This window comes from Mauremys mutica, chromosome 6, assembly GCF_020497125.1.
Source record: "Mauremys mutica isolate MM-2020 ecotype Southern chromosome 6, ASM2049712v1, whole genome shotgun sequence".
Classification (NCBI taxonomy): domain Eukaryota; kingdom Metazoa; phylum Chordata; order Testudines; family Geoemydidae; genus Mauremys; species Mauremys mutica.
Window position 1 is genome coordinate 70780676 of NC_059077.1, and position 144179 is coordinate 70924854.

At 39.9% G+C, this 144179-nt stretch overlaps 1 long non-coding RNA gene across 1 annotated transcript; it reads right to left on the minus strand.

The window, feature by feature from the left end:
- Nucleotides 1-11702: 11702 nt before the first annotated feature.
- Nucleotides 11703-118398, minus strand: LOC123373167. The gene is made up of 3 exons (XR_006580594.1): nucleotides 118285-118398; nucleotides 111004-111069; nucleotides 11703-11783 (listed from the first exon to the last, which is right to left on the minus strand). It is a non-coding gene; the product is annotated as an uncharacterized LOC123373167 (long non-coding RNA).
- Nucleotides 118399-144179: the final 25781 nt, after the last annotated feature.

Genomic DNA, 144179 nt, shown 5'->3' on the forward strand with positions numbered 1-144179 from the left:
GCACAGCTCCTTCACACACTTACTCTGTCTACCACATGCCTCCTCATGCTTTTTCAACAAGCCATTGATGAAGTAATCATAATATACTGTTCTGGTTAAATCTGTACAAAATAAATTGCCTGTCTTTCTTAGTCTTCTCTGCGACTCATGGCAAGTACAGCAAAATAACAGATTGTTGAGAGCTATTCTTTTTGTGACAGATAAAATTGCAGAAAATATTGTACCTTTGCAATTTTGCTAGAGGACCCTGTATAGCGGTAATACAGATGTCCATCCACTGCCTTCCAGAGTAACCCAGTGGTAGAATACAATTTTAATAATAACAGGGTTGCTGTGACTCACAAATATAGTAACACTTTAAAAGGTACTTTTTTACCTTTATATAGGCTAAAATAATATGTTTTTATTTATTAGACTTTCTTGCTCAAAACTTCACTATGTTTCTAAATAATGAGGTATCTAAAAACTATCATTAACCAAATGGCAATGTGCCCCAATACTCGGACAAATTCTAGCACATGCCTGCACACACACACACACACACACACAAGTGTCTCTAGCCTTTCCCAGAAGAATGTTGCTTGCTAAAGGCATTTTTTAAAAAACAACTACTCTTTTTACTCATTTGAGGAGCCTCAGGGAAGTTAATGGCCTACTTTTGTGAGTAAGGCAAATGGGATTTGGCTATAACTAGAGTATGCTGTCTGAGGAAGGCGCATTTCAAAACCACAGGCCCTCTGCAGAATATACCTTACCTCTCATTCTCTTGAGATTACATCATGCAACAGTTAGCAGTTCCAGCCCTGTCAATCTCTATTGTGTCAGTAGGACGTAAGGCAGCAGACGGTCATTCAGGTAGATTGGTCCTGTGTAATTTGTGGCTGTCTGTAAGCTGTAACAGAAATGTGCTTTACATTACAAATTTTATTTTATTTTATTTTTTAGGGAAAAAACCAGGATATTGTGATTACTGTTCAGAAGAGACTTTATTTCTGTGATAAATATTAACCAGAGCTATGTCATGTAAAATCAAATATTAAAGAAGTTTAAAAACTAATTTATAACTTCTTCATATGAAATACAAACAGTTCAAACTAAGCTACATTTGACTGCACTGTGATACACATTTTAAAACTTTGAGCCTAAAGTATATTCAGATTCAAATTAACTAAATCCTTGCAGTAAGTCTTTGATATTTTGCCCTAAGAAGATAAATAACTATGAAGGAGGTCTTGTTCTACCCTAGTCAGCAGTTGCTGGAAACAGATATTTTTCAACTCTGTTTTGATAAGGGCTGCTTCAAATGGTTCATATTAAAAATCAAAACTGCTATGAGCTCAGTTTATTTGTATGAGCCCAATTTAATTTGTTCACTGAAAGGACTGGCTGAAAGATGGCTATTGTATTTTAACAAGATAGCATTAGAGGCAGAACTGGTGCCACACAGTCACATGCACAGAAGAGAGAATCTATTATTTTTCTGCTTGCATTAAAATTACTTCCACTGACTTTTATGGGACCCCTCACAAGAAAGACTCCTCATATGAGTGAGGGTTTCAGGATTGGACCTTTATCTTTTACAGTAAAAAAAAGAGGTTGTCGAGAACACAATTTACACCTTGTAGTCTGCTGTTGCTGTTATCCCACTGGTTCAGATGGATATTGATTATATACTGTAGGTTATCAGAATGAGGTAGTTGCTTTGCAAAAACGACATTTCTGTTTGCTTCTTTCTTTTGCTCTAGAAATCTTATTCCTGTATAGATGATGTTCAGCATCAATTAGCTAGAGAAACATTTTAATCCATTAAAGTCTATTCTTCTTCTCCAAAGGAGCTGTTGTACAAAACATGGATATATCTAGATATTTGTCCATTTATTCTTTTTAAAATACAGTTTACCAAAAGACAAGCTCTTCAGAACCAAAATAATGTAACATGCTGTTTCACCTTATACAGATCTATGCAGCTCTTTTCAAACATAAGTTGCGTAAATTCAGTTGAGTAATGAAAAATCTGCCCTGTACACAACTTTTTATGAAAAATGTCTGCAAGACTTCCCGCTGCTTCTGTAGAAGATCTATAAAAGTTACCTTTGATGTTTAATATATGTGGCAGGTCAAGATTAACAGATTTCATTTCATTTTCTGATAATGGCTTGTATTGTTCTATAAATTCAAAGGAAATTTGGTAATGTCTCATACCAAATGAAAACAAGGACTTTACTCTTGAACTGGATATTTAAAGTATAGGTAGCCAGGTTCAAGTATACAGTCATGCTAAATGAAGCTGTCATCATTGCAGGAACACCTTCGTGTGCCAGAGAACAAGATTTCACCATGAATTACATACCACCTCATGTATACCCTGAGGATAACTGAGATCACTTTAGAGGCTGTACATGAAGAGCCACAATCAGCCACACTGATGGTGAAGATATGGAGCTGCAAATTGCACCTCTCTGCACCAGCAAACTCCACTGTGACTAACTGGCTCCAGGATTTGATCCACACAACGTGTCAGTAAACAGGAAAATGCAATAATTATCAGGACTTCAGGGGAGTGGTGCACCCATGTTTGTTAGCAGAGGCAGCTGCTTCTCTCTCAGACACATACTATGCCAAATTTGCTGCCAACAGGGACCCAGGCTGTCCATCAGCAGGGGGACATTCTCCTGGAAAACAACAGCAATGGCACAAGCTACCCACATTCCTCACTCTGCCAATGGTCAGCTTCCAAAATATTTGTGGCTGGCCTAGGAAAGGGGTCATCATGGCAAAGACCCTCAGGAGACTGACTGATTCAGCAAATTTTCTGCAGAGAGCTTCTCTGGAGCTCCAGCCACAACCTAAAGAAGAACCAGCTCAGAAGAAACCCAGTGGAGGACAACTGTAGTTCTATTCCTCTCCTGGGACTTATTTCCCCTGCATTGCAGTTGCTTTATTGGTGCTGGGTGTGCAGATTTCAACCTGTGCACCAACGAGGACGAATAAATACACTATGTGCATGTTCTGCTTTTTATTGCTGTTAACTTGTAGATCTGAGATCAGAAAAGGCTTCATATTATTTATTTGAATTGTGCTAGCACCCACAGCCCAGTCGAGACCAGGGATCCATTGTATTAGCCACTGTACAAGCACAAAGGAAGACATGGTCCATACCCTGAAGAGCTTATTGTTTTTGCCATATATGACTCCCACACACTAAGATCATTTTAAACTCCCCATATTATTTATGTTATTTTACTCATTTATCTATAAATGAACCCTAATAATGTGGTCGGAGATGTAGAGAACACAGAAAGGGACATGAAAGAAAATCGAACTCCCTTTTAAAGGTAAAAAGAGAAAAAATGTATACAAGAAACAATTGCCTTTCTTGCAGAAAATTTTTCAGAAGTGACTTTGTCTATTTCAAATGTTGAGTGTCCAACTTGAGACACTTTAAAGGGGCAGGATTTTTTGGAGCCAAATGCTCAGCACTCTCTGAAGATCAATTCTGAATCTCAAAAACTCAGGAACCCAAAATCACTGTCACTTCTGAAAATTGTGGCATCACAGTTGCCATAGAAATGAATATGTCATAAATTTATCATTATAACTTCGCTATGTAAGAGGGTTACATATTAAAAAACCAAGCCACATAAACCAGAATTGGGTGGGAAACAGTTTTCCCATTTCACAAAAATTTCAGAGATTTCAAAAACTTCTCCCATCCTGAATCAGGATGAAAAGTTGAAATCTGAAAATTTTCACAAACTGAAAATCTGAAAAACATTTTGGTTCAGGTCAGTTGAAAGCTTTCATTTTGATAATTTTGGAAATATTTAGTTCCAATTTCAATTTTGTTTATTTGTATTTATTTTTTTTACTATAATTTGTTTAGATTTCTACATGAAAATTAATTTCAAACTGGAAAATGAAAATTTTTCCATGTAGAAAATGTCAAATTTGAAACATTGCAACAATTTGGAATCTTTTTTTTCCTCAAAAATTTTCAAGTCAACCAATTAATCTAAACTGACCTTTTCCAGTAAAAATTGTTCTTTTTGATGAATCAGCATTTTTTGACAAAAAATTCATCAAAAAATTCACAAACAACTCTAATTCTAACCTAATTCCATAGAAAAATAATAAACAAAGAAATGAAAAGTACCAAAACCCAGTAAAAAAATTAAGGAATTCCTCTTCAAAGCTCATTTTAGAAATATATATATATATTTTCGCTGGTTTCTTACACACTGTGAGTCAAACCCAATTACCTCAATGGGAGTTTCCCTGAAAAAGGAAAAAATAAATGTTGATTATAAATGTGGGAAGAAGCTTCCATCCTTTGGAAATTACATTAAAAAGATGCAAAACCATTGACTTCAGGGCAGAACTGATCACCAGCCTGACTCATGACGAATTTTGCTTCTGTGAAAGTTTTACACGTTCCTCTGAAGAATCTAAGGCCTCGCCTATACACTACAGAGTCAGGTTGACATTAGGCAGCTTATGTCAAACTGAGGGCTTGGCTACACTGGAGAGTTACAGCGCTGGTGGTGGGTTTACAGCGCTGCAACTTACACACCGTCCACACTTGCAAGGCACATACAGCGCTGCATCTCCCTGGCTGCAGCACTGGCTGTACTCCTGCTCTGCCTCGGGTATAACTATTGCAGCGCTGGTGATGCAGCGCTGCTCCGCCAGTGTGGCCACCAAAAGCGCTGTAATTGGCCTCCAGCAGAATTTTCCCATAATACTTTTAACTAAAGAACTCTTTGTTTTGTTATGATGCCTCTCTTTGTTTTGTTGTGAACTCGGGGCTCCCGGAGCTGCTTATCTAAAAAACAAACACAGCTCCTGTTTGCTGTGAATGAGGCAGGCAGGGGGATGAATGTCTACAGCTAGTGTTTGCTTTAGGAGAGAAACAGCACGGTGGGGACGGGGAGGAGGGGGAAGGGAGTCCGTCGGAGCAGCTGCTTATCTGGTCTGCAGGCTGTTTGCATTTAAGAGTGAATGAGGCATCGGGGAAATGGTCAGAATTTGCAAGGCAGGGAGCTGACACAGTGTCGGCTCCAAAAATCCACTCTCTCTCTCTCTCTCTCTCCCCCATGCTCCCTGTCACACTCCACCCCACCCCCCTCTTTTGAAAAGCATGTTGCAGCCACTTGAACGCTGGGATAGCTGCCCATAATGCACCACTCCCAACACCGCTGCAAATGCTGCAAATGTGGCCACACTGCAGCGCTGGTAGCTGTCAGTGTGGCCACACTCCAGCGCTTTCCCTACACAGCTGTACGAAGACAGCTGTAACTCCCAGCGCTGCACATCTGCAAGTGTAGCCAAGCCCTCACTCTGCAAGTAACTACACTACAGTGGTGATTCCACCAATGTAAGTCACCCACTCCATTGACTTAACTCCTCCTCCGTGAGTGGCATAGCGCTTAGGGCAATGTAGTTAGGACAACCTGCTGGCCTCGTCAGTGGGTCTCCTGGGTGTCAGTACCCCACATTATCAGTTACATAGGTGGAACTGCACCTGGTGAGGAAATGCACTGCTGACAGAAAGACCTAGCATGGACATGAAAAACTGCAATTACTATTGTGGTGGTTGTATTTCGACCTAACTTAGGTCGACTTAATTTTGTAGTTGAGACAAGGGCAAAGATAGGTCACTGGCAGAGAGGTGTTTGGGCTAAATGGATCATCAAAGCGTTCTGTTTTTTTGCTATGGCAATTCCTAGAGTCCTAACAGGAACAGAAATAGTTTTCCATATTTTATGTCAGGACAATAGTGAATTCTGCTATTGTTATTACTTGATATGTAGATGGATAGTCATGTGATTGATGGCTTCCTTGGCCTCACTTTGAAATGAATGAGGAGAAAAGTCTTGCAGAGGGAAGAGGGAAAATTTAGTAATTTGCTGTTTTGGAAGGATTGTGCAACAAAGTTTCCAAACTGAGCTGTTAAGCTACCAGTAGCACACATCAGCATAGAGAAATAGCACACAACAGCATGCCTGGCACATTGAAAGAGGCGAGAAAGAAGCAAGTGTTCATTTATTTAAACTATGCAAAGCATCTCTAGCTTTTTAGATATTTATAGCCTTACAACAAATGTCAATGGAGTGATAATGGGGAAGAAAATGAAAACCCCATATACTAACTATATAGAATGGCCAATTCTTAAGGTGACTACACTCCAAATTACAGATTTGCAGGCTTGGGGAAGACACTGAATGTCACCCCATGCTGCTCTAATTTATGACTAACTATAGACTAGATTTTTTTAAAACTGAGAACAGAAAGCATGGGGTGTTTTGAAATGCAAATCCTGATCTGGTATTTTTCTCCTGTACACACTATTTAATCTTTCAAAAATGTATGAATAAAATCACAAGTCATCACATTCCTGCTTAATTTCAAGACATCAGATTCCTTTCATTTAAAAAGCAGCTCAATTGTTATTTGTTTATTGGCACACTACAAAGATGTATTATAACTGTTCACTGATTAGCATATATACATACATATATATTATATATATACATACATACATACTTATAAGTTTACTTCAAAACTATGGGTAGCTCTTTCCGGCTATGAAGTAAATTGCTATCCCTTTTTTGACTATACTCAGACTATAGAAAAGGACATACCGAATGACTACTTTTAGTGGAATATTTTCCTTGTTCGGTATTCCTGTTCTAACATTTTACTTAAAAACAGCTAGTTAGATTCAACTTGCTTGTGGGTAGCATAGTCTTATGATTATTATTGCTCAATTCCTTGCCAACTTTCAGCAAATGTACTCATACAGCAGAGATAATTATGTGTTATTTTCTCTTTTAATGAAAGATAAATAATTTGGCAGTCCTGCCTCATCTATTTTTCTATTTCAATACAATTCATTGTTTGAAGGTGGTGAGGGTGGGGGTGTTTTTTGTTTTTGTATGGGTTAGTGTGCAGAATGAAAGATTTCTTTAGATCAATTATACAGCTTTTACTGGAAGGTGCTGCTATTCATATTAGAGGCTTGTACCAGAGCATTAATGCTGACATTACATTATGTTCTGCTCATAAGGATGTTGCTCTTTGTTTACTACTTATATAATTTGCTGTGGAGGCAGAACATTATCAAAAGAGGGAAAAAAGAGCAGAAGGTACATTTATGGTTCCCAAATAGAACAAAGAGCCCTGATCAGTCCTAATTTTCATTAGACTGTTTCTTCTTGTCAACAAGCCTCTCAGCCCTTGAGCCAAAGAGACCCGAGTCCTCCAATCAGCGACAGGTATAATTTGCAGAAATATTTTTTAAAAATAAGAGTTTTGCTAGATAAAAATAACTGCACAAATCCCAGTTAAAATATTCTCATTATTTCAACACTGATGTAGAATGACTAAATCATTTAGCAAGCAATGTTTAGAGACAACGTAACAGTAATTCCTCACTTTTAGTTTGTTAATTGTTGGAAAGGAAATTAGCAGTTTGCCATAAAGTAATTCCACTCCTTTCACAGGCTCTTCAGTGACTGTGAATGATGCTGGAAGACATCAAATGCCACCCAGAATGGACAGCCAGAAAAGAAGAGGATCAGTTTGACAGTTTTGGGTTATATGTTGCTGCAGGTTTTCAGCAGAAGAGGGACACTGCAGGATGGATGTAAGACAACAAAGGAGAGGGAGAACCTTGGTCACTTGAGAGGTCCTTTTTATTAGTCACATTTCCTCCACCACTGCAGAAAAGATCTATGCAAACAGTGAGACTGCCTGGAATGGATATCAACATTGCAAGAACTAAGATGTCACTGCTGGTACTTATAAAAAATATGATCCACTAGATCTTCAGCAAATGTCAGTCAGTGTAGTTTTGGCTTCAATGTAGCTATACCGATTAACACCATCTGGAGACCTGTCCCTAGTCTATAATATGAGATGAGGGCTGGGTCTGATAAATCATTAAAAGGAAAAACAAAATGTAAAAGTTAAAACCATTCTGAAAGAGATAGTGAAGTGGAACTTATACAGCAGAGAAGGGCCTGATTCCATTCTACAATCCTTTCTCATGTGAATATACATTCAGCGGGTTTACACAATACTTTTACATAAGCCAGTGGCACTAAAAGGTGTAAAAACAGGTGTAAAAAAAAAGGCAGGTTTAGAGGCAACCAGATTATCAATAGTAAGACAATTTCCATGTTGGAGGCTATACAGGCAAAACAAACAATAGGAAAACAGGGGGGTGGAAGCAAACAAAGTCCTTAGTCAGTTTTTATTCTTTCTACTGAAGTCAATTCCCACTAGATTCAGTAGGAGTATGCTTGAGTAAAAACACAACAACAACACTGGCATGTGGCCAAAGGAAAAGAAGTTCTGGTTTAAAAGGATAAAAAAAGAAAGAAAGTGATAAAAAAGGATGATAATGCTGAAAATGGGAAAACAACACTCTGAAAGGAAAAATCCATTTGAAAACAAGTAGTGAAGTTTTTCTTAAACATTACTTGGAAACTTCAGCAAGCTCAGTATATTTTGTTTTGGTTGTTTGCTTTTCTGTAGTCTGTGGTAGGTATCGGAACATTTCTCATGGCAAAAGAAACATTTCTACAGGTGACAGAGAATGGACACACAGTTGAGTAAATCATCGGATTAAAGTGCTGCTGTGCAACAGCTTCTTGTACATTAAGTCAAGCTATGCTGCTTAGGCTTGGAAAAGGAAATTCCAAACATGTAGCTGCCTGGGGCCACTGCTGGAGTAAAACATAGTTAACTATGAGGAGGTCACGGAAGAGTCAGCGAAAAGAAAGCAGGAATAATTGCTGGCTGCTTGACCAGCTAATGTCTGACCACACTAAAACTCTATGGGTCCTGGTAGCCAAGTTGAAAACTAGATTTCAAATATTACATGGGGATTAAAGACAATGGAATCTGGCAGCAGTAGGTAGAGAGGGATTAACTCAACAAACCAAATAGGACCAAAAATAGCATTTCTTTGGCAACACCCAGCATGAAGAAAAGTCTTTACCGTATTTATCGGCGTATAACACGCACTTTTTTCCCCTGAAAATAGGGGGCAAATGATGTGTGCGTGTTATACGCCGATATAACCTTGGGAGCTATGACAGTAACCTCCAATAGGGTCCCCGGGTCCCCGCCCGACCCTCACCGGCCTCCCTGGCCGCGTCCTCCCCCCCCCCCGTGTTCCCGGCCCCGCGTTCGCGGCCCTGCCCGGCCCCCCCCCCGGCCCCGGGTCCCCGCCCGACCCTCAGCGGCCTCCCTGGCCGCGTCCTCCCCCCCCCCGCGTTCCCGGCTCCGCGTTCGCGGCCCTGCCCGGCCCCCCCCCCCCCCCGCGGCCCCGGGTCCCCGCCCGACCCTCAGCGGCCTCCCTGGCCGCGTCCCCACCCCCCCCCCCGCGTTCCCGGCCGCGACCCTGCCCGGCCACCCGCCCCCCCGGGTCCCCGCCCGACCCTCCCTGGCCGCATCCCCCCCCCCGCGGCCCTGCCTGGCCCCCCCCAGTCCCCGGGTCCCCCCCCGACCCTCCCTGGCCGCGCCCCCCCCCCGCGTTCCCGGCCCCGCGTTCGCGGCCCTGCCCCCCCCCCGTCCCGGTCCCCGCCCGACCCTGACCGGCTGCGGCACGGCCCCGCGTCCCCGACCCCCCCCCACCCCTCCCCGGCCGCCCGGCTCCGGCCGCACCCCCCCCCCCGGCCCTGCCGTGCCCCCACCTACCGGGATGCTCGGCTCTGGACACGGCCCCCCACCTCCAGCCCGGCCTGGCCCCGTGGCTCCAGCCGCCCCTGCTGTTTTGCCAGGAGGCCGGGCTCCGGCAGCGCGTGGCGGCGGCCCCGGCTGCCCGGCTCCAGCTCTGGCCGCAGCCCTCCCTGGCTCCACCTGGCCAGCCACCTGGCTCCGGCCGCTGGGCTCCCGCTGCATCCTCCGGCCGCGTGACTCCTGTCCTGGCCCGGCCACGTCCAGGCAGCGCGGTAAGGGGGCAGGGAGGGGGTGTTGGAGAGAGGGTAGGGGAGTTCAAAGTCCTTTATTTGAAATTTAAGTTTTTGTCCTGAAATTTCCCCCTTAAAATGAAGTTGCGTGTTATACGCCTGTGCGTGTTATACGCCGATAAATACGGCACTTGGAAAACGAAACATTCTAAATATAATTTGTAAGCAAGACAGGCTGCAGAACATATTATCCAGGTGGAGAGAAAATACATGAAATTGTCAGGAGTTTCTCTAGTGTGTCAGTTAGTATAACAATGCACAGAGGGTATTTCGGACAGCACTGAAAATTAGCACAATTGGAATTCCCCATTTTCAGACGAGAGTAAAATTAACTTACTCCATTAAAATAAGTTAAATATGAGAGGAAATCTTAATTTTAACACAGCATCTGGAAGACTATATGTGCCCATGTGAAATAAAAATATATATATGCAATGTACATCATACAAATGCTACCATGTTTTACATATTGGACTTGTGGGAGGTTGTATATTGACTCATATGTAAATAATATGAAATTGGCTCCTTTTTTCTATTGCAGTCCATATATCTATGTAACTTATATAAAAGTATATAAGATATGGCATACTCTCAGTGTTCAGCATATGGAACACATATGCCTTTTCCATGTGGATATTGTAAATACATGGAAGAAAAAGTTATTCAAATTGCTGACTACAATTTACGTAGTTTCTGTTAGGAAATGACTGGAGACATGCAGGATCCTAGCAGCTAAAAGTCCTATCAGGGCTCACAAGAACACTGAATAATCAGGTTATTACAGAACTAATAGGAAATAAGAATCAAATACCTATAAAGCAAAGATTAAGCTGGGGACAAGAGCCGAGAAGCCCAATGGACCTTCTTAGGTCTTTTTCCTCCTTGTGACTGACTTTTTTTAAAATTGTTATATAACTGAAATTTTCCTATGCCCACACATGCTTGCTGCCACCAATATTCAAAAACTAGAATATTTTCAGAGAAATAGTGTCTGTCAGCTGCAGCCACCTCTCACTGCCGTCCAGGAGCAGCTTTTGGTTTCAGTTGCATATATAATATATTTAGCTAGGATCTTTCACAGTTTTCACTAATGGCAATATTTAAAAAAAACACAAACTGAAATTTGATTTGCCCTTGTCCCTAATAGTGCCACTGCTTGCTCCTTCAATCCCACCTGTTTTATACCATCTTGCATCTCTCCCACCTCCTGCTTAAAAAAAAATACATACACACTTTCCCACCTGCCCCTATGCTTTGTTTTGTTTCTGGCATTTCCTGAAGCTAACACGTTCTTGCTGTATTTTCACTACAGTTGGTCTTAAGAACCCTGGATGGATGCTAATCCCTTTGCCACAGCTGACAAATATTGTAACAAACCAGAAGCAGCTGAGCACTGATTTTCGCTGTAAGCATCACACTGACAACAGCAGCTGCATGGAGACTTATACCACCAGTCCTGATTTGATGCGAGTCTGGGACAAGAATGGCAGAATCACTTGCATTTGCTGTGATGAAATAGAGGTACAATAGATTGAAGCAGGCAAGAAGATCTGGGCAAGAATGCTGATTCTTTCACTTTAGCTCACATACACACACACACAGTTTGTGAAATTCAAAGAGGGTGTAATTTGCTCCTTTGCAAAAAGCCAGCATGAGGGCTATGCAACACTTAAGTCATTTTTAAAGATGCAAGTAGTATTTGAACTTCTCAGATTCTGAACTCACTGGCGCATCTCATGGGCTCTGCTGCAATCTACATCATAATATTATGCTGTTCTCTCGTGTAGTTGTGGCCAGTATTTGATCCTACAAAAGAAAGAACGAATCTGACCAACTCTACAAAACAGTGCCATAAGGAGGACATTTTCACATACACTGGTAAGCATTTTATGTTCTGCTGTATTTTACACTTTGATATAATACAGTAAGGACTAGACTGTGGCTTTTAAACCAGAGCTCTGAATAGGACACAGTGCTTAACTACCATTATCCCAGAAAGAACACTGGAGAGATTGTCTCAGGCAAATCATGCCTCACAGTCTCTTACTATACTGTCCATTTGGACGGATCATGTTTCTCTCCTCTGTTCATCACCTCTGCCCTTCAGGCAGTGCTACTGTGAGATGTCCTTACTTACCCATACAAAAGAGCAGGGTAGAAGAGCAGCTGAGTTTTTGCTTGCCGTCCTTTGCCTCCATTGAGCAAGGACCCCTCAGGATCTAGCCCTAAATGCCTACAAAAGCATATCAAAAGCATATCTAAAAACCTATTTTCTTGAACTGAAATGGTACCTCATGAGTCCTTCAAAGGCAAGAGAGAAAATGAGCCCACTGCTGAAATTAGAGCTAAGCAAACCTTGTGCAGTTCAAGACTACTGGCTTGGTAAAATATTGTTTGAGTTCCGAGGGTTTACAAAACTAGTATGATTTCGTAAACAATTTTCCCTATCATTTAAACCTATTTCTCTTTAAGAGTGATTAAATTTAAAACCAAAACAGTTTCTACCCAAAGCGAAGCTGCTGCTCCCTGTTAGCGACTGAGCAAACTCCATAAGTGGAGCTGCTCGAAAAATGGTAAGTCATTTTTGTGGAAATTAAAACGAAAATGTTTTTAAAAATGTCTGCAAAATATTTTCCAGTTTTTCTTCCCTTCATCGCTCCTCTGTCTCTCTCTCTCATTTCCCCCTCTTTTCCTTTTTTCTATTTTACAACTAGAAATGGTGAATGGGGAACTAATGAGAAAAGGGGAAGTAAATGTAAAAACTGAAATAACACAAAACATTTTACATTTTCAAGACTGAAAACTTTCTATTTTTCATTGAAAAAAAAATTTTTTTTAATCATCTAACTATACTTCTAAGAGGTGGTTAGCACAAGCTAGAGCTCTGTGTGTATGTTAAAAGGGCCTGATTTATTGATCAGGTTTTGCTGCCTTCAGGCTATGTGCCTCAGGGTATGTCTACACTACGAAATTAGGTCGAATTTATAGAAGTTGATTTTTTAGAAGTCGATTTTATACAGTCAATTGTGTGTGTCCCCACTTAAGACCATTAACTCGGTGGAGTGCGTCCACAGTACTGAGGCTACCATCGACTTCCGGACATTGCACTGTGGGTAGCTATCCCACAGTTCCCACAGTCTCCGCCGCCCATTGGAATTCTGGGTTGAGCTCCCTATGCCTGATGGGGCAAAAACATTGTCACTGGTGGTTCTGGGTAAATGTCATCAGGCCTCCCCGTCCCTCCGTGAAAGCAATGGCAGTAAATAATTTCTCGCCTTTTTTCCTGGGATACCCGTGCAAATGACATACCATGGCAAGCATGGAGCCCGCTCAGCTCACCGTCACCATATGTCTCCTAGGTGCTGCCAAACATGGTACTGCATTGCTACACAGCAGCAATTCATTGCCTTTTGGCAGCAGACGGTGCATTATGACTGGTAGCCATCGTCGTCGTCTCCTGGGTGCTCTTTTAGCCGACCTTGGTGAGGTTGGTCGGGGGCGCCTGGACATAAATGGGAGACAATGATGGCCAGCAGTCATATTGCACCATCTTCTGGCAAGCAGTCAGGAGACGATGTGACGGCTCGCAATCGTACTGCACTGTCTGCTGCCAGCCTAAAATGTATAAGAGAGATGGAGTGGATCAAAACAATAAAGAGACCAGATTTGGTTTGTATTCATTTGCTCCCCCTTCCCTCCCTCTGTGAATAGCGTGGGAAGGGATAGCTCAGTGGTTTGAGCATTGGCCTGCTAAACCCAGGGTTGTGAATTCAATCCTTGAGGATGTCATTTTGTGTGACAACCCTGTAAGCCATATCATCAGTCGCTCTCTCAGAGCAACAGAAGACAATCGTTTCGCGCCTTTTTTCAGCGCAGAAACCATAGCAAGGCAAGCATGAAGGCCGCTCAGATCACCGCCACAATTATGAGCATTGTAAACACCACACGCATTACCCTGCAGTATATGCAGAACCAGAACCTGCAAAAGCAAAAGCAGGCAAGGAGGCGACGGCAGCACGGTGATGACAGTGATGAGGACATGGATACAGACTTCTCTCAAAGTATGGGCCCCGGCAATGTGGACATCATGGTGTTAATGGGGCAGGTTCATGCCATGGAACACCGATTCTGGGCCCGGGAAACAAGCACAGACTGGTGGGACCACATAGTGTTGCATGTCAGGGACAATTCTCAGCGGCTGCGAAACTTTCGCATGCGTAAGGGCACTTTCATGGAACTTTGTGACTTGCTTTCCCCTGCCCTGAAGCGCAAGAATACCAAGATGAGATCAGCCCCCACAGTTCACAAGCGAGTGGCAATAGCCCTGTGGAAGCTTGCAACGCCAGACAGCTACCAGTCAGTCAGGCATCAATTTGGAGTGGGCAAATCTACTGTGGGGGCTGCTGTGATTCAAGTAGCCAACACAATCAACGAGCTGCTGATATCAAGGGTAGTGACTCTGGGAAATGTGCAGGTCATAGTGGATGGCTTTGCTGCAATGGGATTCCCTAACTGTGGTGGGGCGACAGACGGAACACATCTCCCTATCTTGGGATGGGTGGGGTAGTTGTAGCGGCACCTCCTAGAATGGCATGCAGCTCATCATAGAAGCGGCATGTCTGGGGCTCTGACCCGGAGCGCCATTTGCCTCTCTGTTTTTTTGGCAGTCTTGCCTCAGCTCCTTAAATTTCATGCGGCACTGCTGTGAGTCCCTGTTATAGCCTCTGTCCTTCATGCACTCTGAGATTTTTTCAAATGTTTGGGCATTTTGTCTTTTGGAATGGATTTCTGATAGCACGGATTCGTCTCCTCATACAGTGAACAGATCCCGTACCTCCCGTTTGGTCCATGCTGGAGCTCTTTTGTGATTCTGGGACTGCATCATGGTCACCTCTGCTGCTGAGATCTGCACTCACCTGCAGATTGCCACGCTGGCCAAACAGGAAATGAGATTCAAAAGTTCGTGGGGCTTTTCCTGTCTACCTGGTCAGTGCATCGAAGCTGAGAGCACTGTCCAGAGCTGTCACAATGGAGCACTATGGGATAGCTCCCGGAGGCCAATACCATCAATTGCGACCACACTACCCCAAATTTGACCTGGCAAAGTTAATTTCAGCGCTAATCCCCTAGTCGGGGGAGGAGTACCAAAATTGATTTTAAAAGCCCTTTAAGTCGAAAATAACGGCTTTGTCGTGTGGATGGGTGCAGGGTTAAATCGATCTAACACTGCTAAATTTGACCTAAACTCATAGTGTAGACCAGGGCCCAGATGGGGGAAGGTTAGAAGATACACAGTGCAGCCAGCCAGTGCAATTCAAAAAGTGGGCAAGACCAGTCAAGGTGGGATTAAGCCACCCAGAAGATTGCAGTAATTCAACATATAGCCTTAACTTCCATTTAAAGCTGTTCTCTCTGGTGGAAAGAAGGGCAGGTACCGCTGCCTGGCCTTCTCTCAGGAATGAATACCCTCTAGAACAGCTACCCCCATGGCAAAGGAGGTGCAGTTTCCCTCCCACTTTCCTCATGGGGCAATTCTGGCTTATTATATTCATTTTTCTTTCGACATTTTCTTTCTTCCCATCTGCTACTTTCGTGTGTCTCTGTGATTTACTTTTCTGTTTTTCGCTCTACCTATTTATCCAATACAGTATGTGTCAGACTTTGGAACCTGCAGTGTTTGAGTTGGTTTGAAATGAGGTAAAAAAAGTTTGCCTTTCCCTAGTTAAAAGCGAAGTCCAAATCACAAGGTTTATACAAGCATCCCCTTATCCTCTCCTAACTTTTACCCCCCATTACTTTCTTAGCACATTTTGCAGCCATCACTTCAAAGGTTCTAGAGCATTTAAGGCTCACTATTCACACAAGTCTCAGACAGTTCATCTATAAGATTGCAACCTTTTTAAAAATATTCTTCACTTTATAATGGAAAATATTTTTAGGCTATATATCCTCATTGTTCCTGAACTTATTTAAAAAAAAAGCAAAATTGTTTTTGCTCAGACTTTCTTGACACAGTAGTGGCAGAGGGTGGGTTGTTTTTTGTTTTTTTTCTAAGATCGGATCAGGCTATGTGGGACTATGGAATATATATGGTAATCAAATCAAAACTCTGCCAACAAAATTGCCCCTTATTCCATGCTATTTAGACAGTTCCATTTTACTCTGCATGTTGTAAGGAAGAATTTAGTCGAATGAATTGTATTATTTATTATAGCCATCATTTGCAACTAAAATGATTACCTCCCTCCAGCTTCTCAAAATGGTGAGATTATTTGTTCAGTTCTCACTGCTGCATTTAGTCTGCTGGCTAGCAAAAGACATCAAGCAACAAATAATCAGGACAACACATCATAATGCACCAAACAAAAATGGAGACTACTGAATAGCCAGCAGAATTTTTCCCTTTATAACAGTTTTGCAGGAATATGAAAGAACTTTAGTGGTAGAGATTTGAAGCAGTGAAAATTAAATTTCAAATCCTAATAATTCCCACACACAGAGCTTTCATTCCAAAGCAGCAGAAAAGATTTAACCACAAACCACTGATTCAAATTAATGACAAAGGCTTAGCATAAAGGAGGCTCAAATAAGAAGGGTAAATGTACTCCTTTCAGATAACACAATCATCTTTTTCAGGGCCAGTAATTCATGTTTCAAAAGGAACCCATAGCTTCCATAGATTTAACATGATATATTTGAAGTATGATTGTTTTACAACATTTTTCTCTGACAATTAAAGTACACTAGCATAGAAATCATGCATTTCTTTAATAGCAAGTTACAGCTTATTTCCAAAGGCAAACCTTATGTTGAAATACATGAGAATATTTATACCCCACCCTGGCCTCACTTCTCTGGTGTAGAAAGGGGCCTGAAACAGGACAGATCCTGCCAGTTTAGGATTCCCCAAGGGGAAGTTTCCAACAGTCCTGGTGCTGGCATAGTGAACTCCTACATTAGGAGGGGTCTTAATAAGCTGAGAAGTTGAGAGGCCTGGCCAGAATGCACTGCCTTATTGCAGTCCCCAACTGATGATTGTCCAACTGATATATTTCAGAACAGCCCCAAAACTGCTCTAAACTATATCAAGGCAAGACATAATATAATATATGGAGATATTCCTATCTCATAGAACTGGAAGGGACCCTGAAAAGTCATTGAGTCCAGCCCCCTGCCTTCACTAGCAGGACTAAGTACTGATTTTGCCCCAGGTCCGTAAGTGGGCCCCTCAAGGATTGAATTCACAACCCTAGGTTTAGCAGGCCAATGCTCAAACCACTGAGCTAGAAAGGGCCGTAGGGCTAGGGAGGTGCAACCAGCTCCTTTGTGCATTACTAGGTGCATTTGGGAATCTGTCCCTCACTGATCCTGGCTCCATGGATTCTGTACCTTTGTCTTCAATCGGAGTAGGAGTGGGCCCAATTTCCTCACCAATAACCAATATTTTAAATGAAAAAAAAAGTTTGTAACATACAACACAAAACTAAAATCAATTCTTTTTCTGTTGTGCTTTTTCCCAGCTAGGTCAATACAAGTAGTTAATCATTATATTAATTTTTCATAAATACAAGACTACATATCAGTAAAGCACACAAATACAGCCAAATTATGTCATACATACACATAGGGATAAAAATATCAGCACAAAGCCCCATGTTCCCCTCATCTACAGGTGCACAGGGAAGTAAAATGGGGAAGAAAGAGGGAAGCTGTGTCCCTCCAACATGTTTCTACGCATTCAGCAGAAGCGTTTCTACAGGGCTGGGACTGAATAGGTCTTAAGGAGGCACCACAGGGTCAGAGAAGTGAAACAGCATGGAGTAGTTGCTGTATACAGCATGCTGTTCTCTACAAAGGGGGTGTTTTTTCCTGTGGAAATTTGTGAGGAAGTTACTGTTAGGGAGACCAGTTGTATCTAAACAGAATGTTGATTGTGAATAAAGAGTTTTTTCTGTAACAATGTTATACAACAATAAGATGTGAAACATTTCGCTTCTGCTCCATACACGTTCATTTACATTAATAAAAAATGTTCAAATCCTTCTTCACCTCAAGAAGGATATGAGTGTGTGTTTTCAGCAGAATAACAGCAAATTGTTCACCTCCTTGACAAACTCCACTGCACAAAAGGTTCATAACCCCGTTAATACTATGGTTCATACCATTATGAAAGTGAAGCCTGGGAAAGTACCAAGGGTAGGTAACATATCAGCAGAATTGCTAAAAGTGATTGGTGACCTCAATATTATCTCATGTGGAAAATTTGCAATGATGTATGAATGACTAGAAATTAACTGGCCAGCTGGATGGAGGGAATTCTACCCTTACCAAAGAAAGGAGATATATGATTGGAAAAAAGGCAAATATAGTGTCCATATTTTAAAAAAGGAAGAAGGAACCTGGGGAACTACAGACCAGTCAGCCTCACCTCAGTCCTTAGCAAAATCATGGAGCAGGTCCTTAAGGAATCCATTTTGAAGCACTTGGAGGAGAGGAAGGTGATCAGGAACAGTCAACATGGAATCACCAAGGGCAAGTCATGCCTGACCAACCCGATGCCTTCTATGATGAGATAACTGGCTCTGTGGATTTGGGGAAAGCAGTACATGTGATATATCTTGACTTTAGCAAAGTTTTGATACAGTCTCCCACAGTATTCTTGACAGCAAGTTAAAGTAGTATGGATTGTATGAATGGACTATAAGGTGGATCGAAAGCTGGCTAGATTGTCGGGCCCAACGGGTAGTGATCAACGGCTCGATGTCTAGTTGGCAGCTGGTATCAAGCAGAGTGCCCCAGGAGTAGGTCCTGGGGCCGGTTTTATTCAACATCTTTATTAATGATCTGGATGATGGGATGAATTGCATCCTCAGCAAGTTTGCAGATGACACTAACCTGCGGGGAGAGGTAGATATGCTAAAGGGTAGGAATAGGATTCAGAGTGACCTAGACAAATTGGAGGATTGGGCCAAAAGAAATCATATGAGGTTCACAAGGACAAGTGCAGAGGAAGAAAGAATCCTATGCACCGCTACAGGCTGGGGACCAACTGGCTAAGCAGCAGTTCTGCAGAAAAGGACCTGGGGATTACAGTGGATGAGAAGCTGGATATGAGTCAGCAGTGTGCCCTTGTTGCCAAGAAGGCCAACAGCATATTGGGCTGTATTAGTAGGAGCTTTACCAGAAGATCAAAGGAAGCCATTACTCCCCTCTATTTGGCACTGGTGAGGCCACACTTGGAGTATTGCATCCAGTTTTGGTCCCTCCCCCCCCCACAGAAGGAATGTGGACAAATTGGAGAGAGTCCAGTGAAGGGCAACAAAAATAAGTAGGGGGCTGGGGCATATGACTTACGAGGAGAGGCTGAGGGAACTGGGGTTATTTAATCTGGAAAAGAGAAGAGTGAGGGGGGATTTGATAGCAGCCTTCAGCTACCTGAAGGGGGGTTCCAAAGAGGATGGAGCTAGGCTGTTCTCAGTGGTGTCAGATGACAGAACAAGAAGCAGTGGTCTCAAGTTGCAGTGGGAGAGGTCTAGGTTGGATATTAGGAAACACTATTTCACTTGGAGGGTGGTGAAGCCCTGGAATAGGTTACCTAGGGAGGTGGTGGAATCTCCATCTTTAGAGGTTTTTAAGGCCCAGCTTGACAAAGCCCTGGCTGGGATGATTTATTTGGGGTTGGTCCTGCTTTGAGCAGCTGATTGGACTAGATGACCTCCTGAGGTGTCTTCCAACCCTAATATTCTATGATTATATGAAGGGAAGTCACAATTATACCCTCTCCCTGAAATCTGAGGCAAGTAAATTGCTGCTCTATATAATTCAAGATTGGTTAATATGAATGATAGAAGCAGAACTGCCACCACAACCAGCTGGCTTCAAAAAGCGACAAGACATGCATGATCAAATTGCAAAGATCCATCATACCATTAAAAATGCAGGGAATATAATCATCCATTAATTTTGTTTCATCTGGAAAAATAGCAAGGAATATGAACTATCCCTGAATGTGAAAAAAACAAAAGCATGTATGTTGACATGATCAATAATAAATAACATGCAAGTGGACATCAAGATCTAGTTAAGCTGAAGAGGCAGTAGATGAATTTAATTATCTGGGATCATATTTATCCAGCCAAGGAGGCTGCTCCAAAGAAATTGGAAGAAGAGTACTAATGGCTCACTCAGCCATCCCCCCCTTATGACAGTGTGGAGAAAACATGCCATCTTGAAGTGTACAAAAGTTCAAGTGGTGAAAAACCTAATTCTTTTCCACAGTGACATCTAGATGTGAATTATGGGGAAATAATGCTGCTGACAAAAAGAAAATTGAAGATATGGAACTGGCGAAGACTCTTGAGTATCTCCTGTACAGAAAATAAGATGAATGCTTATGTCAGAAACATTATTGGAGAGAAGCAGATTTTGTTGTCGGAAAATAAGAGAAACAAACTTATGTACTTTGGTCACATCAAGCATAGAGATGGAAATAGCCTTCAGAAAGTAATCATGGAAGGGATGCTGGCAGGTCATCATAGTACGGAACAAGTGGCAAAGGGACGGATAAATAGGGTGTGCAGATTACTGGGAGGTCAACTGCTGAGTGTGCAAATTTAGCAATCGATTAAGGCGGCTTCCGAAAATTCTGCTGTGATGTCACCAGTATTCAGACTGGAATAAATGATCTTTGCTTACATTACATACAAATGGAAAGACAAAATTGCCCTGAGGGAAACCAAATGCTTAATGTGATTTGAATTAGAGCTGTGGACTTCTCTGAACATCCTTTCCATTATCGACTCTTTTGCTCACCTTTCTCTTAGCCTTGGAAACCTATCACATTTCTTATGTTTGTTTATAAATCCACTTATACACCAGACAGGTTTTAAATTGCAAAACTTGCTTGGCTTCTGCTTCTTTTGATTCTCTGCCACCTGCCCATTTTCAGTTAAACAGCATTTGGGCAAAGTCTGAGCTGTTTTTTGTTCATTAGGTTTTTTTGAAAGCTTAGTTTAGTCTATGTCTGGAAAGTCAATAAGAATGTAATTTAAAATACAAAACACCTTGGAAGAAGAGGAAGAAGAAATCCCAGTGTGATGACTTCTATCTGATCTTAAAAGATGATACTCAATACTCACAGGACCCTGTATCTATTAATAAACTGTACCTCATCCACATCTCAGGGCATGTCTACACTGTCCAGTCATTCATGATATCAGGTTGTGAATAGCAGCATGGCTGTAACTCCCCTGTATGAGTGCTGCAGGTGTGAACTTTAAGGTTCCTACTTTGCATTAATGGAGTCCAGTTCTAAATGCAAGGCCGTTAAGCCTTTTGTCTCTCACTGTTCTGTCTCTTTTTCCTCTTAGGGCCAAATCCAGTTCTGGTCACACATGTGTTGTCCCACCAATGTCAACAGAACTATATGTGAGTATATGTAAGTAAGGTAAGCAGGATTTCTCTTTTTTCCTTCCATCCTCTCCCACGCTCTTTGTATCTCTTTGCTCCTTCTTTTCCATCCTAAAATTGATTCTCACTCAATTAGAGTCCATAAGTATCTACATGGGGAACACATATTTAACAATGGGCTCTTCAATGTAGCAGAGAAAGACATAACATGATCCAATGGCTGGAAGTTGAAGCTAGACAAATTCAGACTGGAAATAAGGTGTACATTTTTGTCAGTGAGGGTAATTAACCGCTGAACCAATTTCCCAAGGATCATGGTGGATTTTCCATCACTGACAATTTTAAAATCAAGATTAGATGTTTTTTCCAAAAGATCTGCTTTAGGAATAATTTTGGGGAAGTTCTATGGCCCGTTATAAAGAAAGTCAGACACACTGTTTATACTCAGGTTTCAAAGTAGCAGCCGTGTTAGTCTGTATCCGCAAAAAGAACAGGAGTACTTGTGGCACCTTAGAGACTAACAAATTTATTGGAGCATAAGTTTTCGTGGGCTACAGCCCACTTCATCAGATGCATGTAGTGGAAAATACAGTAGGAAGATATATATATGTGGACAGAGTTGGCAACGGGCTTTGTTGTAAGGATAGGTTCACAGATCTGCGGAGACAGGCCAGTCCTTTCTTCCAGACAGCCCCCAAACCTGAAGCAAATACTCACCGGCAACCACACACCACACAACAAAAACACTAATCCAGGAACCTATCCTTGCAACAAAGTCCGTTGCCAACTCTGTCCACATATCTATTCAGGGGATACCATCATAGGACCTAATCACATCAGCCATGCCATCAGGGGCTCGTTCACCTGCACATCTACCAATGTGATATATGCCATCATGTGCCAGCAATGCCCCTCTGCCATGTACATTGGCCAAACCAGACAGACAGTCTCTACATAAAAGAATAAATGGACACAAATCAGATGTCAAGAATTATAACATTCAAAAACCAGTTGGAGAAAACTTCAATCTCCCTGGCCACTCGATTACAGACCTAAAAGTCGCAATATTACAACAAAAAAACTTCAAAACCAGACTCCAATGAGAGACTGCTGAATTGGAATTAATTTGCAAATTGGACACCATCAAACTAGGCTTGAATAAAGACTGGGAGTTGATGGGCCATTACACAAAGTAAAACTATTTCCCCATGCTTATTTCCCCCTCCCCCCCCATTTCCTTACATCTCCTTGTCAATTGCTGGAAATGGGCCATTTTCATTACCACTACAAACAATTCTTTTTCTCTCCTGCTGATAATAGCTCACCTTAACTGATCAATCTCCTTATATTGTGTATGGTAACACCATTGTTTCATGTTCTCTGTGTATACATATATCTTCCTACTGTATTTTCCACTACATGCATCCGATGAAGTGGGCTGTAGCCCACGAAAGCTTATGCTCAAATAAATTTGTTAGCTTCTAAGGTGCCACAAGTACTCCTGTTCTTTTTGTTTATACTCAGGCACTCTCACAATAGTAATACAGAAGAGACAGGATCAAGCTGATTTAGTTCTGTAACAATAACACAAAGAATTTGACAAATGATCTCTTTGTTCTGAAAAGAAAACTAAGCCTCCCCGTTTCCAAAGACCATGATATCTAATATTCATAATCACTCTTATCTTCACTTGGTCAAGCCACAAAATGAAATAATAGAATAGTTCATCTAACATACTGGCAGCAAGCAGCACACTAGGAAGAGATTGGAGCCAATGTTTTTTGACATGTACCTTACTTCCTACCATCCCTTTCACACATAGAGGATATATAGTAGGGAAAAGATGAATTAACATTTAGCCCTTCTTCATTGAAAATAGTCATTTAAACTAAAATACTAGCATGCCTTTGAGAATACTAGCATTTCTTCTATGTCATTGAGCAGGTTCTTGATTTCCACACCTATTATTGTGCTTCTTCTCATATTGTAATGTATTCATCACCTTGTTGTGAAACATCTTGGCATAATTCTGAATAAGGTGCACATTTCCATAATAAAGGAGTATGTGTTAGTTGCATTATAAATAAACCAGGATTTTTCCATATATGGATTTCTGCATACATTTTGCCCAAGTTACAAACCCTAGTCCACTGCACTGCACATCCTTATGCATCTCCAGTTTTGCTTTATGAATCATTCATACTGTGCATTCTGTGTCACACACATTTTTTCCTAAGACCTACATACTAGCAGGCTTCTATTTTTGTTACTGAATGGAGACCCAAGCAGGGTGAAAGAAGAACTTTCTGAAGATGACATAGGGCTTAATCTATACCCTAATATTAACATCTCCTCAGCATAACACAAATGCAGAATAGTCTCAATAAAGTCTTTGTTATATGCTAAACTGATTTTTTTCTCCCTTTAGGTTAGTTTGTAAATTTGCAGTTATTAGAACCAGAAAGGTATCTGCTAATTAAATTTATATTCTTGGCAGTATCTGTACAATCAAAACCTCTAGTGTACAGTAAAAGATAGATATAAAAATAACTATACTATCCTGCTATAGGATATTAGTCTCTTCTCAATTATATTCAGAAAAATATAGACCTTTGCACAGCTAAAATATTTCACAAATATGATTCTCAACTTTTTTTTATAATTGGTAGATTACTAATTTGTAAACAGCCCACATTCTCTAATTCTGCTCTGTGCTGGGTATCTATGGGTACTTGGTTTAAAATAAAAATAATAATTAGTAGCCCTCAAAAATTTGGAAGTTTACGTTGCACAATTAACCAGGAATTTGAGATACTTCTTCAAAGCTTATCTGAACTATCAAAACTTTATTTAGTCTGCAAAATTGGGTTGGAAAGATGCCTTTTTAATGTATTTACAGTAAGGGAGAAAATATCACAATCTGTAATACTTATATGACCCCCATTTCCACAGTACCTGAGAATTTCTCATCTTTAATCTATTTATCCTCATAACACTCTTGTGAGGTACTGAAGTACTAATATTCTCACTTTACCTTTAAAAATCTGGCCCATAGTCTCTTTGAGCCTCAGTTCCTCATTTGTATTTACGCGCTTGAAGATAAAGATTGGGCGTTAGGCACTTAGTTCATTTTTGAAAATCTCACTAGGCGTCTACCTACATTATTAGACTTCCAAATATTTTTGAAAATCTGACCCTAAACAACTTGCCCAAGGTCACACAGAAAGTCTGTGGTGGTGCAGGAAATAAAATCCTGGTCTCTTGAATCCCAGTTAGTCCCCTAATCATGGGTCCATCTTTCCTCTTATAAGGACAACATATGTCACACTACTAATCACCCGTACTTCCTGTTCTGATTGAAACCAGGAATCTCAGTAGTCTTGTGAAGGATGAGTTCTGGTGAAATTTCCAATCCCATTTTGCAATACAGAATGCTTCAGAAAAGCACTTGAGCCAAACCCCAGTACAGAAACTTTTGCAGTTTTCCCATCATTAGTTGTTTTATATATATCTGAACTGATTCAACCATCCCTAATTTTTAAAAAACAAAAAACAGTACTGATTACTCATAACCAGTCCTACATCATTTAGGAAATTTCAACACTAAGTCAGTATTTATTTGAAATGTTGTCTGAGAAATAAACTAGTAGCACTTTTGGTGTGGGAAGCCATGTATTGAGACATGGACATCTGCTGAATGACACACTACAGGTCTATGCCTGTGGGCATTCCATACTACTTGCATACCAGAAGAGTGCTGAAATACAACAGCATATCATTCCTCCCAAGGATGGGTTACAGGGACTTCCTTTAGGGAAAAAAACATATTGTAATAGTCCAGCACAGACTATCAGCGACAAAGGTTATCTGTACAATGCAAAGATACCTGTGCAATGCAACTACTGAATTTGGCATAGTGCCTCTTTCTGTCTAAACCTGGAACTGTACCTGATTTAAATGAGACAAAAATCCTCACTAAACAAACTGGCTAAAACTTGTTTCTATTTCTGAGAGTTAATTCAGCCTAGGGATGGATTAGGGATAGCATAGTGTGTTAGGAATAGGTACTAATTGTTATGTCTAGCTCCCAGCATTAATGTCCATCTGTTTAGATGGTATGGTGCACACTCTTCGGTTGGTCAAACTTTATCCTAGGGCAGAGGTGTCAGACAGGCAATGAAGGATGGATAACATTTCATAATCTCTAACTACGGTCAATTTAAGACCAGAAGTAGGTCAACACAGTAGGCTGCAGCTATTATGATCCAAAATCAGGACATTCAAATATAAACCAGGTATACAGAAGCAGAGTACAAGCAAATGTAAATCAAACATTTAAAGGTTTCTCTTTAAAGCTTATTATTATTCATACAGCAACATAAATATGCATAGATTTTTACAGAAAAGAATGAAAGAGTTCCTGCTTTGAAGAGATTAGATATAGCACAAAGTGAACAAACAGCATGAAATTAGGGAGACAAGAGGACAAGGGTTACTGCAATATTATATTACTAGTTTTTAGGTGTATTACCATATGACCATGTGGTGGCTTTGATTTATTGTGTATGCATCTTGATAGTCCCCATTTTTCATAATGAAAAAACCCGGTAGGGATGACATGAAAGGGAAGAGCATGAACAAAAGGACCAGGCAAAGTTACTTTTAGTGCTGCCATTTAAGATAATCAAATAGTAATATGACTCATTGGGTAGTGAAGAGTTAATTAGCTGATGATTGTGAACTGCAGTGTAAGTTGATAATGATTGGTAATGATTGGCAATATAAATGTTAGGAGAAAGTGCAGATGCATCCCTGTAACTCTGCTCTTGGATTGGCTGGCAGCAAAGCAGCTCTGTGCTGGGAAAGAGGATTTCTGTAGCCCACACAACAGTCAAAATGTAGCAGCTAGAATTTATTAGGTGGGAAACAGGGAAGAGACCTGGTTCTCTTCCCTGGAAGCCTACTTCTAGAACAGAAGTGCTGAAATGAAGAGGAGGACATCAGGAGAGTGGGGAAATGTTTAATCATTATTCAGGCTACAGCAGACTGTGAAAACAAGTCAGGTAGTTCATAAAAATCTCTTTTGTGGGGACAAGGCCTTTTATAGGAGAGTGCAATCCGTGGTGGGCAGGAGTCTTATTGAGAAATCTTTGGCATGGAACACTGAAGTTAGGAGTTGGTAGGTACCATGAGTGAAGACTATTCAGGATCTTAAACAGTTTTCCATACTTCTTTAGAATATCTTTTCAGTTGACATTAAGTTTATGTTCAAATAAGGGCACCTCCTGTTTTATATTCAGTAACTTTATGCTAAAGAATTTTCATAAGGATTTTCTTTATGCACAACAGACATTGTAAACATAAGGAAAGGTTTCTTGTCTTATATTAGGCCCTAATAGGTTTCTATCCACATCACAAAATGTCAATACAACTTAAATGATAGTCTCTATTCTGCAATGAATTAGAGTGTAAAACTAGGCCCAGAAAGTATGTGAAAGTTCATATGAAAGATTGCACAGTAACTGCCCATATTATGCCATTGCTCGGCTTTTATGAGAGCAATTCCTAGTCCAGTATATTGACACCCCCCCACATATTTCAGACAAGTGTTCACAAGCACCACTTAACGTGGGCTGAAACTATGGGATATGTCAAAAAGCTGTGTGTCCTACCAGTCATACTTTATTATGATTTTTTTCATAAATAAGGCTTTTACTGGCTTATTATGGTTAAACTCAAAAAACTGTGCTTGTTTGTTTTATTATACCTAAAATAAAAAAAACCTCAGCAGCTTTGTGACAACTATGACAGATCAGCATTAACAAATAATTCATATTTGATGTACAGTAGAATTAATGTTAAGAAATAATTATAAGACTATGTATCTAAACAGATGCAAGTCAGAAAGCAAATTGGATTTAGATAAACACCACCAGTGAAGAAAATTAACATATTAAAATAAGATCATTGAGCTAGAACAAAGAGCAGGCAGTCCTCTGAGTGATGTATGTGTATGTGGAAATAATGTTAATGTAGGCTGGAAAGTAACTATTGTGTGGATACACTTGCAAAAGAACCTTTTTAAGTTGTAAAAAAGTATTATAGAAAAACAAGATTGAAAATTGTTTATCTAGAGCAGTGATGGGCAACCTGTGGCCTGCCGGCTGCATGCAGCCCATATGAGTAATCCGCAGTTCGCTGTTCCCGGCCAATGGGAGCTGCGGGAAGTGGCACGGGTGGGCCGCGGGTTGTATATATTGCTCTAGATCAGTGATGGGCAATCTGGGATACTTTCATTGAACATTTCCCAAATATGGTCATCTTCCCCAGGGACAAGAAGATTTTTGTTCTGTTTAATTTTAAAAAAAAGATTCAAATTAAAAATTTCAAAATAAAATGACAATTATCGTTGTGTTTCAACTTAAAATGTCTTTTCAGTTCAGTTTTTGGAAACCTAAAATTTCAGTTTTCCATTTTGGGTTTTCTTTTCCCATTTTCTACATTTCCCTCCTTTTTACCAGTGGGAAAACAAATAAAGTAGAAAGAAACATTGGGGAAAATCCCACTTTTCACACTGTTTTGTTTTCCAAATAGAAAAAAGTTGGACAATAATAAAAAAGTATGAGAAAGTGGGGAAGAGAAATTATTTTTCCACACTTCTTAATGTTTTCCAACTTTTTTCCAGTTAGAAAATTATAAGAAATTGTGAAAAAGTGGATTTTTTCAAACTTTGACACTTTCCAAATTTTTTTTGTTTAGAAAAAAGTGTAAGGAAGTGTGAAAAGTGCAATTCCCACCTCTTTTTAAATTCAAAATTTCCCACTGGAAAAATCGAAATTTTTAAATTAGAATTGAAATTTTCCCCATGAAAAAAATTCAGTTTTAAGAGGAAAATTTACCTGTCCAGCATGGTATTTTTTATACAGAAACTCAGTGGGTCAAATCTTTTCCCACCTCACCACCCCACAGCTTCCATGGCCCAATTTGACTGCTCTGTGCTGCTCAGCCATCAGTTATTTTCACATATTGAACATTTCAAAGTGTAGCTGTTATGAAAAAATGCTGCTTCTATTACTTTAGACTGCTAGGGTTTCCTTTAGGTAAAGATATTACAGCATTACTCAACTAAATTTCCTGTCAGTTTGAGATATACAACTTACTTAAAATTACAGATGTCTGATTATTTGTATTTAACATAGGAAATGTTGTGCATTAAATAGAGCAAAATGAAAAATCCTTACAACTGCTACTGGATATGGGTGAAAAAAGATCTAATAAAACAAGGTTTTAATCCAAAACTAGCAAGTGTAGTATCTGCACTCATCATGATTAAAGGTATATTGCTGTGGAAATTTTTACTCCTCATATAGGTTCTAGAAAAGTCTGAGTGCAGGACCAAAGGCAGGCGAGAACAAGCAGTAGGGAGGAATTAGTCCCAATAAATTACCAGAAGTAATGCATACCAATTAAGAGGTTACAAACAAAAGTATGATCTTCTATTCTGTTGAGTTTGTCATATGTTGACCTAGTTACAAAACACAACAAATGCAGCACAGTTTTAAATAAAGTTAATTAAGAGACTACTAAAATGAGAACTTGGATAAATGATGTAGAAAATATATGAATGAGGTTTGTAGGCTGTAGCATCCAAGTAAAGAAATAGGGAGGCACTGTTTTCACTGCCAAGTAAAAGTTCAACTTAGAAACAACATCAATTGGAGTTTTAGGTCAAGTGAAATACCCAACAAATCAGAATAATATTTGAATGCTGCAGCATTGCTATACAACAAAAAAATAGCTAAAAGCAATGGAGGAATAAAGAGTTTTCATGATGGGGAAAAATATGCTAAACTTCTTTCCATTTTTATTGTTGATAAAAATAGAATTCAATTTATCAGTTGGTCAAAAAAGATTTGTAACAGTAGCAAACAGTCTCTGTAATTTTCAGTCCTCATATTATTCCTGTTCATCGTCGTCAGATGGAAAATGCCTTACAGCCAACCTTCTTCCTGTTCAAGTTTGCAGCCCCCAGTTCGTTAGATACTAATTAAACTGTGCACATTCTTATCTGAGCGCAACACCTGAATAACATTTTGGTTTAAATACTCTACCAATGAATTAGTTATCAGGTCCAGCAGCTGGTAAAAGATTAAATGGAAAATTAAAGAGAAATTTGATTATAATACCAAAGAGAAACCAGCAGGGCATAGGTAGAAAAAGGTAAAACAGTGAGACTTCATTGTATCATCTGAACAGCAGTTAACTGTTATTACTCAAACCTGAGGACTCAGACCAAAAATTGCCTGTTCCAGCATTCATCAATAAAATGGGGGAGGGAGGCCCGAAGGACAGATGAAAGAAAAAAACCATGCCCTCACTGGGAGCTGTGGCCATTCAAGCCACTTCTCACTAAGTAGCTAAATATGGATTTATTAGCCTACTTTTAGGATCTGTTTGGAAAAAAACCTGGCCTTTACATCTACAAAAGGGCTGGTTCTTTTACCAATTTAGTTGGTAGAGGAGGAGACACAAGGAAATGTGATACTTTGACTCTTAAATTTTATCACAAGTTTTTCCTTGGATTGGCAGCCAGCATCATCAATATCTTGCTTTGCATCAGTAGGTGTCATTTAACTTATTTTAAAGCATGTATTTTCTCTTATGCTTATCTGCCAAACTGGACTTTATCTCAATATCTCCCTGTCTCTCTATTATCCTTGGGACTGAATGATTCAGCTTGATTCTCCAAACATCTTTGTTATTTTGTAATTTATATCATATTCATTTGTATTATATAATTCTTTAAAGTGTAGTTTGTCTGACAGTCTTTACGCACAATAAAATTGAACTGTAATAGACTAGATTAGGTAGTGTGTTACCTACCTCAGAATCACAGATACAGATAAGACATTTAATGAAGTGATGTAGCTGAGAATGAAAGAAGCTGTGTAATGTAATACAGGGAAAAAATGTGTTGAAATATTCAAAACATTTTTCTTTCTTACCTGGCTTGCATTGTTAGATCAGATGGGCATGAATATAGGAAATGGCATACTGGAAAAGAGTTATGGTCTACCTAATGCAGTAGCCTTTCTATAACACTGATTTCCCATAGCTTGACTCTACCTTAATTACCAGTGGCAAAATCAGGATAAAAAGCAATTGTGTAGCCAGGGTAGGAAAGAATGAAATCTCTGAAAAGCAGTAGCTGCCCACCCACAAGATACAAAAACAACTAGTTTTTAATAAACACCATTCTGCTAACTTGGCTTAAAGTACTGTTGTAGTGCATGAATATTCTTGTCTTTTGCTGTTCCATTATCACAGCTACTAACCTTATGACCCTCTCTGGCAGGCTTGTCAGCTCATACATAGCTCAGACAGGTCCCTTTTTGCCCTTCTCCTTGTGGGAGAGTAACAGAGGACCTGCTGAGAAATAAATGTAAGGAGGAGCAAAGCAGTGGCTAAAAACTGAAAAACAAACATGGAAAATTCCCTGTGGAGGTTGTGAACCTTCTAAGAGCCAGAGCAACAAGTGACCCACAGCTGTTCTCAAGAATAAAGGCCTGAGCAAGAAACAGAGAAGGGGAATATCACTGCTACTTTGGAGAACTACAAGGGAGGTACATGCAAAAGATCTGGAAAACTCCTACTGATCCAGATGAGAAGAGACAGGGAAAAAACCAAAACAAAACAAAAAAAACTTTCCCATACGTCCTCTGCACTTTTAAAAATGATTTATATATTGTCTAACATATGCTTATTATTCATTACATCCAGCTATAATGTCTTATTATTTATATAGCACTGAAAAATGTGCTAGACAACTTATAGAGTAAATAAAAATAAATGCCTTGGTCCCTACCTTAAAGAGTTTGTAATCCAATTTTAGACATAATGCAGCCAGCAAGAAAAAAAGCAAAGGGAGGATGCCAATACAGTGAGGAATTCCAAAGTTTACTGTAATAAGATCGCATTATTATTCAGTTTTGATGTGTGCACTTAATGGTTCTCTTAATTATGCTAACACATTTTTGTTGGTATTTCAGAATTAAGGGTCAAATTCAACAATAAAATTTAATTGATCTTCATGTTTTGCAAGGCTGCCGGACTATGGTGGGGAGGAAATATTGAAGTAGAGGCTTTGAGCTGCCATATATCAGTTTCCCCAGTATTGACACTATATTTTATTATTCATGAACTGGACCATTAGGGCCCTGTTCAGCACTGTATTACTCCAGTGCTGAGTCAGGCCTTGGTTTCCAGTAGACTCAACCAATGGCTACCTTCACATACATCATCAGCTGGACACCAGTAGCAATGCACTCACTATGGATATCTTTGACTATCCAAACGTCACCTTGCTCAGGCAAGGGATAGTCACATTTTATCCAAATCTGGTTCAGTCATGTAATAAAAAGGAATGGTCACAGTAGGTAAGTGGCTTTTTCACCAAACTATAACTTCAATCAATCATCTATTCTGCCCACTTTCAGGTCAGAGTTCAAAAATATAATGTAAAAGAATAGACAATGCATACAATGTAGTTTCCATACGAAAATGTGATGTACAATTAGAAATGAATGCAAATCCTTCAAAACCAATAGCTACTTTATCACTCACCAGCACAAGTTTTAAAAGAAACTTCAAGTTCTTTAAAACTCTCTCAATACCAGTGGCATTATAACATGAAGTAAGCCTGCACTGCAATAAAGCTAGCTGGAAACTGTCCATCATTTGGAGTCAATCCTAGCATCAATTTTCACTAAGAAATTAACTGTCTTTATTTCATTAGCTGAATGAGGCCCAGAAGCGATTTCTCATTTCTTTTTTATAACTGACCCAGCATATTTCAATAGGCATTGGCTTAGACTGCTACATTTCTCCACGCTTCACATAATTCAGTCTTTCCTTGTTTCTTCTGCATATTTACAGAGACAGTCTGAATTTCATCCCTATTCTTGAACCCAAACATTTTTAAAGCTTCAGATCAGTTAGGGAGCCACAATCTCCCTGGAAATCTTCTCTGCCCTCCAGATAGACATCTTCACTACGTAATTTTATCATGTTTAAACATGACAATAAGGAGTTCGCTGATGATGCTGACCATGACTATCTAGTCAGCGTAGATGGAACAAGTCATATTCAGCACTGTATCAGCTAGTTGTGGTATGAAGAAGTCAGCATAGGCTAGAGTGGGCTGAGGGCTAACTACAATGACTTGACATGGTTTTGAACATGATTTGTTTTCTGCAGTGGCACTAAAAAGTTACTGCATACAAAACTCAGAAGTGTCCCTTGAAAAGAACTTGTTAACCATAGGCAGAGGGAACAATATTTTAACATTCCTTTCCTTGCTTAGCATCAGCCATTACATAATGCTAGACAAATTAAATGATTTCTGCCACTGTTTGTTACTGAACATCCAAAGGGATTAAATTTCATATATTCAACTATGGATTGAAGCTGCCTGAAGAATAATGTGAAGCCAGTAAAATACTAGATTATACTTTATGATACCATATATAAAGCCAAAGAGGGTGTGCAGCAGTCTCTAAAACAGTCTCTTAGGCAACAGAAGCATTATATTCAGATGTTCAAGAATGAATGGTGACTTCAGAATGTAGCATCTGCATTGCCTTCTAACCTGAGCACAGCTCTGACACCTTTTCAGCGTTTGTCTCTCTAATTCCAAACAAGTAATATCAAGGTGCCCCTGTAACTTATGCTTGGCTAGCAATGAATTGCTTAAGTAAACAAGAAAACAAAGTCTAGTTTATAAGGCCCTTTAGTAGCTTTGAATCAATGAAGAGATATTTTTTTTAATAAAAGCCCTTTTACTGGGAGGAGGAGAACTGACCACATGCAGGGTAATGCCAAATAAACAAACAATCTCCAGACTTCAACTGCAGGGAATTAAACCAGTTTGACAAAAACAGATTCATTGAATAATTCACCCAGCCCAAAAAAGGAAAACTTGATCTGTTGTGCTACTCCTTTTTCCTTTTTTTTTTTGCCAAAAGCAATTGCATTTCCCCATTAGACCAATGCAGAATGATCAGCTTCATTCTGTCTGCTGAGCACATACAGTTCTTTACTACAAACACATGAGAATTATGTTCCACATGCCACTGTTTACTTTTGTGATTTTAATTTGTCAGTTATTCTATAGATAATAGACTTGTCTTTGTTCTGGAGCCATTTTGCAATAATTAAAGCAAATGAAAATGTTAGCAGCAGGCCTGACGAAAAGGGAATTTCATTAAAATATTCATGGCTGTTTCAGGCAGGTTGAAATCACTCCTACACTCCTTGTTTGTAACATGTTTATTAGCTACTAAATGCCTTCTTCTAAATAAAGAGGCAACTTCTTTCAAAATACAAATAAATATTACTTTAAAGGAATTTAAATGTAACATTGGTCCATATACTTTATTTACCTGTTAGCTCAGCTAATATCTTTAAATACTTTGCATGGCCACATCAAAGGCAGAATTAGATTAATCCCACCTAAACCTAAACTTCCATTGCAGAGAATAGCAGGCCTATCCTGTCTGCAATCCATTTAATGTATTTTCTTATGCCTTTCCTTTATGATTCTTAAATATATTTTATCCCCTGTGGGATTCCAAGTCACATTAATAATTTGAAATGCAGTTTATAGTCAAGGAAAGTATTTATATTGTGGGGAACTGACCCTAACCCTTCCCTTTTCTAACTTTTACAATCCTGGTGGTGATGAGCCTCCAGCCATAACACAGATTATTTCCTTATAACAATCCTCCCAGGAAGACAATGGAAGCAATGACAATGACAGCAGCAATCACGTATTGAACTAAGACTCCTTTTTTGCTTCTCTTCTAAAAAAAGAAGGGTAAGTGAATTTAAGCTAGGGATTTTCAAAGGAGCCTTGGGAAATCTGGTGCCAGTATCCAATTGAATGGTGCACCCAACTCTCTTAGGCAACCCTGACAATCCAAGTCCTAGTGCTCATAAAAATGAACTTAAGCCAAAAACAGTTGAGTACTGAGCTAATTTGCCCCAGATGGCTCTGTGAATACACCTACATCCAGATGAGCAAGGTCATTATTGTAGCAAAAATTCCTGAAGTTGTGGTTTGAAGTGTTTAATGCAGCTCAGTTGTGTTCACACCCTTCTTTGTATTCACAATCTGTGAGCATTCATGTGACTAGTTCTGCAGCAAGTTTTAAGCTTGCATACTTAACAGTGAAATTGCATCTTCACCAAAATTGACTACAAGCAACAGCAGCAGCACATGATCAGTAGCTTTTTGAAGGTTTATCTTCATTGTTCCAGTCTCTGCAAAATTACATTAAAAAATGCCATGACCACTTTATAATGAGACCTTGGTGGGTACTGTGGTTACTTTGACAGTTATCTGCATATGGGTTTCATAGGCAAGCTCGTCACATGGGCAGAGACCACATTAGGAAATGGCATTTCAGGCCTGGAGCATGAGTTGATAAAATCAACTGGGATTGTAGCAAAAGTTGATTTGGTTGCTAAAATGAATGGAAATTAGCTCATGAGGAGTGCTCTTCTGTAACTGCAGAATATCTTTATTGATTTTATAGATTGTACTTGTCAATGGTTGAGTAGATGGTGTGCTATCAACACTGCTTATCACACTGTTCATAATCATCTTAATGTGCTTTCCTCTTGTGCCTGCTTGTTGTCTCGCATCTTATACTTGGATATAAACTTTTTTGGGGAAAAGAACCTTCTTTTTATTGTGTGTGTACGGAACCTAGCAAAATAGGATTGTAACCACAGATTGGGGCCATTGGGCACTACCACAATACTCCTAATAAATAATCTAAATAACAAATGGATAAGGAAAAATGTTGCTTTTTGCTTGTGACATTTTGAGTGCTATTGCCTCAAAATATCTGCTTTATTTGGGGAATTTTCAAAAGAACTCTGAAGCTGATAATTGTTACAGTTAAAACTATTTTCACACATTTAATTTTTCAATGAAAGTTACAAGGATATTTCTTGCCACAATCTCTTCTCTCCCTCTCCCCAATTTAATTATATATCACACCATAAATGTCTCAGGTGCTGAACAACATGCAAATGAAGTGCATACCCTCAGGAGCATATTTAAAGCACAATCTGGTACAGTGCAGAGCATGACACAGCAGAACAAGCACAGAGCCAAATCCTCAGGTCCTAACTCAGTCCTTGACTTCAATGTGATTTTGTTTAAATAAAGACTGAAATTAAACTGAGTAAGAACCACAGATTTTGGCTCAGAAAAAAGGCAAAGTCTTTATCAGTTAAATTTTGTGTGTACAATTTTCATCTAAGGTAACTATTCTTATTTATAGTACATCTTGACTTTTTGGCTCAGAGGAAGTGTAACCATATGAGTTTAATACTGGATACAACAATCCGGTCAGGTGACTATATACTGCATTTTCCAAAAGACAAGAGTCTATTATCTAATGGCTTTTACCAGCTCTGACTTCTATGATTCTAAGAGTAATACAATTTGAAATGGATAAAATATTAAATCTTGTCAATCAAGATTCTTAGTGACAATTTCATTGCAACTTTTCACACATTGTTTTGCGTAATACTGTTGCCAAGAAAGCAAAATAGAAAACTATTGGAAACCAATTTGCTGTTCATACTGGAGACACTGTTCTGAATATACTGGGACCTTCCTGTCACTAGCAAACTTTTTTTTTCTTTAAATGAGTTTGTTAACTGAATTATCCTGACTTCCATTTAGAAAACCATGAACCCAAATTTATCCCAAAAGTTAGGCTGCAACAGAACTACTGGAATTCTAAGACAAATGCTTAGCAATAACTCCTGTTCCCCCATAAAAATATTCTAACTGGATTATTTTGGTTTATGAATGATGGTGTGTTTCTGACACTTTAAAAGGAAAAAAATTGCTTTGTCCATACATTCATTCATAAGGATTCAGCACACTGAGTGAATTAATATGAAGAGTTTACTGGAGTTGAATTTTGAAGTCTATTGTCCATTCTAGTTACTGAAACCACAGTTATGTAATGAGCAAAGCTCATGAAATAATGGGAAAAGTTACTCACAAATAATCAGTTATTAACAAAAATGTCAAAATATACAACAAATTTGCCATGGATTATCCAGTCAGCTCCAGTGATGAGTAACATGGATTCTGGTTTTCATATGTCACATATGTCAGGTCTGCTTTACCATAGTGCTGTGAGGATGGGAGAAAAACATTTTACTGCAACTTGAAAGCAGATAGATTAGACTCTCTAGAGGTAATCTTCTATTATCCACATTAGCAAGATGGGTTTTGAAATGCTTCTTAGCCATATTTTTCTAAAATGCAGGTCCTGTTCTACAAGGAATGCCTCTGGCATTTCTGAAAAAAATTACTGCAAAAAGATATTTTTTACAACACAAACCCAGTTCAGGAAAAAGTATTATTCCACTATTTAAATTATTTGTTGATCAGTCAGAATGGCTGTTCCTACACTGGATTGGACAGGTGGCTCAACTGAACACTTTAGAGCCTGCCTTAGATTTCAAAAAGTCTCATGAATGCATTTCTTTTTTATGTTTGTTATCTACAATATGGCATAATCACTTTTGGGATGTTTTCAACAGCAAGTTCAGTTTGAAGCTGGCACTGGATACTACAGCAGGAATGGAAAGATGAATATTTTCTTTTCACTTTCAGTAGCATAAAGTATATTTGCGTTTTACTTATGGATAACATCTGCTATGAATTTCACTTGAATTACACAAAATTTAAGTAATCTGATCACTTTATCTTTACAATAAGGAATAAGTAACATGTTTGATATTGTTGTATAATTCAACAATGCAACCGTGACTTCATTGCCATGGATTTACAAGGTCAAAATTTGTTTCTCTTTCCACATTATGGCTCTCAATTACATATTTTTGTACTTGTTTGAATGGGAGTTCTGCCCCTCCCTCTTTAACCCCCTCTTCCCAGCTCAAAAAATCCAAAATAAAGGCATCTCTAGTGTAGATTAGCAAGGAACATTTTCTCTAATTTTGCAAGACTAGAAGGGACCTCATGGGTCATTTGTTCGAGTGCCCTATTCAACAGCAGGTATTTGTCTTCCTTACTCTTTAAGAGTTTTCATCTAAGAACTGTTACACTTATGAAAAAGGTTCACAGGGACTTTTTTTAACCTTTTAAGATGAGCCTTAGACCTACTGGTTCTCAGATGCAGAAAGATAGCATGCTGGCTTTTGTTAGTTTTCAAATTCATTACGTGGACAATAACATTTGAAGTATTTTTTAAACATTGCAACTACCTTCCTAAACTTATATCACATAGGTAAGAATGATCAAGAAAGAACAGACTGTGTCTACATACTTTTTTCCTCAAAAGACACTTTAATATTAGCCCTACACAAAAACCCTTTAAGGCCAAATTCTGAAAACAATGCATAGCCCAAAGTGACTACACTTTGCTCTGATGATTTCTAAGGGGACACTGGAGAAAAGTATCCTCGCCTTCAAGCCACACAATGGCAATAGTCGCTCTGCGATCTCTTCCACAGCTTCAAAGCTACAATAGTCCCTACAACTGGTGAACTCTCTGCTGGAGAGAGTGGCCAGTGGATCCACGTAGTGACATATCTACCATGTAATTATTGTGGCTGCCCAGTACATCAAGTAGCATGCCAGGTGTACCATAACTCTGAGGCAAGCACTGTGGGTGATTTAGCAACTAGGCCTCAAAAACCACTTAGACATATGGCTAAGTAAAAGCATATTTTACAAGGGCTGGCAGGAAGGGGAAAGGTTGCAGATACCCTAGGTACAGGGGACTTAAACAGTTCCAGTTTAAAGCGAGCAGCAGAAGTTCTTGTTTGGGTCCCTGGGGCAGTCCGACTGAGAATTTGGGATCTTTAAGGCCTAGTGCCTGAGGAGCTCTCTCCAGTCACTCTCTCTTGAAGCAAACAGGCTCAGTTTGTCTCTCTCACTGGGGCCCTCTGCACTAGCTCCCTGCCCAAATGCTGCTGCTCCTGCATAAACCACACATAGACCTGCATCCATCTGTAATGTCAGGCATTTTTAGCCTGTTCCACATGTTCCTGGGGCTTCTCTTCAGCTCCCTGGGCCATGTTGCTCCCACTCCTCAGCAGAGCCTGGCCACTTTCTGGCTCAGGATCTTTCCCCTTACCTGGCCAGGAGGAAGGAGATGGGCAGTGGGGAGGGGGCTGGTAGATGTTTTACTCTCACACTCCATCAGATCCATCACAGCCAATTATACCCCAGCCCCTTACTGGCCAGTCTGCCAAACCCCTTGAGCACTGGGGTACAAGAGAATCCCCAAAGAGTAGAGTTCTGCAGCATGCAGAGAGTACAGACTGCCTCCATGGCATGCCCAAATTGTGCCCTCCCTTCCATGGGAAAAACATACTGGTTCCAGCATGTCAGAATCCTCTCAAACAATGGAGGACAGGCAGGAGACCTAAACTGCAAAAATACCTCAGGTACAAAATGACTGTTCATATCACAAATATAAAGCCAATATTGTGCCCCTGCTCTGCAAAGAGGTGCCTGAGCTGATAGGCACTTATCTTGCCTTTAACGTGCAATTTTTTCCTTCCTAGGGTAACCATATGTCCCATTTTGGCCGGGAAAGTCCCTTTTGTAAGCCCTGTCCTGGCCATCCCAACATTTTTTGCAAAAGTTGACATTTGTCCCATTTGCTTTTGCCAGCTTGATCAGTTAGCAAGAGCAAACAGAACAAATGCCCACTTTTGTCCAGAAAGTAGGGTGTGATGCAGAGGAATTTGTGGGGCAGAGGGTGAAGACACCAGCCCCTTGTAGGGGGGAGGCATGGGGTGGCAAGCAGGGTTACAGCAAACAGCAACAGCCTCTTGCAGGTAGGGGAAGGGGCAGGTAAAGTTCCTGCAATCCCAGCCTCTTGCAGGGTGGGGCAGGGGAGGGTTCCAGCAACCTGAGCCTTGGGAGCGGTGGGCCTTGGGCCAGCCCCACATGGTGTCCCATTTTCCCTTTGGAAAACATGGTCACCCTATTCCTCCCAGATCCACGTGGTAGATCTCAGCTGCAGTATTCTAGTCTGTCTTTCTTGGCATGCATAGTTTCTCTGATGTCATGGGGAATTCTGCACATATAAGGAAGAGCAGAATGTTCAAAGGAAGTATGCACTTATGGGAAAGGCACTGGATGAGTTCTCAGGGGATTCAGAATTAGTTTCCATCTCTGCTACAGATTTCCTATGTGACCTTGGGCAAGTCACAACCTCTCTGTTCAGTAAAATAGGGTGATAATACTTCCTTTCTTTCACCATTTGTCTGTTTTACCTATTTAGACTACACATCTATTTTCGGATAGGGAACCCCATTACCAGAGGAGATTAGAAAGACTACAAATTTCACAACTTTCAAAACATATCATAAAACTCACATTTCTCTGATTTCACATTCTCACCATGACAACTCAAAACAACAAAGACCGGGAGTGAAGGAGAAAGTGGAGAAAAGAAAAGGGAAATGTGAGAAAGACCCATAGAAGAGATGGGAAGAGGAACTAAAGTATAAAAACCCAACACAACCAGGGAGAAAAGTTGACAATTAGACTATTGGCCTATTGTGGTTTAGTTATTATCTCTTGGGGTGTTCTCAGATATTACAGTGATGGGCACCACTAGAAGACCCTAGATACACAGATTCAATAAACTAATACATAAAATACATGTATAGCATATTAGAATCTCTTCTTGTCCCTTTACTTTTAAAATTCTGGCTATAGGATATATACAATATACTAGCTGAAGACATTTTAATACATTTTATAGTGGTGATGTGATATTTTCTTGACTGGTATGATGTGGCAAGGGATGTTGGAAACAGAGAGAAAAATGGCAACTAGAACTGATAAGTGATAACTGGTGGTGACACTTCAGAGCAGTTCCAGTCCATGAACTAATGTATTAAGTCAGTTTTCTAAAACAGGTACTGCATTATGTATATATCACTAGACCAGAACAGCTCAGAAGACCCTGTCAATTAAGTGTATATAGACACATGGTTTTCATAAGACACATTTGGTAGTTGTAGCAGTATAATATTCTGCTCTCACGTGGTTAGTCAATGAAAAAAGAAAACCCTCTTTGTGCTTTCTTTATCACGGATGAAACACACAAAATTAGCTAAATCCTTCTCATATAATTCTTGCAAAATCTCCTCTCGTGGTAAAAGGAGTTTGTGTAAGGTGAGTAGGATTTGCCCTTACATCTGTAATTATTGCTGTTGCAGATTGTATATTATACTGTTTCTGGCAAAATAAAGCAGATATTTTTCTGTGTTTAGGGATGCAAAATAGTAACTGAGCATGTATGAGTATCTTCTCATATGTTCATGCATATTTATATATTTATTGTATGTACAGTATATAAACAAAAGGTTCTCTTGTCGTTCTCACTAGTTCTGCTTTAAGAATGGTATTCACAGATAATTTCAAACAGCAATATCATAATAAATTCATAATTTCTAGTCTAGTGCTTTTATATTCCAGGAAGGCATACTCAACATACATAATTTCTGTATAAATTGTATGAAATGTGTATCTGCAGCACTGCAGAAATGGCAAAGGCCCAGGTTACTGATTCTTTGCTTCACTGCCTTTAATACAAGCCATCTACCAAGGTAATGAGGTAGATGACAGGAAACTTAATATTAATTTTGCATGGCCTATTCAGACCTTTTTTCCACAAAAACCTCTCATTGTTTTACGTAAACAAATATAATCTAGTCAAAGACATCACTTACCTGGGTCTATTTACATGAAACACTCTAGTGCTGCAGTACACTAGAACTTGCCATATCCAACATTATCCCTTGCCTAGAGCAAAACAATAAAATCTTGGCTTTCTAAAGCAAGGCTGTTTTAATATAATGCTGCAGTTGATTTCCTTTTCTACAATTGATTTTTATTATATTCCAGTCAAGCACTTTCGATGAATTTAAAGACTATCTGCAATATGCAATTTTGGAAGAAAATTGCTGTAGTCATAGAGGCAGTTCTGCAAACTACTCCTGTAAATGCATCTCACAATTTAATATTTTCAGATTAAAGAACGCATTGTGCCTTTTTAATGCTGAGAGAGGCAACATTTTTTACAATGGACAAATCACTCTTAAGCATTACAGTAAGGTTTATTGAAAGATTAATATGTATATGTAGTATACAACATGACAGGAAATTGTATTGAATTAACTGAAAATGTTGTTCTTGGAAATCTATTTTTTTCCTTTACTTGTATTTTTCTTTATCATAATAACAATCTTCTAATCCCACTTTGTTCTGCCTAAGTTTATACAGAGAGGCCATCTGTGAATGAGGATAAGCAGCAGTATTGACACAACTTCAATTCCCATTTCCCAACATTACAATAAATAGGTATGGCATCTTGTCTGAACAGCAGAAGATTGGCTAAAGCCTATTTCAACCTTCTATTCAAGCAGCCATTACAAGTATTGCATTTCCAAACAAGTATGCTGAAATTTAAGACAACTGCTACTTGCCACATCAGTGACTTGTGCCCTGCAGTCAAAAATCCAAAACTGCATCAGCAAAAGTTAAATAGTTGAACAGTGATCAGGACTCTTAGAGTGCATTTATTTTGTATTAGATTATATACTCTAAATGAGCACATACACCTTAGAGGAAATACTCACACTCATTTCTGTATGTTTTTTAGCACTGCCAGTCATTTCTTTGCAGGACAAAGTAATTTCGTTGATATTACCTCAAAAATTTAGAACGTTTTTTCATTGTTCCCTCTTTTTACCCAGCTAACCAAGTTTTTTCTTTTTCCTTTAATTGAAGAGGTGCTGTTCGTGCCCCCTCCCTCCCCCCCGCCCCCGTTACTGCAGTTCATTAGCAGAGCAAAAGACTTGAAGCTATGCTGGTATACATTTTTTAGAGAAGTTCACCTTTCTCAAGGAGCAAATGAAAAGGGCAAAGGCATGACATAATTTCTCATTTTATAATGGGAAATTTATTCAAGCATTTTTTACACCATTTATCATTGAGGACACAATACAATTAAATGACTCCATTTGCACATAAGTAGCCTAAAAGCCTTTTTAATTCCCAAGGTACTTAGTACAGGATTTTTCTTTTCTTTTCTTTTCCTTTCCTTTTGCACCAAATCACTGGTGCAACTGGTACTGCTCACACAAGTTACACATATGCATGTTTGCAGGATCAAGTCCTTAATCAATAACAGTGTTGTCAAAAACGCAAGTGGAAAATAGCTACTTTACAGATATGCTCAAGTACACATGACCAAATTGAATTGGGATACAAATCATTGAAACAATCCATTTATTTTTTCTACCAAAACTCTCAGTATCCTGGTTAACTGAACAATTATTTTCACTGTGATGCTGACAGAAGATCAGACTGCTACAAATGATTTTTAAAAGTTAGTTAATGGATGATATACAATAACTTTAGTTGAACATGACACGTTAATGCCCAGGAAGCCAGAATAATCACACAACGCAAATGGATTGGTGGCACATATTTATATAAATATGTCCTCATTTAATAGGTTCCCATTTAAAGCCATTACCGGTTACACCACTGTCATTAAAAATGATATTGTAAAGGTATTTTTCATTTGTTTTATACATTATTTCTTTCCCTACAGCTCTTTATTTTAAGTGGCCTCTGAAAACTTTGAAGCTCATATCTATCCCCTTGATTATTTTTCTTCTGTCATGTGCTTACAATGGGTGCTAATGTAGAGGTGCTCATCCTGAGCACTGGACTACTAACACAGCCAGTTATTTTGGCATAAAAAGCACTGCAGTATTTATTTTGAGTTGATTAACATAGTGATTAACACTATAAAGAAATAGTGTATAATGAGGTGCACCGGTCATCTCAGCTGGGCCTGACTACATGGAGGGCCCAGGAAAGAGACCAGAGTGACATTGAAGTGACTGTTGGCCAATGACAGCCCAGCTATGAACAAGAGTTTTTACTAGTGCCATAATTAACCAGTAACAAGTGCTAGGATTGATGGACAGGCAGAAGGTCTCTTGCTCTGTCAACCACTGCTGCAAACATCTGCACTCATCTCTCTCTTTCCAATTCTGTCTGGTCTTCTTCCATCCAATCCTGCACTCAGCAGCTCTGTCAGTGCTTCTTGAATGTCTCGCTTCTAATTTCTACATAACATGGCCAAAACTGAATTTACATTTCCCATTCACTGCCCCTGAGAAGAAGGAATATAAAGACAGTGGAACTGAAGTTGGGGAGGACTGGGCGAGGAAGACAAACAGACTGAGTGGTGCTGAGAGAAGGGATACTAAAAGACACATGGTTATCACACCCTGATCATTTTGCTTGTATGCTATCCATCTTATGTATATCTGTATATCTGAGCACCTTACAATTATAATTTTTTTTATTCTCAACACCTCTCTGTGTGGTAGGGAGGTATTATCCCCCATTTTACAGATAGAGAACTGAGGCACTGCGGTATACTAAGGAGTTGCCCAAAGATCACAGAGGAAGTTTCTGGCTATGTCTACACTTGGAGCTGGGTGATTTTATTCATATTTGCGCTAGCTCTCATCCAGCTAGAACGCTAAAAATAGAAGCATAGCCAGAATAGCAGCACAGGCTAGCTGACCAGAGTACAAACCTACCCAGACTTAGTGGGTATGTGGTTGGGGTGGCTAGCCCATGCTGCCACTTGCAGCTATAGAACTCTTTGATAAATTAGAAGGTACCTAACCAGATTCATCATTAAGGATATGGGAGGTTGATTGCAATGTATATCACTGCAACCACAGAGGCAGCTGAGTTGGTGGAGATATTCACTCACCAGAGCAGGCAGTGGTACCTTCCGAGGCTCTTCTAATACCACTGCTGCTGTCATGCTTACTGCCTCTCTGAGGTTGCATTGGCAGAAGTGAGTCAGGCCTATTGTGTATATCTAGATTATTTATGTAGTTATGATCTGATCCTTCTCCTTATGAGGCCAATTGAAAAAATGATGCCAACTCCACTCATCTTCATGTGTCTTTTGCATTGTTCTCCCACAAGTTCTTCCATGCTTTCTCCCACACTGCCCCCTTCAGCTGGAATGATCTTCCTGGTCTCCCCTCTCAAGCAGCGTCCCTTTCTTCCTTAAATCCGCCCACAACATCTATTTCTTTCAGTACATTTCCAGCAATAACCCACCACAAATCCTGCAAAATGTTATGTTTTAAAAAAGGAACTAGAACATTATGTACATTACAAAACCATCTCATGAAAATTTGTCTCCCCTTACCCACTGCTGCCCCTTGCCTGATCTCATTTCTCCCTATGTCATGCCAGACTACAAAATTCTCTGAACAGGGACCGGTTATATTTTTTATCTATATATGTAATATGATGCACACCAATGGTGCTAAACAAATTATAATAAAAAATTTCCATTGACTTCAATGAGACCAAGATCGGGTACTAGAGTTTTAATATTCTGCTCCCATTTCAAGCTTGGACCTTGATGCTACCTTTGAGATGGAGAATGCAATAGTAATTTGTATGTCCACATCTTCATCATGTTTTGTTTCTATAATATCAACCATCATCTGCCTTCCTCCCATACTGTTAGTATTTTGCACTTTTTTAGACTCCATACAAATGAAAGCATTGAATTGCCTGGTCCTCTCTTTCATCTTGAAGCCCTCAACTCTGTTTATTTATTCCCTCACAATTTGTTTCTAGATAGCCAGATGCAACCTTTTCAAGTAAGCCTCCTCTTTGATTTCTGTGTACAGAGATTTCAAATTATAGCCATAAACCATGCAAGCACCCACTCTGCAAGATATCCCATTATAAATTAAGCTGAAACAGTCTCATCTTGCCTGCAGATGTCTGTATGTTTGAGTTTTTTTAAAACTTATTCCTGAGTAACATATAGTGTTATTTCTATAAATGTACATGTTGGAGACTATTAAATACAGCTTTCCTTAAATAAAAATGGCTCTCCCTTTAGTATAGTAGTGCATAGGGAAAAGAAAAAGGGAGAAAGAAAATCAATAAGAAAATTTTCAACAAGCAACACACACACACAGAGACTCTTCCGTTGTGGAGTGGAATGTGATATTTTAATGCAAACAAAGTCAGAAATTTCCATGTGTAGGTGTAAGCAAACAGTAGCAATGGCATGACCTGCCCTTTCTTGTTTCACATGGGAAAGAAATATCAACAGCGCTAATGCAGACATCTGAATCTACTTAAGTAACAAACAAATACAGTTGTTTTAAAAAAATCTAATAGATCATGTCTTACTATAAAATACAGTAACTACATGACAGATGTTATCATTTTAAATTCTGTTGTACTTGCACTTGATTTAAGAACAAGATTGGTATTTTATTACATAGTTCATTATCTGTACTACTAAGGGATTGATTCCAAACTGACATTTGCCAGCTTGTAATGCCAAAAACTGGCACAACCTATGCAGAGGAGACATTTGCAACAATCTTCGCTCAAAGACAGCTGACTTTGAACAGTCTTGTAATAAATTTGGGTCAGACCCCCAGCTGGTCTAAATTGAGAAGTAAAAGAAAAAATGGACTTTTCACACTATTCCAGAACAAATTGGAAGTGGTTTTTTTGTTGTTTGCTTTTAGGGCTGTTGATTAATCGCAGGTAACTCACGCGATTAACTCAAAAAAAAATCACAATTAAAAAAATTAATCACGATTAATCACAGTTTTAATCACACTTGAAATTTATTAAATATTTTGGGTGTTTTTCTACATTTTCATATATATTGTATTCTGTGTTGTAATTGAAATCAAAATGTATATTATTTTTATTACAAATATTTGCACTGTAAAAATGATAAAGAAATAATATTTCAATTCGCCTAATACAAGTACTGTAGTGCAATCACTGTCATGAAAGTGCAACTTACAAATGCAGATTTTTGTCTTACATAACTGCACTCAAAAACAAAAGAATGTAAAACTTCAGAGCCTACAAGTCCACTCAGTCCTACTTCTTGTTCAGCCAATCACTCAGACAAACAAGGTAGGTTACATTTACAGGAGATAATGCTGCCCACTTCTTATTTACAATGTCACCAGAAATTGAGAACAGGCATTTGCATGACACTTTTGTAGCCAGCATTGCAAGGTATTTACATGCCAGTTATGCCCCTGAATGCTTCGGTCACCATTCTAGAGGACATGCTTCCATGCTGATGATGCTTGTTTAAAAAAAAAAGAAGTGTTAATTAAATTTGTTACTGAACTCCTTTGGGGGAGAATTGTATGTCTCCTGTTCTGTTTTACCTGCATTCTGCTATATATTTCATGTTATAGCAGTCTCGGATGATGTTCCAGCACATGTTCATTTTAAGAACACTTTCACTGCAGATTTGACAAAATGTAAAGGTACCAATGAGATTTCTAAAGATAGCTACAGCATTCGACCCAAGGTTTAAGAATCTGAAGTGTCTTCCATAGTCTGAGGGACGAGGTGTGGAGCATGCTTTCAGAAGTCTTAAAAGAGCAACACTCAGATGCAGAAACTACAGAACCTGAACCACCAAAAAAGAAAATCAACCTTCTGCTGATGGCATCTGATTCAGATGATGAAAATGAGCATACGTTGATCTGCACTGCTTTGGATGGCTTTCGAGCAGAACCAGTCATTAGCATGAATGCACGTCCCCTGGAATGGTGGTTGAAGCATGAAGGGACATATGAATCTTTAGCGCATCCAACAGGTAAATATCTTTTGGCACCGGCTACAACAGTGCCATGAGAATGCCTGTTCTGACTTTCAGGTGACATTGTGAACAAGAAGTGGGCAGTATTATCTCCTGCAAATGTAAACAAACTTGTTTGTCTGAACAAGAAGTAGGACTGAGTGGACTTGCAGGCTCTAAAATTGTATATTCTTTTGTTTTTGAACGCAGTGGTTTTTCTGTACATGATTCTACATTTGTAAGTTTAAAGAGATTGCACTACAGTACTTGTATTAGGCAAATTGAAAATTATTATTTCTTTTGTGTTCTTTTTACAGTGCAAATACTTGTAATCAAAGCTCAATATAAAGTGAGCACTGTAAACTTTGTATTGTTTTGTAATTGAAATAGATATATTTGAAAATTGTAGAAAACAAAAATATTTAAATAAATGGTATTCTATTATTGTTTAACAGTGCGATTAATCACACAATTAATTTTTTTAATCTCTTGACAATCCTAATCTTTTTTAAATAATTAAATAAAACACTCAGGGTACTATTATTCAGCATTTTCCCACTCCAAATTGTGCTAGGTACTTCACAAGGTCAAGACAATAATTGCAAGATTTCTGGTCTGAAGAGGTTACAGTCTAATGCCCAAGACTTGAAAACTCATACATAAGTGCTTAACTTTAAACGCATGAATAATATCCACAAACATAATAAACGTTAAGCATACATGTAAGTGTTTGCAATATTGGCTCCTAAATTGAGACCTGACACTAGTGAAGGTAATAAACAAACAGAGGACTAGACTGTGACTTGGAGTCCACACCTGTGCAGAGGACTAACGGGCATCATTCACTATGGGAAAAGGGAGGCAGTTGTCCCCCAAGACTTTTCCTAGGTCTATATCAGGGGTTGGCAACCTTTCAGAAGTGGTGCGCCGAGTCTTCATTTATTCACTCTAATTTAAGGCTTCGCGTGCCAGTAATACATTTTAACCTTTATAGAAGGTCTTTTTCTATAAGTCTATAATATATAACTAAACTATTGTTGTATGTAAAGTAAATAAGGTTTTTAAAATGTTTAAGAACTTTCATTTAAAATTAAATTAAAATGCAGAGCCCCCCAGACCAGTGGCCAAGACCCGGGCAGTGTGAATGCCACTGAAAATCAGTTCGCATGCCGCCTTCGGCACGTGTGCCATAGGTTGCCTACCCCTGGTCTATATGCTCCATTAGGTCTTCCATTTCCCTCCCCAACTTTTCAGGATAGAATAGAATGTTCTACATGCTAACACAAAACTCTCCCTCCCACTCTCCACCCAAATTTTTGACATGACATCCCTGAGTAATACTCTCTCAAGCCCCAACACAGGCCACTGAGATTTTTTGGTCCAGACATTTAGGAGTTAGCAGAGTTACATATCCATTTATTACCTCCCTTGGTGCAACTGAACAAGGAATTGGTGGAGTTTTGGCTACCTAGCTACTGTGCTACACCACTTTCCTACACTGACTCTATGTGGAGTAGTAACTCGTTGGTACTACTCAAAGAGGACCAGGTAGCAGGGAAGAAAGTGTCATTCTTGCCCTGGGATGCTTTTGGGGTAGTGTAGCAATGTGCCATTCTTTATTATGGGCTGCCTCTTCATGGATAATACAGAAAGCTGAAGTAAGATGAATTTCAACATTAAAATCATGCGGTTACTCAGAAAGGCCTGTGCACATTGGTAATTCTGTTCAATCTCTTTATCTTGGTTTGTCTGTATTACCATATTTCACTTCTTATAGACTATCCTATACATTTGAGAATTGTCCAGATCCATCTTTGCAGGGGAGAGATTTTTTTTCTCCCACACCCTTGCTGCATGCTGCTAATCAACTCAGCTATGTAGTTTTGGCTCAAGCCATCAGCCAAATATGGATACTGAGCGGATATGAAAGATTTTGAATTTGATTCTAATTGCCATGTGTTAAACTGGAACTCATGCTGACAATGTGACAAAGCAAATGTGTCACTTGTCAGTTTATTTTGCAATAACTGTTGAAATCAAGTAAATAGCATTTTGAAAAGAAAGGTGCTACTTGTATGTACTTATGTGTAGCTATTTTGTGTCCAGCACAACCTTGGAAGGTTCTTTGACTGTATATAATATATAGAGGGTCAAGATTTCAAGTATCTAATCTAGTGAATATAACTTCTGCTCTGGAATAAAAAGATATATTGAAATAACTGATCAGCACAAGAGGGAGTCTTGAGATATGTTCCTCTCAGGAAAGATTGTGCTGTAACTTATTGTTCTCAGAGACTGTAGGAGGAGAAGTTTTATCTGTGGTTAGCTAACAATTTGTCCTCAAAACCACACTGATTTTCACTTTCAGGTTGTTTCCAAGAAGATAATGCAAACAAGGATGATCTATAAAACTCCTATTCACGCAGGTTTTGTAAATAGTATAAGACAGCGAAAGACCAACTATAAAAATAGGCTTTTCCTTAGCAAGTTCATGAAAAATATTACAAGGAAGTAATGCAAGGTCTTCAGAAATGCTCCATTAACATCCAGAACAGAAACAAAATGAAATGCACTAAGATCCTTCCCTTGAGTTCAAAGCTCCCAAAAAGCTCCACTTAAGAACCTATAAATATGGGTTTCCCAAGATGAGGAAGAAGATTGAGATGGTACTGCTACCAATTATGTCCTTTACTGTTAAAAGATGTACTGCCAAAATAAGATAAACATGTAAATGAGGGCTCCCTTTAAATTTCTGTGACAACCTCTTGCAAGATTCTTTGTAGAAACAGAAGTCACAGATTCCAAACTGGTTTGCCCTATGTTTCACAAATCAGCCACCGAGAAAGTGCTGAAAGGGTAAAGCAAAATAAAGCAAATCTGACAGGCTGGGTGGGTCATCCAACAAGTGCTAATGATATAACATTTATTTATATCTCACCTTTATTTACAAATAGGCGTACTTATCTCATTACCTGGCATCTAAAATTTGGTTAAAATTGAGATGAAAGAGATATTAAAATGAAAGGTGAATTGCTAAGTCTTCTGCTACAAAAGGTAGTAACCAATTCTTTAAAAGAGTTGACTATTTTTAGGTTAACTGTTCTGACTGATTTACCATTTGCTTCTTTCCAGGATAGCTGGTTTCTGTTGATAAGAAAAACAAACACTTATCTGTCAGACAAAATGTAAAACTGAGGCCCTGGTTACTAGTGGTGACAAAAGATCCCTTGGTACATTTAGGAATGTTAGTCCTGGTGTCCTAGAAAATTTCATCTTGAGGAATTAGGGAGTTACATTCCTGCCTTGTAGTTTCAACTTGATTATTTATTCTTCACATCCTGTCCTAAAAACAGTTGGGTAGGGTTGATGAAGAACTGTTTTAATGTTTCACTCTACAAGTGGGTGCATTGGTGTATTTAAGTGGTGTGTGACATAATCCATATAAACACGTGTGCGTGCACACACACACACACACCTCACTTTAGGATAGCTTAGTGCTATAACAGCTCCTCTGACACTTTCCACCTGCCTGCAGGCCCAGGAGGTGTGGCCACAGAAAAGTGGGTGTAATCAGAGTATCCCTGCAGTCTCTGATCTCTTGATCATAAAGGCCTTTCTCAACCAGCGTAGGTTAGAATAGCCTGAAAGATGTTCTCATTTATACCAGGGACTAAATAGACCCTGGCTGGCCCCATGAGTAGAGGAGTACAAATGTGATTCAAGCACTCCTCAGCTGGACCCTGAGCGCGAGAGAGCGTGAGAACAGAGGCCTATAGGGTCTGTTTTATTTCATAACACTAATTTATAGTGCCTGGCACAATAGAGCCTTTATTCTCATGGAGACCTTTGGGCACAACTTCAATAAATAATTTACCATTGGTAATCTCCACCTGTGGCGGGGGAATATGAATTAACCTTAAGACAAATAATTATTATGACTGTATTCTTAATATAGCCTATAACATACAGACTCAGTTCTGAGCTATTCACTTATTCTGTGTACCTGGCAGGATTTAAAAAGCTGATTAGAGAAAATAACTTGTAATACCAACAATTCTATTCAACTTTAATAAAAAATTAGTATTTAATATTTACTCCATCTCTTTGCTATATCATATTTGAACTTCACTGTGTTAAACCTAAATCAGGATGGAACTCAGAAAATGATTGTGCTGAATAGATGAAAGAGCTACAAGGAACAGAAGTGGCTTTCATATTGTTTTTCATTTTTTTATAAAGTGACACGAAGTATTGAAACACATCCTTTGAAACTGCAAGATTAGTCCTAGGGAACAGCAGATCCGTAGGAATGTCTTGCATGTTTTGGAATAGATTTGAAGTCTATGTATGAGAGACAGAGAGAAATTGAATGTTTTCCATGCTCCTGTGTCCTGTGTTTCCTCTTAAGAAACAAAGACATATAGTATGGCAGATGCCCATTCAATCTTCTGAGCTGTAGCAACAATAATAGAGACAGCAGCTTCATAAGGATGTACCATTTGCAATAGCTAATGAAGCACTGTGGTGAGCAATCAGCCTAGTAACAAAGATGGCTCTGGCATGGCAGGAATCCTCTTATGTCACTTTGTTCTTGTTCTGTGAGTTTTGTAAAATGGTGATATGCACACACACATAGCTCTGCCTTAGGAGCACTGCTGAGACCTTGCCATTTTCCTACTTAGGGACCTTTCTGCAACCTATACTCATTTTATTGCAGAGTTCACCCCACACTGGTGTCTCCTGTGGCTCTGCTCCAATGGAGTTGGCTAGAATCAGCTTCCTGCTGTAGGTGCTGCAAGCTCTGGGGTCACAACACTGCTCAGTTGTTCCCCCACACACTGTGGGGGGCCACCTAAGTCAAATTTGTTTGAATGTCTTTGTGACCTGCTGCATGGGGTCTTAGCGCCAGTCACTCAAATATGGCCCAGCTGGGCCAAACATGAGTGGTGCTGTGACCCCAGAGATGGCAACACCAAGAGAAGGGAACCGAGCCCAGCCAGTCCCATAGGACCAGAGCCACAGGAGATGCCCTGTGGTCCTTTGAAACAGCCTGGTGACACAATTTTGGGTTGGGAAGCCCTGCATTATACCATCTGTCTACCATAGTGTGTTCATCACAGTATTATTTAAAAACCTGTGTAAAATTCTGGTGATTTCAATAGGCCAACACAGGGTAGTAAGTTCCAGTTGGTTCTGTCTAAAGCTAAATTCAGACTTGCAGTTTTATTATAGTTGCTTCTTTGGCTGAGTTGCAGCTGAAATCCAGGAACTTGCAGGATATTTTCCATTTGGGTGAGAAACAGGTGACATGAGGTCACATTTTCTAAGTGCAATTTATTTACAAATGTATTTACCAGACCTGTGTTCCTCAGCAATCCGCATAAAGGAAGCCCATTTTTGCAGGAACTCCAGGTAAAGAATCACTGCCCTATTCCAAGAATAAAGCTGGTTGGGAATTCTCCATCAAAATATTTTTTCAGTGAAAAATTACATTTCCACAAAATTGAAATTACTTACAGGATGGGGTTATGGCACAAACAGCTGAACATGAGCTCTCAGTGCAATACTGTGGCCAAAATGGCTAATTAAGCCCTTGGATGCATAAACAGGGGAATCTAGAATAGTAGAGAGGTTATTTTACCTTTCTATTTGGCACTGATGTGATTGCAGCCAACATACTGTATCTAGTTCTGATCTCCAAAATTCAAGAAGAATGTTGATAAATTGGAGATGGTTCTGAGAAGAGCCATGAGAATGATTAAAAAGTTAGAAAACATGCCTTATAGTAATAGAGTCAAGATGTTCATTCTATTTAGATGAACAAAGAGGAGGTTAAGCAGTGACTTGATCACAATCTGTAAGTACCTAAATGGAGAACAAAATATTTGATACTGGGCTCTTCAATCTACCTGAGAAAGGTTTAACATAAACCGATAACTGGCACTTGAAGCTACACAAATTCAGACTGGAAATGAGTAAATTTAACATTTAACAGTAAGGGTAATTACCGATGGGAAGAAGGGTCAAGGTAGATTCTCCATCACTGGCAATTTTGAAACCAAGATTTCATGGGTTTCTAAAAGATATGCTCTAGGAATCATTATGGAGAAGTCCTATGGCTTGTGTTAAAGATGATCAGATTAGATGATTAAAATGGTCATTTCTGGCCTTTGAATCTATGAAGTTTTGCATAGTATAATTTTGATTTTGCCAAAAAATTGATTTTTCTAAGAAAATTTAAATAAAATCCTTCTTTGTATGTTGGGTCTGTTCAACATTAATCTGTGTCTGCCTGAGCTGTTGTGGTGCCTTACGGGGAGTTGTAGTTTGGGTGTCTCATGTCATGCCCCACATCCTCCTCCATGGCCTGGGGTCTGAACTACAGCTCCCAGGAGGTAATGTGGCAGCTTACGGGGGACATGGATTAATGTCAGTCAAGCTGAAACAAAATGTTCCAGCTTAATTCAAGAGTATTATCAAACACTTCTTTTTGGGAATACCAAGAAACTTTTCCTTCCTTCTTTTGGAAATGTCAAATTTACATTGTTCAGAAGTTTCCATTCTGTGAAAAACTTGGACTTTTCATCTCTAGTCAGGAGAAAGCAGTTGAATATCAGTTTCCCAGAGGACAAAAATTCTGATATTCAACTAACTCTACCCAAAAAGCAGCTAGTCTTAGCCTCTACCTCTCTCCAGGTACTCATACAGACTCACTGCCCAATGCAAACTGGGTCCTTCCAGGGACTGCACCAAACTTAATCTCTAAACTGCCTAACAGAGGAAGACAGGATTGGAAAGGATTTTCTGGGTCACCAAGTCCAGTCTCTTGCTATCACAGCCATTATATAATCCTATTCATAAATGTCTCAAGTTCATAACTTTGTTCCATTTCCCTTCCCTTGAGTTTGAAACCTGGGAAACCTGTTAGCTCCACACTTGTCCTGTGGACCCCATGATCTCCCAGGTAACTCCAGGTGTGAGCCCCCTCCTTGGGGTGCAGCTGTTTTATACTACAAGAGGGCTCTAGCTCCTCCTGCTGTAAGGCACAAAGGAAAGTGCTTCTGACACTTGTTCATAGAGGTCTGTGATCAGTTTACCATCCAAGATCTCTATTGGTGGCCAATTAATGACTCTTTCATATCAGTAATAGTACATGCAGTTGGGAGAAAGGGTAGTTCACTTTGTATGCCCACAAACTTTTTCATCTTCCTGTACACCAACAACCCTCACATTTGAGGCAGCCAGTTTTGCCATCATTATTTACAAGACAATGGACAACTCTCAGATATCCGCCTGAAACATTCATCCCCAATCACATCAAACTCATCCACAGCAATTTTACATTCAAACACACACACACACACACACACATTTTGTCCAGCCCAAGGGGAACAAACCTGGGTATCAGGATGGCTCCCCAATATGCCAACCTCTTCAGGGCCACACTGAAGAAGAATTTCTGGACACCATGTGATGTATTGACAATATTTGCATCCTTTGGATGGACAGCTTAAACTCCCGCATTGATTTCTATTACAACCACTCATCCATTAAACTCTCTCTGTAACACTCCTACACTAGCATCAACATCCTGGACACCACTATCAGCTTCAACAATGGAACCCTACAGACAACTACATACAAGAAACCCCTGGATCACTGTACCTACCTTCATAGAGCCAGTAGCCACCCCAACCACACCAAGAAATCTGTTATCTACAGCCAGGCACTCAGATACCACAGAATATGCTCTGAGGAGCAAGTCCAGGATATACATGTGAACACACTCAAAACCACCTTCACCAAACAAGGACATTCAACCAGAGAATTAGATTGCATCATGGAATGGACCACCCAAATACTCAAAGAAAAGCTGCTTCAACACAGAAATAAATCCTACTCCCCCCCGTTGTCACCTACCACCCTACACTGGAACTCACACGGGATATATCGAATAACTACAACCCATACGTGATGGAGACCCCATTGTGAAAGAAATTTTTCCTGAATCCCCATTTCTGGGCTTCAACACACACACAACCTCTCCAAGCTCATCAGAAGCAAGCTCCCCACACACCAGGGCAAACCAACTCAAAGAGGCACGAGACCTTGACAGAACAGATGCAAAACTTGCAGACATATCCTCACTGCTACAATGATCATACCCTGTACAACACATCTTTCAAGACCCATGGGTCCTATACATGCCTATCACAATACGTGGCGTACTTCATCCAATGTACTAATAACTCCAACAACAACTATGTGGGTGAAAGCTGACAATCACTACACTCTCAGATGAACTCACAGGAAAATGATAAAGTAATCACTCTATATCTGACCTATCAGTCCTCCTCCTCAAAGGAAACCTGCACAACACCACTTTCAAAAGATGAGACACGGAGCTTAAAGTCATAACTTTGCTAGACCCTAAAAATCATAGTCTTAATAAAGACACTGGATTTATGGCTTATTAAAACAATCTGTAACCCACTTAACCTCCTTTTTAGTCTTATGATGATAGGGGTATTAACAAGACACTTCACCTTGAATGGCCCCTTAAAATATGTGCTAACTACTTATGCTAAACTATCTGTTGGATCTTAGCAGAAGAATCTGCATAGCTCAAAAGCTTGTCTCTCTCTCCAACAGGAATCGAATTAGAGATATTACCTCACCCAGTTTGTCTCTCTAATATCCTCAGACTGACATGGCTGCAACTACACTGCATACTCATAATCTTTGGTTATTCTGATTTTTGTAATGTAGATATCTGTCCATTTGAGACTGTACAGAGGATCACTCTCTATTTCACACAGGTAGCACATTCTTTTGTTCTTATTTAAATGCTTCTGTGTCTAGTTTGAGTCTCTTGAGCTATGATTGGAGAAAGTGAAATGTAAGAGCTATTCAGGAGTCTGACAGGCTAAATCCACATTGACACAGCCACACATAATAGGCTGCTGTTCTTCAGGATGTGTTCTTTCAATCATCAGTGATCCTGTTTCATCAGATACTGCCACCTCTGGTTTTGCTCTATGTCCTTCCAAACAGGATTTGTTGGATGGCTTAGAAAACCTGCACAGTGCATGAGAATTATGCAAACTTGAAAGTCCAAAAGCACCTTAGAGATATTAACCCATGCAAATGATCTTGCCTCTTTGGGCTTTCCAACAATATGAGAATCTAAATCGTCTGGTTTTGCAGTTATAACTCAGACCTTAAGAAATACTCATAATTGCCAAATTTCTCTTCTGAAATGGGCCCTATTTCTCTAATTATTTTGTATGACTTTAGATTGATCTGAGGAACCGGGGCCTGTGAAGTGGCAGTCCATAAAGATGGAAAACACATGAACATGAATAGAAGTGCAAATACTCACATAATGAAAAACAAATAAGAATAAAGTTGCTTTATTAACTTGTAGAGGCATCTTATTTTATTGTGACGTTCCCCATGAAACATGCGTGCAATGTACCTAGACAAAACTGAGCAACCAATAACAAAAACATAATCCCTTTCCTTTTGTTCAAAGGAAGGAAACAAAGGAAGTTTTATTTCTAGGAAGGGAGAACTTGGTGCACCTTTGCAGCTAGCTGTAAAATATCTGAACAGGAAAAGAGAATTGAAAAACCCCAGCCCTGCCTAGCGCACAGTGGTGGGCTACTGGCAGCATAATGCTCTGTAGGTGGAAACAGGGAATGGGGTAAGCATGCAGCCCGAAAAAAGCACCTGAAATCCAGCCATTTAAACAGAAAGAACATTATCCTGAAAATGAAACTATTGAATAATATGTACGTACTGAAACTTTAAGTAGTTTTTTTTTCTATGTTACCTTTCCTCACGTGTCCTCACAATGCAGCCTCAGCAGGGAGAAATGATTTATAGGCAAAACCCTCCTCCTGACTCCTAAACTCAAATGTTTGGGGCTAGGTTGCGTGCAGTCCCTGTAAGGGGTAAGCGAAAAGCTTTTCCGCCTTCCACAGCTGTACAAGGGCCACACCCAGTGGTGTTTCCTGTACTCTCCCTGCTCTGGAAAAAGGGTACCAATAAGTGAGTGGGTTTATGTGGAGAAGAGGAGAGGTATGACTCCACTCATCTCCTACACATGGATATCAGAAAAGAGCTGGATCAATTTGCTCACCCTGCCTTGTGGAAGGAGCACACCCCAGCAGAGATTGTGTCTCACCCATACACAATTTTTCCAGTGTTTCTCCTGGGGCAGTGGCCCTCTGCACTGTTCCCTCCATAGGGTGTCACTTCAAAGCCATAATCTAGCTCTAAAAATTTAGATTTGATTCATTTTGTTTCTTTTTCTCCTTGAGATGCAGGGGAAAATGTTGCCTCTCTCAATAAGCAGCCAACTAAAATACTTGCCTGTAGTCTCAGGAGTGAAGAAAGATCTTATGACCTAGATGAACTTTCTGAAGCAGTGGGAAACCTTTCAGTAAGTGTCTGCACTGCTAATCATACCAAGACATGCTAGATAAGTGGTATTTTGTCAGCAAAATGCCAACCAAATTAATGTATCTAGATTTATTGAGACAAAGGAATTTTATCCAACAGGCTCAGCCCATCTTGGATAAAATTAAGGAAAGCATGTGACAGTGTTTCCAATATGATTGTGTCTTATTTTCTAAGAAAATTAACACTATGTAAATCTTCCACCATCAAAATTCTCTCAGTAGATCATTTGTTAGTTGTTCAATAATATAGGATCCTGATTAAGATTTCTGGGAAAAAAGACAATTGAAAAGTGAAGTCCTACACTTTTGTCTCTGAGGCAATTTTATCAGGTACACAGCAATAAACCATTGTTACCTAGCAGCTCTGTGTTCTTGGGGAACCAGGGTGCAGTACCTAGCCTGTATGACTCACGAAAGACACACACACACCCAGCCTCTGCTTAAACCAAAACCGATCAGAAGACAGCCTTACAAAAAGCAATGAAAAGGCAGTGGGAGACACACCTAAATCCCTGGAATAAAGGTAACAGGATTAAGGAAACTCCCCTAGCCTCATCTGCATTGAAGATGGGACAAGGAGGCATCTCCACTAGCATACAGAATGGAGAACAAAGATTCCAAGGCAAGAACCGCACTGAACTCTGGGACCAGAAAAGCAGGGAAGCACTGCATGATGGGGGATCTCTGCTCCAGATGTTAATGAACCCACACCTGCACACACCCAGTTCAGTAGTTGTCAGACCAATTCTAGCAATAAATCCTTTATTGGTATCCAAAATAGTTAAGCTCCCTAATTGCATTGTGAGCTCCCTCCAAAGAACACCACCCATACCCAGGAATGATCAGCTCCCATTGTCTAGCCTGAACAAAACAACTTTGGTATTCTCCCTTGAGTCATCACTTTACACAAACAAATCTAGCGTTCTCCCTTGAACTATTGTTGTTTCTCTACAAAAACCCCTATCCATGCTCAAATAAGTGTGCTGATGCCTGGATCCAAAATCTGCATCAGTTCCATTGGGACTTCTTCTCCTGGCTGATCGTGTTGGGGACTCTGCCTATCTCCAGCACTCCAGACCCCTCAGCTACCACCACCACGTGGGACCCCAGATCAATTCAAGTTTCATGGAGTGGTGAGAACCCAGCTCTCTCTCTCTCTCTCTCTCTGTACGGCCTTCTGACTTGTGTGATCAGTTATAGTTTTCTAAACCTGACTTTTATAATCAAATTTAAGTTAGATTTAATGTTATAACTGTTTTGTTTGTTTGGGTCTTTTATGGTTATTACCTGACAATAAATAACTTTCATGATTAAGATGGTTGTTTCTCTTTCCCCATCATGGGTGTTTTTTGGTTTCCTCATTCTCTCTGCAGCAATGCTCCTCGTACTTAAACTAAAAGATCCCTGCAGCGCCCAAAAATCCTGTGGGCTTTTCTCATCAAGGGGGTTACTACCAGAACAATTGTAACATGAAAGGGGGGATAGGGACATGCTGAACCTGGGACATATGAGGGTAGCAGCTTGGAAATGCTGTTTGACCCACCCTGTTGAATCCAAGGGCCTATTAGGGTGACAGCTTGGAAATGCTGAACGACCCAGCCTACTGAGTCCAGGAACATAAGGGGTCAGCTTGGGAGAGGTGATTAACCCGGTCCTCTGAGACATGCTCTGTTAATGTGTATGTGTGTGTGTGTGTGTGTGTGTGTGTGTGTGTCTCGCTCTCTCTGAGACATGCTCTGTTAATGTGCGTGTGTTTGTCTAATTCTGGGGCTGGAAGAACCCAGCCCTAGGAAACATGCGTCCTGCAGGATAGCTCCATTGGGAGGAAACTTGCAGCAGGGAGAGGTAGAGATCCATATGAGAACACAAGTGACACAAGCAGTACATTGATAGAAGTACAGAAACCCCCCTCCCCCAGAAGAGTAACCCTAATTAATGAGCATACCCCAAAGTAACGGGCAAAGCTGGTAACACCATCAAAGGGGAATGATTGATTAACTCAGACTTGTTTGTATTGTCTCAAAGCCAACCCAGACTTATAACTGAACTTAAACTATTCTGCTTATGCCCAACTGCTGGATCATCCCTTTCCATATTAGGAACTTAATCCATTATACTATTAGACAAAAGTATTACTGATTCCTTGAAACCCTGAGCAGCTCTTCCTAAGACTAATTCTGAATAACTCAGAAAGTCAGCATCTGCAAACCACAATAAATTTCATGCATGAACCATCCATCTACTGATAAAAATCTGAAGAGTTTATAAGAATCAGTTATAAGAATAGTAACCAGACTACCTGGACTAGTACGTGTTTACTCTAACTCAGTGTCCTGAGAAAACATCTTAATAAATACATATTTTATCATTCAAGTATGTTTAACTGATTTGAACTGAACATTCAGAAAAAATACCACATGAAAAACTATTTGATGCAATCTACACATTTTTCTTAAACTAGCATGTGTTTAAAATATAAAGCATAGCATTGTGAATAATTTGTTACTAATTAATTATTAACTACACAATCACTTTACAATGGTGCAAAAACCAAACATGCTGAAAATAACCTTAGTCAATATTAGAAAAAAAATTATTGTTTGACTCAGAGCAGTTAATAGATTATTAATATATGTTGGTCTAAACAAATCACTCAACTTCTGTGTGCTCGTTATACAGTGAAAGACAAGACAAGCATAAAGATGTGCACAAGAAACAAAGGAGTATTTGAGTAACAAAGGATAGATGTCCTTAAACTGAGCAAGAGCATTGCTAAATTCTCTCAGCTGTAATATTTCTAATTCCTACTGGAAACGCTCATTAACTAGTTCTGCCATCTGATGTGATGGTCACATGTACGTAAGTGAAGAAAGGAGTTTGTCTAGGGAGAAAGGCTTGTGTTTAGGTGACAGTTTATCCAGTTGGCTATGTGATTTACTGAGAGAATGAAACAATAAAAGGGGAAGATAATGGAAAGGAAAAGCTAACTATGGTGCTACATGGTTCTGAAATTGAGTAATACAGGGAACGACAATCACTGGGCAAGTTGTTTATTTCACTTTAACTTCATAAGATAATAACAGTCTTGTCTGCAACTTTCCACTCATTTATGTTGTCTTTGTTAAATATATAGAGATAGCCTGTCTCACAGCTCACTGTCATGACTGTGGTGTGGAGAATGTTATCAAAAATAATTTTGACGACAAGGAGGGGGGAAAAAAAATCACAAAAGTATGCCACAACCGATATTCACTACAGCCATTCCAATAGGGTCAACGTTGAGTGATAAGAAGCTGGTTAGTTCCCACCTATACTATAAAAATGGCATTTTTAAAGCCTCATGTCCAGTACAAGAATGGTAGGTTCTCTCTTCTGTAAGCGCTATCCTCCTAAATAAACTAGTGACATTAGCAAACAGCACCATTGGCTCAGTCTCTCCTTTTTCCACCAAATGATTACAAGACCAAAAACTGTTAGGAAGTGAGGAAGTTGCAATGCTGTACATTTTCTTTGTTAACCATCACATTTGGTAGATCAATATAGACACTTAATATTTTAGAAATTCAAAATGAAAATGACCATAAGAAGCAATTGTGAATTGCAGACATATTTTTTCACACCTGACAGTTCTGAATAGCACACACTGCGTTCTCATGTACTCCTTGGCAATGGAATATATACTGTACTTTTAAAAAGGAAAAAAAAACAAAAACCAGGATACTCAGTAAAGGATTGGAAAATTGCAGAAAGTGCTTTTTTGGCACCTTGTCATTTTCTGAACAGGGGCCAGTAAAACTCTGTTCTTGCATGAATTAGGGCATTTTTGCATTGCAGTTACTAACTTATTTAATTATGTAACTAACCTAGTTTTCATTTCTCTCTCTTTTTTTAGAAGGACGTCAAGGCTGTACTTTTCCATTCACTGTGATGCAAAATGACACCACCATTACATAATTAAGTCACATTTGCTAAATATATTATAGGTAACACAATGGTAGCATTTTCTCATCAGCAACACACACATTATAGAGCTAACACTGTCCCTCACACTAGAGGCCACTATATCTAATATAATCTATCTATACAAAAATCTAAGATAATATAGCATAACCAACTAAACCTTGCTCTTAAGCAGAGATGGCTGAACAATGTGTTACAAACAACTTATTCATTGTCTTTCACCCTTTTTCCTGTTCATTAACTCCTGTCATGCTTTCCTGAATCTGTATGTGGTTTTCAATTGTTCAAATGCGCTTGAATTCATGAGTTTTTCTACAAGTCTTCAACTGAAGCACTGCTTAATGTTTTCAGTGTTTGGAATAATGGCTATATGATACTTAAGTCACAAGGCAGAATATCCATTCCCTGATTGACTGACCTAAACATTATTACGTTGAAAGACATTAATGACTGCCATCTAACCCAGTCTGTGATTAAGCAGATGGGTATACTAAGCCATCTATCAGGCAGGCTATGTGGAAGGAGCAATTAAATGCCCCTTTGAGTAGTGGTAGCTGAAACAATAGAAGACACAGCCCAATGCTTGGGCAACATGGGTAGGCTAATCAGAAGCAAATCTGTGTGATGGAAGGATTTCTCAGACAACTGGCTGCAAATGCAGGAGCTGAGGATTGACTGGTTGCAGCTGTGTGTCTGTATGCTTAAAAGACAGAATGCAAGAGACGCACCGGTGAGTGTGGCTCTGGAAGGAAGCCAAGATACAGTGCTAGTTGTGGGGACAGTACTCACTGAAAAGGCAAACTTGGATTCCTGAACAAGAAAAATGTCTCCTGTTTGTTTCTGCTGTGTTAAAGGAAACAGGACTTTTTGTATATTCTTTGAAAATAAAACAGGATTGTACTACAGAAATATCTGACTTATAATCACTTTTCTCTTAATGAAAACCACCCAGCAAGGCTCCATGGCTATAGCTTCAGCTGAATACAAGTAATATTTACAGATGTGAGGAGTACTTTAGGGACAGAGACACAGGATTTAAGGAGATCTTGGCACATTTCAATTATTTTCCTGGTTTTTTTGTAGAAGAACAAACATTGACTTTGGCTATATGTGTGGGGCTCAGATTTAAAAAAAGCTTCATTCTTTCCTGAGTGAGAGAAGGAATAACATAGGACAGATACATTAGCAATCTAGCATATTTCGCTTTTCATTTCCTCTTGTCAAATTCCCACCAAATAATTGGACGCATAGTATACATAGGATATCTGGGCAAGTACTTACAAAATCCTTGTTTATGCATATACATTTTTGTCTGTGTAAATATATCTGTATTCACTTTTGTATCAGCTCTTCCTCATACATTTATATGAACAAAAAACAGTTGCTTTAATGTCTGTGGAAAAGCCAATATAAAAAGAGTAAAACACAGCTAGATAAAAATCACAAATTGGATTTAGCTACCATATTCTCAAATACATTTTTCCATTCTTCACCCAGCTGAGCTCTTCAAAATAGAATGTAGCTCATCTGTACAGAAATACCTGGTGTTCTGGAGACTTACATTCTGTATTCCATAAAACTGATGCAATACAGGCAGGAATAGTGACAGTACAAACTTCCCCACACAGCCCCACCAGTATATAGTAACCATGATGTCCAAATACTCCAGGGTCAGAAAATAGTTCATCCCTATTCAGTCTCTGCCAGAGACTCCCGGTCACTATTGGGCTCCACTATACTAAGCACTATAGAAAAGTACAGGAAGATACAGCCCCTACCACAGTCTAAGATGACACAGCATATCTGAAGAGTAGGATGAACACACACACACACACACACACTTGAACTGAGTTTCACATAAAAAGGGAACTAGATAGTCAGATATTGACAAATTCCCTAGGGCCTCAGATTAACGTTAAATTTTGCAGAGGCTATGTATTTATAGGGGTGAGCAAAAAGTGCATAATTCAAAATTTAAGTTTTTCCATTTCATCTGAACTCTAAAAATGAGTAATTTGTTCAACTTCTGACAGAGACACACAACGTTTGAGATGTGTGAAATCTACTGAAATTAACGGCCACATTTTAGTGAAAAAATTGCCATTTCTTTTCAAATCTGTCACTAATTTTACACAGCCGTAATCAATTGGCTAAGCCACCCATTCCTCCATATCATTATTGTATTTATCTAATCACTGGGCTAAATATTAGTAATGGGCAGTTTCTGGGCCACAGCTTTTAAGGTATCAATTCCTTTTCAGTTCATTCCTTTGATGGGTTGCCCCCACACAAGAGGGGCCCAGAAGAACACTGCATGGCTCATCACCCAACCAGCCACCAGGAATGCAGAGGGCTATCCTTGGGACATCAGTTAACATCCTACTATAGTTTCCTTCTTTTAGTAGCTATCAGTAGCCATTCTTAACAAGTTTTGCCACGCCAAGACAGAGCCTGCTCCAACTGAAGTAAACAGTACAATCTGAGTTCAATGAGATCAACTCGGAGTGTCTTTCATCTGCCATACTGCCTGCTACCTTATTACTTGTCAAATTACTTGCTTTTTTTCTGCCATATTGATTTCTGCCTTATTATCTGCCATTTTAATTGTGTTTCATCTCCCATATTGACTGCTGCCTTTTTACCCACCAGTGTTTGTCTTTTATCTTCCACATTGACTGCTGCCTTATTATTTGTCATACCATTATTTACCACTTTGTTTACTGCTGTCTTTCTACAGAATTGTTTGTTACTTTCCTATTCCTCATAATGATCAGCTGCCATCTGGCCTGACTCTACTATTTTTTACCTTTGCCCCCACAGATACCCCATTTCTCTCTGCTCCTTCACTTTCACACTAGCCAAGTTTCCTACAGTCCTGCACTGCACTGCCTGCACTTATACTTCTTCAAGCAGGGACAGCTCCAAGTTTTTTGCTGCTCCAAGCAAAAAAAAAAATTCCCGTGCCCCCCACAGCTCTGCCCCAACTCCACCCCTTCCCCACCCCATTCCAACTCCTTCCCCCAAATCCCTGGCCCTGCCTCCTCCCCCAGGCACACTGCATTTCCCCTCCTACCTGGGAGGGAGAGGGAAGAAGCAGCGTGCTCGGGGGAGGAGGCAGAGGTGAGCTAGGGAGGGAGCCGTTCCTCTGCCCCCCCCAGGTTACTTCCTGCGGCCCTCCCCGCACCCCACACCACCGCAGCTCACCTCCACTCCACCTGCTCCCCTGAGCGCACCACCGCCACTCCACTTCTCCCCCCTCCCTCCCAGGCTTGCCGCAAAACAGCTGATTCGTGCAGCAAGCCTGGGAGGGACGGGGGAGAAGCAGAGTGGTGGTGCACTCGGGGGAGCAGGTGGCAGTGGAGCGGAGGTGAGCTGGGGGGGAGCAGTTCCTCTGTCCCCCCCCAGGGTTACTTCCTGCGGCCCTCCCCGCGCCCCCCACCACTGCAGCTCACCTCCACTCAGGGCCGGCTGTCGGCTTCTTGCGCCCCAAGCGGAAAAAGGAGAAAGGAGAAAGGGAAAAGGAAAAGGAAAAAGAAAAGAAAAAGGAGCCGGAGTTCCACCCTTTGGAAATGCCACCCCAAGCACATGCTTGGAGCCCTGGTGCCTAGAGCCGGCCCTGCCTTCAAGGTCTCGTTACATGTCCATCCTTCTCCCCACCTTAACTGCTCCCTCCATCATTACCTCTTCTGTTCCCCACTCCCTTCCTGCCCCTGCTGACTCCATGTCCTCCTTTGAAAAAAAAGTTTTTCTTTTTCTCAACTCAGAACCTCATTTTTCTCATGGATCCGTTTCATTGCAACATTTTCCTCTACATCTTCATTTCAGCTACAAATAGAGCTGTGCAAATGTTTTCAGACTAGTAGTTTATTAACCAAAAATTCAGTTTTTATTGACCCAAAATTATTAATATTTTACACTTGTGGCCAAAAATATTGGCAAATAATTTGTCAGGCTCAGTTCAGAAGGGGACTTAGGCACCATTCACAAAATGGCTGGAATCTGAGGAGGAGGAGGAGGAAGAAATGCCCCCTTTATTAACATTTAGTTCAGCGATTAGAGCGCACATCTGAAATGGACTTTTTCAATTTGCCAAAAATATTGAAAAATTCCAGATTCCGTTAGGGTCAAACCAATTTTTTATTTCATTTTTTTAGAACTGCCAACAAAAGGGGCAGGGGAGGGAATCAGCTATTCTCCTGGCTCTAGCCTCCTAAGTAAAAACAATCAAAACCAGGTGCACCTTTCGTGCCCATCCTCTCCATCTTCCATGTTCTTCCTTGCCCTTTTCTGCTCCCTACAGGCTCTACACCAATCAACCTTAGTCCTATTCCAGGCCTTTTGCCTACTTTTCAGCCCTTCCATTGCTATTGAATTGTTTATCCTTTGCAGTATTTTGAGTTTTACAGTACGCACAGTTTAAGCAGGCATTTAATACACAAAATATAATAAAATGAAAATACTAAAAAAAAGCTAGTTCTGTGCATTGGTTATTCAAGATATACTTAGAAGAAATTGTTATAAATATGGGAGATACTTCAACTACATCACAGCTATTTGTGAACCATTCAAATATTGCAAAACTAGTGTTCAGGAACATTCAACTGAATTGTAAATGGTTATTTGGTTTCACCATTTTTGTATGTTCAAAAATGATGATTGCAACGGCACTCTCTCAAACAGGTTTTGGAGAAAGGCTCTTCATAAAAATATCTATATCTGCATGTGAACAAGGCATATTTGTCATTCACAATTTGTTATTCTCTTTTTAAAAACTATTCTTTCATCCTAACAATATCATGTGTCTTATGCAACTGATAGTTTCTGGATAACAAATAGCAAAAAGCCAAAAGGAACAGCTCATACACAATCTAGAGACTGAAATGTGCTTGAACAAATTACGGTACTCAAATAAATTCAAAACAAGATCTGAGGACAAATAACCAGAAACAAGGTTACATTTATCAGATAACATATTGGCAATGAAATTATTCAACCAGATCTAGTCATTGTTCAAGATCATCAAGCTTTTTAAGTTAGTTTCTTGGGAGTCCAGCCTATATAGCCAGAGAAAATATTTTCTCAGATGACCTACTTTTATCTGTGGTCATGTGCATGTCAAGTGCTGCATGTTAAGAACAGGAAAGGATAACTTGGAATTAAGCTGGTGGTGGATGTCTCTTGAACAATGATGAGTTCCATGTGATTATGAAATAATCTCAGTAGTAACATGAGAACTTCATTACTACAACTTGATGATAAATGGTCTTGGATAAAACAAGGTAGCTAGTGTATTTTTCAGATTGCTTTAAATGTATCTGGTTACCTTTCTTGGGATCAGTTGTTTCTTTGTTGATCGTTGTCAATGTTTAGCTTGGACTTTTGTCTCATCCTCTGATATTTGCTCTGAAATGACATAGCTAAGCTTCAGGCAATGCAAATTTTCACATCTCAGAAACTTTAGCAACATGGGGTGCCATTGGCCATTACATATGGTGTGGGATTGATTCTATGTGCTCAGTGCACAAGTATGTTGGACACTTATTTTTGAACTTTAGATATTCATCTTTTTACCTAGGTAGCACATGGTTCTCTCTTGCACATTCTGTTATGTGGCGATATGGTTATGATCTCATTTATATACCGATGGAACCTCTGGAAGTCCTGACATGAAGTCTCATTGTCTGATTTTTGTTAGGAATGCCAAGAAAATAGAAAGCTTTCCTTAAAAAAAAAAAAAGTTTCACAAAAGATGCCCTCTGTCTGCCCCCTCCCCTAACACCCACTTGGGCTCCAAAATGCTGCTAATAAACTGTATTCCTTGTCCTGACACTTTATGTCATTCCCCTCGTTGAATTTCTCCATTGGCTTCTTGCATTCAGTCTCAAATTCAGTCTCCTCATTCTTACCTTCATTCTCCCAATCACACCTTCTTCATACTGTCTTATATGGTCGGAACTCTCTGCCACTGTGTGTACCAAACTACCACTACCTCCTCATTCTAATCCTTGGATTAAAACGACTTCCACCCAACCTTTCAACAATAATCCATGTAAAGGGAAAAGATCTATACCAATTCTCTGTTATCGGATATATTATGTGCATGTAATGTATTATTTCTAAAGCCTTGGGTCTTCATCTGTGTTTGTAGAGCACCTAGTGCATAATACGAATGACAATAATAGACTGGGTTTGTATATACACAGACGAATTTCTTTATAAACTCTATCATACACCTTTCAGGAGCATACAATTATGAATAATTCTTTGGGACCAATAGAATCTGTCTCTTTAGAAGTGTTTTTCAGATATCTGAACTCATGGGACCCATTGAAAAAATAAAATGGGTCTCATTTCTAATTTACTGGGCTAGGGGACTCCTGTTTGAAGAAATCATATGTGCTTATTCACTTAAGCAGTTGCTTTGTTTAACCCATATGTCCAGTTTATGCAACAAGATTTATAATGTCACATTTTATAATTTCAGATCATTTGATCCATTTACCAGTAATTAAATGTAGTTTAAATGGAGAGTAAGTCTCACACTATGATCAGACATTTAATAGTAATTATTACATGCAATCACAGCTATGATGTATTTAATCTCTATCAAGATGTCATGTATGTCATTTGTTCCCCTACATAAACCTCATGTTAAGTACATGTTTTATTTTATCTTGACTTAAAAGCTTTTAGATTAGGATGTTACTTTCTATTTTATACACAATGACCTTTCCCCTTGTTTTGGATACATACCAGCAATCACAGAGCCATGAAGCAAGTATAGGGCTAGGATTCAGCAACTACTTAGTTTTAATCCCAGCTTTGTTGCACTGACTTCTGTGTGACCTTATTCAAGTAATTGCACCTCTGATTCAGTTTTCCCTTCTGTAAAATGCTTACTTACCTCGCATGACCAGTTTCCACTACCCCTTTCCTGCCCAAGGAGGAGGATGTGAGGAGGATTAATTAGCTAATGTTTAGAATAGATTTTGACCATGTAGTTCTGTAAGTATTATTTTTATTCTTAATAGAACCATAAGTAACATACTGTAGCTCTTAAAATATAAAGCATAACAAATGACATGTCACCATTTTATGGCTCCTGGACTCTAACAATGTTTTAATATATGCACGTGTTTAGCCATTTTCTGCTACAATTTTATTTTTATTGCTTGATAGTTACATGTTCCATGCACAATGATGCCAACAGAAAATCCAGATTAGGAGATATGCCCGCATCCATTCATTGTTTTGTGCTATCTCAGTCACATTGTGTGACAGGCAATAAACATTGTGTAAGGCCAACAACTGAATAGCTGTTGCCCAGTCAACTGATGGATACATTCACAAGTGATACTGCGTATGGCACAGGAGAAGCATCATATTTATAGAATAAAATTTATATTTTAAGATTAAAAAAACCCATGACCAGTTTCACCTGCACCTTTGCTCCCAAAGCAATGGTGCTGCTATGACAATAAGCTAATTGACAGCATGAGTTCAGGAAGATCAAGAATTCCCTTTAATATGACAGGTAACGGACTCAGGTATTCATCCTCAGGGAAACTTCATTGGTCTAAACTTTCTTCAGTAGAAATATTCTTAAGAACTTGAACTCAAAATAAGTTTGGCTTTAGGAGAAATCATATGCAAATGCACACAAAGGATGTGTGTTTTTAGTTCTCTCTCAGGCTGGCATAGTCAAAGGCTGCCAAGGCTTAGCCCTAGCTCTTTTAGCTAAAAGCTCTTTTAGCTGGAGGCTCATCTGCCAGCTCTCCATCAGTCCAGCAATTTCTCATGTCAGCTAGTGATGAGCAATTACTGACACATTAATCTTGTATCACTTCCTCACAGGACTGACCTTTGGCTGAGTTTCAATAGATTTAGATGAGATATATCCACTACTTGGGACTACCTGGGGGGGGGGGGGAAGGGAATTGGTGGAACACAAAAAGACCAGGGTTTTTTTAATCATGATTTGTCAAGATCAAAAGAGACATAACCATCATCACATTTGATAGTTCATATTTAAAAGATAGAGCTTACTTCTGAAAGCTAAAGAGAGCAAAAGCCCACTCTTAAAAAGGCAGTTACATGCTGCTACCTAGTAAGAAACGTCTGAATCACATCCAGTGATTATAATTGTAGAATTTCTATTAGCAACATCACTGGCATATTACCTCAGATTTGCAACTGTAGGTTGTTTTTGTTTTATTTTTTGATTGGTTAGTGTTTTGTTTGTTTGTTTTTAAGTTACATGTTTTACAATATCCAGTTTTTAACGTGATGGCAAAATGGATCCTGGATCGAATTTCCAACTAACTACTTTAAATGAAGAAATAAAAACAAGGTTTATTGTCCAAGGTGAACCTAATAAAATCATCTAATATTTGTAAGGGGAATGTGTCAATTTTGTTCCACTTTCTATTCTTATTAAAATGGTCAACCCATGAGATAAGATTAATGTTGTGCTAGACATGAAAATGAGATATCAAAAATTACACTGCCACATCCATTTTATAAAGTATAGCACTTTGACCTTTTCAATATTCTGAAGTGTGATTGGTTTTCTATTCCTTCACTGCCAGTGAGGAAGGAGGAGAATGGCTGAGCAATCAACCTACATAAAAATGATAAGGTCAGATAATGGAACACTTGGTTCTAGCTATAAAATTCTAAAGTCCCATTTTTGTACCAAAGACTAATATGGAAAAAATGTAAAACCATGAATCAGTTTTCAAAATTGTAATGAGAAAGATAAGTGTTACATTAGCCTTTTTTGACAGGGAAGGAAGATATGAGGGGGGACTGAGTCTTTATGCTCTACCCCTGAAATATGTGCTTTAAAATGTAAGCACAGAACTTCAGCTGGTGTAAATCAGCATAGCATGCCTGAAATAAAAACAGGTACATTGATTCACACTAGGAGCGATCTGGCCCTGTCAGTGTGTATGATACGCAAACTCAATAAAATGCCCAGGGGTGGTCCATCCATATAGGCGAACTAGGCGGTCGCCTAGGATGCCACGTTAAATGGGGTGCCAAATTCAAAGAAAAAAATCAAAATAAAAAATTAAAACAAATGAAAAAGATGAAAAATATACAAATAAAACAACAAAGATGTCATTTCAATTCCCATGCGCGTAAAGAGGGAATATGAAGATAATTCATTTATCTACATTTCTGAGAATTTATTAATATGTCAAATCTTATTTACTGCAATAAATAAATAATATTTTAGGGATTTTTTTCCAATTTGCGACATAGGGTCAAGATGACCCACTCCTCAATTAAACACATCCGCCAGCGGTAAGAGCTGCAATGCTAGAGACACCTAACACAAATATACATCAAGGTTGCTTAGCCGGAAATTCATGTAGAGTGGAGATATCACAAGCTGATACATGTCAAACAGTCATTTCAACACACGTTGCAGGTAGATAGTTAAGAATCGAGCGAATACTGTGGAAAATTGTGTTTCTTGGTGGCAAAGAATAAAGTCTTTCACCATTATAAATCCAAAATGTGAGTATCTTTAAGTGTTATTAAACCTTAGCATTATTATTGGGGCTGTATAAATTATGAACTTTTCTTTGTTAAAACTGGTTCACATGTAATAAGTAAGGTCCATAAAAGAAAAGTAACAGCTTTAATGCTTAATAGACTACGAAAGTGATGATGTCACACTCCAAGCAGGTAATTGTGAGGAAGGAAATTACTTCCTAAACTACCAGTGTCGGGTTATAATGTCGAAAAAGGTAATTTTGTTTTCATGTAAATGCTGTAACTACCTGTTTTAATAGGTAACTGAGCGTATATTACTAACCACTGAACCTTTAAGCAGTGAAAAGACATGTTGGGATGGCTGCAGTGTGGTTTAGATCGCCAACCATGTGGTGGGTGTGTCAGCCATACTTAACGCTATAATGCTTGCAATCGGGAGCACAGTACATAACAATATTCAAATACCGCATGGCAGAAAGAGGAAAAAGAAAACCCTGAGGAGCTGAGTATCATATACGAGAGGCTGAGAAGGAAAAGGACCAAGCAAAACAGCAGGGATCCTTCCTGAAATATCTTCTCTTTAATCCAAATAAAGATGGAAGCAGTTCACAGCATCCAGATGAAGGAATTTTACTTGGAGAGAAGGTTAGCTAACATCTTCATGGAAGCAGTTTGGAACATCAAGATGAAAGTAGCTCACATCCACACAAAAGGAGTTTGGAAGCTCAAGATGATGGAAACTTACTTCTAGATGAAGGCAGCTCACAGCATCAGACTGATATGGACGTAGAGAAAATTCATTCACCTTCAGAGACACATGCAGAAATTGAAGTAAATGAAGTAGAAGGAAAAAAGCATGAGGAAGTTACAAACAAGTTACAGTATGGGGACCCAGCTACATGGCCCAGATGTGATGACAGTGTGCAGCAAATACTCGTGGAACATGGACCCGAACAAGTTCATCAATTTCCCTTCCCTAAGGATGGAAATAAAAGAAAATTCTCTTCTCAGCATTACAAGAGGGAAATCATTAATGGGAAGAAATTCATCGAAAATGATTACAATATTCAGTGTCAAAGGACTCTGTTTCGCTTTTGCTGCAAGTTGTTTAGAAAACAAGCAATTGGTACTTCACTTACTGAAAATGGTTCAGAGGACTGGAAAAACAGATCTTCAATTCTCTCTTTACATGAAAGTACAGAACATTTGGAATATTTTCAAAATGGAAAGAACTTGAATTACGATTGAAAAAAGGAAAAACCATCAATGAAGAAAATTTACGTGTGATCAAGGAAAAAAGAATATTGGCAACAAATATTAGAGTGTCTGATTGCTTTATTGAGAGTTCTCGGTGGGCAAAATTTAGCATTCCGCAGCTGCAGTAGAAATGAAAAATTATACACTCCAGGTAATGCAAACTTTTTAAAATTTATTGAATACCTAGCTTTGTTTGATCCAATCATGAAGCAGCATCTATGTAAAATAACTGATCATGAACCACAGGTTCATTACTTAGGAAAAAATATGCAGAATGAACTGATTCAAATCCTAGCAAATGCCATTAAAAAGAAAATTGTAGAAGCTGCCCATTCTGCAAAATACTTTTCAATAATACTGGATGTGAGTCATGTTGAACAAATGATGATCATTCATTTTGTGTATATGGAAAAGTCTGCCAAAGATAATGTTGAAGTGCTCATAAAAGAACATTTTTTGGGTTTCGTACCACTGAAGGAGACAACCAGAGCATTTATGACTGAAACTATTCTAAAAGAGCTTGAAACAATGTCATTATCTGTTGAAAACTTACGTGGCCAAAGCTATGATAATGGGAGTAATATGAAGGGTAAAGAAATGGTGTGCAAAGGAGAATGATGGAAATCAATCCTAGGACCTTTTTCGTTCCTTGCAGTGTGCATTCTCTGAATTTGGAATGATGCTGCTAGATGCTGTTTGGAGGCAAGCCGTTTCTTTGACCTGGTGCAATGTGTTTATGTGTTTTTCCTCAGGCTCAACATGCTGTTGGGAGATTCTGACTTGCCATGTGAATTCTCTAACTGTGAAACCACTTAGTCAGACAAGATGGGCGAGTCACATTGATGCGTTGAAGCCTCTTCGCTGTGAGCTTGGAAACATTTATGATGCCCTAATTGAAATTTCTACTACTTTTACTGGATCATCTGGCAATACGGCACATTCAGATGCAGAAGCTTTTGCAAATGGCCCTTCCAAGTTCAAATTTGTGACTTCACTCATTTTGTGGTATAATATCCTTTTCGAGATTAACCTCACAAGTAAGCAACTTCAGGAAAAGAATTTGAACATACATTCTGCTATTCAAAAACTGCAGCAAACTAAAAATGTTCTGGAGGAATTCAGAAGTGATGAAAGGTTCGAAAGAACACTGGTAGATTCTCTCAAGCTTGCTGAAGAAATAGACTTTCCGACAGAATTTGAACCAGAGACAGTTTCCATTCGGCAAAAGAAACAGCAGTTTTCGTATAAAGGATGAGACACACCAATTCAGAACCCAAAACAAAGGTTCAAAGTGAATTTCTACTTCGCAGTCCTTGATACTGCTATTCACTCAGTTGATGAAAGATTTCAACAGATGCAGCAGCTAGAGTCAGTATTTGGCTTTCTGTATGATATCCACAGCTTGCAAAAGAAAACAGCAAAACAGAATTTTGTATAAAACTGGAGTTGGCATTGACTCGTGAAAATTCAAAAGACATGGATGCAACAGATGTGTGTAGTGAGCTTCAGGCTTTTTCAAGACGATTTAAGAAACATTCCACTCCTGAAGAAGTACTGAAGTTTGTGAAAATAAACTCAGACAGTTTTTCAAACATTTTTATAGCTCGATGCATTTTTTTTAACTTTGCCAGTTTCTGTAGCTAGTGGGGAACGTAGCTTCTCAAAGTTAAAATTGATAAAAACATATCTGCATTCAACAATGGTGCAAGAGAGACTTGTTGGACTTGCCACAATGTCAGTAGAGCATGAAATAACTAGAAAACTGGATCTAAGAGAACTAGTGACTAAATTTTCAAAACTTAAAAACAAAGAAAGTCATGTTTTAAGAGCACAGAGTGTTTTTTATTCGGAGTGTTTTGTAAATACAGATTAAAATTCATTGAAGAGTTTTATTTCTTTCTATATTGGATGTGGTGGTAATGCAGGATAGCATAATGGATGATTTGGGATTCGTAATAATAAAATTAATATTTTAATGCATTTTTATTTGAAATCAGACTGAAATATCATCTAGCTGTGGTGTACAAATCTATTTTGAAAATTTCATGTCTATTTTATCTGATCTCGGAAACATTGGCTGGACAGATGGATGGACAAACTTAATAATTAAGCCTCTGTTTAAAAAAAATGCTTAAAAAACATTAAAGGAAAAAAAAGGGCAAAATGTTTCCCAGTTTACCAAAAACCTCAGCCTAGATCTGCCCTTTAGGTTTGGGGGTGGGAGGGCGCCAATTGCATGGTTCGCCTAGGGCGCCAGTTGCTGGCAGCTAGTCTAGGGCCTCCCCTGAAAATGCATGTCATTAAAATTTCTTTTCAAGGTCAGTTACAGCTACAGACATTTTCTCTAATCTCAAATCTTTTGGTATACCTCAAAGTTCGCTATGACTTCCAATGAAAAACAATCATATGCTAATGACCTACCTAATCATAATTGGATAATGTATAAAATAATCCTAGAAGGAAATGGAATTGCAACAGTTATGGTTTTCACAAATGCAATTAAAAGGCCATTTACCTGGTGTTTAAAAAAATGACTTGCTTATTCCCTAGAATATCCTTGTACATGCACCCTCTCTTTCTTGGAAAGATCTGTATGGCTCAGTATTTCTGTGGACGATATTGCAATGATGTTCCAGTAGATGCAACTTTAATAAGTATCACAACATTGGAGGCTCCTTAAAGACTTATTCCTCAATACTGCACCACCTTACACAAGTGCTTAATTTTCAACTTAAGCATGTTCTTACGTTTTTGCAGGATGAGGGCCTTATTTTCCTAGAAACTCAACAGAATTAATGTAATGCTTAAAAGCATATTTGGAAAAATAAGTTTAGATAGATTATTCTAACTGTAAAGAGACTATCCTACTGCAAAAAGCATTCAGTTATATCATACCTGAACGCTAAAACCATGTTTCAGAACTTTCCTTGCCCATTTAGACAATTATTAGAGATAGCCACTAACATGAAAAAACTCTTACTGATATATCAAAATGCAAATTCTGTGACAACCATTATCATATAATACTTAGTCCTGCCATGAGTGCATGGGACTGGACTGGATGTCCTCTTGAGGTCCCTCCCTGTCCTATGATTCTATGACAATAAAGTGTCATATCATAAACACAGAATTATACTGGATCAGAGAGGAGGACAAGCTGAGTGAGAAGAGAGGACAGTTTATGAGCCACAACTTCAGCAATTAAAAGGGTAATATTGAAAACTCAATTCAAGGTAAATTACTGTTTATACAAGTGCTCTTTTGTTTTAAGTTTTCCCAATATGCAAGTGCTCTTCAAAGCTGATACAGTTGTGTACTGCACATAACTTTTTTGTTTGTTTGACAAAAGGGACTTCTTGGGTGAAAAAAAGAAGTGCATTCTGCTGTAAAAAAAAAGTTACCTAATTTAGCATGTGTTCATTAATTGTAATTTACCTAAATTAATACACTTTAACAAGCAGAAAATTGTAAGCATGTGTTCCTCTATCCTAAACCAAGGCTATATTATTTTAATATTACAGTATGTGTGTTGAAATATGCTTATTGGCTGATCTCAGTGTGTTTTAGAGTAGTTTATCATATTGACTAGTGAAATTGTTTAATCATGAATGAACTGAGAGATGTGAAATGCTCAAAGAAACAGAATAAGTAAATACAAACACAGAAAAAAGGGGAGTTTTCTGCTCAATGATCAAGTTACAATTTGCTTGAAAAGAGCATAAAAAAGCAGGAATATAAATTTGCACTGGCAGTAAAATATAGTGTTAGCAATATCGCAATAGTTGGTCAACAAGCTATTCATCATAAACTCATGAGCATTCAGGTTCAAACCTCTCCTAGAATACGACCTGGCCCCTGTCTCAGCACATGGCACTGAATTGTAACATAAGAATGTGGAGACAGCTCATGAACTTCTTTCATGTTGATGAGCAGCAACTTACCCGAGCAGCACCTGTGACTTGAATAGAATCAGTTGGGTGAGTAACTGCTTGAGGTTCATAATATGGCACTTCATTGAATTTAGCATTCTGTGCACAACCCCACTGTTTACTGAATTCATCTGTGCGGTAGTCTCAACCCCACATGGTGGCTATGACTGCTGACTGCTAAATCTGCTGAAATTGCTTTGTGACAAAGTAATACCATATGCAGCCTCTCTCTTGTGCAAAATGAAATGTGCATTTGGGGGACTTCCGTCTGCATAATCCATTTTCCTGTGAATAAAGCCCTAAATTCTTAACCTGGATATATTACTTTCTATGTGAATCCCTGAACACACCAATTTTTAACTCAGACTTTATAATAAGCAGTATTCCACAGTTTGATGACAAGTGTTCAATTTGTTATGCAATTTAAGTTGGCTGAAACATCAGTTAAATTTCACATATCTATACATAGAATCCTCAGAGAAATAAAAGGCTTCTGGAAAGGTATTACTCTATCTCATGGGCCAGTACGGCCTGCAAAAAGTCAGGCAGATTCATTAAATATACCTTTGACTTCTATTAGAATTTCTTATGGAAGTGGGGTTTTAGCAGGAATTCCAGGTAAGAGTGAGACCAGCTACAGTGGTCTGGGGGAGGGTTGAACAGTTGGTGCTAAGAGACAGAGATTGGACCCTTAGACAAATGGGGAAAACAAGATTTCCCTTGGAGGCTCATTTTACCAAAACCCAAACTTACATGCTAACCAAGAACATGGGAACATAAGCCAACCACTACTGCTGGTAGTTTTCTGTTCACATAAGAAACAGGAAACAAGAACTGCTGTGTTCAAGTACTCAATCTGTTTTTGTATTGTATCCCAGCTCAGATCACCGTTTTTTTTGTAATATAGTAGATCCCTCTTAGCAAAGTCATTTTTCACAGAACTGCATAACTAGAGGGTTGCCAATAACCCGGGGGTTCCCAAACTTAGTTTGCGGCTTGTTCAGGGTAAACCCCTGGCAGGCCACAAGACGCTTTGTTTACCTGAGCGTCTACAGGTACAGCCGCTTGCAGCTCCCAGTGGCTACGGTTTGCTGTTCCCGGCCAATGGGAGCTGCGAGAACAAAGCGTCTCGAGGCCTGCCAGGGGCTTACCCTGAACAATCTGCAAACCAAGTTTGGGAACCCCTGCATAATCAGATCTGCAATTTATACATTGCAACACATCAAAAATATAAGTTAAAGTCCACTGTGACTTGTTCTTCTGTATAATAAAATAGCAATCTGTTTTTGCTGATACTGGTGTTGTGTAACCATAACCTAAGATTTGGATCAGTGTGGTTTTGACAGCAGGATATTTTCCTCATATACTTCAGGAAGAGTTCAGGAGAGAGTGTATCAATGATCATCATTAAAGTGTCAGTATATGCGAGCAAACACCACAAAGTTACCACAATTACTTTTTTTCTACACATAGGAGGGAACTGTAGCATCTCCAATACCACCATGTGGTATTAGCGAAGGCCAATCTCTTAATGGCAACCACCCTACAAATTCCAGTTACAACCCTTTGAAGAATGGTGGAGGAATTAGAAAGTAGAGTGGGAGCTGTTATAGCCACATCCAGCAGTGTATTCTGGTAAATTCAGTTCATGCCATTTACCAGAAATTAAATTCATGTTATTAACTGAATTCACAGCTGATATAGTCAAGGTAAAATCCTGGCCTACGTTCGAAGATTTCTGCCTCAGAAGGTAATCGGTGCCTGGGTGCATGGTTAAGCTGCAAGAGGATTGCCTGCTTGTGATATACAATTATGGTGGTTTGTATCTACAAATAAAACTATGTTACCTGTTTTTCCAAAGCATGAGGCGCCTCCAACTACCCAGAACTCAGTACATAAAGGATAATCTAAAGAACCCACAATTAGACAATAAATATATCCACATATTATAAGTTCTCCATAAGAACAATGGATGCTCTACAGCAAGGAAGTCCTGTTAGTTATGACCCCATTTTGAAGGATAATTATTTAATACTATCAGAAGTATCATTAGAGCCTAAATTTTGGGTTAGTTGCATGGTATATTTAACAGACAACCCCTGACTACTCTCCCCTGCAAGTCCCTCTGCTTTAGCAAGATGGGAAAACATTTTATCAGGATAACAGCATGAATAATGTAATGCAATATTAATATAACTTTCAATGGAATCAAGTAACATTCTAGAACTAAAACATGCTTACATATTTCCATTTGCTAAATAAGACATTAGACAGAAATATTTATCTAGTGCAATTCATTAGACAGAAATATTTATCTAGTGCAATTCATTAGTTTACTAGTTCCCCCCTTGTTGCATTCATTAAACAATGGTTTCCCACAATTGTTGTGTTTATTACTGTTTGCTCATGATTTTCATGGCTCTTTTCTCTCCTCACTGATAAAAATACAGATTTATGCTCCCAGAAGTCAATGGGAGTTGCAGCTGTGTTACTAAATGTAGAATTTGTTGCACTATATTTGTGTTTATTTTAGTGGAGTTTATTTTCCCCACAAATAGATCCAGACCATGATTTTCCACTGCATTTCATCTGGTAGCAATTTACACCTAGGCATAGTGGGTGTAATCTGCGTCCATTCTCATTTAGAAGCATTTTACACTCACTTTACAAAGGGGTACACTGTCATTATTCAGCTTCCATTATAGGAAGAGGTGTTACAAGAGTGCTCTATATCTCTACGTGTAAAAAATTAGTTAACAAAATGTGCAAATAGATGGCATTCAAGAATATGTAGTATTGTTCCTGGGTTCTGTAAGCCTAATAAAATTTGTTGTTGTGGTGCACTGCAAATAGCTTCCTATGCTGTTCTTTTAATAGGTGTTATCAATGCAAATGTTGTACAAAAGATTGATAGGGATTTTAGATGGCCCCATGTTGACATTTGAGCTAAATTATTTGCTTTTCACTGATTTTTGATGGGCCACAGAGAGTTGACCCAAATAAATTAAAGTAGTTCCATTTCCCATAAGTTTCATCTAACAAAGTTATCTTTCCCAAAGCAGAATATAGGCAATGGGATAGAAAAGTTATAGGTTTAAATGTACCATATAAAGAAATAAAACATTAACAATAAACAAAATGCAAAGCTTGTTTGAACCCCATTATCTATATGGCTATACAAAGTGTCCTCCAGTGTGATATCAAGGAACATAAAAGCAATCCAAAGAGAGAACAGAAGAAGGAAAGGTAATTTGGAAACTACATTATTTCTTAGTTTTTTGGGTTATTTTAATTAAAAAGTTCAAATTTTATTTGTTGAAGGAATTTTGTGTCCATGGATGGATATGAGGAAATAATTGTACTAGCTTAAGCCAGGTATAATGTCACCACACAGAGCTCTGCCTGTGCATCTCAAATTTTGACTTTCAACATACCTATTATTTCTCTCCTGGCTTGCTGCTAATTATGCTGAATTTTGTCAAAAAGTTACCATGAATGTGTGCCACACATGTGGGAATAAAGAAGAGACCAAACAATTTTCCTTCAACTAACCAGTTTAGGAACCACTGCAAAACATTCTTCTACATAAAAGCCTTCCAACAACAAGAATTACATTCTTAACGTGAAGAACGAAGAGTACTTGTGGCAGCTTAGAGACTAACACATTTATTTGGGCGTAAGCTTTTGTGGCTAAAACCCACTTCATCAGATGCATGCAGTGAAAAATACAGTAGGAAGATTACATACATTCACACACACACACACACACACACCATGAAAAAAATGGGGGTTGCCATACGAACTCTAATGAGACTAAAGTAGGCTCTTATCAGCAGGAGAAAAAAAAACACTTTTGTAGTGATAACCAGGATGGCTCATTTCAAACAGTTGACAAGAAGGTGAGAGTAACAGTTGGGGAAAAATTAGCATGGGGAAATAGTTTTCCGTTTGTGTAATGACCCATCCACTCCCAGTCTTTATTCAAGCCTAATTTAATGGTGTCAAGTTTGCAAATTAATTCCAGTTCTGCAGTTTCTCATTGGAGTCTGTTTTTGAATATTTTTTGTTGAAGAATTGAGACTTTTAGGTCTGTAATTGAGTGTCCAGGGAGGTTGAAGTGTTCTCCGACTGGTTTTTGAATGTTATAATTCTTGACATCTGATTTGTGTCCATTTATTCTTTTGCATAGAAACTGTCCGGTTTGGCCAATGTACATGACAGAGGGGCATTGCTGGCACATGATGGCATATATCACATTGATAGATATACAGGTGAACGAGCTCCTGATGGTGTGGCTGATGTGATTAGGTCCTATGATGGAACAGGAACAAACAAATCAACCACTAAATAAAATAAATAAAACCCAAGAAGAATATTATTTTTACTTCAAAAAGGGAAGAGATTCTTGGAATTTTGAAGACTACTAGGGACTTCACTATTGCTGCTGATTTTATATAAAAGGCACTCAGATACTATGGTGATCTACCAGTGGGAGATCTAATGGAACTACAGAAAAACAAAAGAAAGAATGTGACTAAGCATCAAAGCACTTAAGCATATGAAATTTTATGCATGCAGTTATGTTGACCCCAGGATATTAGAGGGAAAAGGTGGTTTAGGCAATCTCTTTTAGGCCTTGGCTACACTGGCACTTTACAGCGCTGCAACTTTCTCGCTCAGGGGTGTGAAAAAACACCCCCCTGAGCGCAGCAAGTTACAGCGCTGTAAAGCACCAGTGTAAACAGTGCCGCAGCACTGGGAGTGCGGCTCCCAGCGCTGTAAGCTAATCCCTTCGGGGTGGTGGAGTATGTGCAGCGCTGGGAGAGCTCTCTCCTAGCACTGGCACCGCGACCACACTCACACTTGAAAGCGCTGCCACGGGAGCGCTCCCGCGGCAGCGCTTTCGAGTTTCGAGTGTAGCCAAGCCCTTAGTGGAGAGAAACAAGCTTTTGAGAAGAAAGCTTCTCTCACACAAACAGAGGTTGATCCACTAAAAGACGTTACCTCACCCACCTTGTCCTTCTAGCTTTAAACATGGGAGTTGCCTCATTAGGTCTGTCCTGCACCACTAAAGTTAATGGGTGCAGGATAGGTCAATGGGACTACTCATATGGTTAAAGTTGTCCACGTGTTTAATTGCTTTGCTGGATAGAGGCTAAAACATGGGGAAACAGCGCGACAAACATTTTTATTGCTGATCAAAATGACCTTTTTCCCACAAAGATTTAAAAACATCTTAGAGCCAGATATACCAAGTTGTTTCCCCTGTCAAGTGGAAGGTCTGTGGGTGTGAATGGTAGCGTACTGCAACTGTAAAATTTCCAAGTTTCATTTTGTTTGCAAACTTTGTAGCATTTAATATTGATTGTTTACCAATTAATAAAGCTCACTTTTATACATAGTTCTGTGCAAGTCAAAGGCTTTTTCCCCTTCAAGAAAAAAAAGTGTCTTAGCATGTCAGAAAAATACATTTTCTTCACAAAACACCAAATTGAACATTTTTATAAGTCCACATGGAGAAAAGTGTTTTGTTTAATCAACAGAGCAATATTTTTTGGACATCTCCTCTCACTTAGGACTCCAGAGATTAAATGATAATTTACTATCTTGCTACATCACCCACCTACTTGATGATAATGTTTACAATAAAGTACACTCTATAAAAGTTTAAATGAACTGGCTGAGGACAAGGATACTTCTGGTGCCTAGAGAGTATATATATTTTATTAAAGAATTGCCCACCGGTCACAACACTACAGTTACGAGTATGGCAGCATTTATATTATAAACTTTGTTTTTCCATTTCTTTTACAGCTTGTCTGTTTCAAATTGCATTTAGTTGAATGTGGGCATAGAAACAGACATTTTAAATGTAAATGTGTTCTATCAGAAACATTTCTTAAAACGGCCAAGGTAAAAAGGTACAAAAGATTAAGTGGCAACCACTGAGGAGTCAAGCTGCAGACTAACACTAGTAATGGGGTGGAAGGCGAAATTGTGGCCGTTGAGGTCAAAGGCAAAACTCCCATTGACTTCAATGGGGCCAAGATTTCAGTGAAGAACTAGCATGTGGGCCCCACAAAAATTAGGTTATAGGTAGCAAAGGGGTATGTGGATGATTTTAAAAAATTGAGTCCCTTTCCAACAACCCTTCCTCCCCAGCACACAATGCACAATATGATTTAACTACTCTATAGGTGAAAAATTTTCAGTCTGTGATGCAAGCAATTTAATACTGTGGTTGTTTCCTTCTCTCCTCGGTCCCTAAAAGAAGGGTAGTTGAGAGAGCTAGTGAGAGTGGGGAGAAGACTGGGCCCTTGAACACAAGAAGAGAACTTCTCCTTAGTGGGTGAAAAGCAGGCTAGTCAGAGAAGCCTAATTTAAAGAGAGCAACTGAAAGTTTGGAGGAGCTCTATCCATAAAATCCGCCAAAAGAAGTTAAGGAGGCTCCAGGAGACGTCATTGTAACTATTGCTGTCTTACTGCAATACTGCTCAGCTACACAAGCAACGGTTTCTGTCCCTTTCTATTTTAGGATTGTCAACCCTCTGGGTTCGCCCTGGAGTCTTCAGGCATTAAAAATTAATCTCCTGGAGACTGCTGTGAGAGACCTGGGAGAAAAAGATCCGAGAATTCTCAAAATGAATATTGAATGGCGATTCTGATTTGTCTCATCAGCTTCTTGATAGTTTCATAGATTACTGGAGACTCTATACACCAGTCTGTGTTTGAAATGTCAACTCAACACGCGCTTGCCATATCTCAACCATCTTATTGGTATACAGATGCTGTGACCTATGTCTCTACAGTAGAGTCAGTGCTGTCTCAACGACCAAATGTAACTCTGGATCGTGAGCAATAACAGCATTTTGCACTTGCAAAAGAAACAGATCAATTTTTCAAAATGGATGATTTCAGAGGAGACTCTTCAATAGCAGCTCTGAAAGCATTGTGAAAAGGGAAAAGTATGATTGTACTTACCATGATGACTGGTGTAAGGACCCACAATATAAAAACTGGCTTCACATAGTAGATGAATTGACATAATGTGTTTTGTGTCAAGCATTTTCCATTTAATATGAAGGGAGAAGAAGCCATTGCCATTCGTGCTGAATGTACAAAACACAAAGATGCTGTGAAAAATCAGAAGTCAAAGACCTCAAATTACATCTTTTTTTTTTACCCAAAAAAAAGAAACACCTCAGGAAAATCTAGTGGCAACTGAAAAAATAGGAGAAGTTTTCCTATAGTGTGATTCATCATTTATGTTATTCTAGTCAAAACTGTGATACCAAGTTGCTTCCACAGTTTTGACTGGATTCAGAAAAGTGAAAGAAGTGTCCTGGGGATATACAAAATCATCTAGAATTACTGAAAATGTTTTGGCACCAGAACCACAGCAACTTTAGTTAATGATCTTGAAATAGCACTGATTGGAATGGACTCCTCAAAGTTTTTCCCTGTAACTGTTCTTTATTTTAAAAGAGAGAGAGATTTTATTTGTACCATGACAATGACAAGACTTATTCCACTCATTTCAAACAATAAAGGAAACAGCCTTTGTACGAACTGTGTGTCAGCCTATTTAGCTGATAACACCTACTAATTTTGGGAAACACAGATCAGTTCACCAGGAGCTGAAACAACTGAATGACAGAATGATTCAAGATGGATGCAAATACCGTATAGTTCACAACTACATTAGAAACAGCATGAACGCTTTGAGGTTTTGAGGCTGATTGTCTTATTCTGAATCATAGTGAGGTCTCTTCCTCCACTAAGACAGCAAAGAATCCTGTGGCACCTTATAGACTAACAGACGTTTTGCAGCATGAGCTTTCGTGGGTGAATACCCACTTCTTCGGATGCAAGTGGTGGAAATTTCCTGGGGCAGGTATATATAAGCAAGCAAGAAGCAAGCTAGAGATAACGAGGTTAGATCAATCAGGGTGGATGAGGCCCTGTTCTAGCAGTTGAGGTGTGAAAACCAAGGGAGGAGAAACTGGTTCTGTAATTGGCAAGCCATTCACAGTCTTTGTTTAGTCCTGAGCTGATGGTGTCAAATTTGAAGATGAACTGGAGCTCAGCAGTTTCTCTTTGAAGTCTGGTCCTAAAGTTTTTTTGCTGTAGGATGGCCACCTTAAGATCTGCTATTATGTGGCCAGGGAGGTTGAAGTGTTCTCCTACAGGTTTTTGTATATTGCCATTCCTAATGTCTGATTTGTGTCCATTTATCCTTTTCCTTAGAGACTGTCCAGTTTGGCCGATGTACATAGCAGAGGGGCATTGCTGGCATATGATGGCATATATTACATTGGTGGAAGTGCAGGTGAATGAACCGGTGATGTTGTGGCTGATCTGGTTTGGTCCTGTGATGGTGTTGCTGGTGTAGATATGTGGGCAGAGTTGGCATCGAGGTTTGTTGCATGGATTGGTTCCTGAGCTAGAGTTACTATGGTGCGGTGTGCAGTTGCTGGTGAGAATATGCTTCAGGTTGGCAGGTTGTCTGTGGGCGAGAACTGGTCTGCCACCCAAGGCCTGTGAAAGTGTGGGATCATTGTCCAGGATGGGTTGTAGATCCCTGATGATGCGTTGTAGGGGTTTTAGCTGGGGACTGTATGTGATGGCCAGTGGAGTCCTGTTGGTTTCTTTCTTGGGTTTGTCTTCCAGTAGGAGGCTTCTGGGTACACGTCTGGCTCTGTTGATCTGTTTCCTTATTTCCTCGTGTGGGTACTGTAGTCTTGAGAATGCTTGGTGGAGATTTTCTAGGTGTTGGTCTCTGTCTGCGGGGTTAGAGCAGGTACGGTTGTACCTCAGTGCTTGGCTGTAGACAATGGATCTTGTGGTGTGTCCGGGATGGAAGCTGGAGGCATGAAGGTAGGCATAGCGGTCGGTAGGTTTTCGGTATAGGGTGGTGTTGATGTGACCATCACTTATTTGCACCGTGGTGTCTAGGAAGTGGACCTCCCGTGTAGATTGGTCCAGGCTGAGGTTGATGGAGGGGTGGAAGCTGTTGAAATCGTGGTGGAATTTTTCCAGAGTCTCCTTCCCATGGGTCCAGATGATGAAGATGTCATCGATGTAGCGTAGGTAGAGAAGGGGCGTGAGTGGACGGGAGCTGAGGAAGCATTGTTCCAGGTCGGCCATAAAAATATTGGCATATTGTGGGGCCATACGGGTGCCCATAGCGGTGCCACTGATCTGGAGATATATATTGTCAGCAAATTTGAAATAGTTGTGTGTGAGGATAAAGCCACAGAGCTCAGCAACCAGGTGTGCTGTGGCATCATCAGGGATACTGTTCCTGACAGCTTGTATTCCATCAGTATGTGGGATGTCTGACTACCAAAAGGAGGCCGCCAGACAACTCTCCAATACTAAATTTTACAGGCTACTTCCCTCAGATCCCACTGAGGAATACACTAAGAAACTGCACCATCTACTCAGGACACTCCCTACACTAACACCAGAACTAATCAACATACCCTTAGAGCCCCGACCAGGGTTATTCTATCTACTACCCAAGATCCACAAACCCGGAAATCCTGGACGCCCCATCATCTCGGGCATTGGAACTCTCACTGAAGGACTGTCTGGATATGTAGACTCTCTACTCAGACCCTATGCTACCAGCACTCCCAGCTATCTCCGTGACACCACTGATTTCCTGAGGAAACTACAATGCATTGGTGACCTTCCAGAAAACACCATCCTGGCCACCATGGATGTAGAGGCTCTCTACACTAACATCCCACATACTGATGGAATACAAGCTGTCAGGAACAGTATCCCTGATGATGCCACAGCACACCTGGTTGCTGAGCTCTGTGGCTTTATCCTCACACACAACTATTTCAAATTTGCTGACAATATATATCTCCAGATCAGTGGCACCGCTATGGGCACCAGCCACAAACCAGGTTCATTCACCTGCACTTCCACCAATGTAATATATGCCATCATATGCCAGCAATGCCCCTCTGCTATGTACATCGGCCAAACTGGACAGTCTCTAAGGAAAAGGATAAATGGACACAAATCAGACATTAGGAATGGCAATATACAAAAACCTGTAGGAGAACACTTCAACCTCCCTGGCCACACAATAGCAGATCTTAAGGTGGCCATCCTACAGCAAAAAAACTTTAGGACCAGACTTCAAAGAGAAACTGCTGAGCTCCAGTTCATCTTCAAATTTGACACCATCAGCTCAGGACTAAACAAAGACTGTGAATGGCTTGCCAATTACAGAACCAGTTTCTCCTCCCTTGGTTTTCACACCTCAACTGCTAGAACAGGGCCTCATCCACCCTGATTGATCTAACCTCGTTATCTCTAGCTTGCTTCTTGCTTGCTTATATATACCTGCCCCAGGAAATTTCCACCACTTGCATCCGAAGAAGTGGGTATTCACCCACGAAAGCTCATGCTGCAAAACGTCTGTTAGTCTATAAGGTGCCACAGGATTCTTTGCTGCTTCTACAGAACCAGACTAACACGGCTACCCCTCTGATACTCCACTAAGACAGAATCTCAGTTCATTTTTTGATTTCGTAGTAAGTGAGTATAAGAAACTTCTGCATCATGTGCCAACATGGCTGTCCCTTTTGCCTGCGATAGAATGAGCCTACAGTGCTGGCTTGCACTAAAGGCATATTTCATTTCAGGAGGGAAAGAAGAATATATCCCGTTATATGGGAAGAATTCAGTGAAGATGATCAGGTGTCTCTTCCTCTTTGTTGCATTTATTTCCTACATATCCTGATGGAAGCATTTTATCAATCACTCAAAAAAATTTTTATCATGCACTCAAACTGTAAAATGTAACAATGCCAACTGTACAGAACTAGACTGTCATAGAAGCTCTTTATTCTAAATTACAGAAAATGAAAAAGGACAAGTTGTATGGGTGATCAGCTCAGGCTATTTTGTACAATGTCTCTCAATGGAGTAGGAGAAAAATTGAGGAAGAAACAGATCCGTGTTTGAGCTAATAAAGGCATGGGGACTACCCTCCCCTAGCCTTCACCTTCACCCCCAGCAGCTTTTCGGTGAATATTATGCAGTCAGAGGATGCTATATAGGCATAGGTTAGGTAGGCAGCTGCCTGGGGTTGGCACAGCTGTCCTTGGTGACAGATTCATGGCAAGCTGGGGTATCATCTACTCCATACTAGCCTGTCCCGGAACAGATTGTCAGTGTGCACCCTGAGTTGCATTAACTGTTCCTTAATGTGCTTTGATCATTAACACAGGTACAGAGGCCTCAGCACAGACCATGGAGAAGACTAAGGATGAGGGGTCTGAGCAGTGACCAAGTGGCCTGCCGGTCCCCATCTTCTCCCTGCCATAGACCTCCTGCTGCTCTATGCTGCTGGAGCCTAGTTTTCCCCCCTCCCCCTCCCCACAGCTGCCACAGGCCCATTTTCCCTGTATCCTAACCCCCTGCCCTACTCTTCCTACCCGCATTGCCTCCCTGTGTCCTAGACCATCTGCTACCCTGGGTCCTGCCCCACTGTACCATCATCCCCCTTCTCTAGCATCCTGTCTCATCTCCACACTCTAGCTGCACCATGATCTGCTCTGTTTTCCTAGCCCACCCACCTCCTCTGGCGCCTATGTCTGGTCTCCCCAGGGTCCCTGACACCCATTCCCCACCCTGTGTGCAGACTCCAGTCCCCATATTATCCCCCCAACACACTGTTCTACCCATGTATTGCTTGCCTTCCCCCAGCTTCAAGTCAGGGACCCCGCTCCTCTGCCTTGCTCCTAATGCACTCTAGGATGCCCTTTGGATTGATGCTCAGCATTAAGGGCAAAGCCCAAATGTGTGTGTGGAGTGGGGTGTAGATGAATCACACAGTTCTTTTGGTAAATTAGGTAAATTAGGTAAATCCCTAATGCAGGGCTGGGCAGGGCTGCTGGCTTCTGGTATGGCACACCCAGTGGGGGTCCTTCCAGGGAAGCCTGTTGATGGAAGAGCACACTGCTCTAGTTGCCACTCTGTTACACCAAAAAGGGAAAGGACTTTGGTGGGTCAGGAAACTGCAGGGGGTCACTTCTTTCAAACAGCACAAACACAGCAAAAAGGACACCCTATAGAGACAGGAATCATTTAGGTCCCATACACCTTTATACTCAGCACCACAGTTCAATCCAGGTTGCGAGGGCCGGATTTTCTGTTGGATCTTTAGTTTCAAATAAGTCTAGTTTGAATATGAAAAGTTAACAGACATTTGGAAGGAGAAAACATTGAAGGAAAATCAGCCTGAAACTCATGCATCTTCATTTGCCCTCCCTGATATATTCCCCACTTTGTCCACTAAAAAGCCACCATACACACTATACATAAGTGTTATTGTATCCCATACCATGCTAATTTGTCTTCCTATACTTGGTCAACTTGCAATACAGCGCTAGTTTGGTGGTCACAACACAGAGGCATGATAAATGTGTGTGGAATCAGCAAGCCAATAGGTATAACTCAAGGTGGCACCACTATTAACCCCTTCTCTGCATCCTCAACCTCTGCAAAACCTAGCTCTGCCACTGAAGCAGATAAGGCATTGTCAAGCTGCATCACACACCTTGAGAAATGTTTTCAAACAAATGTCAGTGCTCTTACTAGACAATGGATTGATATTGAGAAGTTTGCTGAAGTTCTTCACCTTGAGATTGATTTTGACAAGCTATATTATGGCTAATGCATTTTAAGCAAAGAAGAAGAAAATTTCAAAGAAGCAAAAATTTTAATCAAAGATGGATGGAAGTTTTCAAACATATAACATAGTGAAAACAGACATTTTCACACTCATATCTTTCACACTTGGAATTTCAATATCAAACGTATACTGTGAAAGGGTTTTCAGCTTAATGACTCAGCTTCAGAGCAAAGAAAGAAAAAAAAATAAGTGAAAGTGTTGTGAAAGCAGAGTTACCAGTGCAGCTGAAACTCATGTCTTGCGCTGACTCTTATGAATATCAAAAAGTCTGCCGAGTTGCTGAAAGCAGCAAACAGCCAACTTATCTACTGGTTTAAGAAAGAAACTGGAGCAAAGGCAACTACAGGAAATCCAACTTCCATAAAATAAATACTATACCATTTACTTTAAGTCTAAATAATGCATTTTTGCAGCATCAGTCTTTTGGCGTCAGTATACTATTGTCTTTTAGTTATTTTTAAAACAAAATACACACACACACACACACACACACACAGCTTGAACCCCATCACACTTGTAATAATGTGGACCTTATTTTTAAAACTGGTGATTTTTCAATATTGTTTATTTTGTAACATGTTTGAACTTTGCATGCACATGAAAGAGATACACATTACTCCTTGTTTTCCACTGGAGGTAAACTGCAGACAAACTGCTTGCTCCATAGAAAACTGAGTTTTGAAATAGCTAAGTCCTTAAGGCATTGTGTCATGTGATGAAACCTCCCAGAATACATACAACCTACGTATATGCCCACCAATTGTACCTTCCATACAGGGTGCAACCAATGTAAGGGTTCTAAGATCATTCCTTTTATGGGTGATTTGGGAGGTAGTCACTTGTTTTACACAGACTCTGACAATGGAAGAATAATGGACAAGGAACAGAAAACCTTAAAGATATGGACAAATGACTGTCCATTTAAAGCACAATATGCGCACAAAGCAGTCAAACAACTGGGGCCTGTATTAGGAGGAAAACAAAAATCACTGTGCTCTGATCAGAGAGGCTGTTGATCACTTAGAGAACAAGAACATCACTCAACTAGAAGATGGTGAAATGTACCTGCTCTTGCTATTAAAGGTTTTCATGATTGTGGAACAAACTGAAAAACCAGGCTGCTGTAATGGCTCCTATACAATCCCCTACCCAAGATTCTGATGCAGTAGCATAGCTGGGGGGAAGGCGGGAAATCAGCCAGGGCATTGTTGTGGCACAGCAATACCCAGTTGCAGGCCTCTGGAAACAGTTGGCAGTCAGCAAAATTTAGAGCCACCTTTACACTGCTCTAATATAAAACTAGCACATCTCAGTCCTGAGCTGTGGCAAATTCTCTTCAACTACAGCTCAAGATTGGGACCTATCCATCCAACAAAGGGGTCCCATTTGACACAATGAATATCTGCCATATGTACCCCATAGCAAATCAGTACAGCTGTTTGGGTTTTGGTTTCTGGTCATCTATGTTGGTGTGAGAGGCATTTGTAATGAATTATTTACAATTTCTGCATACTCCATGGCTTCACTCTGTAATATCACTGAATGAAAACACATAGATGACTATGTATGTTTTTATTCTGTTCAAGTATATTTATATGGTACTGTACATATCTGCAATTCCTTTGTTAATTTGGAAATTACACTGATAATTTCTCCATGAATCCTGATGTTAAAGTGGAGGGTGTAGAAATATTGACAATGTTAATGTTTTGGCTTTCTTAATTTCATTGTAGTTTTTAGCCTTCTAAATCAGCTAGAGGTCACATATTCAGAGCTACTGATTTCGCGGTGAAGCAAGCATCTCTTCAGATGGCATTGACTGTGGAGAGTCTAGCAGGCTAACACAGTATGTTTCATTGTTGTTCAAATTCTTATTGGCATGCTGTATTTTTTTCTATCTTTCATAGTAGAGATTGATTGCTGCAGAAAAGCAACTGCAGGAATCTCCAAGTAAAGGTAAAGCTGTCAAAATAATCTAATCAATTTCAATAGATCAAAAACACCTTTCCAAACATGACTGACGAGTTTTACAAGCAAACATTAAACATTCCCACTTAGAAATAACTCAGTGAAGCAGAATTCTTCATAGTTTGTTCTGTATTTGGTAGAATATTTATTTAACCCAGTAGAAGGTTATAATAGAACAGTCAAATAATTACTTCACATAATGCTCTGCCTGATTAAATGTTTAGATGTTCTTAGTAAATAACAGGTGCGAATCCTGGTACTAACCCCCCTCCCTACCCATTATCTGTGGTATGGTTAGCCTGGTAGGATGGGGAAAACAGTATAGTTATGAGGCATGGGGACAGGACAGCACACAGAGTTGTCTGTACCCTTTACACACACACACACACACACACACAATACAGCCATGCTTTGTGGGTCTCAGTCTACCACAGTGTGGGGACAGCTGAGGTACTTATTGTAAGTAGTATTATTTTCAGTTAACTCTAACTGACATGATACGGAGTAATGTGCATCTCCTTGTACCAGCTTGAGGACGTTCAGTCAGCTACGCCATTCACCCATCTGGTCTTCTACATTACTGTTCCACTGTATCTGTGGGGTGCTGGAACAATTTTTATAGTGGGGGTGCTGAGAGCTATTGAACCAAACTGAAAACCCTTTATATAATGTAAATCACTTCAAGCCTGTGGGTGCAGCAGCACTCCCAGCACCCCTAGTTCTAGCAACTATGTCTGTCTTACAAATAGAAAAATTGTAAAAAATTCATAAAGCAGAGAAACCAGAAAATGGGTCAGTGATGTATTAATTTTTCAACACAAGAATGTAATTCTCATGCACATCCTTTCCAGGACCTCTTTGAAGTAAACAGCAGTAAAACTGGAATGAGTTTGCATTTGAAATCTGCATATTACAATTTTTAATGTTGCTGCATTTGAGTACAAAGAAAATTAATGAGTCTTTTAGAACTACACAATTTTATGCTTTGCTTTGAACATGCGGTTACATGGAACAAGGTTTGTGCTAACCTAGTAGCAACAAGACAGACAGAGTAAGCAGCAGTGTCTCAACAGTTCAAAGGAATACCATGGGGGTTCAGCATCAAAATACAAAATCCCCATCTTTCATTACCATTGTCTTGAAACAGGCATTTGGGGGTAGGGGGTGATTATGAGGAAGGGATTAGCTTGCTTTTTTTTTTTAATTAATGTGTACTTTTGAAACTCTGTAAACATCAGGATCAGACAAGTGTATGGAAAACATAACACCTTATCGGCAGCATGACCTTGAAAATGTCATCTACACTATAACAGTTCAAAGAATCTCCAGATTCATAAACTGCAGTGTGCTGCCTTTGACAACTTTATCAAATGTTTTTCTAACACACTTTTGGAAGAAGGTTAATCTACTCTCTCTTTCAATAAAATACAAAGGAAGGGCTCAGTCTACAGATCTAGTTTAAATAATCCAAAATTATAGACTAACTATACTATTGCTCTAACACTGGGATGTTTATGTTTCAACTAAAGGATCAAAGGAAATGTAAATACATAAGGAAAAGAGATGGTTAGGTAGGGTACAGGACTGATGGGGAAATGAGAGTAATGTGCTATATTATATATCTTGCAGTACAAAAAATCCCAGATGGAGATTTAGTGGGAAATTTTTCCTCCCCATAATTTCTTCCCCAATAACATCCCCAGCCACCATAGTCTGTGCAATATTTTACATTTTGTTACACCACACCGCACCATGCAGAGAACAGGCAGATATGACTCATAGATAACTCACTCTACAAGTCAGTCTCACAGAAATTAAAATAGATATATTTATTTTTATTCCCTTCCCCTCCCCACCTCCCACCTGCCCTTACAGGTGGGAAGCAACAGGATAAATGCAAAAAGTAATATAACTTGATTACAATTATTACCCGTAATCTAGCTCTGTCAAGCCTGGATTCTCCTCTCACTTACACTGGTATAAAAAGGGAATAACGCAAATGAATCCCATGAATTTACACTACTGTATAAATGGTGTGAGATCAGAACCAGGGTCCATATTTTTAATCCAATTACTCAGCTTTTGAGAATCCCTACTTGCCCATTCACTCACAGAGTGGGTGACATTTTTGTATGGGCAAATAAAATACTACTTATTTGTTCATTAATAGTCATAGTAGTACAGGAATTGTGACTAGATTTTGGGTCTCAGTCAGAAAATGTTCAAGATATTTTTTCCTACATACAAACATTACAGCATAGATACGTATATGCTTCATTTACAAATAAAATATGTTAACTGTCATTAATGAACAGTATTGCAGGACAAGTTTCTCAGTACATTACTGTTGGGTTGAAGTTAATCTTCAGCTCCCAGGAATTTTAATTTTTTTAAACTTTCTGCTAAATATAACCCAAACCAAGCTTATATGTCATAACCTAATCTAAGAGATGAAGCCGTCTGTAGGTTTGATAGTGTAGTTCAGACTTCATTTCCATTTCTGCTTCCCTACTGAGACTTGGCCAGGGTGCCAACTAATACCAGTTGTAGCAATGCTTGGTTTTGTGATGAGGAAAGTTGCCAATTGGTAATGGAGAATGAACAGCCAACAGGTTTCACAGTCATCAACTATCACTTCATAATGACTTTTGCTCACTGTTATTCCACAACCGATCTATAGATGAAAGGCTCTGTAGGTCACTGAGAATCCCCTAGCCTTCCTCTTATTTTTTTCCACTGATGTCATCTGTTTAGTCTAAGAGATAGAACGAAGCTGTGTGTTACAACAACAGTGTATCATGGTTCAATGGTTATTACTGCACCATTGATATAGTTAACAAATAATCCATTTTGCACACTGAAAAACCTTGACCTGGATTCTGGTTTCAAATACATCATTGTAACTCCACCAGAGTCAATGAAATTACATCATGTAAACGTGTTGTAAGAGAAATCAGAATCCAGACCCCTTATCTGCATAAACTGCAAGAATAAATCTAAGTAAGACTGCAGTGAAAAACTATTTGCCAGAGTTGTGAACATAGGAGAAAAGCTCTTTAAAAGCCCATCAGCTTTCAGCCATTTGTTCACAGAAAGGGCAGCTGGTGCTCAAGTTTAAATATTAAGTATGGAAGCTGGCCAAATCTGCCCTTATTGCAAAGTAGGCTATACACAGTAGGTAGTACAAAATAATATATGCTTCAATTTTAATGTCCACTACAGATTTAATTATCAAACATTAAAGAATAACTTTTTCCCCCTCCTGAGGGGGGCATGCAAAATTCTCTTAGGCTTTACAATAAGAATCCTAGTTTGGACCTTCCATTGGCAAGGGGCAAATTTCTCCTTACCTCCTAAGCCATGCTCACAATGCAGTCTAAACTGAGATTAAGTTCAGAGTCTCCTTTATTAGGCAAAGTTTTCCCACTTGGTAGACTGAGAGCATTTGATTTCTTACTTATGAGTTGCTCATGTATCCTTGCATCACAGCCCTCCTTTCTATTTCTATTTTACTGGGTGATATTGCTTGTGTGCTGAATGTGTGACCCAATACCCATTGGAAGAAACAGAAAGACTCCCACTGATTTCAGTGAGCTTTAGATCAGGCCTCAAGAACCTGATTTTCCAGTGCCTTTGCTTCATGCAGTCATTTATACCTGTACAAAGGGAACATAAAATGCTACCTGTAAAAGAGCCCCCTGAGGTTCCTCACCTAGATGGGGGAATCGGACCACATCAGTTACTGGCACTGGGTGTCTCCAGCACAGGCCCCAGCTCTTTACAACTTGCAGAGACCCCTTGCCGGCCTTTTTAGGTCTCTCTGGTTTACCCTGGGAGTTCACAGCTATCTCTGTAGAGTCAGGGTGAAGCTCTCCTGGCTGGAAATTCCCTCTGTGTCTCCAGAATGCCTTACAGCAGTCTCCTGCTTCAAACACGCCTTCCCCAAGTGACTGCAGTTTCCTCCCTTTTAAAGTCATCCTCCCTACAATATATGACTGACATGACTAGAGGGGTGAGGCTAGCCCTCCTCCCAATGCCTGTGTGGCACCTTCATCAGTGTGGGGTCTGTTCACCCCATCACACTACCAATCAGAGCTTAACATATTTTACATACATTCTGAATTAAGTGTAAAATGACTCCGTAAGATATGAGCCTGAAGAAAATGAGACCTTGCATTTAGGTGCTAACACAGAGGTAGGCAAACTACGGCCTGCAGGCCACATCTGGCCCGCGGGACACTCCTGCCCAGCCCCTGAGCTCCTGGCCTGGGAGGTTAGCCCCCGGCCTCTCCCCTGCTGTTCGCCCTTCCCTGCAGCCTCAGCTCACTGCGCTGACAGCACAATGCTCTGGGCAGTGGGGCTGCGAGCTTCTGGGGCAGTGCAGCTGCAGAGCCCAGCCTGACCCAGTGCTCTGTGCTGAGCGGTGGCTTGGCTGGCTCCAGCCAGGCAGTGTGGCTGACGCACCACCAGCCACCAGTGCTCCAGGCACTGCGGTAAGGGGGCAGGGAGCGGGGGGGTTGGATAGAGGGCAGGGGAGTTCATGGGGTTGGATAGGAGGCTGGGGCCAGGCCACGCCTGGCTGTCTGGGGAGGCACAGCCTCCCCTAACCGGCCCTCCATACAATTTCCAAAACCTGATGTGGTCCTCAAGCCAAAAAGTTTGCCCGCCCCTGTGAAATAGCCTATGGCTTGATACTATTAAAAAAAAAATCTTTTTCCAGGCCATTGCTCTTTCTGTTACTGCACATGATTCATATTTTTTTAGCTCTGTAATCTTTCAAAATCCCTCACCTGTGTGGACAATTGGTTACTCAAGGTCACCCATATAGACAGATCATATAACATGTAAGACTGAAGGGGAGATACAAAAAGTTGAATCTCAACCCCCAGTCTTCAGTGTTAACTAGTGGATCTCACAGTATGGTTGGGAGACTCAATGTTGCATGCATATATTACAATATTTTAGACTAAGGAAATCTTATTTCAGTGCCATAAAAACCATCTTCTTTAGGCAAGTTTTCTTTTTAATTACTTTACTAAAAAAGTCTATCCATAAACTTCAAAGTTAATCATTAAATCACTGGAAAACAGAACATACCATTTTCCTATTATTCTATGAAATCTTATTCAATATGGATGATTTTGTTTTGTGAAAAAATCCATGTCTATTTTCTCTAAATTCATAAATCAATGGGTAGGTTAGATTCTGATGACCATATTAATGGTGGAAGAGTTGGGGAAATGAGGATTGGGTGAGTTTTTTTAACATTTTGATTGCACATTCTCATCCCAAACAAAATGAGGATTGGTCTCTAAGGAAGAAAAAGAAAATCTGGAATCAGCCAAGGCTGCCCAGTTTTCCCAAATGCTTAGGCACTAAGGAAAGGAACTAAATACATCACAGTATTACCATTAAATGAATTATGCAGCATCTTTGATAGACAGGATTTGTAATTCTCTCTCTTTACAAAAACAAAACACTCTCATATAGTTCTATTTCTATGATTACGTGGTGGTTATGCTGAAAATAAGTAACTCTTTACTGTTACAAATACACAATCATATGGGATTGTATGAAATGAATATCTTTGCAGAACTCATTTTAGAGGCACATTTGCTTTAGGGCTGTGCTGATACTTCCACCATCAACCTTATTTTCAGAGGTTTATAATTTGGCCATAAACACTCAATTCAGATTGAAATTCAGTGTCAGGTAAAATGCACTTTATATTAATCTTTGTATTGCAGGTTTCTCCTGATTTGTTCCTTTAGGGTACTGAATATCTTAGAAAACTATCTTTAGATGATGATTAAAAAGTGAAATAAACCAATGCAAGCCAGAAGGATTCAGTCAAGACTGACACTCTGTACTCTATTTATATTGCCTTTTCTTTCAAACGGATGACTGAACTTTTCATACCAAACCATAATTTTGAGGGATTTATCTCCAAGGGTTCATGGTACCGTGCCTCAGAAAATCCAGATAGCCTCTTTCTACAAATTTTTATCAGATTTACCAGGACAAAGGCTCCTTTTACAGAAGATTTATCTATACTGTATTAACAGATGTAACAGAAAACTATGAAAGGCTGGCATGGTAATCATGGAAGCTTGAAAGATGGGGTGAAACCTCTGCTTTTGTTGATTCCAGTCTTAGTCTTGGCAGAACTTATATAAAATAAAGTAATCTTTGCTGCTTACACACAGATATCTCCAGGTGCTTCATCTTACAAGTGGAGAAACTGAGGGGGATGTCACTTGTCCACGTTTCCACAGCAAATCAATGGTGCAGAAAGGAGTAGAATGGAGTCTCCAGACTCCCAATCCATTGCCATCTCCACTGGACTATGCTGTCTCTTCATATGTGATTAGATTGTGGGATTTAATCACAGCCTTGGATAAGAGGCAGAACATAGCTGTGCCACACCAGGATGATCTCTGGGAACCATTGTTCTTCAGGAAAGCACTGTGCTTCCCAAATCTCCCCATTATACTGGGAAGGAGGAGAAGTATTATGCTTCACCTTTCTTGAGGTACATATGCTGCTCCTGTCTCACACCCAGCCACGGCTCCAGTTCTACCCACTCACTGTCCATTCCCCCACCCCCTGCTCAGGGATATGGGGAGAAGTTTTGGGCACACAGCTCTTGTTCTCGTACTCACACCCAGAGCAAAGATTCAGGCTGTCCTATCAAAGTTACAAAGTGAAGCAGTACTTGATCCCCTATGTGACCATGTCATGACTAAGCACAATATAACATACAATGAAACTTCCTCCCATTCTTAAACATTTGCCCCAACTTAAAGCAAACCCTCAAATAAAATTTTTTGACATTTGGTTCCTTTTTCCCCCATCATGGTTCATTTTTCTGTGTCTCTGCCCTTCTGTATTCCAGCCAGGCTAGGAAATGGAAGTGCTAAAATGCAGTGAGGTAAGCTATTCTCAAAGTATTTATGGGACGATTAGAAATAGGAACTATCCTAACTGTCAGCTATTCAGCCTAATTTTTTAAATAATTGGAAGAAGCACTGCTCAAGAGTTCAGATTTAACTGTTTATCCAAACCAAACTTTTTCAAATTCAACCATTGAGGTTTAAGTACCATGACGGTTATCTATCATAGGTACGTATATGGTCACTATTACCATAGTGTTACGTGGGGTGTAACCCACGCAAGTCCTGAGTGGGCTAAAGTGGTCCTGAGATGCCATTTAACATACTAGGATGGGGAGCCAGGCTTAACTGATCGTGAAGCTTAGCTTTGCAGGAGCAGGCTGATTTGTATAACAAGAGGAAGTTTAGTGCAGAAAGGTGCTGCAGGGACAGAGTTTGCAGTCACTGTCTGGGAACAGAGAGATAGTGAGGAGGAAGCCAAGGGGGGGCAGAAAGGAAAACCTGGGATCCTAGCCAGTCTAGGAGAAGTCTGGGAAGAAAATCTGGGCTGCAGGGGAAGGAAACGCCCCTAGGCACTGGATAACAGGGAAGGGCAGGACTGGGTGAGGGCTTTGAAAAATGAGTTAAGCCCCGAAAGAAGGCAAGGCTAGGAAAACTGTTATGGAAGAGGCCCCAACTAAAGGGGAAAGAAACAACAGAGTGGCTTGTAGGACAGAGCTTGTCCCCTGAGACTGCCCCTGAAAAGAGAGGGCAACTGAGAAGGAGACTTCTAAAGCAAGCTTGGAAGAAGAGAGGTTCCAGAGAAGAAGACCTGACAGTCAGTGGTCCAGAAAGGGCTGGGCCTCCAGGGAGAAGACCCTGGGAGACAGCCCTCTATGACAGTCTGCAGAGCCTGAGAGTGGGGTGAAGAGCATGCAGAAGATTTCTATTCTGCTCAGAATCGAAGAGATTTTTGTTCCTTTTTGTTGCAACACTATTACCCCATGCTCTGGGACCATGCCACCTCACATGGTACTAGAGCCTGGGCTCCAGCCTGAGCCTGGAAGTCTACATAGCAATGAAACAGCCCTGCAGCCTGAGGACCTTGAGCCCGAGTTGGCTGGCACGGACCAGCCACAGGTTTTTCTTTGCTATGTAGACATATCCTCAGTGACTTGGCCATAGGGCCAAGCCAGAGAAGACTTGGTGAGACCTGGTGAGAGCAGATGGCCAGCCGGAGGTTCTGGAGATGGGGCCCTCTTGCACCATGGCACCAAGGGGGCACTAAAGGTGGTGAGTACACAACCTGACATATAATATATGAGCACCTTACAATCTTGAATGTTTTATCCTCACAACAACCCCATGAGGTATGGAAGTACTGTTATCTCCATTTTACAGATGGGGAATTGAAACAAAGAGAGACTAAGTGACTTGCCCAGGATCACACACAAAAAAAATCGGTAGTCCCAAGCTACTGTCCTAACAGCTAGACCAAATATCTACCTACCTACATACCTCTCTTAAGTAATTCTATGGTGGGAATGTCTACACCAGGGGTCGGCAACCTTTTGGAAGTGGTGTGCCAAGTCTTCATTTATTCACTCTGATTTAATGTTTCGCATGCCAGTAATACATTTTAACAATTTTAGAAGGTCTCTTTCTATAAGTCTATAATATATAACTAAACTATTGTTGTATGTAAAGTAAATAAGGTTTTTAAAATGTTTAAGAAGCTTCCTTTAAAATTAAATTAAAATGCAGAGCCCCCCGGACCAGTGGCCGGGACCCAGGCAGTGTGAGTGCCACTGAAAATCAGCTCGCATGCCACCTTCGGCACCTGTGCCATAGGTTGTCTACCCTGGTCTACACTGACATGGGAAGCTGGCACACCCAAGCTAGCTTTAATCTAGCTAGCCCAAAAATAGTTAAAAATAGCAGTGAAGAAGTGACAGCATGGGCTTCAGCATGTCCCAGCAACACAAGTGTCCCAGATTCCCCAGAGTACTTGTGCAGGCTGTGCTGCTGTATCTACACTGCTATCTTTAGCTGTGCTACCTGAGCTGCTATCACACCTCAAACTGTAGTGTAGACATACCCAAAGCCCATCCTTGTCTCCGTGGAGTCAAAGGCCAAGCTCCCATTGATTTTAATGTGAGCAGGAGTAGTGTTTTTTTAACGTACAAAATCTAGACTAACACATCAATCTCTAATCAGACCGCCCCAAAAAAGTACATGAATCAATGCACATAACATAAAGGCTACATTAAGATGTACCTCGTATCTATGGATTCACAATACATGTTTTCTTATTTTGAATGAATTTCATGGAGTCCCTACTTCTGTGAATTATAGCAGAGCAAGCAAAACACATAACCAAACATGCACACGATTTTGACAGCTAATTCGGGTCTCTTGTTCAGTTAGAATGGCTGAAATTCTCTTCTCATTTTAGCACTAATATCAATCTAGTACTAGCCAAAGTCTCTCAGAAAAAATAAATACAAGACTAAAACATTTTTTATTCTTCATGTAAAATTTAAGACTTAGAACAGCCTTTAAAATAAAGAACATCAGTGCTAGAATGGTCCTGGTTTTGTCAGTATTTTACATCTTTTTATTCTGAGAAATACAGACCTCTGAATAAACAGGCTTTGGCTTTCTTGTTCTTTCCATTACATTTACTGGGATTCATGCTGCAGAGGAGATGTTATTCATTTTCAAATGTCTTTTGCATGTGCAGCAAATGCCTGGGTGCTGTGCTGGGCACATACAAGCAGTGAATGTAAATTTAAATAATGAAAGAAAAGTGGGGTTTATGATCTCCTCTGCGACCAGGAAACCTCATGAAGTATGAACATTTTGTATTGACGTGTGAAAGGAAAGACAAATGTTGAGACTGTTGATGTCTGTGTGACTCTGCCAACGATCTGTATATGATCTAAGAGTGATAATTAAAACAATATCCTTATTCATTCACTTTACACACTGATTCCTTAAAAAGGGGGGGCTGTATTGCGATTTTAAAAACCTCACAGTTTGTGATCCTTTGTTACATTACATTAAATGCCATTTATTGTTTGAATCTGGGAGGCGGGGCATTTCTAAAACCAAACATATCCTGTATGTCTCTTACAATAAAATCAAGGGGGGCGAGGGATAAAGTAATGCATTGATTTCATGTCATGATTTCTTGCTTTGCACCAACCCTTACTGGACCCTTTCTGGGACTGGTTCTGAGGCACTGCCAAGGGGGCAGAATTCTTCTGCAACAAAGCCTCATTATGAACAACCAACCCTAAGCTATTTCTGGGCCCTCAATTATACAAGCTTTATTTATTAATACATTTTTCCATATCACATATAGAGCAGGGACTGTTAATTAGCATAAATTTTGCAGAATAAAAGAAATTTAAATTACATAATCTAGCACTGCTACCTCACACAATATTGAAATTGACCTTCACTCCCTCCTGCCCAGATGGTGCTTATTTGTAACTCAGATGTACTCAGTAGCCACTAGCTAACATTAGGCTGTGTCACACCAGAGGGACCTCTTTAGTGATGTTGTTTCAGGGAATTGGTGCCAAGCCAGAGTTTGGATCTGTAACGTAACTTCACAGAATTTGGGGTGAGTTTAGAGATAGTGGTTTGCTTCTGTCAAGCTGTATGCAGTGGCTCAAGAGCATAGTACCAACCTCAAAGCAGATTGTTAAGAAGCAGGGCACAAACCCCAAACTGGTTGTGAGTTCTGAACTTAGATTTCACCAACCAAGCATCAAGTATGAACTCCTGAGAAATTATAACAGCCTTAGCATGGAGTCACAGACCAGTCACGTACCCCATATCAATTGTATTTTACATTGTACACCAAAGACAACACTTGTAGCCAATCCCATAATAAATTAATTAAAGATTTATTAACTAAGAAAAATAAATGAGAGTTATTTACAAGGTTAAACCAGGTAAATGTACACTCACAAATGAGCCACAGTCTTGGGTTTCAAAATGTAATATAAGCTGCTGTAATATGCAAGCTTTTATATATATTTTTAGAGCTAACCCAGACTAAATAGCTGGGTATCCCTTGCTTATTTTTCAAAATCATAGAATCATAAAATATCATGGTTGGAAGGGACCTCAGGAGGTCATCTAGTCTAACCCTCTGCTCAAAGCCGGACCAATCCCCAACTAAATCATCCCAGCCAGGGCTTTGTCAAGCCTGACCTTAAAAACCTCTAAGGAAGGAGATTCCATCACCTCCCTAGGTAACTGATTCCAGTGCTTAACCACCCTCCTAGTGAAAAAGTTTTTCCTAATATCCAACCTAAACCTCCCCCACTGCAACTTGAGACCATTACTCCTTGTTCTGTCATCTGCTACCACTGAGAACAGTGTAGATCCATCCTCTCTGAAACCCCCTTTCAGGTAGTTGAAAGCAGTTATCAAATCCCCCCTCATTCCTCTCTTCTGCAGACTAAACAATCCCAGTTCCCTCAGTCTCTCCTCATAAGTCGTGTGCTCCAGCCCCCTAATCATTTTTGTTGCCCTCTGCTGGACTCTTTCCAATTTTTCCACATCCTTCTTGTAGTGTGGGGCCCAAAACTGGACACAGTACTCCAGATGAGGTCTCACCAATGTCAAATAGAGGGGAATGATCACATCCCTTGATCTGCTGGCAATGCCCCTACTTATACAGCCCAAAATGCCGTTAGCCTTCTTGGCAACAAGGGCACGCTGTTGACTCATATCCAGCTTCTCGTCCACTGTAACCCCTAGGTCCTTTTCTGCAGAACTGCTTCCTAGCCATTCAGTCCCCAGTCTGTAACAGTGAATGGGATTCTTCCGTCCTAAGTGCAGGACTCTGCACTTGTCTTTGTTGAACCTCATCAGGTTTCTTTTGGCCCAATCCTCTAATTTGTCTAGGTCCCTCTGTATCCTATCCCTACCCTCTAGCGTATCTAACACTCCTCCCATTTTAGAGTCATCTGCAAACTTGTTGAGAGTGCAGTCCACGCCATCCTCCAGATCATTAATGAAGATATTGAACAAAACCAGCCCCAGGACTGACCCTTGGGGCACTCCATTTGATACCGGCTGCCAACTAGACATGGATCCATTGATCACTACCTGTTGAGCCTGATGATCTAGTCAGCTTTCTATCCACCTTATAGTCCATTCATCCAGCCCATACTTCTTTAACTTGCCGGCAAGAATACTGTGGGAGACCGTAACAAAAGCTTTGCTAAAGTCAAGGAATAACACATCCACTGCTTTTCCCTCATCCACAGAGTCAGTTATCTCCTCATAGAAGGCAATTAGGTTAGTCAGGCATGACTTTCCCTTGGTGAATCCATGCTGACTGTTCCTGATCACTTTCCTCTCCTCTAAATGCATCAGAATTGATTCCTTGAGGACCTGCTCCATGATTTTAACAGGGACTGAGGTGAGGCTGACTGGCCTGTAGGTGAGGCTGACTGTCCTTCCCCCAGTGAACCTAGTTTAAAGCCCTCCCCACTAGGTTAGCCAGCCTGCTTGCAAAGATGCTCTTCCCTCTCTTCGTTAGGTGGAGCCCATCTCTGCCTAGCACTCCGCCTTCTTGGAACACCATCCCTTGGTTGAAGAATCCAAAGCCTTCTCTCTGACACCACCTGCGTAGCCATTCATTGACCTCCACAATTCGACGGTCTCTACCCAGGCCTTTTCCCTGCACAGGGAGGATGGACGAGAACACCACTTGCGCCTCAAACTCCTTTATCCTTCTTCCCAGAGCCACGTAGTCTGCAGTGATCCGCTCAAGATCATTCTTGGCAGTATCATTGGTGCCCACATGGAGAAGCAGGAAGGGGTAGCGATCCAAGGGCTTGATGAGTCTCAGCAGTCTCTCCATCACATCATGAATTCTAGCTCCTGGCAAGCAGCAGGCCTCTCGGTTTTCCCAGTCGGGGTGGCAGATAGATGACTCAGTCCCCCTGAGGAGGGAGTCCCCAACCACCACCACCCACCTCCTTCTCTTGGGAGTGGTGGTCGTGGAACCCCCATCCCTAGGACCAGGGGCGGCTCTAGGGATTTTGCCGCCCCAAGCACGGCAGGCAGGCTGCCTCCGGCGGTTTGCCTGTGGAGGTCTGCTGGTCCTGCGGCTTCGGCGGACCTCCCGCATGCCTGCGGGAGGTCCGCCGAAGCCACGGGACCAGCGGATCCTCCGCAGGCAAGCCGCCGGAGGCAGCCTGCCTGCTGCCATCGCGGCGCTGGCATAGTGCCCCACGCGGCTTGCCGCCCCAAGCACGCGCTTGGCATGCTGGGGCCTGGAGCCACCCCTGCCTAGGACAGTGCATCTCATGCCTTCCAATTGGTGGAGTCTCCTTCTGCTCCCTTCCCTCAGATGTATCATCTAGTCCACTCTCCACATTAGTACCTGTGAAGAGAACATGAAAACGGTTGCTCACCTGTATCTCCATTGCTGGTATATGGACGCTCCTCTTTCTTCTTCTGGAGGTCAAGTGCTGCCAAATTTCTTCACCGTCCCTCTGTCCTTGCCCTCCCAAAGTGCAAGCAGCATAGAGAGATCCAGTTTCTTCTTGTCAGGGATTTTTATTCCCTTTCCCCAGAGTTCAAGTTGATGGGAGAAGTCCCCTCTTCATTGGTGTAGGGGGAGCAATCAACAGAGTCTTTTTATCTATGATATTCCACAAAGGTTGCCTAGTGTGTATGGGCCTTCTGTTGTTGGGCAGGATATAACACCCCTTGTGACAAACTAGTATTTCACACTTAGTAATGCTTCTCTTCTGACTGGTGGTTTCCAGTTTCAGAACAGACACTTTTACAGTTTCAGAGCAAACATTTAAATATTACATTATAACATGGGATATCAATATTATAAATGAGACTGACGCGTGCAGAAACTTACAGGCATTTCATAAAGTCTAAACACATTTTTATAAATCTAACAATACTAACACACAGGTGAGCCAGACTGGTTTCATGCTGAGCATTTCTCACTGTTCAGTTAAGGCTTTGGGTCCTAGCATGAGCTGGCACCTGGTCTCCCAGTATCACAGTTTCCACCCTATTTCTAAACAGCTGGATGCCCAAAGAGGGCCAAAGTGTTGTAGAGTAGGTTGGGTACACTGGAGGTGCAAGCTCGGAATGCATTTTAGGCCATATCTAAACTACCATTTACGTCAGCAAAACTTATGTCAATCAGGCATGTGAAAAAACATTCCCCTAAGTGACATAAGTTTTGCCAGCACAGCACTATGTCAGCAGGATAGCGTCTCCCACCAACATCGCTATCGCCACTCATTGGGGGTGGTTTAATTTTGTCGACGGGAGAGCTCTCTCCCGTTAGCACAGAGCAGCTACACGGGAGATCTTACAGTGGGTCTCGGGTGTAGACATAGCCTTAGTGAATAGTACAGCCAGGGCACATGCTGGGAAGCTCAGGGAATGATTTCTCCCACAGCGTAAACCCTCCTAGTGCTCCTACTGGGATGGTATGACTCTGCACTGCCCCCTTCTTGGGTCAGCACCTGTCAAGCACAATTTGACTCTAGACAATTCTTTTTTGGGGACTGATGCACTTTTAGCAGACACATCCCACAAAACCATGCAGTCATGTATATTGAGGGACTATTCTAGAGATAATAGATCAGCCTTTGTTTACTCTATTTTGTAAATGACAGGGTCCTAGAAAAAAAAATATAACTGGACTCCTGAAGTCTTTTTGTGTGCCAAGGAAAACCTAATACATCATTGTAACTATGAGTAGAGAGTAAAAAAGAGTTATCTATCAGACTTTAAACAAATGCTGCCTGAACTGTTGCATGAACAGTACCATATAACATCTAGTCATCAAAGTGATGAAGTGTTGCTTCCCGTTTACAATAAAAGCTTTAGATTTATATCATACCCATTCCCTTCTCCCCCACCCATTTATCAAAGAGGTGTAACCTTTTATTTTTAAAAAGGACAAAGACAACATTTTTAAAATGTTACATAAAATGATACACATTAACAGAACAAATGTCTATGGCAGAATAAATGTCTATGGCAGAATAAACTGAGAGTCCAAGTTCAGTAGTGTGCTGCTTTCAGTTGCTCTATTTTAATTGGAAGTTTGATTCTTTTGACTATGTTATCATATGGTAATAGTTTTGAGGAAGATGACCTGATATGTAAACTCCTTGGATCTGACACAAATTCTACACAAGTTTTACTCAAACTTGTACTTGCACCTTCAAGACCCTGAATAACACCAACCTGTATCTTGAATCTCACATCTAATCATGCCCACCATTCTGTCCCTTCTTACTCAAGACCAGTGATGCCATTCCCAATGCTCCCTTCATGTTCTTCATTTCACATCTTCCTAACTTCTTCCATGTTTGGAACAATCTTGTAACCCCAGTATGCCAGGTTCCCTCCTTACTCAAATCCCTCCTAATGATTCAAAGCTTCTATAAAGTGCACAAACACTGATTTATGTATTTTGAATGTCCTCTTCACCCCAACATAATAGAAGAGGAAAAGTAAATGAAGGAGAGAAGGAAGACATAAAAGGGAAAACAGTGGTAACTTCACCACATGAATGTAATAAATCTCTCTTAATCATCCCCCCTCCTTTTCTCTTTTCTTCCTCTCCTACTACTGCCAATCTCTCTCTCTTTCTTTCATTGAATCACATCTAATGTGAGATTATAATCTCCTAGGAGCAAGGATTATGTTGTATTTGTTCTGTAATGCACACATCATAAATTAGTTTCTATATAGATAATACTTCATAAAAGTTTAGACACTGTTATTCTAGCTGTAATGGAGAGATCATTGATTTAAGAGGGCAAGACTCTGAAAGGAAACCTGAAGACTTGGAGAAAACTGCATATTCTGAGCCACAGCTTTCCATAATGGCTAAATCACAATGTACAGGGTGCTATTTGACTGGAGAATATGGACAAGGACAATGAAATGTTGAATTGGTAATTGGTTACAAAATCAGATTAATTATATATATATATGGTGCTCATCATCCAGGCACTTGGGTGCCTTGCATCAATATAACAAACAGTAAAATATGTTGTTAATTATTAGGGGGGAGGGATAGCTCAGTGGTTTGAGCATTGGCCTGTTAAACCGTGGGTTGTGAGTTCAATCCTTGAGGAGGCCACTTAGGGATCTGGGGCAAAAATTGGTCCTGCTAGTGAAGGCAGGGGGCTGGACTAGATGACCTTTCAAGGTCCCTTCCAGTTCTAGGAGATTGGTATATCTCCAATTATTATTATATATTATGTGTATTACTGCAGTGCCCATGAGCGCCAAGCACCCCATTATGCTAGGCACTGTACAAACACAGAAAAAAGACAAGTTCTGCCCCACAGAGCTTTGTCCCATTACCAATTCTTGCTGTTTTATTTATTTAAAAAGTCAATGAAACACCAGGCTAACCATTGAAACATGGATGCTGACTGACCACCAGAGACAGCAGATACCTGAGCCATCTCCTGAGATTCAAAAATATATGAGATTACTGGTTGAGTTTCATGAGATGGAAGGAAAGCACGGGTTCTCTTTCACACACACCTTTTTCTTTTTTTAATTAAAGGATCATGAATGTGCTGGTTGTCTACAATTTTGGATTTCCTCTGCAGTGTATTGATACATACCATTTTGGGAAGGTCACTCATGCAACAGCCTGCATAAGACCAGAGAAATATGCCACTGACACTATGAGGCAACTATTGTTGAAACTGGAATGTAAGTCTAGTTTTTAAAGTTCAAAGGTTTTATATTATCTGGATTTTCTTTAGTTCTTTCAAATTATTTAGAGAGCATTTATGACTGTAAAATAAACTAGTGGAGTTATGCCTGTTTATACTAACTAAGGATCTGGCTCTAAGTCTGAAATATATTTGACTCTGTCATTACAGGACGAGGGTTTCCTGTGGAGACCAGATGTACAATATATATCTTTTCTTATAAACAGATATTGTAGAGTTTCTAAGAATAATAATGACTCTATCCAAAAGGAATGAGACAGCTTCAGACCTTTTACCCTTCAAACACAGATATTTCCCTCCCCATTTAGATTTTTTGTTTCTGTTTTCTGGATGCTACTAAATTAATGTGATAAAGTACTTTTAATATTCTATATGCTCTATCAGTGTAATTGTCATACATGGTTACTTCTGTCCAGGGGAGTAGGGCACAATGTGCTAATGAATTATTTTTGCAGTTGTGGAGAGTCTCAGAGAATAGTTCCATAGCTTTAAAATACTAGAGAAGCTAACAGAATTAAACAGGAAACAAGGCGCTAGGAGAAATTTCAAGAATGATTCAAGCTATGTAACTTGTGAACTTGAATTAAAGACCATTTTTGAGCCACTTTAATCTATTTTGCCTTCCTAATCCTGCATTGGTCACAGCAAGTGAAAATTAATTTGATATTCCCCTCCTACAATAACTTCATTTGTTCACAACACAAAATGACCACATAACTTGCAGAGCTGATATTCTGCTTGAGAGAGGCCTAGGATTAGAATAGCAGAGATGCTGCAGGTTAGCACTAATATATGTTTTAGAAGAATTTTATGGAGAGGTTTGCACAGCAGCTCATACATACAGGATGGTTAACTTATTAGCCCTTTGCTTTCAGGAGCCATATGTTCACTCACAGTTTTAAGAGAAAAATTCTGCTCATACAGAAAATTTACTAAGGGCAATTAATGCATTTCTTGCTGAAATGTACATTCTTCTGAATTACTCACAGCTATAACTAACTGAAAATGTTATAAGCCCTAATTTAGTAAAACCCATAGGCACATTGTGACGGGTTCGGTCACAGAGTTTCCCATGGGACTGGCACCTGATGTGCTGAGACTACCTCTGAGCCCGTTTTCTCTGCCAGCTTGAGACTTCAGAACCCTGCCTTGTTGAGCCAGACACACTAGCCTGCTGCAAACACAGACCCAGGTCTGACCCAGGTCCCCCAAAAGCTGCAGACTTAACTGAAAACAGCTTAAGAAGTGTTCCTGTCTCTAGCACCCAGAAACCCAGCTCCCAATGGGATCCAAACCCCAAATAAATCCATTTTACTTTGTATAAAGTTTATACAGGGTAAACTCATAAATTGTCCGCCCTCTATAACATTGATAGAGAGATATGCACAGCTGTTTGATCCCCTAGGTATTAATTACTTACCCTGGTTTAATTAATAAGCAAAACTGATTTTATTAAATACAAAAAATAGGATTTAAGTGGTTCCAAGTAATAACAGACAGAACAAAGTAAGTTACCAAGCAAAATAAACTTGCAAGTCTAAGCCTAATACTGATTACAGATGAAATCTCACCCTCAGAGATGTTCCAATAAGCTTCTTTAACAGACTAGATTCCCTTCTAGTCTGGGCCCAATCCTTTCCCCTGGTACAGTTCTTGTTCCAGCTCAGGTGGTAGCTAGGGGATTTCTCATGACTGCTGCCCCTTTGTTCTGTTCCACCCTCCTATTATAGCTTTGGCACAAGGCGGGACTCCTTTGTCTCTCTGGGTCCCCACCCCTCCTTCTAAATGGAAAAGCACCAGGTTTAAGATGGATTCCAGTACCAGGTGACATGGTCACATGTCCTGGGAGACCCCAAGCCTTCATTCTTCCTGGCCTGACTCACAGGAAAGTTTGCAAGTAAACAGAGCCATTTACAACTAATTGTCTTAGTTGATGGGAGGCATCAAGATTCCAAACCGCCATTAATGGCCCACACTTTGCATAATTACAATAGGACCTCAGAGTTATATTTCATATTTCTAGTTTCAGATACAAGAATGATACATTTATACAAATTGGATTACCACACTCAGTAGATTATTAACTTTGTAATGATACCTTACAAGAGTCCTTTTGCATGAAGCATATTCCAGTTATATTATAGTAACACTCATTAGCATATTTTCATAAAATCATATGGAGTGCAATGTGACACACATAATGAACTTTAATCACAGTTCCTTAAAATTAAGCATGTGCTTAAATTCTTGGCTGAATTAGCACTATAAGTGGCAGAAGAAAATAAGGGATTGTAACTAAAGGGTTTTTTTGGTAGAAGAACAGATTAAAAGCAGTATCAACTTAATATAGGCACAAAATGTAAGATTTCATAAAGAGGATGTTATATCATGAAGATATATTTTATAGTCACGTAGCCCAGCTGGCACTCACCACCGTGGCGCCTCCTGCTGGTCATCTGGGAATTAGCTCAGTTCCAGCCTCGGAGCACCTCCTGGTCTTCTTACCAGTGCCTGCTTCCTCCTGATCTCCACCACTTATAGCACTTCAGGCCCCGCGTCCCTCCCGGACCCCGGTGCCCCTGACCTTGGGGTGCTGCCCCACAGCAGTGCCCCCACATTCTGGGTCTCCCCTCCCCTAAGCTCACCTCTCCTCAGTGACCCACTGCCAGTCCTCATCTAGCCCCTTCCCTCAGGGGAAAACTGCAGTCTGAAGTGGCCACTCATCCTCAGCAAGGGGGTTTGGACCTGCTGCCTTTCCAGCCCCAGCTGCCTCCCTCCAGGCCTAGTACCTCCCCTGGCCTTTAGCAAGGCCTCAGCTTGGAGACTCACCAGGCCAGAGCTCCTCAGCTCTGACTGCCTTTCCCCAGCCCTGCCCTGCCTCAGGTACCCTGCTTGGTCTCCCAGGCAGCCTGGTCCTCTCTGCTCCTCATCTGGAGCAAGAGTCTTCTCTCATTCACTAAGCCTGCCTTTTTTATCAGGATCAGCTGGACCCTAATGGGGTGTGGCCACACCTGTGGCTGTTTACCCAACCAGCCTCCGCTGGCTGCTCTTAACCCCTTCATAACCAGAGCGGGGTGACCGCCCCACTGCAAGTCATTACAAAAGAGGTTGGAGAGCTTACAAAACATAATATATATAGAAAGTTTGTCATTATTGCTTTGAAATTCAAAGGGTAGATTGTTCCTATAGTAGCCCTGGGAAGCTCTGTGATCCAGAGACACCATCTGAGGTATAATTCCCTTCCTGCTCCCCCCTGGTTCCATTGCAGACTAATTATAATATCCCATGCCAGTCAGTGGGTGGAACCTTACACTTGAGGGCGGAATCAATCTAAGTTACACAACTTCAGCTTCGTGAATAACTTAGCTGAAGTTTACATTCTTAGATCTACTTACCACGGTGTCTTCACTGTGGTAAGTCAACAGCTGACTCTCCCATCATCTTCGCCTGCGCCTCTCGCCCTGGTGAGGACAAAGACAGTCAGGAATGTCAAGAGGTTCTTATTTCCTGAAAGTATGTAGTCCATGTCACAATCTAGCTGAAAGAAGATTGGGATTTTCAATTTAAATAGGCAATGGTATTGTGAACTTAAACACAGAAAGCAAATATATTAACAGACATGATACTCATCAGTTTAGTTTCATGGTCCAAGCCGCAGAAAATCCAAAAAGGACTTGTTATCAGCATTCAGAGTAGCAGCCACGTTAGTCTGTATCTGCAAAAAGAACAGGAGTACTTGTGGCACCTTAGAAACTAATAAATGTATTTGAGCATAAGCTTTCATGGGCTACAGCCCAATTCATCAGATGCATAGACTGGAACATACAGCAAGAAGATATTTATACATACAGAGAACATGAAAAGGTGGAAGTAACCATACCAGCTATAAGAGGCCAGTCAATTGAGATGAGCTATCATCAGCAGGAGAAAAAAAACTTTTGAAGTGATAATCGAGATGACCCATAGATGGTGTGAGGATACTTAACATGGGGAAATAGATTCAGTTAGTACAGTGGTCTCCAACACAGTGCCCGCGGGCGCCATGGCGCCCGCCGGGGCATCTTTCTACACCCGCGTACTGGCCGGCAGACAAGCATCCGCCGAAATGCCATCAAAAAGTGGCAACATCAAGAGGTGTCGCTGCCGAAATGCCACTGAAAAGCAGCGTCATCAAGAGGTGTTGCCACTGAAATGCTGCCAAAAAACAGCATCATCAAGAGGCATCACCGCTAAAATGCTGCTGATTTTCGGCAGCATTTTGGCGGCAACACCTCTTGATAACGCTGCTTCTTGGCGGCATTTCGGGAGATGCTTGTCCGTTGACCATGGTCCTCCGTGGCTTGTCGTCCGGCGCCTTCCAGACGAAAAAGGTTGGGGACCACTGAATTAGTGTAATGGCCCAACCATTCCCAGTCTCTGTTCAAATATAAGTTAATTATATCTAATTTGCATATTAATTCAAGTTCAGCAGTCTCTCTTTGGAGTCTGTTTTTTGAAGTTTTTTTTGTTGTAAAATTGCCACCTTCGAGTCTGTCACTGAGTGGTTACAGAGGTTGAAGTGTTCTCCCACTGTTTTTTGAATGTTATGATTCCTGATGTCAAATTTGCGTCCATTTACTTTTTGTATAGAGACTGTTTGGTTTGGCCAATGTACATGGCAGAGGGCATTGCTGGCACATGATGGCATATATCACGTTGGTAGATGAGCAGGTGAACGAGCCCTTGATGGTGTGGCTGATGTGATTAGGTCCTATGTTGGTGTCACTTGAATAGATATGTGGACAGCGTTGGCATCGGGCTTTGCTGCAAGGATAGGTTCCTGGGTTAGTGTTTATGTTGTATGGTGTGTGGTTGCTGGTGAGTATTTGTTTCAGGTTGGGGGGCTGTTCGTAAGCGAGGACTGGTCTGTCTCCCAAGATCTGGGAGAGTGAGGGATCATCTTTCAGGTTAGGTTGTAGATCTTTGATGATGCACTGGAGAGGTTTTAGTTGGGGGCTGAAGGTGATGGCTAATGGCATTCTGTTATTTTCTTTGTTCGGCCTGTCCTGTAGTAGGTGACTTCTGGGTACTCTTCTGGCTCTGTCAATCTGTTTTTTCACTTCAGCAGGTGGGTATTGTAGTTTTAAGAATGCTTGATAGAGATCTTGGAGGTGTTTGTCTCTGTCTGAGGGATTGGAGCAAATGCGGTTGTATCTTAGAGCTTGGCTATAGACAATGGATTGTGTGGTGTGGATGGAAGCTGGAGGCATGTAGGTAAGTACAGCAGTCAGTAGGTTTCTGATATAGGGTGGTGTTTATGTGACCATCACTTATTAGCACAGTAGTGTCTAGGAAATGGACCGCTTGTGTGGATTGGTCTAGGCTGAGGTTGATGGTGGGATGGAAATTGTTAAAATCATGGTGGAATTCTTCGAGGGCTTCTTTTCCATGGATCCAGATGATGAAGATGTCATCAATGTCACGCAAGTAGAATAGGGGACAAGAGCTAAGGAAGCATTGTTCTAAGTCAGCCATAAAAATGTTGGCATACTGTGGGGCCATAGCAGTGCCGCTGACTTGAAGGTATATATTGTCCCCAAATGTGAAATAGTTGTGGGTGAGGACAAAGTTCAGCCACCAGGTTTGCTGTGGTTTCATGTTCTCTGTATGTATAAATATCTTCTTGCTGTATGTTCCAGTCTATGCATCCGAAAGTTTATGCTCAGATAAATGTGTTAGTTTATAAGGTGCCACAAGTACTCCTGTTCTTTTTATTATCAGTAAACTCCTTTAACTCTCACTCCCCTTTGGGATCATTAGCATGTTCCAGAATTAACTGCATATGTTCCGTATTGTATGAAATATAGTTTATTTAAATGATGGGATAATAGGTAGCTTATATATTAACACTCCCCCTATTGTCATCATACAAGCTATTCTACTATGCAAGTAGTTCAAAGTAAGTTTCTGTATCCTGAAATTTGGAAAGGACTTCATAAACACACTATATGCCATAAAAGGCATGTAATAATTTGAAAGACTATAATGCTAACTGGGCTTTATATTGTTATAGTGCTCATACATTAAACTCACTGATTATTTAATTAATACAATTCTGGTATAGGGATCTAATTGTACTTTACAAAACCCAGTTCCCACTTAATCCGTTTATACTGATGTAGTTGCCACTGGCTTATATAGATCATTGGGGCATTTGATTGTAAAGATCAGACTTGATATGATTCCTTTGGTTTACTGTAATATTTTCAAAAGTAGCAAATAATTGTACAACTTTTTAGTATGCTTGAATTACCGGAGCCAGTTAAAGCTACTGTAAATTGATTGACTAGCTAGGAGAATTCATGGTTTTTCTAAAATGGAAACTTCACTATTATGCATCTGCCTTATTTGGGAAGTTCTATGTTGAATTGATCTACCTGTAGTGATCCTTTGGATGTAACAGTCAGAAGAGGGATTGCCAAAATTGATTCTGAACATAGAATTCACTTTATATGATGTATTATTGAATGACTATGTATGTATATATCTGGAAATTTGACAAAAATGTATTCTTAAGTGAAAATTAAAGAGGGGAAATTGCCAACCTAAGTTCTTAAATAAACTGTCAGTCCCTGTTGGTATGTAGATTAATTGGTTTAAAAGCAGACAGGGGACATCTGATCCACAAAAGAGTAGTGGCCAGACACATAGCAGAGAGGACTTAAATGTTCTCAAGGGGAAGGTGTACTGATAACACTGTTCTTATTGTCCATTACCCTCCACAATAATAATGCACGGAGAAGATAAGATTCATATACACTGTATTAAGTTATAATAGAATCAATACATTCACCACTACAGACGATTTGTTACTGTTTGTATTCACATTAACTGAAATAACTCCTTTTTCATCATAAAATTGCTTTGTACATTTTTGATATTTTCCTAATTTAGATTATTTGGGATTTCAGAATTTCTAGCTCCTATCTTGCTTTAATTTCCAAGCTAATCAGCTCACCAATCTACAGTAAAATCAAAGCACCTGCTTTTCATTCATTTAAAATCCCTTAAGAGGCATATTTCAATCACGTTTAATGGGTACTGCTGCTATTCACTGCCTTGTGTTGGGCTTCTCTTTTAAAAACTGGCAAGAGCTCATTTCAGAGACACAGTTACCATAGAATTCAAAGTAAAGGATTAAATACAAACAGTCCCCACATGACTTGATCATTGCCTAAAATAATGTACACTCCGAATATTTTAGAGATCAAGTTTGCTTTGAAGATTTTTTAATTCAAAACTTTCAAGGACAGGAAGTAGTGAATTAATTCCTAAAGTGGTGAAAATAACACTTTGAAAGTGGAACTGCAATCAGCCGTTATGCTAGAAAAGGTATTTATAAATTGCATCAAGTTGTGTGCACATGCACACACACACACAGTGCATGCTGACAGACATAATATTGCTTGGAGGATTGTCAGACTGGATGGAACTCAACTCTTGATTCAGTGCAACAATTTTCTTTTCACCATTTTTCTCCTCTCCTTGGCAGTGAGTGGAAAATTGAAAACTTGCCCCACCTTCCTCAAGTCTTATAGAGATTAATAGTTCCTGCATCAGATGCAGGGTTAGGAAAGTAGACTTTGAAAATCAGCAGCCAGCACAGAAGGAGAGCTTCCTAGCCACAATAAAAACAACACTGCATTTCATTTCCCAACCAAGAAACACTGGGAAACCAATTTTATTAAAACTGTGGAAAAGCTATAACTATACATTGTAAACCACATTCACTGCCAGGAGTCCTGGTGCAGCTAAATATGCTGACAGATAAAAGGAGTTGTGTGTTATCAAGAATGTGATTATAATAAAGTTAAATATATTTGGAGTGTCGGTATAGTTTTAAGTATAAAAGAACTCCTACTGAATCATGTATGGTGGAAGACCACATAGAAAACTCTCAAGCACTCCTCACTAAGGGCCTGATCCACAGCCCAGTGAAATCAGTTGGAAAATCTCCATTGACTTAAATAGACTTCAGTTTCAGGAGCCATTTAAAGCAATTGTAAATAGATTGACTGGCTATCAGAATTCCATAGGCTTTGAGTCAGGCCCTGAGTTGCCTGAACTGATCCTCTTTGGAGTTGAGGAGCCACTCAGTGCCAACTAGCAGAGGGTCCCCTCAGGCCTGATACACTTATTGGTCCAACACACTGTCATAACATATTTCATGGGTGTCATGTAAGGTATTATATGTAAACTAGTGACATGCTGGTCCCAAAAATCATTCCTTGAATGTATGTACAGACTGTACACAATGAGTTAACAATGTGTGCTGGAAATATGTCTTTAAAATGTGTTTGAGAGGCAGAGCATGAACCCAACCTGCCTTAGACAAAGGAATGTGTATTTACCTGTCTTACCAGCTTGGTTACAGGCAGAGGACAATAGAAGTACATTTACGTGTAAGGTAAACAAAGCCATCAAGCTAGACAAGTGGGGAAGAAAACTGTGTAACAATCAGGCCAGAGAACAGAATCTGCACCTCAGTAAGCCTTCCTGGCTCTTGACACAGAGACAATAGATTTTGGGTAATATAAGTGGGACAAAAAGACATTTTTGTTATCCATCACTGAGGAGACCTTAGGGCATAGCACCCTTTGAGCCTATGAAAGCTGGATCCTCTTGACCTGAAAGGCAAGAGATGCTGGTAACTTGATATAAGTAAGAAAACTGCTTAGGCGATGACTGTAACTCGCTAAAATTAAGTTTTAGTCACTAGAAAGAGTGTTTTGTCCTGTTTTCTTTATTACCATACCTGTTTGTTTTATTCTTGCTTAGTATAACTTACATCTCCATTCTTTTCAAATAAACTTAGCAGCAGCAAAGCTCATACCTGCTAAGGGAGAGTAGTAACACAGTGGACACATCATAGGAGTCCACTCAACCTTTGAAAGCACTGAAAATAGTTGGCTACAAAAATGGTTGTATCCTATCTTGTGTGTGCCTCTCAGCAAAGAGACTGATGCTCTAAACAGGTCTGCAGACCCTATTGCCTGTTTCTTATTTGATTGCTTTTTAAGTATTTTGTTACCTGATCTAAAAAACCATTGAACTCTCTCTAAAACACATGGCAGGAGGATGAGATACCAAAATTTAGGAATATGTTCCTCATTTTCATTCATTAGGTAGTATTTTTCCTTTAAATTGTTTTACTATTAAAAAAACTATTTGTTTTTACTTGTCTTCAGCACATTATGGCTGATGGAAATAAGAATCTGGTTCTTAAATGTTACAGTATGATTCAAAAATACGGTATAGAAATTGCCTTTAGTATCCATTCCAGAAGGGAAGCTCACTATACAGTGAAAGACTTTATCCATTTGAGCTTTCAGCTATGCTCTGGTTACAAGAGATGGTCGAAATGGTGAGTTGGAAACTTCTTATTTATTTATTTATTGCAGAGCAAGGCCTATTTTTAAACCTGATATCTTGCACAAACAGCTTTTGATGGTCTCAAAATATTTCAGTTTTTGGTCAAAATTGAAATTTTTGAAATGTTTCAATAAAAATTAGAAACATTTTGAAAATATAAAAAAGTAGTTCCAATTTGAAGCTCATGTAATGGAAACAACTTTTGAAATTTCAAAACTTTCCAATTTTTTCCCAATTTTTTTTATCAGTTCTACTGGTTACATATCCTTGTGTGGTACCAGCAACCAGAGAGTACATGCTTATGAAGTTGGGCTCGTTTTTGCCTTCCATTAAAGTTCATCTTTCCTGTAGATGTGATATCCATCTTTACTCCAGGGGTTGTACTACTGCTGGAATCTATAGATCTGATTTCCTGGGGGAGATAAAAAGCTTGCTTAACAGGTCTCTGAAAATATTGCTCTCTCAGATCCACAAGCATACTTCTCTGTTGCTGCTTCTGTGGAGGCACTGTGTTTTCCATACTGAAAGAGGGTCCATATGCCTCTTTAAAACCTTGCTTTTGGTGCTGAGATATTTGTGAGTGGCAGCAAGTGGCTGCAGCTAGTGCTAAGTGGATTCAGTTGTTCTGAGATTTACATGCCAGGCTGTATGGATCTATGGCAGCAATACATTCAGAGTACTCCAGTTAAAGGTAAGTATCAAGTTAAAGATTTTTCTTTTTTAATTAAAATGTAGTTGATAAGCTCTAGTACTAAACCCCAGGGACTCTAGGAATTACAGCAGAGGACAATGAGAAAAAGCTTTGGTAAGTGATAGCTTAGCAGCTATCAATACAACTGCAATCACTACTATACAGAGAGCTCTAAGAAGGAACCCAATATTCAGTGTCCAAGGGTGCCAAAGTCAGATGGTAGGTGATAAAGGAATGAAGAGATGACAGTAAACTGAAGTCACGTTAATCAATTGCATCAGTTACTCTTAATAGAGCTGTCTCAGTCTTACCTACCTCCGTTTCTGAAAACACACGAGAACTCTATTCTGAAATTCACTCTGTTTTCTGGAATGTGTCAGTAAATAGTATGCAATGGCAGGTTTACATGTATTACTTCTTTCCACTGACATGGAGAATGTAACTGGCAGAATTTCAAACAAACTAGAAGGAGCTCCCTAGTTTGAAATCTACTCCCAGATCCATCTCTGTGAAAAAAACATTCTGTTTCATTAATGCACTCCTTTCACATTTTGGGTGGCACCAGTACTCCTACCTGACACTACCTTTACTGGTACTAAAGAAGGTCATCCAAGTAGCAGGCTGAACATGTTGTTGAACAAACCTCAATCCAAGATGAATAATGTTGACACAGAAACGGAGTATGACTGGAATGAACATAGGAAGAAATAAAAGTTTAGTAGATTTGACATGTAACAAAGCTGTATAACTTTAATCAGTTTGTGAAATGACTTGAGCCAGAATATAGACCTACTAAGTCTCCATGGCTCTTATGCCTATGGTTTCACATGGAGCATAGGCAAAGAGGAGAGCAGGGAGGGACTCTGAGCAGGAGAGAGAGAGAGAGAGAGCAAAATAGACAATATTTCTGGAAGAAAGGATAACCATGGTTCTGGAGAAAAGGGCTGTGGTCACTTACATAAAGTGTTGTTTAATGTGGTACTTGCAAACCAAACTCTTCAAGGGTCAGTTTGTGGGGTTTGCAAATTTGGCAGCAATTTTAGCATTTGAGTTTGCTTCATGTTTTGGATTCAGTGAACCTAAATCTCCCAATAGGCCCTACAAGCTCTGCCTGGATGTTGCTGATGGCTTGCTATCCCCCCTGCTGCTGGGTCTCAACTTCTGCAGGTGCTCTTACACCCTTCCCCTTGGTATGGCCACCCCAACAATACAGTAGGGTTTTCTGGAGGGCTAGCAGGAGCAAGGAGGACCTTCCACGTTTACTGTCTTTATCCATAATATTGGGAATTTGGATAACGATGCCCCATACCAAGGTACTGCGTGACCTTTAAACATATGTAATAAAATAACCCTGTTATAACATATTTGCTAAGAGTTCACAATCTTATACTGGGGTTATGGGGCTTTGTATCCCATTTTAAATATGAGTGGCTCTGGCATCAGGAGTGCTTCTGTTCCTATAGCAGTATGGAGGTGAAGTGTGTGAATTAAATTGTTTCTCTCTCCTGAAGACCTTTTTCTGATGCTGCTCTATCAACTATTACAAGCATCTGGCTTTGAGCTGTCAAATGAGGATTGTCACCTTGGAGATGCAGCTGTATATGTACAGGGGCGGCTCTAGACATTTCGCCGCCCCAAGCAGGGCGGCACGCCGCAGAAGGTGCTCTGCCGGTCGCCGGTCCCGCGGCTCCGGTGGACCTCCCGCAGGCATGCCTGCGGAGGGTCCCGCTGGTCCCGCGGCTCCACCGAAGCCATGCGGGACCAGTGGACCCTCCGCAGGCACGCCTGCGGGAGGTCCACCGGAGCCGCCTGCCGCCCTCCCGGCGACCGGCAGAGCGCCCCCCGTGGCATGCCGCCCCAAGCACGCACTTGGCGTGCTGGGGTCTGGAGCCGCCCCTGTATATATATGAATATCACTGATTCTTGTGGTGGTTTAATTAACATTCTGAATGTTACTTTAACATAGTACATTTTTGTGGTTTAATTTTGGAGTAGGGCTTGTTTTTGGTGAAATGTCTTGAACTCTTTTTGTTATATGTGAACAAACACAAGCTAAATTTCTTGTTCCAAGCCTAAATTGAGAAAGCCTGTTATACAAAAATACACAACAGGGGCGCTCCTATAACAAAGTTATGGTTAACCCCGGGTCACAATTTGAGTTAGAGAACATGTGGAAAATAACTGTGTAAACTTTTCACAGTTCACATAAAGCTTTATAAGGCATTCTACACTGCACAGTGCAGTGCATTAAGCATTTCAAATCACTTAAGTGTTGTGTTTTGTTATTTGGCCATGTGTTTTCTGTCATCACTACAGCAGCATGTTGTCAATTTTATTTATTTTTTTAATAAAGTTAGAAAATGCAAACTTTTAAGTTCACTTATAAAGGTGTTTGAGCAGCATGCTACGTGCGTACTGCAATTTACTCTGCTCCTTCTGGAGTCAGCGTGTGGGACACCTTACCCAAGCAGTCGTCATTATATTAATGCTTAATATTGCTCCAAAGAAATTCAGAGGGCAATTTCAAGTGTTACCTCCCACTATGATTAGTGCTCCTCAGGAATCAGATGGTATAATATTTCATTTTCCTTCAGTTCCCACCATTGCAGCAAAGTTGAACTCTTCACATTGTACAAAGCCGTTTATGTGGGAAGGGAAGCTATCCTGGTGATGTTGATGTGCTGCTGCTCTGGCAATTGACCTATATTTCACTGACGAGGCATTTTAAAACAAATGCTCCCAGTAGCTGAGATCTGGATCTCAATGCAGCACACACAAAGAGATTCTTTTCCAACACACAACCCCCTTGTACATGAATCAGGGTCAGAAGCATTCACCAAGCTATTTTGTCCAACTATATGTTGGCCCTCAAATAGCCTTCAGCCCTCAAATATTAAGGCATCAATCCTGTTCCTTCTGAAGTCAATGTCAAAGCTTTCATTGATATCAGTGATGCAATATTAAGTACTTAATACTGGGTATTAAGTTCAGCCTGGAGTAAATTTTAATTTGAATAACTGCAATGGGCAAAGTTCCAAAAAGTGTTGCACTTCAATTTCGGTAACACCGAAAGTTCATCTACTGTCCAAATCTTAATCAAACCCATCAAAGCTGCACTCGGTGCAAATGCCATCCCACATGCAGACCTCCGTTACCTTCATCAATGTCTGCCCTGATTACCCTCCATCTGATCTCACAAGGCTCACAAAACCCTCCTGTTTTGTAGTGTTGTGGTAAATTTGTATGGGCACTGCACATAAACAGGTAACATTGTACAGATCCCGCCTCTTAACATTTTTCATGCCATCAAGGACTGTAAAATTTAGACCTTGAAAAGATAAAAAAGATGTTATTTGATAGTTAAGCACTCAGATACCAAGCCATTTTGTAACAATAAGGTAAATAATTTATGTGCTGCTTACAATAGATGCAGTTTTTATTATGTATTACCTCACACACACAGAGCTAGGACTAGATCCGGATTCTTCAGCTGAAAGAATGCAGGCCTCTACAACTCGATCTAAAGGCGAGCTCCCATAACAGCTGACAATATTTGTGGATAATCTAAGCACTATACCCAAATGTACAGACACTCTTTTCCCAACCTATGTATTATATAATTTTTTTAACATTAGCTTTAATAGAATTTCTAAGTCATTGTCCACTAATCCAACCTCCTATCGGTGGGGGGGAAGGGTGTTGAAGGAAATGGTCCCCTTCTTGCACCGTCCTCTGAAGCATCTGGTAATGGCCATTGTCAGTAACAGAATATGAAACTAGCTAGACCTGGCCTGATGCAGTATGGTAATTCATAAATTTCTATGTTCATATTCTTCCTAGGGGCCAACCATTAGAGAGCAATATTATTACTGACACAAAGCCAATTCTTTACATACAGCTTGCTCAACTGTTTCTTTATTTTATTTTAAGATCTGTATCATCTAAGGAGGTTTTCACTTTCTCTCTGTTTTACGTTCAAAAATTGTATAGTGCCACGTTTTGTCTGAGAATTTGGGAAGACAATTAGATCCCATTGCAGACATGTGAAACATACCACAACATTTGAAACTCATCCAACAAGTACTTTGACTATTGGGGGGAGGTAAGATAAGATTTTTATCCTGCTCAGATTTTTGTTTTTGCGTTTGTAAATTTAACTCAGAGTTTTAACATTGAATTTGCATGTGTGTGTGTGTTAGAATGATAAATATTAATAGATAACTTTAAGCAATACCACAACAGGCACTAGGGGCAGTTAACTAAATATATATCAAGAACAAACTACACTCTCTCCCTTGTCTCTCCAGAACAAGGCTGGGGAACTTTCAGTACCAGAAGCTTACCTCTTGTGTGGATAAAGGAAAGATTTCAGTATCCAAGGTTGTCAGTCCATGTGTTACTATTACTAAATTCACTGTTATAATGTAAAAACAAACAAACAAAAAACACGATGACAAGGCTGGATAACTTGTGCTACAGAGTGAAAATATATTTAGTTCATAAGTATTCTAAATGCTATAGTTAAATGTAATACAGGAATAAAGATATTTAATATTTTAAAGTATTATTTCAGCTGTCAAGCCAATAAATCTAAAGTTAATGCAGATTGGTTCTCTGCACCTTAAGTCACTCTATAGACTTCAGAGTACACTGAACATTATTTGCCAACATTACAGTGAAAGCAACAGAAGCTTAATCAATTAAAATAGATCAGGGGTCTAATGAAAGGCAGTACATTCAGAGGAAGGTGGCTTGCTCAGCTGGTTTCCATTTAATCGCATTAGCAATACAAAGTTCCACTGAAAGAAAAATTGTTTTTTGCAAAGAACAAAAAATATCTCAGGAATTCCACAGTGATACAATTGTTTGCTTGCTATAAGAAAAGAAGAATGTGTTTAAATATAATATTCACATTATAACATTTTAAGAGAGTTTCACTTTATTTCTGTTTCCTATATTGAAACAGTTTTCAGACTATTCATTAGATGTGGGGCTACATAAAGTCAAGATCTGGATTTCAGACACTCCAAAGTTTGAAGATATTTGGATTTGGGGTTTTGGCTTGGACCCATCTCTACCACAGCTTCTATCTTACATTTATCATTTACATTTAGCACCTTTGATCCTGAATAACCCCTAAGACTTTGGCCAGATTTTCAAATGTATTTAGGCACATAAAGAGGTAGATAGACACCTAGTAGGGTTTTCAAAATCATCGAAGCAATTTGGGAACCAATTTATCATTGACATCTCTGATCCCATACACCAATTCTGCACTCCTCTGACCCACAGGGCAGGCCTTGGTGTAGATTACAATAGCCCCATGGCCATGCTACAATATCTCAGTTTGTAACAGTCACCTAGGCACCAAAATTCCAACTGGGCATCGCTGAAACACATTTCAGGCTTGCCCCATCCCTCTCCTCTACTTATCTGGAGGCCAACAAGAGGTGCAAGAGCCAGCCATGCCAGCTCTACATCAGCCACAGATTCCCCCATGCTGAGGGAATTCTCAGTGCCCAATTTATGGCAGCTTTACAGCTGTTTTGCACCACAAGAAAGTAAGAAAGGAGCCAAAGCACAGTGATGTATTGCATCCAACTTAACACTATGGGAAATTAGGGTTTGTCTCCTTCAACATTACCTTGGATTCTGTCCAACCTGCATTCCACCCTTCGCACTGCACTCAAACTGATCTCACCAAGGTTTCTGCTAAACTCTTCCTGGCCAAATCTCAGGTTCTGTACTTCATCTTCATTTTCTTTGACTATTCCACTACACCTGGGCACAACTCAATATTCTGAGTCCATAGGAAATTTCAATACTTCAGAATTTCCTGCGAATGATAAATTAAAAAAAAAAAAAGGAAACATCAACACATGGCATTACTAAAAGGAAAGATTCTCCCTGGGACCTCATCGGTTGCTAACTGAAACTGGCATGATAAGAATCACGTCAATTTCAGTTAGCAACTGTCAGGGCTTTCAGGATCTGAGGCTTCATGACAGCTGGCTCACCAGGCTTCCAGAGTCAGGCATCCCAGCGAGCCAGCTGGCCAAAGAGTCTGAAAGCCCTTGGGACCCTGGCTAGAGGCAGCCCACAAGGTAGGGTTGCCCAGAGCTGCAGAAGCCCACTCCAGTACTTTGAGGCTTCTGGCTCCATGGCAGAGAGCCTGGAAGTCCTCAAAGCCCCAGCTTGAGGTACTGTTGGAACCCTGCCTGCAGTTTGTCACAAGTTTGTTGAGCCCAATATGTTTTCATAAAACTTCAGGTTTGACAAATCAGCATTTTCCCAACCAGCTCTATACTCCACCATTTTCATCACTGTCAGTCATATCCTCCTCAACATCTTATCCTCCTTGAACTTTTGTGATAATCTCCAGGATCTCCTTCAGCTTCTGTTTTTGCTCCCTCAATGTTTCTTTTGGCAATTCCATGAATCTGCCATTCTCTGTAGAGCGGCCTGCTTCCAGGCATCTTTCACATTCCTCTGAAGCCTATGAGACTGCTGTCTCTTGACGACAGGACTAAATAGTATACTTTCTGTCACTGTACGGCACTTCCTTCCTTCCTATGTTCTGATAAACAACTGCGTTTTTGACTAACATGGACTCCATTTCATTTAAATATAACTCATTAAGAATTTGATGAAATGTAAACCAGTTCCTTGAAACACTGGAAAAAATCATCTAGATGCATTGTGGAAAAGATCCAACTTGCTGACGGTTGAACAGTTGCTGGGGATGGAAACATTTTATACTGTAGTAGCATTTTCTGGTTACCAACTGGTGATCAATAGACTTAAGTTATTTTTAGTGACCCAGAGAAAAACCTAACACCTGAGGCTCTTTGTGTTCTGAGCAGTAAGTACTTCTTGAACTAAAATGACGTACTGTAATCAGTCTGTCAGGTCTTCCTAGCACTGCAGCAGTTTATACTGGATATAGATGAAGGTTCTGATTTTACAGCCTAACCCACATCAGTACTCCTTTGTTGCATGCAACTCCTTTGTTACCTTAATGTAATTAATTGTGAAATTAATGAAATATCACTAAAATGTCTATGATTGCAACATTTCCAGTCCATCAAGAACTAGGAAATACCAGAAGTCACATGGGAAAGCTTGGGTGGTTTTATTTTATCTATTTATTTATTTATTTATTGTGAGATTTCCTACCTAATTAGTCCAAATTAGTATAATCTTGACCGTTCATCCAAATGAAAAAAAAGATTTTGAGGTTCACGGCTGAATCAGAATTACTCATGTGGGAAAGACTTGAAGGCCCCAGAATCCACATTTTTGCAGCAGCTAAATCCCTTTGACCATCACCGCATGTTTTGTGCTCTGCATCTCTATCTAAAAGCAGGTAACTACCTCATGGCCATGCATCACTTAAACAAGTTAAGCAAACTAATGCTGACATAAGCCTTCCGTATTGGAAAGGACAGAACATTTGAGATAAAATAAGGACTGACCTGTACCTTCACCCAAAGTTAGAACCTCTTTTGAGGCACCAAAAAGTCACATTGAATTTTTCCTTTGTTTCCTTTTCATGTGCCTCTACACTTCTTGATTTGGGGTTGGAAGTGAAATTAATGAAATATCACAAAAATGTCTATGATTGCAGCATTTCCAGCTCATCAAGACCTCAGAAATACCAAAAGTCACATGGGAAAGTTTGGGGGTTTTGCGGGTGGTTTTATTTTTGAGATTTCTTACCTAATTAGTTCAAGTAAGTATAACCTTGAATGTTCATCCAAATCAGAAAAAAACATTTTGAGGTTCACCCATGACTACTTACAATACTTTAATACTGCATTATGACTTTATATCACGAGACTTGATCACCTGGCTACTGTATAGCTTGTAACCTGAAATTCATGAAAGTAAACTGCTTAATGTTTTCTTAAGATAATCAACTAACACTTTAAAAGGACTATGTTGCTGAAATGAAGGTTTTGCAGCATGTCCTTGCCTTCAGCTTTTCATTTTTTTTTCTTTTTAAACACTCAGGAAAGTACAGCTGAGATGCAGCATCTATTTCTCAGTAGGATTTCTACTGAAGGCTTTCTTATGGCAAAATCTGGAGACTGAGAAAATGTCAATTATTGCATCTCTTAAGTTTCTTTAAAAATATTTACATACTTTCCTCCCCAGGTCCTCTACTAACCTACTCTTTACTGAGAACAACCTTTCCATTTGGTTATAATACACTGGATATGGCTTTTTTTTTGGCATACTTAATTATTTATAATTCTAGAAACTTTCAACAAGAATGTCTCAACAGTACAACCTTTACAGGAAACACACACATTATGATAGTCCATAGAAAAACAATGTCATGCTGTAGTAGTAGGACTAGCCTAAGCAACAGTGCAAGAGACCAGATGTGAATTTCCCTAAAGGTGTATGTGGGGACAGGGTAAATCTGTTCTTTGGGAAAGGCCTATTTCTTCAAGAGATACCTCCGATTTATTTAATGTATACATACACAGAATGGAGGATGATTCACATGTAGTAGGAGAGCTATGTTCTAAACAGCATTTCTTAATAAGCTGTGTCTGCCTTCTTCCAGTGGTGGAAGTGTGATGAATATCTCTGAGACACAATTTAATATTGCAGAACTTCAGGTATCAGCAGACACCCCGCTGTCTGTATTTTCACAACTGTAGTTTTTCTTCCTGTAGCATTTTTTATTTGATTAATTCTCCAGCTAATAACTAACCAACTCTTCCATTTTTTGTGTCACATCATTTTTTCACAGAAGTGCAACCTTTCTTTTTCTTCCCTGTTATCCCAATGTCTTTTTTTAATTTAAACTAATCATTTTATCTTCTATTTCCCAAAACAATTTGAGACGCTATGAGACTGTCTGTGGTCCAATATTTAACTCCCTATTCAGGATGCTTAGAAGAAAATTACATGTCGCTGCTGCTCTCTTCCTTCCCACCCTCCCATTTCATTTAAATTTATTTAGAAGTTGTACAGAAAAGCCAATGAAGTTGCACATATGCAGGTTATTTTTATGATTTTACTGAAGGAATGAATATTTGTTATGAAAATCTTTAATAGTTCTAATCACAAAATATAATATATATTGTTATATTATTGTATATTAATATTTTTATTTTGCAGTGGCACCTACTGGCCCTGTGGCAGCCCACTCAGAGCAAGATGACTCATACAATGAGCTCTGCCTCAGTCCTTTAATAATTAATTAAACTTTAAACTTGCCTTTAAACTTGTAACCAAACAAAAAAGTGACCACCTGATCCCAGTGCTTAAACAAAGGCCCTGACTGGTCAGAGTTCCAGGCCAGTACTGAGGAGGTCGATCCAGAACTCTCTCAAGAGGAAGCAGTCAAGTCATCTTAACTTATCTTAATTGGTTAGCATGTCTTCCTGGCCCTTTTAGTCCCCTGGAGGGCTAAGTCTTGTTGGTACCTAGGCCTGATCGCGGGATGGGGGTGGGCGGTGTTTCCCTAGGCAAAGGGTTTTAGGGCACTGATGATTCCAGCAGGGGACAGAAGACCTGATAGACCCTATCACTGGCCCCACTAACAGATTGGGCCCCCAATGTGCTAGGTGCTGTAGACACAAGAGAAATCTAAACACATATTTATATTAGGGCCAGATCTCCAGTTCACTCAAGCTGTGCTTTATCCAGTGAAGTAGGAAAAGTGGGGACAAAGGTGGCTTTAACCAACCAACCATGTTTTCTTAAAGAGACAAGGTGGGTGAAGTAATATCTTTTATTGGACCACTTCTAGTGGTAAAAGAGACACGTTTTTGAGTGACACAGATCTCTTTTTCAGGTTTTCTTATGTCAATTATCCTGGCTGGAAGTGTTATCCATATTCCAATTTAATTTCTGCCTTCCATTTGAGCTCAGAGGGACAAGGCTCGTATCATTCTCACAACTGCTTCCTACCCAGACTAGTACTCTGTGCTACACATGAATTATTGACAGGTTGATGGCAGTCTGTCACAGAAGCTCATGTCATCATATTCTCCTAATTCTGTTGCCCTTTCTGTGGAACTCATTATATGAAGCAGTGAGGAGACAGTAGTAGGCTGATACTGATGTGAGGGCTGACTTCAGCAAGCCGTCATTGCTCTGGAGGTGCCTGACAGCAGTGGTCAGTAAATAGTAGGCTGCCATTGCATTTTGAAATAAAAATATTTTGTTCATTCAGGCTTGGATTTATGTAGTATTCTAAGCCCTGTCCCTCTCAGGAAATTCAATACCGAAGTTCAAGCTGGAGAGAGGTGCCTGTCTTTATTTGGAATCCACAACAATCCACCTGGGGTCAGATATCTAAGACACTTCTTGAAAGAAAGGTGGCCGCCAAAAGGAGCACAAAAGGGCCCAGTAGCAAAAGGACAAGAAGAAGGCAGGCAGCCTCTCTTACAGAACATTCTGGTATGGATCTCTCTCAATTTCTCCTGATGAAGCCACTTTGTACAAAATACTTAAATATGCATTGGGCCAGTGAGAATGACTCTGTAGTCCAATAGGCACTCACTTGAGAGGTAGGAGGCATCTATTCAAAATCCTTCTCCCCATCAGACAGATGGAGGAATTAACCCAAGATCTCACATATCCTGGGTCCATGCCCTAATTACTGGGATAAAGGAGCACATATGTACCAGCTTGGGTCCCACAAGTAAGATAGGCAGGACAACGCCTAGTTTGAAAATCCCATGGAAGCTTAGGTATGAGAAAGGCAGTGACTGCCGAGTGGGGTCAGGACTGATGCAGCTATGTGCATGCCCAGATGCCAAAACATAGGCACCTAGGGCACTCTCACAGCAGAAACTTAGCCACTGAGAGACTTAAGGTGCCTCCAGGGATAGGTGGCAGCTGAGCAAAGGAATTTTGTGACTGCTACTGGTATGTAAATTTTGGATTTAGGTGCATAAGTCTAAGTTACATGCCTAAGCCTCTTTGTAAATCTAGCCCAGAGAAACTAAGTAACTTGCCTAAATCGACACAGAAAGCCACAGAAAACAAAGCAGGGAAATGAATCTTGGTCTCCTGAGCTCTAAACTATCACCCTATCCACTGGACCATCCTTCCTCCAGCCACATCGGAAACTCCCATGTATGTTAGAAACCTACAGTGAAATCTTGAACCACTTGAAATTAGTGGCAAAACTCCCATTAACCGCAATGGAGTTAGGATTTCACCCTTAGTATGAATGCCCAGGATAGCACCTAGCCTTCAATATCTTAGTATTCTCAATGCAAGTATGTCAGTTAACTGTTAAAATATAACAATTTTTTTTTTAAATTCTCCTTCCTGCTGTAATCATCTTCCATTTTCCCACATCGCAGATCTTTCTGTTCTGCTTCCTTTCTTTGTGTTTCTTCTCCCATTCAGTGGAAAGAAGGATGACCTTTAAAGAACCAATTCAGAACAGGGCAACCATGGCAAAGAGAAGTGATCAAAGCAGCTACAACAGTAAGTATGTTTAAATTCAAGAGCCACTATAAAAGCTATGGACATTAAATATATACCTTACTACTATAATAACTACCCTAAGAATTTGGAATTGATAGTGTTCTCACGCACTTCCACATTATCCACTCATGGTTTCCTCCTTCATCAGGGAAAAGGTCATCTTATCTCAAATAGATAAATTCCAGTATCCTCTATATTTATCTTCCTTAAACATTTTCCTTCTGTATCCAAGTTTATAAGGAGATTGGCCAAAAGATAGCTTATATGAGCAGAGTTTTTCCAAACCACTGGCATTTTTCAGCTGTTCATTCATTTCAGTCTTTGTACATTTTCTTTCTTTATTCTAATGGAGGGAGGAGTTCTGTATGAAAGTGACATCATGAAAGCTGCTTATTGATTATACTTGTTCACTTTTAGTTATCAAAATCCCCTACAAAATCAAGAGTAAACTGAAGCAGCAGATGCAATTGGGAATGTTTTTAGCTTCCACTGTATTTCTCTAAGACAGAAATTGGAGATAATGGACACCTAAATCAGACACAGAGGAACAAAATTAAATTTGATATGATGTACTTCTTGTGATACCATTGTTCTGTAATAAGATTAGCTTTTACTATGTAACTTATCTAACATGGTTTAAAAGCCTTTGGTGTACAATTAATTTGTGCCATCTAGTCTATTTTTAAAATCATGGGCCAAATTCTTCCCTAGTGTAACTCCATTGACTTCAGTAGAATTTCCCCAGGGATTAAGTAGGTACTACAATGGGCACTTTTAAAGCTTCCATTTATTGTTTTTGCCGTTATCTACAGTTCTTATGGCATTCTCTGTATTCCTTATACTTAGAATGCAGAATTATTCAAATTATAGAGGCTAAATTATGGCTTTGCCACAAGCTCGGAGCAAGGGACAGCAGTTAGCTGCATTGCTCCCAGAGTCACCATCTGGTTCCCCCTCCTTGCTATGGGAAGGGCAAGCAACGTGAGCCAATCCAACTCCCAGTAGAGATTACTTTCTCTGGTGTGCCAGTGCAGAATGAGCACTCCACCCACTCCCTTCCCCTGCCTACATGTGAAGGGAGGCTGTCCTTCCTCTTGAGCTGCTATGATACGAGTAGCCAGTGCTAAAAAGTAAAAGGGTGTGCAAGGCACATCCTTACTCCCATCCATGCACACATCAGACAGCCAAAAGTCTGGCCCCCTGTAAATGTGCTAAAGGTTACAACAGTAAAGGCAAACTTTTAAGAGAAGCCACTGTATGCTTGTGTGTGTGTGTTATAGATAACATTTAATTAGAAGTATGAAATTCAAAAGTATGAATTCTGCCTATTCCCTGCACTGAGAGCTTTTAAACCACTCATTTTAATTCCTTGACCATATCTAAGGAGTTTGCATGAGAAGGTGAAGGACAGCAATTCTCCAGTTCTCATTCTGGAGTTGCATTCAAACCCTCATAAGATTGGAAAGCCCGATGCCTCCTACTCTGAAACTAATGATATAATTGCCAGCTTGTCAAAACTGACGAAAATGTGAAACATACTGTAGTAATGTGTCCTACATTAGATGCCAAAGGCATCTGGGTGGTTGTTATGGGATGGGTCAATTTCTCCAGCCCACCCACCTTACATGAAGTTGCTCTTGAAATATGCCACCCACACCAAAAGTAGTAATTTTGGTTTCCTGTTGGATAAGATTCCTCAGGCCGAGTTGTTCCATGGTTTGACTCTACAAAGTCAGTGGAGTTACACCAGGGATCATTTCAGCCCCTTGTGTTTAGAGAACATTGTTAGTTGATTGCCAAAAAGAAAAATCAAATCATAACCTACAATACACATATTTAGAGTAAATGTTGTATGGACAGTATGGACATTCTCATTTATGCTCTGGCAGTGTAAAGGGGCCCTAAAGTGGATGCAACTAATTTACATTCATGTTAAGATCCATTTATACTGCTAGCGTGGTGGAAAGGGGCCTTAAAGTAAATGAGAATCAGACCCCGTGTGTTGTTATTACATGGATTATTTCACCTTACATTGTTTGACTCTTTTCCTTACTCTTTAATTGACGTAGCAGTAAAATAAATGCGGACATTTTCCCCCCTGAATCTGAGTGAGAATAAGAAGTCTTGTAAAAACTGCTTAGAAAAACCTTAGAAACTGTAAACTCTTTGGATTAGTCAGAGATAAGATTTATTTAAAACATCCTGATCTTTCTTAAACCACCATGTAATGCCATAGGCAGCTAAGTAGGTATGACATCCCAGCCACTAGTGTGCATGCTCAAGAGCTGAGACACAATCCAACCACTTCAAGTACATTGCATGGGGCTGAGAAGCTGTTCAGGAATGGTTAATGGTAATTCTATGTGGGGATCAGAGGAGGGAGGGGCTGTAATGGGGGAGGCAGTTTCCATGCTGCTCACTACAGTGACCCTCCAGTCCACATGTGGGGTATTCAAGTTGTGTCTGCTACTCCCATCCTGCAGTAGCAGCCATGCAGATGATCAGCACCAGGTATAGCAGTTCAGGACTTCAAGATTTCATTCCTCAGCTCCACATTTAGCTTGATTAAGGTGAAACCCGCTTTCCTGGGGTTGAATCTTTTTCCTGGGATGTCCCACTCAGTTCAATTTATATTTTCTGTCTCAGAAAGTGATATCCTGGGTTAGATCCTCCCAGGAGGCCATTTAGTGCTGCATCAGCATAATCTGACCACAAACCAGTTTAACAGTCCTGGGGAGAATTACTTAGGGGCTATGGGTGGTCCTCCCCCTGGTGTAGTGCTCACAAATGGGCTCTTAGATCACTCATCTTCCCTGTTCCTAGCACAGCAAGTTGTAGAGTGCATGACTAGAAGAAAGGAGGATTTACGAGGATTCCCCTATTGCACACCAATCTCCAGCTCGTTGTCAGGCCTTGTGACTGTTGCAGCCCACTGTAAACTACAGCTGTGTCAATGCTGCTCTAGACCATCACTGGAGACGATCATGCACAGCATACCACTAGAAAAGGTGATCTTAAAGTCCCCTTTGCCCACCACCACCTGACTTGTTCTCTGCAATTTGGCTGAACCAGAGGGAGAGGCCTACTGCCTCTATATATACAAAGGATTTGCCATAGTGCGAAAGCACTGCTAGGCACAACCTTAACTGATAATCCAGCAACATCATTACTGTTGCAAATACTCTACTTGTATGAAAATTATGATCCTGCCTAAAGAGTTTCTTCTTAAAAGATATGGTATTGCATTCTATTGTCCAAATATCAAACCGTCTTTAATTCTAGTTTTTACTACTCATAACCAGATACACAATACTTAATCAACTCTCAGAACAATAATGGTTATCATCCTGTAAGTCAAGTTTTACCACAATGCATTTATAATGAACAAGAATATAACTAATCTGAAATCCCTAAACCCGCTGTACTGTATATTCATTTTTCTTGCATTAAGCAAAGATCCTATATTGACGCTTTGGTTAGTTTGTAGTGAAAGTGAGTGCTACTTAGTTTTAGATCAGGAAGAAATGTTATTATTAATATTCGGGGGATCCCACTGTTGTCTGTGTTGTAATTTAACTGTAAAAAACATTGTTTACATAATTATAATGTGCAGAAGCACTCGTGTTGCTTCAGTCTCTATGAGAGATGGCAAGTGAGCTGTTTGAAAGTGCATGCACTTGCTGCTTGAGAATGGAAGCATAGGTCATTAATATTTTATGGATGTATTTCATGTAATAGCCTTTGTACCAAAGGTTTTCAGTGAAGCTGGCTGGCTTCAGGATTTCACTATGAAACTATTCTAAGTGGGTGTTTCCTTCATGAAAGTGTATAATTGTTGCATAGATAATACAATATAAAATTCCAAAGTATGTGGGATTGTTGCAGAAACAAAAGTCCAGAGGAGGAAATGACATTACCAGAACAATGTGCCCTCACAAGAGGAATTTTGCCTGTAGAATTAAATGGGGGTTTCCTTTCAAAAAATTCTGTTTAAATTTTTTATATATAAAATGTATAAACATTTGCAGGAATGAACAAAGACCACAGATATTTGTCTTGACTTGGTTAAGATTATCTGAACAATTTTTTTAACTGGGGTAACAATGCAAAGAACTGTATAAAGAACAGTACTTGTGAAAGCTAATAATGAGAGAGTTTCTAAATACTTGGAGCTAAACTATGGCTTTAAACCACATCCTTTGGTAGGCGGCAGGATCTGTAGGTGGTACAATGCCTCTTAGGGCATAGGGCAGTGTGACTACTTTGGCATCATGTGAAAAGATTTCCTCTATGTGTGCTCTCTGTTTTTGCTATGAGAAAGGGCTAATCTGGCTTAGGCACCCAATTCCAGGAGAGCTGGAGACCACAGCTTAGAATCCTAAGTGAAGAGAAGCACATCTCTCCAACCTTTCAGCCAAACACTTAAGTACCTTTCTGGATCTGAGCCCTAAAGCCACATCTTTCCTCCTGTGCACTTCACTCCCAACATAACATCTACATGTCTGTACATTAGTGCACACACATCAAATTTCCCCATGATCTTCTTTTGGAGATGATCTCTCAGTATTTATAGTGTGGCCATAATATGTAATGTGTGCCACCTGGACTCTTCAGATCTTGAGAAAAATGGCGGCATTCCAGTCCTTTTAAACACTTCAGAATCTTGTCAGCAAACGAGTAGTCTAAGGATCTCCACAGCTAGCAGGATTTCATATGTAGCCTGTATCCAAAGTGGTATCAGGATCAGCATATTAATATCCATTCCCTGGACCTCTACAAAGCTCTCAGTCTACAGAGAACTATCTTCCCCTCATGACTGCAGCTAAGTCAGGCAAGAATTTACAAACACCTCACCTCACTAAGCACTGCCCAATTCTCTTTAATTGTGCCAGAATCCCAGTTTAGAGCAGTTGGCTGATAGCAAAATGTAAGTTCCAGAGGCTCTGTTACCTCTAGAGGTAATAATTACTCCCCTCCCAGCTCTCCCTCTTGATCCATAAGACACACCATGGTGGACCAAACATGAATCCCAGTGGAGTGCTTCCCTAGTTAGTAAAGCTGGCATAACACTCACCCGTATAGCAACCCAGCCCTCACAACAGAGACATCTCTTGGTCCTGCGTGGATCAGCCACTAAGTCCACAGAGCACGCTTTAACTCCTGTACTTATAACCTTCGCCCCCACCCCCCAATGCTCTGATTGGCTAAGCTCTTAGAAAGTGACTGAGCATGACCTCCAGGTGGATTGATCACAATGAAAACCTCCTATACAGATTCAGAAACTTCCAGTACAGATTCAGAAACAGCTACTGAACATGTCCAGTAACTGCCACGCTCTATTTCTGGATGTTTTTGGGTGCTTGCAGCTGAGTTGACCTCCCTTACCCTCTGCATTTATGCAGAGACTCAGAGAATTCCAACTAAAATCCATGTCCCCTCCTCACAGCTTCTCTGCTTCTCTTTGGTCCAAACACTAGATAGTATAAAGTTATTGCAGTGGGATTTCATAAGGGATTATGCAATACACTCACTCCCCTGGATAATACAACTCTGCATCACACCTTCTTCTATCGAAAAGCCACAAATGAGCCCAATAGGTTGGTGCTGTGGTAGCTTTCTGCTCCTAGGATGAATAGAAACTTAACGGTGTCATGGAATTCACATCCTGCTTGCTGCTGCTGAGACTCCATTGTAAAATTACTGTTAAACAATAATTAGTTTCATGAGAACTCCATCTAGGGCAAAATCCTGCAAGGTGCTGAGTGCCTTCAACTCTATTATTGGTCTCAGCAGGGGTTGTGGGGACTCAGCACATCCCAGGAGGCACTTAGGACCTTGGGGTCAATCTAAGCACAGTAACAAGAAATTTCTGCTAATACCTGGTATTGAAGAAAACTAACATTCAATCGTAGATCTTAGTATAACTGGACAGTAAAGAATAGTTAAACTTCTGTAGACTATTATTTAATCATCTTGTTTATCATCATAGAGATTCAAATTTACACTCATCTTGAAAACACAAGTCAACCCCAGGAAAGCTAGAAAGGAGAGCCCAACTCTAAAATACAGAGAGTACAGTAAATCTACTTTCTTTTACTTCACTCATTCAGCTTTTAGAACATCACCTTCTCTGGCACGCACACCAGATGGGCAGTAGGAAATAAACATTAATAAAAATCTCAAATGTCTGGAACCTTTACATTGATTGCCATGTTAGTTAAATTTAAATACCAAATGACTAATCTGCATGTACACATTCGGAGTGGAACTGAAGAAATGCATTTTGTTTAAAGGTCTCATGCACAAGGAAGTTTTGTTTGTCACACCCTCTCCTGCCCAGTTCTTTACACACAAGTTTACTTACAAAATATGCAAACAGACACATGAAAGTCCATGGCAATAATCCATAATTCCTTGTACAATTATTTTCAGACAGAAACAGCACATGTGGCCTTTATGATTAAGAGGTATACTGACATATTAAATATCACGATTGAGAATGTCCACTAGTCTAACTTTCATAGAGTAGAATGTACTCTGGATCAATCCCCATTGCCTATGTGGCACTACAGTCCTGCTTATGCAAAGCTAGCATATGAATATGTATTCAAAAATGGGTGCTCAGGCCTTGACATCCTGAAAGTCAGGCACTCTATCTATTACCCTCATTTTATTTCTGAAAAGTTCTCTGATATTAGACCATATACATTGAGATAACCCTGCTTTGTAGTTCTCTGCATTGCAAAGTACATAGGTTTCCTGTAGCTTGGTACAGATTTTTAGAGTCAGACTCAGGCTTGTTTTGGACTGATTTCATACAGCCAGAGTATGGCTTATCTGGCACACCAGTACAAGAAAGTAGAGGAGCCATAAGGTACATCAATGCTTCCAGCAAAAGAGGGGAAGTAAGTTCCTCAGAGCCATTATATGTCCTTCGTGTATGTGGGTGGAGAGTGAATGAAGCTTTGACTCACATCATCCCCCATTTCCTGTCTACACATCCAGCAGTTTAGTTACACCAGGGTGTCAAGATGAGTATATCAAAGTTTACTCTTCCCTCAAAGCAGCAGGGAAACTCCTACTCTTTGAGGTGGTGGGTTTTCCTGAGTCACATTCTTCCTTCTGGGTTGCTGTGGGGCAACACAACAGAGTGCCATCCCTCTCCATGAGCTACAGCCCACACTAAGCCACAGACTGGAGCAGGGCAGGGGGAAAACAAATCGCTCTCATTCCTTCGGATTTATAAGTGCTACCTGAGGCAAGGCCAATGGAAATATGTGGGGTGTGATCCAAGGCCTGCCTGTCAATAAAAGTGCTTGTTTCCTTGTAACACTATCATTAGCTGACAGAGTAATGGGCTGCCAGTGGCTGAGTCTCTTCTGTGACGTGCAGAGCCCGCTCCACTATCACTGATTTGCGGGAGTTGAGGAGGTCTCAGCAAGTCATAGGATTGGGTCCTTCATGCCCCTTAGTTTTATTGTGTATTTCTGTGGGCATCAGATGGGTTTAATTAATTATTAACATTAAGTAATTGTACAATATTATAACAACAATCAGGATAAGGGCTCCATGGTGCTAGACACTGTACAAGCATATTTGAAGACATGGTCTCTGCCTCTAAAATACTTTTTTATTGGACCTGATTTGCATTTACACTAAGGCCCCTTTATTCCACTCCGGTATTATAAAAAGGCCTTACAAAGATATGAGTAAATTACAATTACACCCTCTGTAAGGTCCCTTTACACTGCCAGAACAGTGACCTGAGAATTAGGCCTGGTATCTTTTCTTTTATATGAAGTTGGTTTCATGATCAAAATATTATTGCTAACTTTTATTTTCTGTTTTCATCACAAGTTTAATATAACACCTTGATTTCATTTGCTCTTCACATGTTGACACTGTAATCCCTCCCAGCACTTCTCTCTCCACAGCATTTGTTCTCAATCACACAGGACGCACCACTTTATAACATCAGCTCACCTTTCACCTCCAATTATCCTGTGCTTGTATTAGAGATAAATTCATACCTTAATGTAGCACGGTCATTGAGCTAGTCCTGTATTTTAGTATTACTCATCTGCTTGCAGCTTATTTAAAATTAAAAGCAGGACTAAAATCATTAGCCTGTGAGGTTACATAGATGCATTTACCTTGCTGGTTATTTACATTTTTCTCAAGATGACATATTCAGCTATTAATTCTTGAGTTTGGTTTGCACATTAATCTCTGTAGGAAAATATCTTCCCATCTGACAAGAAAAAAAAGTACAAGAGTACTGCTGCTTTCAAATTCAAGGTTTATTTTAGGTGGAATAAGTACACCACGATTCATCTCTCTTGACAAAGTATTGGGAAAGAGGAAGGAGCAACACACAGCAGGAAAGGTTTAAAAGTTTTATAGCAGGCTAGCATAATTCTGCTTTGGAAGACTTTCTGTTTAACACCAGTTTGTATTATATAGAGCCTTGTCTCTTTTCTGTAAGTCCCATTTATCTACCTCTGCCACTAGTCTTACCTCATAACATTGTTGGGCAATCTTGCTTTTATTTGTCACTGTTTAATTTTGTGCATCATTTTATTCTTTTGTTGTGAGTTTTCTAATTATTATTTGCAATATTCTCTCTTTTTAGCTTCTTTTTTGTGTGTGCATGTTTTCTATTTAAGTTTTGGCTTTCAAAGGCTTTGGCAGCCCATTGCTATAAAATTACAAGAGGTTTGGAAGCTCTGCAGATGGCAAAAGCAGTGTTGTGTGCTTTGGTTCATTATGGGTTTGTCTTATTATAACAGTGAAGCTGCCAGGTCTTATTTCAATGCCCATTTCTGACATATTTAAAACAAGACTACAGCAGGGAGTCAAAGGCGGACTGTTTTCTGAGCTATGGATGCACTCTAGTGCCTATGACTTTGGAAAGTATTTTGCTTCATTTTATTTAAGATAAGTCTTAATCCTCAGCAGAACCAAGTTTACACTCAGTGCTGCTGAGGAAGGAAAGCGGCTTTAATCCACCTTTTCTCTCCCTTGTTGCTGGGCCAGCTGGGCCAGAATGGCCCCCAGCATAATTTAGAGCACCTCTGGTCTATAGCAGTCCTACTTCATTAGCCAAGAATCAAGAAGAGCACCACATTCTGTTCTGACCTTCCCCTGGCATGCCATTCTCACCTCCTTTAACAGAGGAATGTAGAGTAGCTGGCTCTGCGATAATTTCCCTGAGGTAGGGGATCAGCTGCCTCCTTAATGCAGTTCTCCAGCAACCTTTTTCCTGCCTCAGCTATGCAAAGCAACCTGATGGGAGGTCCAAGGTTCTAGTCCATTATGTCTAGAAATTCTATTGCTAATCAAGTTGCCTGACATTTTGATTCTTTACTATGCTATCATTCTCTTCATTTAATTTTGAAATTAACTAATTAGATCTGTGTTAAAATAAACTTGCTGTTATTTTTCTTTAGTTGAATGTGGAATTCCTTTTCTTTTTGCTGTTATTTATTTATGTTTCTTTACTCCATGCCAATACACTTTGTTACAACTAGACATAAAATAGAACACATTAGATATTATCAGCAAAAAACATAACAGGCCATCCAGCATATCTTCTTGCTGCAGTAATGGCCTCTTCGTGACCAGAAGAGAATAGTATCTGTTTCAATTAGTAAAGAACAAATATTTTCCCTAACAAGGAAGGAAAGAGCCAGATTTTCAAAGGTATTACAAACCTAACGGTGCAGATAGAACTAGTATGATTTCCATAAGTATCCATGTAGGTTACATGTCTAACCTGCTTAGGCATCTAAGAAAATTCCACTTGGCACTATCTGCATCTTTAGGCACCAAAATACCTTTGAAAAACTGGTCCAAAGTCCCTATTCTGAAAAGAAAAATGATCATCATCATAGATTTAATATTAAAGTAGTTACGGAATGGGTCCCCTTCCAAACTATTTTTGAGTTAATCACATGCTTAAAGGTCAGTTTGTGATAGGCTTATTTACCCTGAATTGTACCCAAACATGAAGAGTAACTCCATTGATGTCAATAGGATTACTTATGGAGTAAAGTACTATTCAGCGTGACTAAAGAGACTCATAAATTTCATTGTTTTCAAATCTGAAAGTCAACTTGACTCAAGTGTTCTGACCTGATTCAGAAAAGCATTTATGGCCAAAATGCACAAAAATAATACTGGTGGTTCTTGAGTGAGGTTGACTTTTTTGCATGTAAAAGGAATAGAATGTGCATCAAGAACACCACTTCTCATGTAACAATTTAGAAAGAAGTGGGAAAATCAGGGATAGGCTGTGCGCTGAAAATTAGTATAGAAAATTTTCTGGAATTTGATCACTGTGACTAAACAAGTAATTGAAACATTACATCTGGATTATGAGATACATCCCCATAAATTCAGATCCATTTATTTTAGTATAATTCCATGGGGTGCCTCTCTGTTATGAGTCATTTTGTGAGAAAACTAAAAAGATGAGTGTTTCTAGTCTCCAAACTGTCAAAGAGAGGATGTTCAGTAATCCCAATGCCATGGATTCAATTATTAGCAATCTTTTTGTGCTATGGCAGTGTTAGTGTCCTTGCTACTTTTTTTTTAAGCTTACATACATGTTTAAATGAGAAAACATCTCCGTTATTTCCCAACAGACAGGAAAATGATTATCTTCAGCAGCCGATTAGGATTCTGAGCGATACATTTAGCCAAGTCCACTAGAACTACTTTGAAGTTGGGGAAAACTGATAACTGATGGTTTGATCTGGCCTCTGGAATGCCCAGTCTTCCAACCAGTCCCAATATCAAGGGATTTCCTTCTCTTAAACACAGCTTAAAGTCTGTTTACTCTCTAACATTTTTGGCACTATATCATTTTAGTGATAGTAAAGATTGCCAGTACTGAGTATTAGCCATGGGTTATATTTTGCATGAGGTGCCTGGAATATTTTGGCAGTGAGAAGCAGAACAAATAAAATGTGTTGTTATCACAATCTACAATGTACGTGTCTGCCATCGATGGAACAACTTCTGTACTATAGAATACTTTCCAATAGTAGTAAAATGGTAAATAGATATGTGCTCACACAGTCCAATGGGACTTATTAAATTCCAAAATGTACTAGATGCCTCATAAAAATAAGAAAATATACAGACTTTGTCCTGAAATGTGTATTATCTTAGGGTTTGTCTTCCCTACCGCCAATGCAGCTGTGCTCATGTAGCCCATCTGGTGAAGACGCGCTATGTCAACGGGAGAGCGCTTTCCCATCAATGTAATTCCTCCACCTCAAAGAGAGTGGAAGCTATGTTGGTGGAAGCATGTCTCCTACTGACGCAGCACAGTGTAGACAGCACTTGATGTCGATGTAACCTATGTTGCTCAGGGGTGTGATTTTTTTCACACCCAAGTGACATAAGTTACATTGACTTAAGCAGTAGTGTAGGCAAGCCCTTAATTATACATGATAGGATAAATGAGACAGACAGACAGATGAGAGGGAAGTCAAAGGCTGGATGTGACTGACAAAATCTAGGAAGCATGACTTCACTGGTTCAGACACGTACACATAGTGAATGAAGAGGAACTGATGAAGACAGCATGGCAGGAGAGGTTGGTAGGAAGGAGAACCTGAGGAAAGCCAAGGAACTGATGAATGGATTGCATCAAAGAAGATGGTAAGCAGGGGGACTTTAGTGCAATCTTGGACAGATGAAGATGGTGGATGCTTGCACAATGATCCTCTCCCAGATGATGGGATAAGGGGAAAAAGAAGAACAAGATAGTCAGATGGGGTTGGGGAGGATGAGGGGAAAATAAAATCACATGGTTACTCAGTGGGATAGACATATCTTGATGGTTCACTTTTCATAGACAAAACAGCAAGCCCAAACGTCAAGTGGCAAAGTTTGGATCATTGTCATAAAACAGACAATGAATCTTTGCATGGTTGTTCTCTCTGGAATTCATTTGAGAAATGATTTTATTTATAAACATATTTTCTGCTTTATCTTGACGGGTACAGGCATGGTATCCCTATGGTGTGCACAGATTACTCGGTGTAAGGTGGTTTGCTCTTGTTACCTTCTTTACTGTGTGTATTACCTTTTTGTGCTATATATTATTGCTTGTGCTTGTAAACTGTACATGAGACTGATGGTATATTGATGGTATATTGTTGTACCTAATGAAATGTAAAATTGGCTTTTGAAATAAATAAAAGAAAAATGTTAAATCATAAAAAAGAAGAATGTTGACTACAGGCCTTTCCTATTCAGACTAAGTGGAAATGTACTCTTTATGATGGCTTTCTTTTATTACAGTAGTTGCCAAGAGGCAACTACTATATTTAAGTTATCTTGAGACTTTTTATATGCTAATAACTTTCTGAAAAAATTAATCTTTCAGGCTGAAATTTTCCATGCTTTGTCTCTGCCTATAAGTACATTTTATTTATTTTATTTATTGTGAGCAAAACCCCTCCAGTGATGTGCGAATTATGGCGAGTGAAAAGTATATACATTAAGACTTCTCCTAATCATCAGCCACTCGATAACATGGCCAAATAAAGCCCTCCAAACTTTGCATGTATAGTGTCTTGCTAAACTTAGGGTGAAAAATTCAAAATCATGTCAAGTAACATTTATAGGCCAGATCCTTAGCAGACTTATCAGCTCCATTTACTTCTACAGAGCAACACCAGTTGACAGCAGCTGAGAATCTGGCCATACTCCTGCACATATGTATCAATATTAAATCTTCCTGTGTGCAACACAGTAGTTCCTAGAGCCCACAACGAATACTGAGTCTCCCCCCAACCCTTGTGCTAGGCACTGTACAAACATAGTAAAATGTTCTCTGCCCTGAAGAACCTGTAATCTTAAAAGACAAGACAAAGAGAAGTCTTATCATTTCCACTTTACAGGTGGGGAAACTGAGGCTAGAGACATCAAGAGACTGCCAGTGGGCGAGTGGCAGATATGGGAATTGAACCCAGATATCCATATGTGCCACACATATTACAAAAAACTATTCTGTATATTTAAGTTTTAAAGATAAACTTACTGGGACTATTGAAGTCAATAGGAACAATGCTTTGAGTGGTATATAATGACAGGTACTCTAAAAAACCTGGTTCTAGTTGGCCTAAATTGGGCATCCAAAAGCAATAGATATTTTTTACCTTAATACTGTACCTCTGTTTGCCTTCTGTAAAATGGGGATAATAAGAGCCCTCACCACACAGGAATATTGCGAAAATTAATTTAAGTTTGTGAAGTAGTTGGATATTATAGTGATTAATGCCGTAGACAAGACCCTAAGGAAACCAATAGTTACATCTTCAGTGCACGGTTGAATAATGCATAGTAATTAAGGCACGGAGGCCACATATTGAACAATAAAGATTATACAAAATATTGAATAGCTGCTCATTAGGTCAGCACCTGTGCACTGAATGAGTCGGGGTCCCATGGATAAAATACCGGTAATATGTGATCATGTAAATAAAGACCATATCATAAGCATGTGCATAAGGGATCTGAAATAAAGTTGCACAGGCAACCTTAAGTCTGGCATTTTTTTTTAACTTCAGAACTCTTTACTTTGCAACATAAATGTTCTTTTAATCTTACTTTTATATGTGCAATATACAGAGACAGAGATAGAGAAAGAGAACACTGGATGATGATGTATACATTTATCAGTAAGATTTTAATATGATGTAAGTGATTGTTAGTTAGATGTGTTTTTATATGTATATATTTTATCTGCCAAACTTTTTTTCTTCCATATACTTACTGACCATCTGCTTTTCTCAAGGAGCTGTTTTACCAAATCAGTATTCATATGTGTTGCCTCTGAGCAGCAGAATCTCACTTGCAAATACAAGATGACTTAACAGCCCAATGCTCATCTGGATTTCAAGAACCCTGTAGAAATAAATCCTCTCTTTTTACGCTTCCAGCAACTATCCAAAAAGTTAAATCCGGGGGCAGGGAGGCCAGTCCACCAACACCAGTTCCTTTCACCTCTTTTCAGGTTTTCATTGTACTGGGGTGGAGCAGATGAGAAACTAGCAGCAGGAGAACCTGGCCCCCCTACCTGCCTTACAGCATGGTTAGATCTCTGACTCCTGGAGCTCTGGGAAAAGGAATATAGGATTATTCAAAAGTGTTTTCCAGCTGACCCTATTTGAAAGGAGCATGAAAGTGTTCATTTGGTTCAATCACTTCTACTCCAAGTCAAATATTAAAACGTGTGGATAATTCCCTCCTTTAGTTAAAGTCTTTGGAGAAAAATGTACAGTGAGAGCAATAAAGTACTTATCTGTTTGTGAATAAATGCTGTGCAAATGTTATGCAGGTTCTGTAGTATACAGCTATTAGACATTCATCTCGGGTCCTCCCTACAAGAACATTATGCTGCAGCTCTATCCTCTCAAGTGGTTTCTGATTAAGCTGATTGAGCCCTAAAGGTCACTCAGACATATGCCTTGTTAAATCCTCAATCTTATACTTTCATAGTGACAAACCATTCCTCTCCTTTCTTGGAAGGTATTTCAGTGTTTTAGTGGAGTATCCAGCATACCAGTGATGTGCTGCCAATACTTTAACAAGAGGCTCCCATAAAAAAAATCCTCTTAGCCAGTGATAAATCTCAAACACCAAGGCTGCATTTTTCTTGTCGGATGAGCAATGAGAGAGATTCTGTTCATTTGTTTTCCCAATGAAACTGAGACTCCTTCTGATGACCATTGAAGGAGGCAACAAGCTTACACTTAGCTGCCCTTCGCTGGAAATGTTTACACTTTGTTCATTACAATTATACTGAGTATTTTAATAGCATAGCAGCATTCAAACTGCACAGTTCATAGTGGGGGCTGGTATGAAGATCTTATAGTGCTGTAAGAGGGATCCCTCCTGTGGGACATTTTTTAGAAATACCAGCCATCTGGTGCAATATGTTCCATTTCACAGGCAAAAAAACCTTGCTCTTCAGAAGTGTTTATGAAC